Consider the following 110,194-nt stretch of genomic DNA (forward strand, 5'->3'; position numbering starts at 1 on the left):
TCTGGGGTAAGGGGGGCCTGGAGAATTCAGTCATGCCACTCCAAGGGAAGAATTCCTCTAGGGAGTGAGGGTGGAGAAGAATGCAAGTCACTGTAGGGAGTCTGCAAGCAGCTTCATTTAAAAAAAATAAAAAGCCCTGAGCATCAGCAGCAGCCAGCTCTCTACTGGTCGCTCCTGTGATAGGCCAGGAGAGCTCCCCAGCCCCCTACTCAGCAGCCTCAGAAGCAGTTGCTAAGCTTACATCCAGGAGCATCTGGGTTTGGTGTTCCCTGGAGACTGAAAAGCTATAAATATAGCAGAGGGGGAATCCCCCTCCCCTTCACCTTCCCTTTTTCTAGTCAGTGCTGTGCTTTTGATAGAAGTGGTAGAATTTCTTGCATACATATCTGTAACTGACCCTTTTCCCTCTTTCTCTGCCAGGTTTGAATGGGGATGTGAATGTTAATGGCTTATCTACTGTATCTCACACTACTACTTCAGGGATTTTGAACTCTGCTCCCCACTCCTCCAGCACCTCACACCTCCATCACCCCAGCGTGGCCTACGACTGTCTCTGGAACTACTCACAGTACCCATCTGCCAATCCTGGCAGCAACCTCAAGGACCCACCCCTTCTCTCCCAGTTCTCGGGGGGACAATACCCACTCAACGGCATCCTTGGGGGCAGCCGGCAACCTTCATCCCCAAGTCACAACACTAACCTTCGGGCTGGGAGCCAAGAGTTCTGGGCCAACGGTACCCAGAGTCCCATGGGGCTTAACTTTGACTCACAGGAACTGTATGATTCCTTTCCTGACCAGAATTTTGAGGTGATGCCCAATGGACCCCCTAGTTTTTTCACCTCCCCACAGACTTCTCCTATGTTGGGATCCAGCATCCAGACCTTTGCACCCTCCCAGGAAGTAGGCAGTGGTATCCATCCTGATGAGGCGGCAGAAAAGGAGCTGACATCAGTTGTGGCAGAGAATGGCACTGGCTTGGTAGGCAGCCTGGAGCTGGAAGAAGAGCAGCCAGGTATAACTCTGGGTCTGTGAGCTGGGCTGGGAGAGGAAAAATGGGGCTATGGGGGGCAGTGGCTTTTTGAGGTGAGGAAAACTTGTCTTTCCAGCTCTCTGCAGTGGAGGCTGATTTGCATGTTGGTGATTAGCAGAGCCAAGTGGCTGGTGTTTTTGTGGCAGCAGCACCAGCTCGTGCGAGTGGGAGTGCAAATTATTTCAAGCTCATGCAGAGCTGCTGGCCTGGAGAGGGCAGGTGGGCGAGCCCAAAACAGCCCCAACAGACACCCTGCATCGAGAAGGGCTTCTTCCAAAATATAGGAAGGGGTTGGGGCATTAGCAGAGGGCATTGAAGCCAATTTGACTTGACTATGGCAAGGCCAGACTGGGCTGCTAAAGTGGGCTGAGCCCTAGTAGTGATTGGCACCTGAAGGAGGGAAGGAAGCAGGCATAGCATAACATTGCTTGTCTACTCAGTTTCCTGTTGTTGTTGTTGTTGTTGTTAGCATTGGTACATATGACAGTCCCTCTCCTCTTTTTCCTCAAAATTTATAAATGCTTATTTTGGCATTGATTCCAAATATAAGGGCGACCACCCTATAAAATCACAGGATATTTTCTCTGTTTACCACCTGTTCCCACTGGATGGGGAACATAGCTGAGAACATGATGGGGTTCTTGTCTCAGACCCTGCTCTCCTTTCCCCTCTCTTTACCTGCTATAGGGTTTTATTAGCATTGCTCACTAGAGTATCTTGGTATGATTGGAACCCAACATAGGACTGATACTTAGGATTACTGAAGAATGAACATCCCACTAGCAAAGACTGCCTGCCTACTACAGCTGAATGAGCCAGTTGAAGGCACTGATTTTGACTTTTGCTCTTTTCTGGGATTTCCTAGAACTGAAGATGTGTGGCTACAATGGCTCTGTCCCTTCTGTGGAATCATTACACCAGGAGGTCTCAGTCTTGGTCCCTGACCCCACAGTGAGCTGCTTAGATGATCCTTCACATCTTCCTGATCAACTGGAAGACACTCCAATCCTCAGTGAAGTCTCTCTGGAGCCCTTCAACCCTCTGGCACCGGGTAGGCTTAGAGGCTGGCTCCCTTCAATTTGTCCATGCAAAAGGTAGCCAGCTTCTATCACCTAGAAGAGATAGTAAACCAGGGAAAGTATTGAGGAATTTGGAGCATTGGGGCCCAAATCCAAATAATCCTGTGGCCGACCACAGTTTCATCCCACTGGCTGACTAGGCCAACTGCACTCTGAGCTGAATTGGTTCATTTCCCAGGTTCTCTCCCAGTGTTCCTTTTGGCAAGGAGCCCTGGGCTGTAATAAATCACTGGATAAGGACTTATTACCACACAGTTGGGCTGTTTGGGTCTAACTATCTCTAATAGAGATTTCTCTAATAGAAAACTGTTGCCAGTGAACAATTACCTTTTGTCCCACTGAAATATAAGAAAGGCCGATTTTAAGATGGATGCTAGAATTTTGTGTTGATCTTTGGGTTGATATTGAGCCAGTGCTTTGCCCTTCATTTCTACTTCAAGCCTTTACAATCCCTATAGCCTGGTGACTTTACTGTTTCAGGGAGAGAGTTGTAAAATTTCCTTAATTTAATATTAGAAAGAACCTTAACATGATGTGAACTAACTAGAATTGGGATATAGTGAGACCAGTATTTCTTAAATCTTGTTTTCTGATTTTTCCACCTCCTGAAGAGCCAGTGAGTGGAGGACTCTATGGTATAGATGACACGGAGCTGATGGGTGCAGAGGACAAGCTGCCTCTTGAGGACAGCCCTGTGATTTCTGCCCTTGATTGCCCTTCCCTCAATAACGCCACTGCCTTCAGTCTCCTGGCAGATGACAGTCAAACTTCAGCCTCTATCTTTGCCAGCCCCACCTCTCCACCTGTCCTTGGGGAGTCTGTCCTGCAAGGTAAGTGAAGAGAGGTAGGACAAAGAGTCTTCGGCCTGAGAACAGGTGAGATAACCAGTTCCATAGTTAGGGTCTTAGGGGTGGGTGCCTTACTGGGAGGAGAGGGGGCTATCGTGGGACTAAAAAAAGGCACAGGCTGCTCACTCTGACTTCTGTCTGCCCTGTGCCCAGAACCTGTAGGACTTGGAGTTTGCAGTAAAAAGGCGGCCAAAGGCCTTACTTATTGGCTCCAGGTAAAAGGTACTTCACACAGTGAATACAGCAGCTTTTACCCTTTAACCTTCATGAATGGCTGGGGAGGACAGCCAGAGGCTACTTCATGTTTTCCAACCCTAGGGAAAAGTCCTCTTAAGTAACTCTGTTTAGCTTAGTCCAGGTTTGACTGAGTAGATTCTCTTGTTTTGTAGGACACCATTTTTCCTTACCCATTTTGTCCCTTTGCATTCTAGATAACAGCTTTGACCTGAATAATGGTAGTGATGCAGAACAGGAAGAAATGGAGACTCAGGCTTCAGACTTCCCACCACCTCTGACCCAGCCAGCCTCTGACCAGTCATCCACTATTCAGCTCCATCCAGCAACTTCACCAGCAGTCCCGCCAACAGCCTCCCCGGCAATCTCCCTGGCAGTTTCGCCAGCAGCCTCCCTGGAAATCTCTCCAGAAGTCTCCCCAGCGGTTTCGCCAGCAGTCTCCCCGGAAATTTCCCCAGTCATCTCCCCAGCAGCCTTTCCAGCTGTCTCTCCAACTTCCTCAGCAGCCCTCCCACCAGTCTCCTCAGAAGTCTCCTTGACAGGCTCCCCAGTGACCTCCCCAAAAGTGTCCCCTGCAGCTTCCCCAGTAGCTGTCCTCCCAACAGCCTCCCCAGCAGATAAGGATGTCAACACCTTCCCTGAAACCACCACTGACCTGGAAGAGATCACTGGAGAAGGAGTCACTACTTCTGGTAGTGGTGAGTGTCCAGATTCTGTTCCATTCCTAGCCAGTTTAAAGAAAAGTTTTTGTCCTGTGTGGCATTTAGCCCTTCCCTGCTGGCCAGTTTCACTGTTTTGCTTGAATTCTTAAGTTGGGTATCCCCTATCTTCCTCTCAAGGTGATGTCCTGAGGAGACGTATTGCTACCCCAGAGGAAGTTCGTCTTCCCCTCCAACATGGGTAAATGCTCTAGTTTGCTACATACATTGACCTTGACAAATTTAATGAATGACTTTAGGAAGAAGGGAAGAGAGGTCATCTCATTTGAGATGGAGAGGAATGGGCTAGGCAAGAATGGATTAAAGGACAGTTATCTGCAATGATAATGCCTGAGATTCTTAGGCTTTCCTCCTTCTCCCAAGATCTGCCTCCCCTCACCTATTCTTTCCTCACCTTGTGGCCATTCGGATTTTTGCTCCAGGGGCTGCAGCTGTTATCTTTTCCAAACCCAGCTGGTGACCCTAGAGCTCAGATACTCAAATTAGCTGACGTGTTTTATATGCTTAGAGAAGGGATAGCAGTGAGTGGGGAGTGGCTAAGACTTGATGAATTGGGATTTTTTTTTTTTTAAATGCTCTTTGGCAAGGTAAGGACAGGAACAGTATGTGACCAGAATGAGCAAGCCAATTGACACCAAAGGCCTCATAAGAATGACTGCCTTCCTGATTGTCCCCACCCCCACCCCTCTAGGCAACTTGTGGTCACCAAGTCTGAGTTCTGCTTAAAGTTTTGAGAGAAAGATAAGGCTTAGTCTTAGAATAATCTGTTTCTCAGAACACAGAGTTCCTTACTAAACCTTGGCCTACAGAGTCATTTTATGGAGTCAGCAGCAAGTTTATCCTTCTGCTTGCCCCCCCCCCGCCCCGTCTTTTCTGCCTTTATTCCAAGTCTTCATCCTCTTCATCGGAAACCCAGCAATTGCCTTGAATGGCATTGGGGGGGGATTCCTGGCTGCTCATCACACTGACCTTGTAAAGGCAGGGTGGAGGTCTTCCTGGACCTGTGCATTTGGTGTATTGCTACCCCCACCCCCCAGGCCCTGAGAGATTTGTAGAGCTCAGGCCTGCCTGCCTGCCAAGCTTGTGTCTTCCGCTGTGTTTGCATCTACCTGCAGTTCTAGTAAGATAGATGCTGGGAGGGTCATCTCTGGGCTTGGCTCCTGGGATGGCTTGGCTGTGGGTAGGGGTGTGACCTGGCAGCAGGGCACGTGTGCTTCTCTGGCAGGTGGCGGAGAGAGGTGCGCATCAAGAAGGGTAGCCACCGATGGCAAGGGGAGACATGGTATTATGGCCCCTGTGGGAAGAGGATGAAACAGTTTCCAGAAGTGATCAAGGTAATGTAGCTTTCATGGGCATTTTTTTTTCTTTGTAATGTATGACAAAGTCTTTACTTTCAAATGATTATCAGTACACCAAGTAGGAACATGTATACAAGTTTTTGAATTCTATCATCTAATTAAATTTTGATTAAGAGAAAGTAAAAGCAGCCCGAACAATATATACTAGTATTCGCTATTCTACCCTTAGCCAGAAAGGATGATTTAAGGCCGGCTACGGCTTCACACGTTACAGGAACTATTTACTACTTTTTCATAGAGAAAGCCCCTGACCTTCAAGAAAGCTTTAGGGAAAAAAAAAAAAAATTAATCCCTTTCTGTCTTTAAACAGAATTTTTTTTTTTTTTACTACATCTAAGAAAGAAAAAGTACTGATATATATGTTGCTTGAGCTAAAAGTCATAGGAAAACAGACAACATATACACATTAAATTTCTAAGAAATATGAGGTAAAGGGAGAAAATCTTTGGATAAGCTCTTCGTTTGTACAAAGCAGCTAGATTTGCTATTCTCTAAGAAGTGAGGGGACCTACTACATAATATACAGAAATAATTTAATGCCTTTTCACAAGGATGTAACTACTCAAGCTTTGCTGAAGCTTCGTATTCCATTTCATGGGCATTTTAATGGAAGCACAGACTCCTTTCTTGGGCCCAGGGGCAACAGGCTAGCATTTTCTGCTCTTTGGCCTGTTCTGTTTGTGCTATTGCTGGACAAAGGCATGATAGGGCTGTGACTTCATTAATGCCACTTTGCCTCCTCCTTTTAGTACCTGAGCCGCAACGTGGTACACAATGTACGCCGTGAGCACTTCAGTTTCAGTCCCCGTATGCCTGTTGGAGATTTCTTTGAAGAGAGAGACACGCCAGAGGTGCACACCCCAGGGTTAAATATGCTTTTGTCTCTGAGAAAGAGTCGGTGGAGAAGCTGTAGCTTCTTGTGGGGTTTGGAGGGTCTGGGGCATTTAATGATTCAGAGGATATGGTGGCTTGCACCCTCACGTTGTAATAGTCTTCTTCATTACCTTAGGGCTTGCAGTGGGTACAGCTCTCAGCAGAGGAGATCCCATCCAGGATTCAGGCAATTACTGGGAAACGGGGCCGACCTCGAAACACTGAGAAGGCCAAGACTAAGGAAGTCCCCAAGGTGAAACGGGGACGAGGTCGGCCACCCAAGGTCAAAATCACTGAGCTGCTGAATAAGACAGATAACCGCCTCCTAAAGAAACTGGAGGCCCAAGGTACAGTGGTGTCTCTTATGTTAGGATTCTGCTTGCTCTGTGAAGTATTGGAAATGCGTTTTTTTGTTTGTTTTTTTATTTTAAGATTTTTACTTATTTATTAGAGTGAGAGAGAGAGCACGAGCAGAGGGAGAGGGGGAGGGAGAAGCAGACTCCACTGAGCAGGGAGCCCAATGCGGGGCTCGATCCCAGGACTCTGGGATCATGACCTGAGCTGAAGGCAGGTGCTTAACCGACTGAGCCACCCAGTGCCCCTGAAGTTTTGGAAATGTTGAGGAATTACTAATGCCTGGGTTTCCCAGGAGCATGACTGACATTAATTATCTGGAAAGAATGAATCTGAATCACCTTCCCCTCCCTAGAAAGCAGCACCAAGTTCCCAGCACTTTTGTGGTACTTCAGCAACCTGTTTCTTCTTGAATTGCTTATACTAGTGGAGCTTTGGGTGGTCGGTCCCCAGACGTTGATAGGGGAAAAGAGGGCTTCCATGTCCTTTCTTGCCATTTTTCAGCTCCTTGGCTTATTGGTTTGGGTTGTGCACTTTACCCTTACTCATTGCTACCATCACAGAGGTTCAGAATTCACATCTGAATCCAAAGATAATTGGCACTGTTTTAATGGATAGACAGGTAGGAAATGTGTAATTTTTCAGCAGATATTGCATTTACCCTGATACAGTATGAAGAGTTTGAAAAAAATTGGAGTCTTCTCACTCCTATTCAGAGTTGCAGCTCTGCCACATTCTGACCATATGACCTGGAGCAAGACACTTACATTGTACTAGAAGCCTATACTGGGTTATCTGTAGGTAGTATCTGTCTAACTTAGGGCGTTGCTGTATGGACGTGGTGGTGTGTCCATGCCAGAATAGAATAGGTACTATCCTATCAAAAACATCAATTCTAACACACACTGTTGTTTTCAGCATTCCACTTCAATATTCAGTCTTCCAAAAGCAGAGAAATTTATATTTTTTTGGTAGAGCAGGGCATAAGAACTGAGCATAAGCAATAGCTATGTCAGTGTTGATCCGATTCTACTGAGGTATCCGTTATTTGAGCCCTTTCTTTCTGGCACATTCTTTTTAATTGGTGCTTCCAACTTTGGAGACCACCCTTTTTCCCTGGCAGTTTGGTTTTGTTTTCTTTCTCTGCTCTGAAATCAGTCTGTGGGTTGCTGCCCCTGCCAGGTAGCCTGGGAAGGAGACAGGTTACAAGGCTATTCTGTCATTGCGGCCTCTTAAGACCCCTTCTAAAGTAGTCTAATCTGTTCCAGGGGCTGGGACTTCTGGGCAGGAGAGTTTTGAGTTCTTTGTGCTACCCCACAGCAGGTGTCTCTTCAACATTTTTCTCCCCAACATGTTATTATGTATACCAAAAAACAAAACTAGATTCTCCAGGGAGCTGCTTAGGAAGTCAGCTTTGTGACAGGAATGTGCTGCTCTGGATGCTGGAGATCAATCTGCCTGCCTCACTCTTCATTTCTCTTTCTGCCCTCACAGAAGCACTGAATGAGGAGGATAAAGCAAAGATGAATAAAATCAAGAAGAAGATGAAGCAGAAGGTACAACGAGGAGAGTGTCAGCCTACTATCCAAGGGCAGGTGAGGGACATCAGAGAGATTACACACTGGGTTAACTTTTCCTACAGTCCGCTTCATCATCTCTTCTTCCTTCTCCTACATTTGCCACCTCCCCATCTCCCCACCTCCCCTCATGTAGCAGCATACCTTCGTACCTGGAATTTGCGGCGGGGGCGGCGGGGGGGCTTGATTTAGAGAATTGGGCTTGTTCAAGAATCATGTGGGCATCTCCAGGGTGAGAGAATTGATCCATTGCCAACCCCTCATCCCATCTCTCACCTCTCCTCCCCAGCACCCTTGTCTGTTTTTGAATCCTAGCCCAAGCAGAGATGCTTTCAGAGTTTGAGGAGAAATGACTTCCCTTATGGTTTACAGGCCAGAAACAAGCGGAAACAAGAGACCAAGAGCTTAAAGCAGAAGGAAGCTAAGAAGAAATCCAAGGTAGGTGCATGTACACACAAGTACAACTTTGAAGTCACCAAACTGATTCTGCAAGACATATATGAGTTGGTCTTGTTTTATAGCCACGCTTGTGGGCTCCTGAAGGGTGGGGGGGCGTGGGGACCAGGGAAGGGTGGTGACTGGAATCTTTATGGAACTCTTGGTCCCTCTCTCCTTTGGGTGAGTAGGCTGAGAAGGAGAAGGTAAAGACAAAGCAGGAAAAACTGAAGGAAAAAGTGAAGAGGGAGAAGAAGGAGAAGGTAAAAATGAAGGAAAAGGAGGAAGTGGCCAAAGGCAAATCAGGCTGTAAAGCCGAAAAAACGCTGGCCATGCAGAGGCGCTTGGAGGAGCGGCAGAGGCAACAGATGATCTTGGAAGAGATGAAGAAGCCCACAGAGGATATGTGTCTGACTGATCACCAGGTAGTGAGGGGAGAGTAACAGGTCCTGGGTCCCTGGGTCCTGGAGGGGCCAGTTATGAAGACATTTCCACTAAAAGAAGAACCTCCTAGATATCCAGACTGTTGCCTTCAGGTATGTTTGAAAACCGTACCACTTTTATCCTTACAGCCCCTACCTGACTTCTCACGCATCCCTGGTCTGATCCTGCCCAGTGGGGCCTTCTCAGATTGCTTGACCATCGTGGAATTCCTGCACAGCTTCGGCAAGGTGCTGGGCTTTGACCCCGCCAAAGATGTACCCAGCCTGGGGGTCCTGCAGGAGGGACTCCTGTGTCAAGGCGACAGCCTGGGTGAGGTGCAAGATCTGCTGGTGCGGCTCCTGAAGGCTGCGCTCTATGACCCTGGCCTGCCCTCCTACTGTCAGGTGAGGGCCTTCCCCAGGCAGGTTGGGAGGGCCTGGGATCCAGGGCTGTGTCTCAGTTTTTCTTTGTCTTTAAGTTAAACACACAAAAGTCCCTCCCTGAAGTGATCAGGACAAGTGAAAGGAGATCTGGTTTCTTCCTGTTTATGTTTTCCTTATATTTTTCCCTTCTGTTTTTCTTCCTGACTTCCCTCTGCTTATTTTGTTCATTTTCCTTTATTTTACTCCTTTTCTTTTGTACCTTTCCTTTGTCTTCTCTCGTCATGCGTTAGCACTTTGATTCTTATGTCTTCACCCCATAGTTCTCTTCTAGTGTATTTTCTTGTTCCAGATTCACCCAACCTGTGTTATTTCGCTTTTTATCTTAACTCCCGTTCTGCTCTCCTCCAAACAGTCCTTAAAGATCTTGGGGGAGAAGGTGTCGGAGATCCCACTGACAAGAGACAATGTATCTGAGATCCTGCGCTGCTTCCTCATGGCATATGGAGTGGAGCCAGCCCTCTGTGACAGCCTGCGCACCCAGCCTTTTCAGGCCCAGCCCCCCCCAACAGAAAGCTGCTGTCTTGGCCTTCCTTGTGCATGAGCTCAATGGCTCCACCCTCATCATCAAGTGAGGGTCTGGGGTGGGGATGGTTACTGTATGCTTTGGTCAGAATGGGAAGGGGAAGGGTTTAGCCTTCCATAAATCCTGGGGTAATGTGTCCACTGCCATGCTCTGGAGATGCTAGAGCGACCTGGGGACTGGATCTTAGTACCTTTCCAGGGAGAATCTAAGCCTTCCTCTGCCATTTATCCAGTCGAGGCCCTAGGATGAAACTCCTGTTCAGCTGCAGCCCCTTTACCCTTGAGCCTCCCTTCTTTTCTGTTTGTGCTACCACTTCTACCTCAAAATCTCATTCCCTGTTCCTCTACAGTGAGATCGACAAGACTCTGGAGAGTATGTCCAGCTACAGGAAAAACAAGTGGATTGTTGAAGGCCGGCTCCGGAGGTAGGGGTGGGCAGAGGGTGGGGCCTAGAGAGGAGAGAAGGCGCAAAAGAGTAAAGTGTAGCCAGAACTTGCCCCTGGAACCGATGCCTGTAGCCTCTCCCCTGGGGTTGGGACCTGACCCCAGGGCTCAGGATGGCTTAGATTGCAGGTGTTCCGGGGCGCCTGGGTGGCTCAGTCGTTACGCGTCTGCCTTCGGCTCAGGTCATGATCCCAGGGTCCTGGGATCGAGCCCCGCATCGGGCTCCCTGCTCCGCGGAAAGCCTGCTTCTCCCTCTCCCACTCCCCCTGCTTGTGTTCCCTCTTTCGCTGTGTCTCTCTCTGTCAAATAAATAAAATCTTTAAAAAAAAAACTTAAAAAAAAAAAAAGATTGCAGGTGTTCCTTTTGTGGCAGTCTCCCGTTCCCCACCGCAGTTTTTCCCTTACTCTGTTTTAAGACTGAAAACTGCTCTGGCCAAACGAACTGGGCGGCCTGAGGTGGAGATGCAAGGGCCAGAGGAGGGCCTGGGGCGGAGGCGCAGTTCTCGCATCATGGAGGAGACCAGTGGCATGGAAGAAGAGGAAGAGGAAGAGACTGTAGCGACTGTCCATGGCCGTAGGGGGCGAAGAGATGGAGAGGTACTAGCCCCACACTGAGGACAGTGGGAGTTGGAAATAGATTATTTGTCTTTCTTGAATCTAATAATTCCCTTTCATTGTCCATTTGCTTCTTCTACAGGTTGATGCCACAGCATCAAGCATCCCAGAGCTAGAGCGCCAGATAGAAAAACTAAGCAAGGTACTGTGCTTCTAACCTCCCAGGATCTGGGGATGTGGGCTGGGAGAGAATTTATCACCTTGTGAGTTGGGCCCCAGATGGGATCAATTTTCTAGGGAAGCTGAGAGCCATTGCGCAGCTCCCGTGTATTGGACAGAGTCACTCTTTGGAAATGTGTTTTTTATACCTCTTTCTTTCCCTTGCCTACCCAGCGTCAGCTCTTCTTTCGAAAAAAGCTGCTTCACTCATCCCAGATGCTTCGGGCCGTCTCCTTGGGTCAGGACCGCTATAGACGCCGCTACTGGGTGTTGCCCTATTTGGCTGGTATCTTTGTGGAAGGAACAGAGGAGAGCTTACGTAGGTGTTTCATGGGAGCCTGAATTGAGTCCTATCTAACAGAGTTAACCAGTTCCTTTTTCTCTGTCAAGTCTTTTTGAGTTTCTTTCATTTTATGAGAATCAGTGTAGCATAGTGGTTAAGAGCACAGGCTGTGGGGTGAGACTTCCCACCTACCTGCTGTGTGCTTCAGTCTCTTCATTTATAAAGTGGGGATGATAATAGGTATACCTCATAGGGCTGTTGAGAGGATTAGGATGAGTTAATACTCTTAGGATAGTGTTTAACATCTATCTGGTTCTTAATAAATGTTAGCTTATGATTATGCTGCTGCTTCTTGATTACTTGGGAGAATAGTGTTTCTTTCCCGGACACTTGGTTCATTGGCATCTAAGTTGTTCCCAATTGAATCTCAAAGGGGCGGATTAAGTCCAAGAGAAAAAGAAAATGTCTATCCTGTATTTATATACCCTCTTTCCTTCCCCTTATGTATTAGTGATGCTTTAAACTCTTCACTTCTCTTTACAGTTCCTGAGGATGTGATAAAGCAGGAAACTGACTCCTTAAAAGTGGCAGCCCATCCAGCTCCCAGCCCAGCCCCCTTCTCCCTGAAGAAGGAGTTAACTGGCTCCAGCACCTCTGCCAGTACTCCTGCCCGGGCCCGAGGCCGACCTCGGAAAACTAAGCCTGGGTCTCTGCAACCTAGGCACCTGAAATCCCCTGGCCGGGGTCAGGGTTCAGAACAGCCCGATGCCCAGCTTCAGCCCGAGATTCAGCCCCATCCTCAGCTTCAGGCTCAGCCCCAGCTCCAGCCCCAACCCCAGCTTCAGCTCCATCCTCAGCCCCAAAATGGGTTCCTGGAGCCAGAAGGCTCCCCCTTGTCCTTGGGTCAGAGCCAGCATGACCTCAGCCAGTCAGCTTTCCTGTCTTGGCTGAGCCAGACTCAGAGCCACGGCTCCCTGCTGAGCAGCTCAGTCCTCACACCTGACAGCAGCCCTGGAAAACTGGACCCAACCCCATCACAACCCTTGGAGGAGCCAGAGCCTGATGAGGCAGAGTCCATCCCTGATTCTCAAGCTCCCTGGTTTAACTTCTCAGCCCAGATGCCTTGCAATGCTGCCCCTACACCACCCCCAGCAGTTTCTGAGGACCAGCCTACTCTCTCCCCTCAGCAGCCTGCCTCCTCCAAGCCAGTAAGTAGCCAGAATTAGTGGTAGGCAATTGACTTCATCTTGCCACAGGCTGTAGTGCCTGGGTGCGGGCTTGTGCTGAAGCTGGGGGAAGGGATAGGGCCGTTAGGGTCCTATAAATGTGAAAATGCCCTCATCTTGTGTTTCATCTCACAGATGAATAGACCCAGTGCGGCCAACCCCTGTTCTCCAGTACAGCTCTCTTCTACCCCCTTACCTGGGATGGCCTCTAAGAGACGAACAGGAGACCCTGGGGGCACATCACAGATTCTCACAGGGCTAGGACAGCCAAAACGGAGAGGGAGACCCCCCAGTAAGTTCTTCAAACAGATGGAACAGCGTTATCTAACCCAGCTGACAGCCCAGCCTGTCCCCCCTGGTGAGTGCCCTTGAGGTGGCATGGGTGAGAGTATAGGTAGGAGTGGCATCAGACATGGGCCATAGGATTCATAGCTGGTGTCCGCCCCCCCCCCCCCCCCCCCCCCCCCCATATGTGAACTCTTCACAGAGATGTGCTCTGGCTGGTGGTGCATCCAAGATCCTGAGACACTGGATGCTACGCTCAAGGCCCTGCACCCCCGAGGCATCCGAGAAAAGGCACTTCACAAACACCTCAACAAGCACAGGGACTTCTTACAGGAAGTCTGCCTGCGGCCCTCTACAGGTAAGATAAATACTTTGACCCAGCCTGAGCTAAAGAGCCCAGGGATAAATGTTGAGCTGCTGTTGCGGACAGTGGCCTCATTGATGGGCCTTTCCCTCTGCCTTCTGTGTTGTCAGACCCCATCTTTGAGCCTAGTCAGCTACCTGCCTTTCAAGAAGGGATTATGAGCTGGTCCCCCAAAGAGAAGACCTATGAGACAGACCTGGCTGTGCTTCAGTGGGTAGAGGAGCTGGAACAACGGGTTATCCTGTCTGATCTGCAGATTCGGGTACACTAGGGCTGGTACTGGGGAGGAAGTTGTTGAGGGGGAGGCGGTCATCTCTTGTACTCTGTTAGGAAAAACCCTGGGTCCTCACTTCACAAGTGATCTCTTATGACACTAGATTTTTTCTACACTTAATTTTCTTCCTTTACAATGAGTTTTATTCCTGTCTCCCACCTGCAGGGCTGGACATGTCCCAACCCAGACTCTACTCGGGAAGACTTGGCCTACTGTGAGCATCTGCCTGACTCCCAGGAGGATATCACCTGGAGAGGCCGAGGTAGGGAAGGACTGGCACCCCAGCGTAAAACCACCAACCCGCTGGACCTGGCTGTGATGCGCCTCGCTGCCCTTGAGCAGAATGTGGAGCGGCGGTATCTACGGGAGCCCCTCTGGCCAGCTCATGAGGTTGTACTGGAGAAAGCCTTGCTCAGCACGCCCAGTGGTGCCCCCCAGTGCACCACAACAGAGATGTGAGTGCCCCAACCCCCATTCTTGGTCTTGGGGAGAAGGGATACGTTTAATGGATCCTGCTCCTCATCCAAAGATCACCACTTTCTCTCCCCCCCCCCCCCCAGATCCTACGAGATCACCCCTCGCATTCGGGCCTGGCGCCAGACACTTGAGCGGTGCCGGAGTGCAGCCCAGGTGTGCTTGTGCCTGGGCCAGCTGGAGAGGTCCATTGCCTGGGAGAAGTCCGTCAACAAAGTGGTAAGAGGCTGGGAGAGCCTGGGAAGGCTGAGGGGGCAGCCAGCTCATGGGGGGAGTGGGGTCACCGGCAGGCAGAGGCTTGAGGGCTCACCTTGCCTCCTCATACCCTTGGTCTAGACCTGTCTCGTCTGCCGGAAGGGTGACAACGATGAGTTTCTTCTGCTTTGTGATGGATGTGATCGTGGCTGCCACATTTACTGCCATCGGCCCAAGATGGAGGCTGTCCCAGAAGGAGATTGGTTCTGTGCTGTATGTTTGGCCCAGGTAAGGCTTCTGCTTTCTCATTCCCACTCCCAAGCAGAAGTCAGAGGTGTTCTTTCTCATCCCATTTGTCACCAATCCTGCAGATAGCAGCACTTCCTACCATGCCTCAGTGTCCCCTTGGAAAGAGCTCCAGGTTAGGTGCTGGGAGACCTGGATTCTGGTCCCTCTTGGAACAAGTCACTTAAATTCTGTAGCCTCGCTTGCTTGCTTCTGTACAGGGGGAATGATTGTATTTTCCCTTTTACCTACCTTATTGGACTATGTGAGTAGATGCACATGCTGGCTGATGCGTGGAAGTGTTTTGAAGCCTCAGTCACACTTAGACAAATAGGGATGGTAACGAACTGGAAGGCAAGCAGAGTACATCTCCAGCTGTTACTGATCTCACCCTTTTCCCATCCTCAGCAGGTAGAGGGAGGATTCACTCAGAAGCCTGGTTTCCCGAAACGAGGTCAGAAGCGGAAAAGCAGTTACGAGCTGAACTTCGCGGAGGGTGATGGCCGCCGACGCCGGGTACTGTCCAGGGGCCGAGAGAGCCCAGCAGTGCCTCGGTACTCAGAAGAAGGGCTGTCCCCCGCCAAGCGGCGGCGCTTCTCCATGCGGAACCACCACAGTGATCTCACATTTTGCGAGTGAGTCGAATGAATTCTGGGCACAACTGGCTCCACCTTTGCCATAGTAAGGACTAGGAGGGGTCAGTGGATTTGCTTCCCGAGATGCAGCCATCCCTGTCCCTCTAATGACAGGATTATCTTGATGGAGATGGAGTCCCATGACGCAGCTTGGCCATTCCTGGAGCCCGTGAACCCACGTTTGGTGAGCGGGTACCGGCGCATCATCAAAAACCCTATGGATTTTTCCACCATGCGGGAGCGGCTGCTCCGGGGAGGGTAGGTGGACATCAGCATGTCTCCTGGCTATTGTGTTACTCCCGTGACGACTCCTGGCTCACAGCTCTGCCTCCCCCTCTGCCCAGGTATACCAGCTCAGAGGAGTTTGCAGCGGATGCGCTCCTGGTCTTTGACAACTGCCAGACCTTCAATGAGGATGACTCTGAAGTGGGCAAGGCTGGGCACATCATGCGCCGCTTCTTCGAGAGCCGCTGGGAGGAGTTTTATCAGGGAAAACAGGCCAATCTGTGAGGCAAGGGAGGTGGGGAGTCACCTCGTGGCATCTCCCCCTGCCCTCCAAACAAAAACCCTGCCATTCTCACCTGCTGATGCTGCCCTGGGTCCAGACTCAAGTCAGAGATCTCAGCCTGATTTTTGACCTTACCCTTGGCAGCACCCTACATCCTCTTACCCCTACCTACACCCCTTTTTCCCTTTCCTCTTCTTGCTCCTCAAATAAGAGGGGCAGAGATGAGGTCCTTCTGGACTGAAAGCCAAAAAAAGAAAGAAAGAAAGAATTTTTCCTTTCTGTTTTATTTCCTAATTTAAAATGAGGAGGAGGAAAGAAGTCCCTGCTTCCTCCTCCCACCTTCTTCTCCTTCCCTGTACGTGCCCCAGCATTCTGGGGCTATTTAACAATAGCAATAGTTCTAGTGAATGTGTGAAACCGAAAAACACTCTGTACTGTGTGTGGACCCGCAGTGACGGCCAGTAAAGTGGACTTAACTCCCAAGTGTGTCGAGCCGGACACCGGGCCCTGAACATGCTGCTTCCATGTTCAGTCCCTTCCCTGCTTCCCACTTTCTCAATTTTTCCTTTTCCCTCCTCTCCCTACTTTTAAGATTTTCTCTCATCCAATAATGTAAAGCTATCGTGTACGGGTTCCTCTACCCTTTTCCCTCCCCCCAAATCTTTTTTCCCCTCAAAGGAAATAGAAGTTCAGAGGTCCCTGTCTTTCTCTCTGTCCTCATCATCCTGCCAATAGCTACCCCCTCTGTAATGTTGGATACTCCTCACATGCTGAGTTTCTAGCCTTTTTTTGAAACTCAGTAGCTGGGGAGAGGGCAGGGAGGCACCCTGGACCCTGGGCCTTCCAGCCTCCTTCCCCACCTCTTACCCAAACCTCCCTCTTGGGAACTCCTCAGGGACAACTACTGCTGAGTTTGGGCGCACTCCCAAGATGGAGGCCAGGTAGCAATCAGCTGGCCTCAGAGAGAGGTGTGTGTGCGTGTGTGTGTCTATGTGTGTGTGTGTGTGTCTGGGGGGGGGGGGGGGAGGGAGGATGCTGTGATTGTGCCCCTGTGCTGTTTGATGGCATCCAGTTTCCCCAAGTGTCTTTTTGTTCCCACCTTCCCTAGTGTTTCAAACCATCACATTTTTGTCCTTGGGAAACCACAGGAGCAGTTTTTCTGGGTACAAGGCTCTGTCTCCTCTCTCCCAGGCATTTCTGTTCCAGCCTCTTCAAACTGTGCAATCTTTCAGCAGGAACTCCCTCTCCTTTCAATAGCTTTGAGTCTTAAGCTTTTGTAGGGAGAGGGGTAGAACTGGATCTTTCCCTAATCCCATGAGCTTCTGTGGGTTTAGTTGTGCTTTTCTTTCCTTATCTACTTCATACCCGGGACCCCTTCCCCAGCAGCAGCAGAGACCCCAGAGCACAAGAGAGTAGGGAAGAGGGGTTCTGGGTCCACCACTGCCCTACATGTGACTATGCCCAAGTTAAGCCCCAGCATGTGAGAGGAAAGCTGCTAACTTCCCAGCTACAGCCATGGGCCCCTGCCCCCCTGCTTTCCTGCTCAGCAGCGCCCCTCCCATCAGAGATTACGGGTACTTGCACTGGGGAGGTGGCTGTTGGCCGGCCCAAGCAGAGAGCTGAGGCGTCCAAGAAATGTTCCATTGGTGGGGGAGGGGGCGCCAGGCGAGGTGGAGCATTCCTTGTACTTCTGGCAGCACTGGTTAGCCACTGAAGGGGGTGGGGGCGGTGTGGGGAGGTCCTGGGGCAGCCCCTCTCTTACTCCTTTATGCCCCCCTTCTCCCCCATGGCCTATTTCTAAAGTCGCCTTTTCTGTCAGATAAACCTCAAAACTTTTAATTTTATTTGAGATTTTTTTTTTTTTTTGCTTTTAAGAGGTGGATTGAAGAATATTTGAATTGACTTTATATGATGCATAAATATTTATATTTTATCTAAATAACTGCGCTGTAACAAAGTTTGTGTCAGTCAAACGTTTGGAACTGTTATAGTTGGGGGCTCTTCTTTTTTCCCCATGGCAGTTTTCCCCGGTATAAAATGTACTAGATTAATTTTATTGTTGGAGGCGAGGTGGACGGGGGAGTGAAATCTCCATGTTCCTTCTTTGTGTTCCTCTCCCAGCGCCATCTCTTTTCCCTAGGGACCAGGCACTCTTAAGATGGGGTGGAGTCCTAGCCTCAGTTTGAAGAAGTTGGGGCTGAAAGGGGGGGGGGGGGTAGGGCATGATCAAAGGGGCCATTTCTCATGTTCTTTCCTCATCTTCACCGCCCCTCGAGCTAGGTGGATTTTCTCTTCTTGACAAATAAGAGTATTTGGTAGGGAAGGCAGGTTAAAAAATAATAAAACCCACCCCCTGCCCCTTTGTTTTCCCTCCCCTCTATCAGTCTGGTAACAGGAAGAAACCACACCAACAACACCAACAAGTTTCCATGTTCCTTTTACAACAAAAGGGACTTGACTTTTTATATAACCAAATGTGGTGTTTTAGTGACTTTTTGATAATGTACAGTTTTTTGTGAATTTAAATTTATTTCTTTCTATATTTTTAGGACCAATCTCATTTTTAATAAGGTTTAAAAAAGAAAAAAAAAAGGTCTAGAGAAAAAACCTCCTGTTTTTGCCATGTGATGTTCCACAAGTGCAGCTGTAGAAAAGTGCTTGTCAGTTGAAATAAAAACCACATTTGATAGAGATTCAAAAGACTCTTGTGTATTTATCTTCCCTTCAACATAGGTTCTCACACTTGCTTAAGGGGAAGACTGGGTATTAGGGCGAGGATGACTCGTCTGGTGTAGGAGATAGATGGCAGGGGAGCAACCTGCTCCTAACCTTCCAGGGTTTGTCCCTAAACCTCCAAGCTTGGCCCTTGCCGTACAAGAGGTATCCACGGCAGAGTTCCTGCTTATGTGGAGGGAACGGGTTCTTAGTGCTCCTGGCGCCTGAGCAAAGTGCCATTCCGGGTGCCTCCCCCTTGCCTTGTGAGACGCCACCTTGGCTTCCTAAGCTGCAACTTGTGTTCCCAGAGTAGCAGATACGGGCCCATCACCAACCTCCCAACTTCTGCCCATGGATAAAACACCAGGGGGTAGACTTACGTGTTTTATTTCAAGACAAAAGTTGAAATGAGACAAAACGGAGCTATAGCAAGTTGTAGGGAAGGAACATGAAAATACCAAGGGTCAAAAAGGGAGAAAAACTAGAAGGGTAGATAGCACTGACATAGACATGAAAAGAGTATAAAACTAGAAGCTTCCGGATAAAAAATGTACAAAATGCGTGCGTTTAAATATTTCCTGTTCAAGATGACAAGTGCGTGCAAGAAAGCACTCACCACCCAAGAAATGTGTTGGGACAGGGACACCAATAGTGGCGTGAGGACTTTCTTTACTCAGGCTGCGAAATCTCACCACCCTCCAGGTTGCAAGTTTTGTTTCGGTGAACCCTCAGACGACACCAGGTGCAGGGACACCAGCTTCCCTCTTTGGTACTTGCTTACCTCGCAGCTACACGGCGGCCACTGGCCAACTCTCTTAAGCCTCAAGTTCTGAGATGGGCGCCCATGGTGGTGGTCCTAGGGGTGGCTCCCAAGCATTAGTTAAGATCCTAGGCGATCATTCATGGCCCCCCCCCCCCCCCCACGCCCCGGCCCCCGGCCTCCCACAGTGAGACCGAACTGAAGAGGTCACACTACTCTAGGGGGCGTAATGAGCAAAAAGTCCCAAAGACGACAGTCCAGAAATAGAAATTACCAAAAGTTAAGTGCATTTGATCATGAACCCCTCCTAGCCCCCAGCTCATGACGGGAAGGAAGGAGGTAAACCAGGTGCCCGTGCCCTCGCTGAACGTGAAATTGTGAGGTAGATGTGTCACGAGGACAAAAGTTCTGGGATGTGGTTGCAGTAGCTACGGCAGGGAGAAGCAGCAACGGTGATGGGCAGGAGGGCGCCTCGCTTTGTCACGAGCACGGTCGTGCATGCTGTTACTGCTACTGAGGTCAGCAGAGATCAGAAGGGTGACAGCGCCCAGGCCGGCCTTGGAGGCTGAAGGAAGACCCTCCCTTAAAAAGAAAGTGGGAAATGAAAGGTGAGGAAATACGAGGGCTCTGCTCATGCTCGGAAGGACCTAAAATGCAGGTACACAGAAATCGAGTAGTTGGTTTAAGGAGGACTGAGTGCGAGCAGGCACAAGTTGAACGCGTAGCCCTGACACCTAGGCTTGCGTCACCTCCACCCTCTTCTCTGCGGCCGAGTTGAGACCTGATCACGGCCCTAAGTTCATTGCCACTGGTTAAGAAGGTCAAGTAGCCCTCCCAGGTGCAGTGCCGCTGCTCCCCCAGAAGGTGGAGCCTGTGCACAACGGAGCAGCAATGGTCCCGCCCCCAAAGACTAAACTGCCAGATCCCTGCAACATCCCGTGCCAGCTCGGCCTGTCAAGGGCCTTTCGGTGCAAAGCGACAGGCCGTACTTAGGTGGGCACCGAAGGAGCAGGGAGTGAGCGCCGCAGGCACCACCGGGGTGAACGAGCTCACTGACCAGAGAGTGCGGGAAGGAAGAGGACTGGAGCTGGGCTGAGGTGGCCCAACCCAGGACGAGCGGGTAGAGCAGCGAGTCCAGTCTTCACCCTCAGCGAGTGTAATGTCCTCCTACCGCCCCTACCTACGTGATCCTGCCAAGGGCCGTTGCCTCTTCAGAGCCACCGGGCTTCCGAGTCTTGGCAGCTCTTCAAATTCTTTGGTTAACCACAGTCTTAAAAAATAACATCTCTCCTTATCACCATTCCCACATCTTCCTTACCCTCTACCCACACCCTCCTCCAAAGGTCTACTCAGCTTAGGGTTTGAACATCAGCTCAGAGAGTGAAGGGAACAGTAAGAACACTGACCTGAGATGGGACAGGCAGGCTCTGAGCCTCCATCTGAGGAAGGGACTCGGACATACTCTACTTGCACGGAAACAGAACACAAAGTATCTTAAGGATGTTACAAGCGTCTGTTAATGGGTGGGGGTGGGGGTGGGGGTGGGGGTGTGAGAGGTGACGCGGCTCCATGAAGACAACTGAGAAGACGCTAAGCACAGCGTTTAGAGAGCCCGGCCCCAGGCCCCCTACACGGCCCCTGGCACTACCGCCAACAGGCTATTTCGTGAGAGAAAAACATCCCTCATTCCGGTCTCCCCTTTCCCCACTCCCTCACCTTAGCAACTAACTGTTAGACGTGAACTAACAACTAGGGGAAAAACAGGAGCGTAACCCCAAAACCAAAAAATTCTACAGCGCCATTAACTACTACAAAAGTAACTCAAGGCTCCCCATCCCTTCCCGTGCCCAAACCTGTCCAAACCAGAAACACTCGACAGAACCCTTAGGGAGAGTCACATGAGAAGAACACACAAAAGGTAACTCCATTATTTAAAACAAAGCAAAATCCTGGCCATTTAAACATTAAAAAAAAAAAAAAAAAGCAAAAACAGACAATGGAATCAAGAGTTCTGGGGGAAAAAAATAAAGTTAAAAAAAAAAGTTCTGGGAGGCAAAGGAGAGGCAAGCGCCACATGAACAAGTCTCCATACCCGAAAGGCCCCCATTCCACTGGGCTGTCAGTGGCCTGCCCAGCAAGCCTCCTCCAAACTAGCAATCGGAGGAACAGGATTCTGGATTTGTTTTTTCTTCTTCTTCAAGGCCACTGACAAGAAATCTATGGTATACTTTCCTCGACTCAGGGCTGGAGACTCAGAAACAAGAGCTACTTGCCCAGCCATGCCCTTCTAGAACGCGACCGGATGGGGGGCTGCTCTACAAGAGAGAAGCCCTTCCGGAGGTGGGAAGTGGCCATGAGGAAACGAAGAGTGGGAATTCCGTCCTCCACACCTGACACCCTACCCATAGCCACCTCCCCTGCCTCCAGGACCGCATAAAAGGGCAGCCTAGGGGCAGGGAGCGCGGGACTCTCACTTCGGGGAGGGAAAGCTGGCTGCGAGCTCTCTGTCGGAGCACTGCTACCTCAGCTGCTTTTCCCTCCGTGTCCTCTCCTTCCTCTCCGACAGCTGCCCTAGCAGACACCGGGTTCTCCATCGTCTCTCTTTGGCTTTCTGCCCGCCGGGTGAAAAGCACCTGACCTTGCCGTGCAGGGGAGCAGGACTGCCGGTGCGGGAGCGAGGGACCGGAGCGGACAGCCGCGGGACCTCACTTCCCGGACAGGGGCAAAGGCTTCCTCCTGTCCCCACGGGCACGGCGCCAGGGCGGATGGGGCCTTCCAGAGGGAAATACAGGCTTTTAAGGATGGCTGACCTTGTAAATAATGGGATGGGGTTTATTGCCCTTTTCCGTCCCAGCTCCCTGTCATCCTTCCACAAGAAGGAACATTATTTTTAACGTCCTGGGTCCCTGGAAAAGGGATCCAAACAAATCAGGGCAGAGCAGGTTGCCCTGGACAGTTACAGAGAGCTCTGTCCCTTCCCACCCCTGCACGGCGCACAACCCCCAACAATCCGCACACCTTGACCCTGCTGAACGCGCGCGCGCGCACGCGCACGCGCACATAGCATGGACACAACAGCACAAGCCTTTCTAGGATGGCTCGCGCGGTATGCAGGTATCCAAGGTCAAAGCCTGGGGAAAATTCAAGGACCCCAGTTCTGTCCCTCTCAACCAGTTACACTGAGTATCAAAAGGCCCTGCACGTCCAGGGTTGGGGTGGGAATTTACCAGGTCCTCTGGCACCGGAGGCAGTAACAACACTGTCTACGTCAAGGTTTCGCAACCTTGGCACCACCGACATTTGGAGCCAAATAATTCTTCGGGGGGCGGGGAGTTGGGGCTGTTCTGTGCACCTGCAGGATGTGTAACAGCGTCCCTGCAGCTCCAGCCACTAGACGCCGGTAGCACACAGCCCTCAGCCCCAAGCAAGGCCATCAAAAATGTCTCTAGAGATTTCCAAGTGGCCTCTAGGGGACAAAACCACCTTCCTGAGAACCACTGGCCCAGAGGAAGCAGCTGATCTCCCACAGCACAGTCATAACTGCAAAGGCTGCTCTGAGCACCGCGACGTGGGCAGGGAAGACAGGGGCCCTGGGACCCAGGGCCGAAAAGGAGACCCTCCAGGAAACAGGGGAGCAGGGACTCCTGAAAAGCTGTCGCTGGAGAAGACACTTCCCCTCAGACGGTGCTAGCCTCAGTGGTGAGAAGAATTAGTCAGAAGTCAAAAGCCCACCCTTCTGGAACTTGCCAGGGAAGACCTACTCTTCATCTAAATTTGACTCAAGGATGGCTTCCAAAGACTGTGGGAGTGTCTCTTAATGAGCCTACGTCACATCTCTGCTTCCTGAAGGCAAAGTCTGGTCTTTTCTCCCAGGATGTGGCAAGGCAGAGGGAGGAAAAGCCACTTCCATTGCCTGCTTAGTGTTCTACCTGCTCCTTGCCCAGCCCCCAAAAAAGTCCCTAGAAAATTTCATTCAAAAAAGAAATTCACAAAATTAAAAACTGTAAAAAAGGCAAAGTCGGCAGGCTCTGCTGTATAAAAAAGAGAAAAAGAACAGTCTGGATGAGAGAAAGAAGGAATAAAATGTGTGAAGAAGAGATGGGATGTGTGAGCTAAGAGCTTTATAAAACAAAATTTGTAAAGTCTGTATATTCTCCTACACACACACACACCCACACACCAAAATAAGCCCATAACTAAACTCCACATAAGGGCCCACCATAGGACTCCTTCATCAGTGTTCTCTCACTGCACTTTTTTTAAAATAACAAAAATTTTTTAAAGCCTCCTCAGATAAGTCCAACACATCAAAAACTGTTTTTCATAAAGATGAGAAGAAGCTCAAGGCACTATGTCTCTTTGGGATATGGAAAGAGTATATTGCAGTTAAAAACAAAATATAAAACTTTCTTTGCAAAAGAAAGAAAAAAAGTTCTTTTGATCTCCTTGAATGCAGCACACACAAAAAGTGACGGTTCCCCCAGGCCTCCCCAGGAATGGAGGAAGAAGCAGAGGGCAGGAGTGCAGAGATTTCTTTTCTCCAGGCGCAGGCCTGTGAAAAGCGCTGCCCAAGTGTTAGTCCTTAGCAGGGCCCTCGGCGGGTCTGTATCCCGTCAGCCCTCTGGAGTTCGGGAGCATCAGCCTCTCCGATGATTCAGGCGTCCAGGCGCACCTCAGACAGGATGCGGGTTCGCTTCCAGACCACTGCAAGAAAGCAAATACCACAACAGAGCAAGTCAGATTAAATTTCTGGTTTCCGGGCGCCTGGGTGGCTCAGTTGGTTAAGCGACTGCCTTCGGCTCAGGTCATGATCCTGGAGTCCCGGGATTGAGTCCCGCATCGGGCTCCCTGCTCGGCAGGGAGCCTGCTTCTGCCTCTGACCCTCCCCCCTCTCATGTGCTCTCTCTCTCTCATTCTCTCTGTCTCAAATAAATAAATAAAATCTTTAAAAAAAAAAAAAAATTTCTGGTTTCCCAGTGCATATAAAAAGTATGTTTACACTACACTGTAGCCTACTAGGTGTGCAATAGCAGGTCTCAAAAAATAATAGGCAGACCTTAATTCAAAAATACTTTATTGTTAAAACTGTTAACTATCACCTGAGCTTTCAGCAAGTCACAGTCACTGATCACAGATTACCATAAAAATGCAATAAAAAACCTGACATATATTTTTTAAGATTGTATTTATTTATTTGAGAAAGAGAGAGAACACAAGCAGGGGGAGTGGGAGAGGGAGAAGCAGGCTCTCCGCCGAGCAGGGAGCCCGATGCGGGGCTCGATCCCAGGATCCTGGGACCATGACCTGAGCCGAAGGCAGACACTTAACGACTGAGCCACCCAGGTGCCCCCAAATTTGACCTATTTTGAGAATTACCCAAATGTGACACAGACACAAAGTGAGCAAATGCCAGTGGCACTGACAGCCTTGCTTAAAGCAGGGAAAGCAGGGTAGCCACAAACCTGCAATTTGCACCAAAAAAAAAAAAAGGCAATATTTGCAAAGCTCAGTAAAGCACGAGAAAAAGAGGGATGACTGTCGCCCGCAAGAGGGGGAGGGGAACCCTAGAGGAGGCGTAAAGCGGGGGGCGGGGGGGGCGCGCTTACCGCTGCTACTTGTTGAACTGGAAGGAGTAGAGCCCGTGGTCTGAGGGCGCCTCCACCGGCACCTGAGTATGCTGGCCGCCGCTCTCCTGCACCGCAGCCGAGGCCGGAGAGTCAAGCTCGGCGCGCCTGTGGCCCCCCTCCCCCAGAGTGGGGTGTCCCGCCCCACCTTCCCCTCCCACGCGCACACAGCAGCACCTCCCCGACACACAGCGCACCCTAGCCTCTTGGCGAGACGCGGCTCAGTACGCGCCGGCCTCAACGAGCGCCTCGTTCAAGGACACGGATGGACGAGGTCCTTCCTTCCTACGCTCACTCACACGCCCAGCAGCTGACCGCGCGCGCGGAATCAGCAACACTGTTAGAAGGAGATCTTTTTTTTTTTCCTAAAATGTTGAGAGAGCACAAGCAAGGGGAGCTGCAGGCAGAGGCAGAGGGAGAAGCAGGCCTCTCGCCCGAGCAGGGAGCCCGATGCGGGCTCGACCCCAGGACGCCGGGGTCACGACCCGAGCTGAAGGCAGTCACCTAACCAACTGAGCCACCCAGGCGCCCTGCTAGGGGAAGATCTTGATCGGGGGCAAACCTCCCTCTGTGCGTTTTCCTACGCGCGATTCCGCGAGACCAGAAAGCTCTTACCTCGGCTGCAACACTGGCGGAAGGCACGGGGGTGTACGGGGCGATGTAAGCTCCTGGCAGCGGGGCGGCTGCCGGCACGTACTAGAATGAAAACCATCCACAGGCTCAGAGCAGGGAGGGGACTCCTGGCGACATTTAAAGCACCCGGGGAGCTCTAAAAACGACTGATGCCTAGGTTTCATCCCCAGAGAGTGGCATTTAATTGTCCCTTCTCCGGAGCGCTCCAGGGGCTGCTAAGTACACAGGCTTAGAGAGACGTGAGCCCCCGGGGCTTCCCTTCCTCCTCCAGCCTGTGCACCACAGTGCAGCGGACCCGCAAGAAACCTGCTGAGCTTCACCCGTTCTTCTGGTCACCATGTTGGGAAGGATTTCTAGGAAATGTGTGTGAGCTCCTGGGTAAACTGCGGCGTAGACAGAAGCACTATTTAGTTTCGTGAGTAGGAATCGGTTAAAAGGGGAGCGGCATGGCGATATTCTGTTTATCTCCTAGTCGGGGTCTGAGCCGTGCCTTCAGTGACACTGAAGTGACTGACACCCTCATTCACACGCATTTTCGCTGGAGCTCTGCATAGGTACCCCCTGTTCAGTCGGAGTCTGAAATCAGAAACAGCCCGCTTGGCTTTACCGTGCCCGTGCTGCTGAGCGAGAGGTGCCCCAGTTGCTGGGTAAGAGGTCCCATCATGGAGGCAGGCTGCAGAGAAATGGGGTGATCCATCCCCGGCGGCAGAACGGAACCCTGGAGGCGGCAACAAAGGACAGGGTTAGCTGGCAGCATCCAACTAAGCCGCAGTGATTCACGCCTACCAGGACCGCTGAGGACAGACATTTAAAAGTCCTGGGAAATGATAGGTGAGTAGCGACCCAGCTGCCCAAGAGCAACAGGTGCTCTGCCCGTCAGTGTGGAGGGGTCCTCCTCTTAAGAATAACAAACTGACGGAATTTCAGGTCACACAGCTGCGTTGCACAAGGGACTGAGCCAGAACTCACACCCACATCGTCTATCATCAGATCGCATTGTTTTTCTTTACAGCAAACTCTTTGGCTTTTGCCCACTCCTGAACACTCACTGAAGGCTGCATGAGGTATGACTGGTGATGCATCCACGACGGGTTAGGTGCTTGTAGAGGAGATGTCTGAGTTACTCTCTAAGGCAAACCAAAGAAATAGACAAAAACATTAATTGCCTAGAAACTACTGTTTCTCCCAGTGATCTGATAGTGTTCAGCAAAACCCCCAAAAAGTTGGAGTGCCCCCTCACAAAATAGAAACATTAAGAATAAACTCTTCAAAAACTATTAAAAACTCGCACACGTCAACAAATAACCCGATTCAAAAATGGGCAAAAGATAGGAATAGATACTTCTCTAAGAAGATATACAAATGGCCAATAAGCACACGAGGGAGGCTTAACATCATTAGTCACCAGGGAAATGCAAATCAAAACCGTGATGAGATGCCGCTTCACACCCACCAGGATGGCTGTAATTAAAAGGAGAGAGTAGGGGCGCCTGGGTGGCTCAGTAGGTTAAGTGTCTGACTCTTGATTTTGGCTCAGGTCATGCAGGGTCCTGGGATCCAGCCCTGCATCAGGCTCCTTGCTCAGCAGGGTGTCCGCTGGAGATTCTCTCCCTCTGCCTCCCCCTCCCCCCCCCAACTCTCTCCTTCTCTCATAAATACATCTTAAAAAGAGGGGAGGGGGGCGCCTGGGAGGCTCAGTCGGTTAAGCATCTGCTTTCAGCTCAGATCATGATCCCAGGATCCTGGGATCAAGTCCCGCATTGGGCTCCTTGCTCAGTGGGGAGCCTGCTTCTCCCTCTGTCTGCCATTCCCCCTGCTTGTGCTCGCTCTCCCTCTGACAAATAAATAAAATCTTAAAAAAAAAAAAAAAAGAATAACAAGTGTCATACACTGTGGGCGGGAATGTAAAATGGTGCAGCAGCTCTGGAAAACAGTTTGGCATTTCCTCAGAAAGTTAAACATATTGTTCCTACGTAACCCAGCAAGTCCACGGGGGGTGTATACCCAAGAGAAATTAAAACATGTTGACACAAAAATTGTACACAAATATTCAAAGCAGCATTATTCTAATAGCCAAAAGGTAGAAACAACCCGAAAGGCCATCAACTACTAAGTAGAGAACAAACGGGTATAGTCATACAATGGCAGGGGACTGAATCAGTCATAAAGAAGAGTGAAGTACTGCTTACGTGCTATGACATGGATAGACCTCGGAAGCATGCTGAGTGGAAGAAGCCTGGTCCCAAAGACATACACTGCATGCTTCCATTTATACAAAGTATCCAGAGGAGGCAAATCTACAGCCATTGAAAGTATCTCAGTGGTTGCCAGGGGGTATGGGTGAGGGAGAATGGGCAATGACCGCTAACCGGGACAGAGCTTCTTTCTGGGGTAATAAGAATGTTCTGGAATTAGATAATGCTGATAGATGCATAACTTTGCAAAATATACTTGAAACTACTGACTTGTATACTTTAAGTAGGTGAATTTTATGGTATGTGACTTATCTCAATTTTATGTATCTATTTATTTTAGATTTTATTTATTTATTCGACAGAGAGCGAGAGTACAAGCAGGGGGCGCAGCAGAGGGAGAGGGTAAGAGAGAAGCAGACTGCTGAGCAGGGAGCCCGATGCGGGGCTTAATCCCAGGACCTCAGGATCCTGACCTGAGCCAAAGATCATGAGGCTTAACCAACTGAGCCACCCAGGCACCCCTGAATTATCTCAATTTTGAAATGAAAAAAAAAGAAAAAGAAAAAGAACAATGAGAAGCTAGAAATGTATCACAATAAACAAGTAGGTTTATTTCATAAATGTAAAGATTGTTCAAGATCAGAAACTCTATAAACATAAGTCAAAATCAAAGGAAAAAGCCAGAGTGTAATATAAGATGACAAAAAGACATTTGATAAAATCCAGCAGCAATTTATTAAAAAAAACCCAAAAAACAGTAAAATAAGAGTCTAGAAAAAAACTACTTATATATTAAAGGCTAGTACCAAAACCTAGCTGTTAACATTAACCTAAACAAAGAAATACTAAAACCACTGCATTTATAATAATTATAATATCTTACAGTAGGGTCAAACAAATACAATTAGATAAGAACACAACTGGCATAAAATTGGAAAGGAAGAGAAAACTATGATTTTTGCACTGATGATACAACTATATACCTAGAACATTTAAGAGACTCAGTAAAAAAAAAAATGCTAGTAGTAATAAGGATTTGGTACATTAGCTGCACACAAGATACATGAACATAAACCAACAGTCTTTCTTCAGTGTATCTATAGCATCTAGAAATGCTTATAAAATTATGGAACACTTACAAATATATTCAACAGGAAAAGCATAAGATCTATATAAACAACACTAACATCTTATTGAAGGGCATAAAAAAAGATTTAAAAACATGAAAAGAAATACTACATCTTGGGTGAAAAGAATACTTTTTTGAGAGAGAGAGAGATTAAGAGAAAGCATGAGCAGGGGGAGGGGCAGAAGGAGAAGTAGGTTCCCTGCTCGATGTGGGGCTTGATGTGGGGCTTGAAACCAGGACCCTGGGATCATGACCTGAGCAGAAGGCAGATGCTTAACCGATTGAGCCACCCACAGACCCCGAAAAGAATAGTTCTTAAAAAGTCAATTCCCAGGGCACCTGGGTGGCTCAGTCAATTGAACATCCGACTCTTGGTTTCAGCTCAGGTCATGATCTCAGGGTCGTGGGGTTACCACACTTAGCGTGGAGTCTGCTTGAGATTCTATTTCTCTCTCTCCCTCTGCACCCCCCAACTAAAAGAAATAAATCTCTAAAAAAAAGGTCAATTCTCAAAAAAAGGTCAGTTCTCTTAAACTAATACATAAATTTAATGAAATTCCAATTAAAATTGTCAGATTTCCAAAAATTAGATATCATAAACTTTATACAGAAGAGTAAATGCCGGGGCGCCTGGGTGGCTCAGTTGGTTAAGCAACTGCCTTGGCTCAGGTCATGATCTCAGGATCCTGGGATCGAGCCCCGCATCGGGCTCCCTGCTTGGCAGGAAGCCTGCTTCTCCCTCTCCCACTCCCCCTGCTTGTGTTCCCTCTCTCACTGTGTCTCTCTCTGTGAAATAAGTAAATAAAATCTTTAAAAAAAAAAAAAAAGAAGAAGATCGCACTGCATGGTATCTGCCCTCAGCAGCTCATTCCTGCTGGGTGTTCAAGAGACAGTGCAATAGAAACTCAGTATCTGGCATCGTTGGTTTTCTTGGCTTTGTGCATGTTAAACCTGGTATTTTTATTTCTGCATGGAGCACTGGGTGTTATGCACAAACAATGAATCATGGAACACTACATCTAAAACTAATGATGTAATGTATGGGGATTAACATAAGAATAAAAAAAATTAAAAAAAAAAAGAAGAAGAAGAAGAGTAAATGCCAAAAAACAGCATAAAGTCTGAAAGAGTGGGGAAAAGGTTTTGTCTTTTATAATATTAGAAGATATTCTGGGGCTCCTGGGTGGCTCAGTTGGTTGGGCAATTGCCTTTGGCTCAGGTCATGATCCTGGAGTGCTGGGATCGAGTCCCGCATTGGGCTCCCTGCTCAGCAGGGAGTCTGCTTCTCCCTCTGACCCTCTCCCCTCTCGTGCTCTCTCTCTCTCAGTCTCTCTCAAAAAAATAAATAAAATATTTAAAAAATATATTAGAAGACATTCTGAAAGCCACTGCGATCAAGTCAATGTATCACCAGAGTAAGGACAGACACAGTGAGCCCTGGAAGAGGATCAAGGACACAGAAACAAACCCCAGTATTTATTATAGGTGGCATTTTAACTCACCACTGTTTAATTTTTAATTAATTCACCATATTAATAATCCATTAATTCAAATATGATTTAATAATTTGGTGCTAGGACAACTGGTTAAAACATTCTGAAAGAATGAAATAAAATGCTTATCTGGTGCCCCATACAAAAATAAATTCCTGATGATTACATATTTAAATTTTACTGTAAAACAATAAAATAAATCTTGGAGACCATATGTATAATATAGGGACTGGGAAGACCTTTTTAATTAAGAAATTCAAAAGCTTTAGTGGAAACGCAGACATATTTAACTGTACACAAATTTTAAACGTTTGCAGTTTTTTGTGGTGCAAATGAGTGATTCCCAAAGTATGGTCCCTGGACAGGCAGCAGGGGCAGCAGCAGCATCTGGAAACAGAAATGCAAATTCCTGCCTCCTAGCCTAGTCTTACTGAATCAGAAATTCTCTGTGTGGTGCCCAGTAATTTGGGTTTGATAAGCTTTCCAAGTGATTCTGATAGACAGCTCAAGCTTGAGGACCACAACACAAAGTCAATGGACAAAAATTAAATCTGGAAAAAAATATTTGTAAGAAAGATAACATTCAGAGGATTGATATTTTAATAATATGCAAATGTGGTGGCGCCTGGGTGGCTCAGTTGGTTAGGTGTCTGCCTTCGGCTCAGGTCATGATCCCAGGGTCCTGGGATCGAGCCCCGCATTGGGCTCCCTGCTCAGCAGGAAGCCTGCTTCTCCCTCTCCCACTCCCCCTGCTTGTGTTCCCTCTCTCGTTGTGTCTCTCTCTTTCAAATAAATAAACAAAATCTTAAAAATAAATAAATAAATAATATGCAAATGCTTTTTGTAAGTTGATGGGAAACGAATAACCAAACCGAAAAATGGGCCAAGTGTATCAAGAACAATCAGAGAAGAGCAAATCAAAATATGATAAACAGGGGCGCCTGGGTGGCTCAGTAGTTAAAAGTCTGCCTTCGGCTCAGGTCATGATCTCAGGGTCCTGGGATCGAGCCCTGCATCAGGCTCCCTGCTCAGCGTGAAGCCTGCTTCTCCCTCTACCCTTCCCCCCTGCTTGTGTTCCCTCTCTCGCTGTGTCTCTCTGTCAAATAAATAAAATCTTTAAAAAAATAAAAATAAATAAATATGACAAACATAAAAAGACACGCTTAAACTTGACTGTAGTCAGGGAAATGCAAATTAAAGTAACAATGCACTTTACACCTATCGAGATAGGAAAAACTGAAAAAGACCAATGTCACTTATGGCTGGAGGGAAATGGCCACTCAGACATTGCTAGTGGAAATGTGAACTGACACAGCCTTTGTGGGAAGCAATCTGGCAACATCTGTAAAACTAAACGTCCATATATTATCCAACCTAGCAAGCCCACTCCTTGGACTCTAGCCCCCAGAAAGAACAGTACTCAGATTTGAGAATGTAGGCATAAGGATCTTTACATACGTTTGTTTCTGGGGATTAGAGTCCAAGGAATGGGACTGCTAGATTGAATAATATATGGATGGAAGTATTATTTGTACCAGAAAACCCCTGAAATCCAATTGAATACCCTTCACGGAGGTAGGGTTGAAGAATTCTGGTCTCTGCAGCATGAAATATCATGCAACTGTTTAAAAAATAAATAATTAGAACAAAAAGTCTCAACATTAGCTACATCAGAATCACCTCGAGGGCTTGTTAAAAAACTCAGCTGGTGGGGGCAGGGACACGGGACAGTGGAAACAGGAGCGGATTAAGAGGTACAGAGTAGGGCGCCTGGGTGGCTCAGTTGGTTAAGCGACTGCCTTCGGCTCAGGTCATGATCCTGGAGTCCCGGGATCGAGTCCCATATCGGGCTCCTTGCTCGGTAGCGGGTCTGCTTCTCCCTCTGACCCTCCCCCCTCTCATGTGCTCTCTCTCTCTCATTCTCTCTCTCAAATAAATAAATAAAATCTTTAAAAAAAAAAAGAGGTACAGAGTAGCAGGTAGAAGATATGTGAGTCACAGGGATGAAAAGCACAGCATAGGGAATACAGTCAATAATACTAGAATAACTTTGTATGGTGACAGATGGTGAACAAAAAAAACAGATTGCTGGGACCCATCCCCAGAGTTCCCACTTCAGCAGATCTGGGGTGGAATCCAAGAATTTATGTTTTTTGAAATTCCCAGGTGATACTGCTCATCCAGGCACCAAACTTTGAGACTCACTGGTTTAAGATACTGTTAAGTGAGAAGAGTGAAGTGTAAAAAATATATTTAATCTGGCCAGATTTTTGTAAAATAAACAATGACTTCCAAAACTGTATACATATGCATATATGCACATGAAGAAAAATCTGGAATTTTCTGAAATATATGGAATAATAGGAAATTAAAAATATAGTAATATAGGCTTACTTGTGGACACAGAGTAAGAGGATGCTACCACAACAGTCTGTATATATGTCATGGGATCACACGTTATGCTTTCATGTAAATTTATCTGTGAGCAGTATGTATAAAGGAAAAACTAAAAAATACGGAGTTTCCAGCCTTATGCTCCTTTACCTAAAGCACAGTGACAGGGAAAACCACCACACCCACCACTTTTTTCGGGCATGAACGTACCTGATAGGAAGACACAGGAGATGGAAGGTACGGGGAGAGTGCAGACTGAGCAAGCATCCTGTTGGGGGTGATGTTATAAGGAGCCGGGTAAAACCTGGAGGAAGGAACCTCATCAGTAAGGAGCCACAGGAAACCACAAGGCTAGGGCCCCACTGACAGACACAGCCACTTCCCACTAGCTGCTGTTTAAAAATCAAGATGAAACATCCCAGTGCCTGGACAGGCCGTTGTCATTTTCGGGTAGCCCAATTCTATAAAACACCCTTACCCATTCTGAAGAGCTGTGGTGGGGTCATAGGTCAAGGCCATACCACCCTATAAAGGAAGAACACAGTGTTCATAATGCGAGCCCTTGGGGGAGAACAGGAGGAAGCCCAGAGTGCCAAGACTGGGACATATTTGATTCAACAGATTAAAGTCAAGTCTGGACAGGTCCTACTACAGCCATTCCAGAGTTTTCCTGGTTGTGCAAGCTGCAAAATCCCACTAAAGACCCACACTGAAGATCATGTTAAGCAGCCAGCCATCTCTCAGTTACTGTTAACTCTCAAACTTGCCGCTTAAACTCACAGGAATCGGGCCCTGGTAAATTCCATTCCACGTTAATGTCCTTAGTACTCCTGTCTCCTCAGAGGTCCTCTTACCATATCTCCATTCCTTGGCCAGGCCCGTCCATTTTGCATGTATTTCCCTTGGTTCTGTCGTTTCTTTGGACCACCATCAGCAAATTTGCAAAGCAAGGGATCAGATGGGGCTGCCAAGAAAGAAAGACACAGCTGAGTCTCACCCTCGGAGTCCACTCACACTCATGCAAAATGCCTCCAGAATCTTCACTGGAAGTAACAATCTGTGGCTCTCTCAGCCTGATTCCCAGATGCCTCACCTGGGACTCCAGCAGGTGTCTTAATATATTTTCCATTAAAGTGGGTGATGATGGCTTCACACTTCTCTGTGGACTCCATCCTAAGGAGCACAAGAGGGGTTAGGCTCTAGCTTCTCCAGGATCTGCACTCCCCCTACATTCAAAGAGAAAGCTCTAAGTTCCCAGCCCACAAATACTCCAAAAGTTGTGACTATAGAAACAAAGTTTCCTCCACACAAATTCAAGGTATCTTGAAGAGGCAACCCTAGCTTCTAATGAACGTTCCCTCAACTGGCTCCTGTAGGGCTCCTGAAAAGAAAAGTGAAGCTATGAATATTCCAAAGACACTGATGGATGGGCCTACTATTAGGTCTGGTTCTTAAACAAGAAACAAGAATACAGGGGCGCCTGGGTGGCTCAGTCATTAAGCATCTGCCTTCGGCTCAGGTCATGATCCCAGAGTCCTGGGATCGAGCCCCGCGTCGGGCTCCCTGCTCAGCGGGAGGCCTGCTTCTCCCTCTCCCACTCCCCCTGCTTGTGTTCCCTCTCTCACTGTGTCTCTGTCAAATAAATAAATAAAATCTTAAAAAAAAAAAAAAACAAGAATACAATAAACAGTGGCTATCATCATCATTTTTTTTTTTTTAAGTAAGCTCTACACCCAATGTAGGGCTTGAACTCATGACCCTGAGATCAAGAATCATATGCTCTACCCACTGAGCCAGCCAGGTGCCCCATGTCACCATTATTTTTTATTACAAAATTCCTCATGGAAATTGTTCCCTCACTCCAATAAAACTGCACAAGCTAAGAACTTGCCAATGTTTATTTTTTGCTTCTGGTTATGATTATCAAGGTCTAATTAGCTACTAGTAATATTAAGATTTCTTGAAACTAGAGGAGGAAAGAATAATAAGAGTTCATGGTCTACGGTGATAGAAACAACAATGTTGGGAACTGCGGAGTTAAAGTATCTTGTTGGGGAAAGACAACTGAGTAAGGAATCAGAAAATCTAGATTCTTGCACCAGGTCACCCAAAATTCTGTGAGTTAGGACCTGCACAAAACCCCATCAGATCCATTCCTCATTTCTGCATTAGATATAACATCCACCTACCCTATTACAGATCAAATGAGATAATGTATTTACATGTGTTCTAAAAATTATAAGGGTCTATATGATGCAAGGTACAGTATCTTCCCCCCCTTCTTTCCTTATTTATTTATTTTAAAGATTTTATTTATTTACTTGAGAGAAAAGAGTGCATGAGTGAGCACAAGCTGGGGGGAGAGGGGGAGGGAGAGAGAGAAGCAGGCTCTCTGCTAAGCAGGACCGGGATCATGACCTGAGCCGAAGGCAGATGTTTAGCAGACACTTAACCAACTGTGTCACCCAGGCGCCCCTCCCTCCTTCCACATTTAAATTAAGTCTCATTATATTTTCTATGCCAATAACCACTAAAAATATGAACCGATCCCATGAAGGTGGTCACTAAAAAGAGGCCTCACATGGAACCTTTTAGGGAAAACCCATGAGCTAGGTATCCCAGAGCAGCAGTCTTTAGCTGGGTTATTTCTACTCCTTAATCTTCCAAGAGTGTGAGCAGGCCTGAGGAGTTTTAAGAGAATTGCTCGCAGAACCTCCACTTCCTCATAAGCTCTTTCCTAAAACTGGCCTACCTGAGGACAGCTCGTGCTCACTGATGGTCCAGGGCCCTCTCACAGCCCCTGCTCTGCCCTTCCTTTGCACGTCTCCCCAAACTCAACATGAGGCAATGATGCCTGACTTTTTTTTTTTTTTTAAGATTTTATTTATTTATTTGACAGAGACAGAGATAGCGAGAGCAGGAACACAAGCAGCGGGAGTGGGAGAGGGAGAAGCAGGCTTCCCCCCGAGGAGGGAGCCCGATGTGGGACTCGATCCCAGGACCCTGGGATCATTACCTGAGTCGAAGGCAGACGCTCAACGACTGAGCCACCCAGGCGCCCGATGCCTGACTTTTTAAGTCTTTTTCTAAGTCAGATGTTTCTAATTCTTTCAGCAAGCTGGATGACTCAACAGGTTGCTAACCGATGCATAAAAAAATCAGTTTTGACAGATCGATCACCTTGGTTCTTGGCTTATAACTGAGAAGAAATTCAAAGAATTCCTATTTTAACAAAACTCTTCCTATTCCCATTTACTTATGTGAACAAGGTTCTCAGCATGAAAATAAAAAACAGGAACAGAATTGATATTATAGCAATAAACAATAGTTATTGTTGACTACATGACCTAATTAGAAAAACCTAAACAAAATAAAACTTATCCATGTCATAGGAGTAAGCTTTTCCAATAAAATTTACTTTATGTGGGGTGCCTGGGTGGCTCAGTTGGTAAGCGTCTGCCTTCGGCTCAGGTCACGATCTCAGGGTCCTGGGATCAAGCCCCGCATCGGGCTCCCTGCTCAGCGGGAAGCCTGCTTCTCCCTCTTCCTCTGCCCCTGCTTGTGTTCCCTTTCGCGCTATGTTTCTCTGTCAAATAAATGGATAAAATCTTTAAAAAAAAAATTTTTACTTTATGTGTACAGTCTCGTAACCACAGGAAAAGTTCTCATTTATTGTATATACGTATTTTTGTTGCAGAGAAGTAGGACAGAATGATCCATAAAAAAACTTTCAATTATAAAAATATTCTATACTTGAATACAATTCTGTAAGGAAATAGAATGGAAATACAAGATCAAGAACAAAAAAGGAACACTATAATAAAAATTATATGAATTATGACTATTAAAAAAAATGTCCTAAGTATTTTTTTTTAAGTAGGCTCCACCCCCAGCCTGGAGCCCTACACAGGGCTTGAACTCACTACCCTGAGATCAACAGTCAGATGCTTACCTTCCTGAGACACCCAGACACCCCGCCCTAGGTATTTTTATTTTTATTTATTTAAATATTTTATTTATTTATTTGTCAGAGAGAGAGTACAAGCGGAGGGTGCAGCAGGCAGAGGGAGAAGCAGGCTCCCCGCTGAGCAGGGAGCCTGATGCGGGACAATCCCAGGACCCTGGGATCCCGAACCCAGCCGAAGGCAGATGCTTAACCAACTGAGCCACTTATGGCGTCCCTAGTCCTAAGTATTTTTAAATGGATAATGTTGTGTATCAAACTGCTATGACATTTAGATCTATTTGGATATATTTACAAATAACATGACAGTTTGGTTTTTTTTTTAAGATTTTATTTATTTATTTGACAGAGAGAGAGACACAGTGAGAGACAGAACACAAGCAGGGGGAGTGGGAGAGGGAGAACCAGGCTTCCCGCCGAGCAGGGAGCCCGATGTGGGGCTGATCCCAGGATGCTGGGACCATGACCTGAGCCGAAGGCAGACGCTTAATGACTGAGCCACCCAGGCGTCCCAACTTGACAGTTTTTGTTTATTTGTTTGTTTGTTTTCAAGATTTTATTTATTTATTTGGGGAGAGAGAGCGACCACAAGCAGGGCGAGCAGCAGGCAGAGGGAGAAACAGGCTTCCCGCGGAGCAGGGAGCCCGATGCGGGACCCGATCCCAGAACCCTGGGATCACGACCCCAGCCGAAGGCAGATACCCAACCCACTGAGCCACCCAGGCGTCCCGACAGTTTTATTTAAAATGTCGGTATTTGTAATTTGCTGGAAATTAGATTTCCCAAGATCTAAATGTATGAAGAAAATATATAGGTAGTAGCATAGGAACATGCAAGAGATTTCACCGGTTTTCAACTCTTCAAAACCAGTTTCCAAACTGGGCTCCAAGGCACCCCGTGCCACTGTGGTGAGCTCACAGAGGCACAGGCAGGGGATTTTTTTAACTTTCTGAAGAAAATACAGCAACATCTATTGGATACTGTGTGGACTACTAACTCTAAAAGGTCACCATTTCAACACTGGATCACGCTACGATCCTTTTAATAATGTATTTTTGCAAAGCTGTTTTTTCCACGGTTGCTACGACAAGAGCAAATACCATAAGAAAACCAATGTGTGACAGGAAATGAGGGTGTAAGTGTCCAATCTGATTCCAAGGTTTGAGAAGCTGTGAAGTGTTCAACAGGTACACATTCCATTAGTAAGTATAGAAAATATAGTTATTTAAGAATGGAATAAAAATATTTTTCCTCTTTTTTTTTAAGATTTTATTCATTTATTTACTTAGAGCTTGATCGAGCAAGTGAGCAAGTGGGGGGAGGAGCAGAGGGAGAGGGACAAGCAGACTCTACACTGAACGCAGAGCCTCACACAGGGATTGATCTCATGACCCTGAGATCATGACCTGAGCCAAAACCAAGAGTTGGATGCTTCACCAACTGAGCCACCCAAGCGCCCCTCTTTTTTTTTTTAAGTAAACTCAACCCCCAATGTGGGATTCAAACTCACAACCCCAGGATCAAAAATCACATGCTCTACCAACTGAGTCAGCCAGGTGCCCCTTAAGTATTTCTTTTGGTCTAGAGCAAAAAAAAAATTATTGACACAACTTAAGGTGCCATGAACTGAAAAGGGTTGAGAATCTCTGCTTTAAAAGAGTGCGGGAGGTGGGGCGCCTGGGTGGCTCAGTCGTTAAGCATCTGCCTTCGGCTCAGGTCATGATCCCAGGGTCCTGGGATCGAGCCCCACATCGGGCTCCTGGCTCAGCAGGGAGTCTGCTTCTCCCTCTGCCTGCCACTTCTCCCTGCTTGCACGCTCTCTCTCTGTCAAATAAATAAAATCTTAAAAAAAAAAAAAGTGTGGGAGCCAAACAGTGATCTGAAGGGGCACCTGCACCCCAATGTTTATGGCAGCAATGTCCACAATAGCCAAAATGTGGAAAGAGCCCAGATGTCCATCAACAGACGAATGGATAAAGAAAATGTGGTAAATATATACAATGGAATATTACTCAGCCATAAAAAAAAAAATGAAATCTTACCATTTGCAACAATGTGGCTGGAACTAGAAGGTATTATGCTAAGCTAAATAAGCCAATCAGAGAAAGACAATTATATGATTTCACACATATGTGAAATTTAAGAAACAAAACAGAGGATCATAGGGGAAGGGAGGGAACAATAAAACAAGACGAAATCAGAGAGGGAGGCAAACCATAAGAGACTCTTAACAATAGGAAACAAACAGGGTTACTGGAGGGGAGGTGGGAGGGGATGGGGTAACTGGGTGATGGGGGAGGGCACATGATGTAATGAGCACTAGGTTTTATATGCAACTGATCAATCACTAAACTCTACCCCTGGAACTAATAATATTATATATGTTAATTAATTGAATTTAAATTTTAAAAAAAGTGGGAGCAAAAACAGTTTGATGACCACAAGCCTAAGAACTCTCTTTTAGTTATACTTGGGATTGCCAGCAGGTGGTGCTACCAAGATTGAGTTGGCTACGGAAGAGGCCCTATTCCTTGTTCCCAAGATCCGGAGAAACACTCCAGAGTAAGAGAGTGTTCCTGGACCAGACAAGGTATTATAAAACAAAATGGGATCTTCAGATCATGTATTCCAATAGTTTGCAAACTTTCAGAAAAAGCAACAGTCTCCTTTCAAACAAAATCTTTTTTTTTTTAAGATTTTATTTATTTATTTGGCAGAGAGAGAGACAGCAAGAGAGGGAACACAAGCAGGGGGAGTGGGAGAGGGAGAAGCAGGCTTCCGCTGAGCAGGGAGCCCGATGCGGGGCTCGATCCCAGGAGCCTGGGATCATGACCTGAGCCGAAAGGCAGACGCCCAACAACTGAGCCACCCAGGAGCCCCTCAAACAAAATCTTAAAATAAAAGCAGAACCATTTCTTCAGTGGGCTGGAAGAGGCCGAAGCTCTACAATGACACCTAGGCTCAGAAGAGGGCACCCTGGAGAACTCCACAGCTCCAGGGAACACCTGAAGAAAATCACTCATCTAAATCACTCTCCACTTCACAGAGTAAACCAAGGCTCAGAAAGGTCTGATATCACAGGGGCAGTTAGTGGCAGGGTTGGTTCCAGAATCTAAGTCTCTCAACAGAACTGAAAAGGAAGAACACATCTTCTACTTCATCCCACTGATCTTGAAGCCAGAAGGATTAGGGTACTGTTCTACCACCCACTGCTGGGGGACCCTGGGCAAATCACTTCACAGTGGAGACTCCGGTTTCATTACCTATATAAAAGGATACAGAATTATTTTATTCTGCTTGGGTCTGGATCAAAGGAACAAATGCTAGAGTAGCAAGAAATAGTGGGGAAAGGATAAAGATTTTGAGGGCAAATGGGTATTTAAGTACTGTGACCTATAGTTTAAATGAACTTCTTTTTTTTTTTTAAAGATTTTATTTATTTATTTGAGAGAGAGAGAATGAGAGACAGAGAGCAGGAGAGGGAAGAGGGCAGAGGGAGAAGCAGACCCCCTGCTGAGCAGGGAGCCCGATGTGGGACTCGATCCCAGGACTCCAGGATCATGACCTGAGCCGAAGGCAGTCGCTTAACCAACTGAGCCACCCAAGCGCCCTTAAATGAACTTCTGATTCACTGTCAAGTACGTTAGGCCAAGAGTCTGGTCCCTTGAGGGAGGGGGCACAGACTTTTTTGGTGACCTTCTAAGGGACATTCTTCATTAACCTCATCATTTCCCATTCTGGCATCCCTCACCTTGCAAAGCCAACCCCTCTGCTGGTCCCACTGGTGTCTCGGAGGATTCGAGTGGAGATAACCTGGCCAAAAGGCTTCAGCATCCCCTCTAGTTCTTGCTCATCCATGGAGAGTGGAAGGTTTGATATGTATAAATTTGTGGGGTCCTGTTCCTGTTGCTGTGGGAAAAAAGGGAGGAAATGAAGCTCACAACTCTTATCCCTCCCCCACCCTCAGCCCTCATCACAGAATGACATCTCAGAAAAGACATAGTAGGAAGGGGCCCACATAAACAAAGGAAATCTTAACTATTTATAACACCTAGTCCCACTACCATGGATTGTACGTTGAGTCCAGCCAAAAAAAGCAGACTTACTACTTCTAGTACTTTACAAGCCCACTGATGACGTTTTAGCTGTCTCTTTAAGAACGAGGCAGAGCAGCGCTCCTCCCTCGCAGCCAACAGCCTATTGCCGGGCTGGATTCTCTAGGACGAGCTCCCCTGCCGGCTGTTTTAAGTAAGCCCCCTCCCTCCTCTTCCGGCCACAGCAGAACCCTCGGAGTAGGAATGCCTGTTGACTCCCCAGTGGAGAGAGAGCAGGAAGGGGGAGAAGGGGAAAGGGAAGGCGATGTGCTGGGGGCTGCGCTAGGGGCCTGATGGAGAGTCACTGGGTCACCAGGCGGCCCGGAGAGCTCTAGTCTCATAGGAACTCTGAAAGCTCCTAAACTCCGTTGTCAGAGGGTTCTTCTCCGGCAAGAAGAGGTGGAAGAGCCCCTCCAGGGGGCAGAAGGTGCAAAATGGCAGTAACTTCCCAGATCTGTATTTTTAAGAATTGAAGCAGTCACTGCCCTAGACACTGGGTCACCAGCAACTTCAACCCCTTAGGGCTTTGTCTCTCTTCCACCAGACAGTGCAGGGGGACCGGCAGCCTGCCTCATCAGCTCTACAAGGACTTCAAGAAGGCAAGGGGGCAATCCCACCACAAAAAAGGGATAGAAAAGCCTCGAGTTTTCTAGTAAGTTGGATTAAAATAAAAGCTCCAGGGAGATGTGACAAGGAGGGACAGTTTCCTTCCTTGCTGTGGCTTCCCTCTCCCCCACCCCTAGCAACTCTCCTACCCTACCTCCCCTATCCCCCAAACACGCACCAAGGGAGAACAGCATGGGGAGGTGGAGAGCAAGGCTCTGAACTTCTGAGCTGCACAACTCGCTGCTTCCGAGGATGTTGCAAAACTACCACAAGCTGCTTGGTAGGGAAGTGGGGCCAGGGTGGAAATGGGGAAAGAGAAAGAGAAAGGGAAGCGTCTTGGCCCTCTCACCTGATTACATTATAATACTTGATGAGAGCAACAGAGTCTCCAGAGCTACCTGCCACAGGTTTTGAAGACCACCTTCCTCTAGCAGCCAAGGGGTACTCCATGGGACCCAGCCTGTCTTTGGCCAGATAGTCAAAAAGTGCTGCAGATAGCCCTTGCCCATCAGGTTCATGGCCTTAAACCCTCTGGAAGGAAGCCTTAGACCGGGCCCTGTGGTGCTAACCACCAGCCCTCTGGGGAACAGACACGGGGCAGAAGACTTACCTTTGCCATCTGAGCCTGCACACCACTGGCTTTCAGTGCCGTGACAGCTTTCTGTGCGGCTGAAGGACTGTCGAAGTCCACAAAGCCATAGCCTGGAACAGGGAAACAGCATCACTGGGAGGTGGGGGTGTAAGGGAGGTAGGAGGCCAGGCTTTTCAGGAGACAGAGGAAGAGTTATGATCCATGGAACAAAGTGGTAGGGAGAGAAAGAAATTAAGAGGTTTCAGGTGGTTATCCGTGTGCTCTTCAAACCCCATGAGATTTGGTCTATTTTACAGCTAAGAATGCCAAGTGCAGCGAAGTCTTTGTGGTGTTCTTGCCTTTTTCTGTCCCCACTAAGAAATCGGAGGTTTCAGAAACTAGGCTCTTTTAACAATCCGCAGCCCCCACCCCTAACAGAACTCTTTTCTGTTTTCTAGCCACATCCCAGGAACGCTAGGCATGTTCGAATAGGGCCTCTCCACTGCAGATAGCCAGCCGCCTTCGAGAAGCCCCACCCCACCCCAACATACGGTCCTTTCCCTCCTTCCACTCTTCATCCCCACCTACAGCTGCTCGAAATCTCAACAAAGCTATTCATCCTTACAAAGGAACACCCACCAGGTCACCCCACCACTGTCACCACCACAAGCTTTTACAAGGCTTTACTAAGTAGAAATAAGCTTACCTACCCATACCCACCCTCCAATCCGGGGAATCTTCACGGAAACATGAAGTACAAAGTAAGCTCAAGAGACTCACAGGCACTCTGCAGGCTTCTAGCCTTGGGTCCCCAAAATAGCATTTTCAGCTCTAGCTCTCTGGTCACCAAACAATCTAAATATCTACTAGTCTTTTAAGCCTGAAAGCCTTAGAGACTCCTCCCCTCACTGGGTCCTAGGAGCGCAGCGCAGTGAAGTGCAGAGGCAAGGGGAGGCCTCACTCAGAGTCGCTCTCCATCACCAAAGACAGCTGTTCTCTCACCTTTGCATTTGTTTGTGCTCTTGTCCAGGATGGCCTTAGTGGAGACAATCTTGCCATATCTGAGGGAAAAGAAAATGCAAAGTGAGGGGCGCCTGGGTGGCTCAGTCATTAAGCGTCTGCCTTCGGCTCAGGTCATGATCTCAGGGTCCTGGGATCGAGCCCGGCATCATCGGGCTCCCTGCTCAGCGGGAAGCCTGCTTCTCCCTTTCCCACTCCCCCTGCTTGTGTTTTCTCTCTCTCTCGTTGTCTCTCTCTGTCAAATAAATAAATAAAATCTTAAAAAACAAAACAATAGCATTAAAAAAAAAAGAAAGAAAGAAAATGCAAAGTGATGATGTGGGGGCAGGAATTTGGAACAGGACAAAGACTGAGACATCTGGATGAATCCATGCCCTTTCTTCACAACTGTTCCCACTCAAACCTTAATAAAAAAAAGAAGAAATGAATTTAAAATGTCACGCTTATCATACAAACCCATTCTCCAAAGGTGCCTACAAGAAATAAGGTAACTGTAGTCCTTACAATATCAACACATTTCTCTCTTCTTCCCCACCTAAGGCTCAGATATGAGTTGGAAAGAGACTATTGTCTTCTGGGAAAGCAGCTTGGTGATGTCCACATAGCAGAGTGTGTACGCACAGAGCTCTGGCTAGATTCCTTGCAGACTAACTATAATCCTTAATAATTACTTACCTTCTTTTGGAGAAACACCATTCCTCCTAGGAAAAACCTATAGACACTTCTCTTCTCTGACACCCTGTTCCCCACCCCGGGCGAAGGTTAACCTGAGCCAAACTGCGTTTGTTCAAACCCTGGTTCTGCCACTTTGTAGCTATCTGCCATCTTGGACAAGTCATTTAACCTTCCGGGGCCTCAGTCTCATCATCAATGGAGACCGGATTGTTGGGAATATGAAATGAATTCATGAATATAAAGCACTAATGTCTACCACATGGTAAACACTTGGAAGTTCTTAACTGCTATTATTATTGTTTTATATTCAAGGAACCTCAACCTTAATGCAAGCCGTTCTCTCTCCTGCTTTGCTTTATTCTAAGGTTTCTATTTCTCACTGTCAAGACCCAAGCATGTTAGGGAGATGAATGGGTATAAGACCAGGTGCAACAACAGTGTTAGTAAAATTACCCAAAACATGACAATAAGACAAAATGAAGACTGCATATCCTTTCAGTGTCGTTCTGGAACACTGTCTAAAAGGCCCATTTGAAATATATTTCATTATCTAGGGGGATGTTTCTTTGACTTACTATTTACTACTGATTAGAGTCCAGACCTTGCAAAGATACGTATTAGCTTGTAGATTTTGTCCAGTAGAAATGCAAATTTCTTTTTTTTTTTAGTTTTTAAAAAGATTTCTTTATTTGGGGGGGGGGCAGAGGGAGAGGGGACAAGCAGACTCCGTGGTGAGCACAGAGCCCAATGTGGGGCTTGATCCCATGACCCCAAGACCATGACCTGAGCCAAAATCAAGAGTCAGATGATCAACCGACTGAGCCACCCAGTGCCCCAATGCCAATAATTTCTGTCCAGTAGAAAAGAGAATCCCAAAGGATACTGTTTTATAATGTCCCATAGGATATGAACCAGTTTTGTTTATAACCTAGCAATCTTATTCCAACACTCTTTCTTCAGTACCTACACTTAGTCCCTCAAACGCTCTTTGAACCCATTTAGCATCCTGTTGGTTCCCTTATTCATGAATGAAATAAACCTTGAGTATGTGTTTACCTATCTTTGTAGGAGTCATGTTTTTCAACTTTTTGAAAATTATACTTTGGCAGCAGAGGCATGTGGAGTTCCCCGAACTTGAGCAGTGCAGTACCACAGGGCAGGACTATACTAGAAGTGTTCCACCAGAAAGAAGTCTCTACATTCCACTCTAGGAAGGTGAAAATATTAAAGATACAGGAGGACAGAAATCACTAACAGAATCAGAAGTACAGGATTTAACTGAAAACAGTTGGCAGGGACTGAATACGAGGCCAATACCCCAAACAAGTATTGTGGGGGTTCCCCCCATCCCTAAAGAACATTATGATGATTGATATATTTGTTTTGCTCCTTGGCAGCCTCTCACTGACTTTTTTGGTGGGGCTTCTGTCACCCAATGGATTAGACAGAATAAGCCAAGCAGTGGTCTGGAGGTTGGGAAAAGAACACATTAAAATGGCGGTGGGGATGAATGTGGTGCTCCTAGCCCTTCAGGGCCACCTATTTGGATTCTTTCCCAGATGTAGGCAAGGGAAGGGATGCATGAGACCGGTGGGAGGACATATATGCTGCCATCTTTAGCAAGGCCCCAGGGTCTGAGTGGACTGAGACTTAGAGCCCAGAGCTTCCACTGCAGCTGACAACAGCTGCCTGCTGCTGCTTCCTCCTAGAGGAAGGAGCCCCTCCAGACAGTCAGGGGTTCCAGTCTCAGACTCCAGGGCTCTACTGCCTGCCCAGCAGGGGTTAGCATCCAGCAACATTCACGTCCCCTACAACCAGAGCCACAACTGGGACAAAAACAGGAAGTCCCTCTAGGCATGGTAAACACCCTTCCTAGAAAGTTAACTCCCAGCTCACAGCATCCATAAGGGTTCCAGCCATCTGCTCTTCTCAGGCTCCTTTTTTGTCATAATTCATCTAGCACCTAGTCTTTCCCTGCCTCATTTCTACTCCTCCATAGTCCCCTATCGGGCTCCTTGGTTCTAGCCCATATCATGACCCTGAGTACTCTCATCCCTTCAGACACTAAGGTAAGGCAACTGTTGGGAAAAGCAAAATGAAAGTCTAAAAGTATAGTGAAGTTGGGGCGCCTGGGTGGCTCAGTCGTTAAGCGTCTGCCTTCGGCTCAGGTCATGATCCCGGGGTCCTGGGATCGAGTCCCACATCGGGCTCCCCGCTCGGCGGGAAGCCTGCTTCTCCTTCTCCCTCTCCCACTCCCCCTGCTTGTGTTCCTTCTCTCGCTGTGTCTCTGTCAAATAAATAAATAAAATCTTAATAAATAAATAAATAAATAAAAGTATAGTGAAGTAGAACTGAGTTTTTGTCTGTCTTGTGGAGTGAGAGGATTTTTGTAGCACATTATATTTAGGACAAGAAACACAGGGTACAGAAATCAAAGAACTAGCCTGATATGATAGTCTTTTCCCTCATAAATCAACATTTCTGCCAATTCCCATTCCCCTCAAAAATTACTAGTCCTAGACTAAGTCCCCTCACTTCCATTTAAATACTTTTCTAGCAAGGTGAGTTTTACACGTAAGCCTAGCCTTTAGAAACTGAGTTTATGCAGCCCAGTGCTAGCAAAAATGTACCAAACCTCAGAAGAATAAGGGACTTACAAAATATCTCTGATGACTTCTACAACTACATTTTGGGGGGCAGAATGTTCTGCTTTTCCAGGATTTGGGACAGCTGGAATTTACATATACTGTTGTGGGAGTTTGGATTAGTTTAACCACTTCAGAAAATCACTTAGTAGTATCTACAAAAGCTGAACATATGTACATCCCGTGACTCCGCAATTTTACTCCTAGGTATATACCCAACATAAATGTGTACACATATGCACCAGAAGCCATGAACAAGTTCATGGCAGCACTATTCATATTCATAATAGTCACAAACTGGAAACAATTCAAATGTCCAGCAACAGTAGAATGGGTAAATAAACTATGGTATATTCCTATGAAGGAATTCTATAAAGCAGTAAGAATAAACAAAGTTTTGCTACATGCAACAATATAGAGGAATCTTACAAATAACAAACAAAGAAAAAAAAAGAGCAAAAGAAGCCAGACATAGAAGGGCATGTATGCTCTAGCATTGTCTTTACATGAAGTTCAAACAAACCACACCAACCATTTAGAATCCAAACGGTAGATTGGTTGGGGGCAGGAGGGATAGAAATAGAGAGGTGGGCTTCAGAAGAGCTGGTAATGTTCTATTTCTTGACCTGGTCACATGGGACTGTTACGCGGCTATGTTCACTTTGTGAAGTCACTGCTGTGTATATATTTACGATTTGTGTGCTTTTCTATATGTTTGTTATATATCAATAAAAAGTTTTAAAAGATGGTAATTACACAGTCTAAGGTTCCTATTTCTATTTCTTTCTACCATTCACTTACCCAAACAATTTTCCCCCTCCCCACCCCCAGACTTCTTCCTTTAACCATTCCCCCAAATATATCATTTGAAGCCCATATTTTTCTGCCAAACAGAACTGAGCTGGCATCTTTGGACTCTTGCAATTTTTCCAGCATTCCCAAAGGGGCTAATTCCATGGTAGTTATGTCAACCTCATGACTCAAATCTACTGTGAAGAACCCCGAAAGGTCTGTAGGGGGTAGATGCAGAGTGACAGCCTCTTTCTCCACCTTCGCCTTCATCCACTAATTTGAGAGCTCCTCCGGGTCACTGGGATTATCTGTATCAGCAAAAACTCTCCTCAGTGTACAATTCGATTAGCTAGTTCCACTTTCTTCTATCCCTACTGCCGGCTCTCACTGCCTTCTAATCAGTATCCTTAGGGACATTGAGCATTTCTTTCTTTTTTTTTAGATTTTATTTATTTATTTGTCAGAGAGAGAGAGAGCACAAGCAAGGGGAACGGCAGGCAGAGGGAGGAGCAGGCTCCCCACTGAGCAGGGAGCCCGATGCAGGGCTCGATCCCAGGACCCTGGGGTCATGACCTGAGCTGAAGGCAGATGCTCAAGTGACTAAGCCACTCAAGCGTCCCAGGGCATTGAGCACTGCTGTTTGAGGTGTAAGGACAGGAGTCTTTCCACAAAGACCGTAAGTTCTGGGAGCACACTGGAAACAGTCACATATTAGGCTTCAAAGGCCAGCCCCATCCTGACTTTCCTCAGAGAAACATATAAAGGTTTTATATATTAGCAGCAGGTAGAATTTCTTTAAGAGGGGCTGCTAGGAAATCTTGTGACAAACAGGACTGCATTTCAGGACACGAGTATCTGGCAAGAAGCCAGTATCACCAAATCCGTACTGGCCCTCAAAGCCTACCCACATGTTCCCCAACTTACGACTGGCACAATTTGACAAGGTCCTGGTCAGTAGTGCCTGGTTGCAATCCCCGGATATAGAGGTTGGTTTTGCTCAACTGGTCATTTCCATTGCTCCCACTGTTGCTGTTCGGGGTACTGTTGCTTGGACTAGGTGGTGCCATCTGCTGAGACAATGACACATAGGGCTGCAGAGAGACAGGAAGAATAGAAGGTCAGAAGATTATACATTTAGATACCGGAAAGTGAGGAAGATTCTAGCTCCTTGGAAAGAATGAGTCCAAACTTTAACAGCAATTAACTCAATAGAGAGTAAAAACAAAACTAACTAAAGGAATTCCTCTCTGCCATAGAATAAGAACATATACAACTGTTTTTACCTATCTTTCATGAATAATGAGAGGCCAAAATAAGCTTGTTAAAGGTTTTAAAAAAAGGTACTTTGTTATAGTAGAATGTTTTTATCATACTGCTACTGGAGAACAGAGTGTATGCCTCTTAAATAACCTATGTAATGAGACAGGGCTAATAAAATCTAAGTTCTATTTAAAAATGAAGACAAAATAATAAAACTTTATCAAATCATGAAAGTATAAATAAGTTTAACATAGATGATTCAAAACACTGTAGAGGGGCGCCTGGGTGGCTCAGTTGGTTAAGCGACTGCCTTCGGCTCAGGTCATGATCCTGGAGTCCCGGGATCGAGTCCCGCATCGGGCTCCCTGCTCGGCAGGGTGTCTGCTTCTCCCTCTGACCCTCCTCCCTCTCACTCTCTCTGTCTCAAATAAATAAATAAAATCTTTAAAAAAAAAAAAACACTGTAGAATATGAGAACTGCAAAATCCCTGTAGGAGCTTGAACATTACTGTAAACTTAGACAAATAAAATGAAATACTAATGACCATGTAAAAATACTAATTACCAGTAAAAACTGAAATTTGTTACCATACTAATAGGGACTTTAGTCCTAAGTTGCTTACAAATTTTTAAAAAGTTTAAGTGAATGAACAATAGATACATTATGGTCAAGGAAACCCAAGATTTGGAACAAGTATCCCTTATCTTTTACTACTGATAGCAGGACAGGCAAGCAGACTCTGCTACATTTTTAAGGTACTTCTGTTAGAGGCAAATACCAAGTTGGCTGGAACATGGATCCATTCCTCATGGATATTTTAAATCCTTATGTTCGGGCACCTGGGTGGCTCAGTCGTTAAGCGACTGCCTTCGGCTCAGGTCATGGTCCCGGGGTCCTGGGATCGAGCCCCACATCGGGCTCCCTGCTCAGTGGGAAGTCTGCTTCTCCCTCTCCCACTCCCCCTGCTTGTGTTCCCTCTCTCTCTATGTCTCTGTCAAATAAATAAATAAAATCTTAAAAAAAAAAATAAAAAAAATAAATAAATCCTTATGTTCTTTTTTTTTTTTTTTTTTAAGATTTTACCTATTTATTTGACAGTGAGAGAGGGAACACAAGCAGGCGGAGTGGGAGAGGGAGAAGCAGGCTTCCCACTGAGCAGGGAGCCTGATGTGGGGCTCGATCCCAGGACCCTGAGATCATGACCTGAGCCAAAGGCAGACGTTTAACCGACTGAGCCACCCAGGGGCCCCTAAATCCTTATGTTCTAATCAGGCTTTTCGTGTTTACATTTATATCAGGTTCATAATACCCTAAATTTGCATAGTTACCTATAATATACCATACTCATATTCCAGTTCTCCCTAGGCTCAAAGCACTTTATAATATTAATCTATTTGGAATTGCTTCCCTCTCAAATGCTTTTTGGTGGTGGTGTGGAGGGCAAGCAGTACTAACAGAAGAAAAAGAGAAACATGAATATCAAAGAGAGGAAATCTTCCCCCCACAAAGAATCTTAATTAATGTGAAATGTGCTTCTTCTATTTTAAGGCCCTGACCTTGAGCAAACTTTAAAATAAAATCTTTGCTTGGGCTAAAATATGTTGAAGCAGGAATTTTCCTAACTTTATCACTACACACAATAAAAATGTGCACCCACATGCACAAACACAGTTTATCCCTTGGCTCTATACTGCAGCAAAGAAGAGACCCAAGATCACATTCTGAGAGGGCCCAAAGACTCATGACCTACTACAGCTCTCACACACCCGTTATAGTTCCCAACGCTGTCCCCATTCTCTTTGCCAGCACTTATACTAGGATTTCCCATATAGAACAATCCATGTGATGGTAGTGATAACAATCAGCCATGTGATGATGGTGACAGTCACGTGATATAGTCAATAAGGGCAGGATGGTGCGGGGGGCATGTGTGTATTTTTAAGCAACTTTCAGAGAAGACAAAAATAAGGCAAATAAGCTGAAAAGTCATACATTCAGCTCTAGAAATGGCAGTACTCATTTTTTTTTTTTTTTTTGGCAGTACTCATTTTAAGAATGACATTGAAGGGGCGCCTGGGTGGCTCAGTCTGTTAAGTGTCTGCCTTTGGCTTGGGTCATGATCTCAGGGTCCTAGGATGGAGCAACCCCCCACCCACCCCAGGCTCAGCGGGAGTCTGCTTCTCCCTCAGCCTCTGCTCTTCCCCACCACTCATGCTCGCTCTCTTTCTTTCTCTGTCTCAAATAATCTTTCTTTTCTTTTTTTTAAGATTTTACTTATTTTTTTGACAGAGAGACAGAGCCAGAGAGGGAACACAAGCAGGGGGAGTGGGAGAGGGAGAAGCAGGCTTCCCATGGAGCAGGGAGTCCAATGCGGGGCTCGATCCCAGGACCCTGGGAACATGACCCCAGCTGAAGGCAGACGCTTAATGACTGAGCCACCCAGGCGCCCCTATAAATAAATAAATAATCTTAAAAAAAAAATGACATTGAAATCTCCATTGGATTACTAGATTTGCAATAATAATCAAATACTGGGGCACCTGGGTGGCTTAGTCGTTAAGTGTCTGCCTTCGGCTCAGGTCATGATCCCAGAGTCCTGGGATCGAGCCCCGCATCGGGCTCCCTGCTCAGCGGGAAGCCTGCTTTTCCCTCTCCTTCTACTGCTCCCCCTGCTTGTGCTCTCTCGCTCTGTCAAATAAATAAATAAAATCTTTAATAATAATAATAGTAATAATCAAATACTAGTGGGTCAAATACTACCCCCTCCATTATCATTACTATCATAATTGCACCACCTGATTTAAAGTACATTCAAGACTGTGACCTATATTCTAATCATGATTGCTCCCAAGGTCAGAATAAGATTACTGCTAAAGATCATTCGGTAATATATGTCTTTCCTTGTCTCCAAGGAATTACTACTATTTACCCTCTGGCTGAGAAAGCCAAACTTTTTTTCCTTAGTAGGAGATTCTAGGCCTGGGGTGATGATGATGATAATGACGACGTCAACAACAAGGACAGAAAAAGCATCTCCAGTAGCATGAGACCATTTGCCTGAGTTTATCTATCCCCTTTCCCAACGTGAGAGAACATCTCTAAGAGAAAGTATCAAAGATGCCAGGACTGTCCAAACAAGAACACAAGGGTTATTACTGAAGAAAGAGATAAACTGAAAAGACGTTACTGGTTTGCTACATAGCTATAACCTTGGTTTTAATACTAAGGTCTTAGCTCTTAACTTAAAAATATGACTTAGTTGATAATGAACTGGTTGCAAGGCCAGAAAAATTCCTAGGAAAAAAAAAGATATGGTTGAAAAAAACCCCACAAACTTTTATCTCTTGATATTCCTACGCAGCTTCTGAAATTGCCACATAGGTTTGCCTCCAAAAAGAAATGGTAAAAATGAATGAATGAATGAATGAATAAATAAATAAATAAATAAATAAAACAAACTTGAGAAAGCCCCTAAGTAAAGCCTATCTGGCTTCACAAAAGAAACTATTTGGACAGACACAATAACTAATGTAAACTAAAAATCTATGTTTAGGGGCCCCTGGGTGGCTCAGTCGTTAAGCGTCTGCCTTTGGCTCAGGTCATGATCCCGGGGTCCTGGGATCGAGCCCCGCATCCGGCTCCCTGCTCAGCGGGGAGCCTGCTTCTCTCTCTCCCACTCCCCCTGCTTGTGTTCCCTCTCTCACTGTGTCTCTGTCAATAAATAAATAAATAGTCTTTAAAAAAAATTTATGTTTACCTATTATATAAGAGAGAAAAGGAGAATATGTACAACGGTACAGAGAACTGAGATATTCTTATGGGGGGAGAGAAGGATATGGCAGGATTGTCTCTCTTGACTCCTACTGAAATGGTTCTCTGGAGGTCACTGGTCCTCTGTCAGGGCCTAGGCTAGAAACTGAAAAGCAAGATATTTCCTTAATCCTCCTGTACTATGGTAGATTTCATAAACCAAAGCAGACTCTAAATCTTAAAGCTAATTTGCTTTTTATCACTTTGTCCTAAAAAATGTCATTTTCGTGTGAGCATCAAATCCAGGGTTATTAGAAGTTGAAATACGAGGTTCTTTTTAGGCAGGGATAGAAATCTATTACAGCAGAACGCCTGGGTGGCTCTGTCGGTTAAGCCTCTGCCTTCAGCTCAGGTCACGATCTCAGGGTCCTGGGATCGAGTCCCACATCGGGCTCCCCGCTCAGCGGGGAGGCTGCTTCTCCCTCTGCCTGCCACTCCTCCTGCTTGTGCTCTCTCTCGACAAACAAACAAATAAATAAAATCTTTTGGGTGCCTGGGTGGCTCAGTTGGTTAAGCGACTGCCTTCAGCTCAGGTCATGATCCTGGAGTCCCAGGATCGAGTCCCACATCGGGCTCCCTGCTCAGCAGGGGGTCTGCTTCTCCCTCTGACCCTCTTCCCTCTCTTGCTATCTGTCTCTCATTCTCTCTCTCTCAAATAAATACATAAAATCTTAAAAAAAATAAAAAAATAAATAAATAAATAAAATCTTAAAAAAAAAAATCGGTTTAAAAGAAAAAAGAAATCTATTATAGCATCTATCAGCTAACTACATCCCTTTGAATGACATGTAGTTTTGTTTTGCTCCTAGAAGAAAAAGAAAAACTGGCAGGTTTTTACTTATAACCTTGGTTCATATTCATGTAGGCAGAACTCCTCAAGTCAGCTGGATCAGTGGCCATTGAGAACAGGACTTGGAGGGGCACCTGGGTGGCTCAGTCGGTTAAGCATCTGCCTTCAGCTCGGGTCATGATCTCTGGGTCCTGGGATCTAGGCCCGTGTTGGGCCCCCTGCTCAGTGTGGAGTCGTCTTCTCCCTCTCTCTTTGCCCCTTCCCTTGCTCATGTGCACACACATGCACTCTCTCTCCTTCTCAAATAAATAAAATCTTAAAAAAAAAAAAAAAGAACAGGACTTGGAACTGTACTATGCCCTATAATTCCAAGATGTGAACTCTTTAAACAAGGGCCCTTACATTCGGCCTAGAATCTTAGATGCCTGAGATTATTAAATTTGCCTTCAGAAATGAAGGATGGTAGTATATTATGTATCAAAGGAATATGTAAAGTTATCCAGTAGAAGAGTACTGGTATCGGTGTTCTTATGAAGGAGATTTAATTCTGGAAGTGAATGGGAAACATTAATGGGTTTATAAACAGAGAAATGATATCACATATCTCAGCCGCATTATCAAAGCTGGTTCAGAGAGGTGGGAGACCAGAGGTGGTGAGACTAGTTAGGAGGTATTAGACATGTAGGGAGGTAAGGAAAAAGCCTAAAGATTGGTGGGGCAGTGTTTAAAGGATGTGCAGAGAATACACTTTGATATATCCCATGAGAATATCTGGGGATAAATACCAGGGGAAGGGCTGGTAGGATGGGGGTACAGAAATGTATAACTCCTTCATCTTCATCCAGAAAAAAAAAATCAAACTCCCTTCTTGCTGTAGCAGGAATTTTATGTTTCCTGTCTTGCTGAGTTATAAGAAACTGGGAGAGACGACAGCGTTCTTCCTTTTGTTCTCTTTCAAAAGATCATAATGGTAGAGATGATATAATGCCGACTTTCCAATCACTAAGTTTTCATCAGATCTTTAAAAGAATGACCCAGTCAGATAAGCTATTTGTTAATCAAACTATAATGTAATAAAACATTGTCTTTATTCTGAAAATTAGGTTCTGATCAGGTGTTCATTTTGCATGGTTTAATAAAATTCAAAAATCCTGTATCCATTCATTTGCCATCAAAGTCATCCCCATCCTGGGCCCTTAACTTTATTACCATCAGAGCAGGAGAAAACCCCATTCCCATGTCTAGTGCCGAGCTAGCTAAGTTCCTGGCATATAGTATGCAGGAATGGATATTTGCTAAAAGGAGTAAAACAAACTCAGGGTATTTGCTATCATGTATCATTTTAATAAACCCCTAAAAAAATCTCACAGATATTCAATCCAGTGGCCTGACATCAAAATTCCTATTGCAACTTGGATATGGATGATCTATAAGACATGTTCCTGGAGCTGGTGGTCTCTAGGACATACAACATACCTGAACTTTAAAAAAAAAATTCTTTTTTAAGTAAACTCTACTCCACACATAGGGCTCGGACTCATGACTCCAAGATCGAGAGCCGCATGCTCTCCCATGCTCTCCAGACTGAGCCAGCCAGGTGTCCCAATACCTGAACATTTTTGTCTAAAATACATTATTCCCCTGGTTTCATCATAATATCTCTAAGAGAAAGTCCACTTTCCCTGAGAAAGAGACCCTTTGCACTATTTGAGTCATTCAGTAAATATCTGAATACCAACTATGTGCAAGCCTCACAAATGCCTAAGAGTATGAGTGAAATATTTCATAATAAATTTAAACACACCCCCACAAGGAGCCATTAAGGAATTCACAAACCAGAGCTTACAATCTAGATAACTAGCAGAATGAAATATGTGTGCTAATGGGGATCCAAGCAAAGCTGTATGAGTATGAAAGAAAAGACAGTTAATTCCTGAGGGAAAAGTTTCTCAAAAAAGACGGTGGTATCTTGAAGGATGTGTAGGATATTAAACTTTTCATGGGGAGCCATAGGAAATGCAAATCACAGTAATAATGGGATACCACTTCATATCCACTAGAATGGCTATAATAAAAAGATTACAGTTTTAATAAAAAATAACTTTGATGCTATAATCAACAAGTGTTGGCGAGAATATGAAGAATCTGGAACTCTTCTACACTGCTGGTGGGCACGTAAAATGACACAGCTGCTTTGAAAAAGTTTGACAGTTCCTAAAATGGTTAGACATAGAGTTATCACATGACCCAGCAATTCCACTCCTAAGTATGTACCCAGGAGAACTGAAAACATATGCCCACACAAAACCTGTACACAAATTTCACAGCAGCATTATTTATAATAGCCAAAAGTGGAAACAACACAAATGTCTATCAACTGATGAATGGATAAAGTGTAGTATATCCATACAGGAAACTACTATTCAGCTATAAGAAGGAATGAAGTACAGATACATGCTATAACATCAATGAACCTTCAAAACATGCAAAGTGAAAGAAGTCAGCCACAAAGGAGCACATATTATACGATTCTATTCACATGAAATATCTAGAACAGGCAAGTCTATAGAGACAGAAATTAGATTAGTGTGGGCACCTGGGTGGCTCAGTTGGTTAAGCATCTGCCTTCGGCTCAGGTCATGATCCCAGGGTCCTGGGATCGAGCCCCGAATTAGGCTCCCTGCTCAGCAGGAGTCTGCTTCTCCCTCTCCCTCTGCCCCTCCACCCCACTCATGTTCTCACTGGCTCTGCTCTCTCTCTCTAATAAATAAATAAATAATCTTTAAAAAAAATGTGATGGGGATGGGTGCAGAGAAGAGGGCATTCCAACCACTAAAAACATCTTAAGATACTAGACAGCCACAGGCTAGCATGAACTAGAACAGAATTCAGCTTAGGTTGGCATCAGTCTACTTCATTTCCAGATAGAAAAGTCCTAAGATTAATATATTTTCTTAAAATTCAAGTGGAAATATAGATCAACCATTAAATCATATCAGAGCAAGAAAGGGATATTTCCAGGGCGCCTGGCTGGCTCAGTCAGAAGACCGTGTGACTTTTGATTTCAGGGTTGTGAGTTCGAACCCCATGTTGGGTGTAGAGAATACTAAAAAAAAATAAATAAGCTTGAAAAAAAAAGAAATGGATATTTCCTACATTCCTCCTCTCCTTAAAAAAACAAACATTAACAATATTAACAGCAAAACAAAACAAAAAGGCATCTCTGGAAAATGCAGAGCCTGAACCAGAGAACACATACCATGTGTCCACCATACCTGGTTTTAAAAGCTGAGTCATCACTTTCTACTCTTTCCTTTTAACTCAAGTAAACTTGACATCACCTCCAGCTCATCTCCTCCTCCTCCTCTTTCATGGCTCTTACCACTATAATAGCAATCTGTTTCCCGAATCCCTTGACTACCAAGATGGTAACAGTAAGGTGCACCAACCATATGGCCTCCAGGGAGTTATTTATGTTTATACCAAGTGGTGTTCAGACTGGGTCTCAAGTACACGACTGATATTTAAAAACCCTCAGCCACAATAACTACAGAATCCTCAGTTAAGCATATAGCCACAGCATACTGCCCCGGAATCCATTTGCCCTTCCAGATCCACTCACCAGTCTTGCCCACCTTGCTTTGTGTACCTGGCAGCTGACCATATAGAGTGCATGCACAGGCTCCCTTGCCCTCTGGCTTCCAGCTGGATTTGCTAACCAGATGTACACCAGTAGGAGATCAAAGGGTAGGAGGAGAATGAGATCAGAGTATTTATTTCCCTAGCTCTTGCCAAAGCACCATGATTTGGCTGCATACTACTGAAGCCCACAGTTCTTTCCATACAGCTACTCTCAGATTCTGAGGTAATCTCTCTCACTACTTTGCTTTATTAGATCTAGAGGTAATGAGGTAATGTAGGCTCTGTAATTGCTGGCCATAGGGTACTCTGCTCTCTTTCACTGATTTTCTTAAACCCCTCTGTAAATAGTCTCTTTATTAAATCTTTCTCAAATTACTCAATTTGGATATGCCATCTGTTTCCTTTTGGGACCCGGAATGATGAACCAACCATTCTACCTTGAAGACTCAGGTGGAAGATTTATGTCAGAAGCTCTTGAGAAACTCTGCTTTCTTCAAAACTGAATAAAAAACCTTCTCACTGTGCAAAAACCTCAAGGCACAATTTTTTTTTAAAAGATTTTATTTATTTATTCGACAGAGAGAGACACAGCAAGAGAGGGAACACAAGCAGGGGGAGTGGGAGAGGGAGAAGCAGGCTCCCCACAGAGCAGGGAGCCCGATGCGGGACTCGATCCCAGGACCCTGGGATCATGACCTGAGCTGAAGGCAGTCGCTTAACCAACTGAGCCACCCAGGCGCCCAGCTCAAGGCACAATTTAACACAGAATTCTGTTCTCTGTCGATTTGTCTAAACTTTAACAGTGTCTTAAATCCTTTCACATTTATGATTTCACTTGATCTTCCTGACAACTCTGTGAGGTCGGAACAGGGGATATGTTACTCTCTTTTGAAACTTAGAAACTGAGGCCCAGTATTATTTCAGCATTCCCTCTGTTATATCGCTTTGCTTTTTGTGAAGCAGAACCAAGGTACAGAAAACCCAAATACTGAAAGTACCCAAACCAGGGCAAACAGCTGAGTAAACACATAAAGCAGCCTTTTACATGACCCTATATCCTTTGTTTTTCTCCCTTCTGGAAAGAGAAGAGTTCTAAGTTCCCAGGCAATAGGTAATGTCTAGTGAGGGTAGAACATTTAAGGAACACAGGTATTTGAACTATGACTCAAATACGCTAAAGGAAATCTCTTATATAGACTGGTGCTTACAGAAACCAACTACAGCAAGAGCCCTCCCCTGAAGTATATGGGCAATTCTACGGTGGGCAGAGCCCTTTTGGACATAGTGGTTTTAGGGAGCACAGCCCATGTCTGCAACCCAAGTAATAACCAACCATGTCACCAGTTTGTGGGTACATGTCAGTGTGGTAATACCTCGTATGTACCAGGAAACGTACAGCAGAGAGTTTAATAACTTCTCAGGACAACAGAAGAATCTCTAAGGGTTAAGCAGCTGAAGTCAGAACGTGACAGCCAACTGCTTGGGAAGAATAGGTGTGGAACACAACTGAGCCCCCACTGAGTGTTATTCTGCATTACCAAATGACTCCACTATTCAGCTTGGCTGGTGGATCATCTGTGTCCAGGAGAATATATGGCCTGGGAAGGAACTGTAAAGTGAACAAGAATAAGCAGCATCATTAGAGCTCCATGGCTCAAAAAGAGAAGTGTATCTGCCTCTTCCACAATACAGCTCTTTCAGATAGAGAAAAGATAGGAAAAGAGAACGCCTGCCTATAGTCTGTTTTACCCTACCTCATCATTTACCATATTTTCATCATTTGACACAATTTCATTTTAGCCAGAAATAGATCATAAACCCACAGGAAGTTAGGAAACACCAGCACTCCTCTTTTCCACCCTCACACTACCTGTTCAAAGAATACCGAGATTGGCAGATTGGGGATCTGGTCTTATTAAGACTCAAAGTCATGAAAAGATTCTGCTCCTCTGGTCATTATAGAATTTTTTTTTCATTATAGAAATACTTTTGATTCACCAAACAATAAATACTGGCAATACTACACACCTGAAGGAACTGGCCTAACCCAATGATATGAAAGGTACGTGTGCCTACTCTATTTCCAGATCAAAATAAAATGTATATATGCAACCGGCCAGTAATACATCAGGTGTATCAAGTCCTTATCCTTGTTCTAGCCTGCCTTTTACAAGTCACAAAGACCTCACAAATTCTAATATAATATGCATACAAGTATCTCTAAAAAGATACAAGAGAAACAGCTGATAATTACGGCTACTAGAAAGGAATTAGGTATATGGAGGATGGGGTGAAAACAGACTTTTTCTATATTTCATTAATACCCATTTGAACCTTTTGGGTTTTGGGGGGGGTTTTTGGTTGTTGTTTTTTGGGGGGGTTCTTTTTTTTAAAGTTAAATTCAATTAATTAACATATAGTGTATTATTAGTTTCAGAGGTAGAGTTCAGTGACTCATCAATCTTATATAATACCCAGTGCTCAGGGGCACCTGGGTGGCTCAGTTGGTTAAACAGCTGCCTTCGGCTCAGGTCATGACCCCAGGGTCCTGAGATCAAGCCCCGCATCGGGCTCCCTGCTCAATGGGGAGCCTGCTTCTCTCTCTCCCTCTGCCTGCTGCTCCCCCATGCTTGTGCTCTCTCTCTCGCTATCTGTCAAATAAATAAATAAAATCTTAAAAAAAATACCCAGTGCTCATTCTATCCAGTGCCCTCCTTAATGCCCATAACCCAGTTACCCCATCCCCTCACCCCTTCCCGTCCAGCAAACCCTCAGTTTGTTTCCTATGATTAAAGTCTCTTATAGTTTGTCTCCCTCTCTGATTTTGTCTTGTTTTATTTTTCTCAGGTTTGTTTCTTTTACCAGCCAGAATCATGCTGTATGTATTGTTTTTTGATGTGTTTGTTGGAGATGTTCTCAGCCTAGCACACTCCTTTTATCCATTATATATTCCACAAAATTAGTGTCACTATTTGGGTTGCTTCATCCTGCTGTTATAATTATTTTTTTTAAGATTTTATTTATTTATTTGACAGAGAGAGAGACAGCAAGAGAGGGAACACAAGCAGGGCGAGTAGGAGAGGGAGAAGCAGGCAGGCTTCCCACTGAGCAGAGAGCCCAATGTGGGACTCGATCCCAGGACCCTGGGATCATGACCTGAGTCGAGGGCAGACACTTAATGACTGAGCCACCCAGGCGCCCCTGCTATTATAATTATGTCCACTTTTGTGCACAAACATGAGCACAGGGGCTGGAATTTGAAGGAAAGAGTGTCAGTTTGAGTCCTTGTCAATCTGAGGTGAAGGCGTGTTGACTTGGCATTGAGCAGGTGGCAGGCCATGCATACTGACTCGGGCAGGAGGGTGGCTGGACTGTGAATTTGGGACCCACAGGCCAATGACATCATGTGTGATGGGGACGTGGCTGGCTTTGCTCCTGGTCATGAATTCCTTTAACTTTTGTCTGGGAAACTCTATCTCACCTTCTATACTGAATGAAAGCCTTGCTGAATAAAGTATTCTTGGCTGTAGATTTTTTCCTTTTAGCACTTTGAATATATCATGCCACTCCCTTCTGGCCTGAAAAAGTTTCTCCTGAAAAACCCACTGATAGCTTTATGGGGTTTCCCTTGTATGTAACTGCTTTCCTTTCTCTTGCTGCTTTTAAAATTCTCTTTATCACTACTTTTGGCCACCTTATTTACTTTGTGTCTTGTGCAGAACTCTTTGGATTGGTTTTGTTGGGGGCTATCTGTGCCTCCTGGATCTGGATTTCTCTTTCCTTCCCCAGATTCAGGAAATTTTCAGCTATTATTTCTTCAGATAAATCTGCCCCGTTTTCTCTCTTCTCCTTCTGGGATCCCTATCATGCAACTGTTATGCTTGACAGTGTCGCTGAGTTCCTTGGGCCTATTCTTTTTTTTAAGATTTTATTCACTTATTTGTCAGAGAGAAAGAGACACAGCACAACCAAGGGGAGTGGCAAGCAGAGGGAGAAGCAGGCTCATCACTGAGCCAGGAGCCTAATGCGGTACCCAATCCCAGGACCCCGGGACCATGACCCAAGCCAAAGGCAGACACTCAAGCGACTGAGCCACCCAGGCGTCCCCCCAGGCCTATTCTCATTTTGCATATTTTTTCCCCTCTCATCTGCTCAACTTGATTACTTTCCATTACTCTGTCCTCCAGGCTGCTGATTTGTTCTTCTACTTCCTCTTGTTTGCCATTTATTCCAGGTGGTCTATTTTTATTTTCATTTAGTGAGTTCATTATCTCTAATTGGTTCTTTTTTAGGTCTCCTGTCTCTTGGTGGAGGGTCTCGTGGAGGTCCTGCACTCCTTTCTCAATTCTAGAGAGTATCTTTATAAGCATTACTTTAAATTCACTATCAGACATATTACTTATCTCCATTCTGTTTAACTCTCTTGCTATGATTTTGTTCCACTTTTTCAGTTGGGACATATACCTCTGTCTCCTCATTTTGTCTATTGCTGCATCTGTTTCCACATGTTAGGAAAGTCAGTTATGCCTCCCACACTTGAAAGTAGTGGCTTTATGAAGAAGAGGTCTTGGAGTGCCCCGCAGTACAATGTCTCCTTTTCACCAGAAAATAGTGCTTCAGGGTGTCTCCTTGTGTGTTGCGTGCACCCTCCTGTTGTGGCTGGGATGTGTTTGCCTTCAGTCCAGGCTGCAATGGCTCTCTTTGCCCTGTTGCAGGCAGAGTCTGGTGCCTGTGGTGTTAGTGGGCTGGTCCGGGGTCGCCTTGGGCTTGAGTTGAGTCAGACCGGGTGTTTGCCAGAGATGAAGTAGCACCAAACTGCAGGGCACTTTCCCTGTGTTGTTCCCTGAGAAGCTTTTATTGGTGGGGTGTGGGGGGCCTACAGTCAGACCAACTGCCTGCCCCCCAGCCCACTGCTGGGGTCACAGTCAGACTGGTGTGTGGTTATCTTCTCCTTCCCCTGGAGCATGACTCACTTTGGAGTGCTGCTGACCCTTGTCTGGGCTGCTTGCACACTGCCAGGCCTGTGGCACTGCTTTGATGGGATCTTGCCAAGAACGTATCGGAGCAGGTGGATCTGCTTTGCTGTGGCCTCTTGTCTGTGCCGGGCTGCAGAGAGTCTGTTCTGCCAGTCTTCGGGTCACTTTCTGAGTTATTTATGCCAATGTGGGTGTTCTCTAGGTTGCCAAGTGGCAAGAGGTGAGCCCAGGGTCCTCCTACTCCATCATCTTCCCAGCAGCCTCTGCCTGAACCTTTTGTTTTACACCAAGTCCATACATCTATTATCTATTTAAAAACAAATAAAAGTTGGGGCAGCTGACAGGCTCAGTCAGTAGAGCATCCAACTCTTTTTCTTTTTTTAAGATTTTATTTATTCATTTGAGAGAGAGAGAGTGAGAGAACAAGCAGAGGGGTAAAGGGAGAGGGAGAAGCAGGCTCCCTGCCAAGCAGGGAGCCTGACGCAGGACTCGATCCAGGGACGCGGATTTCATGACCCGAGCCAAAGGCAGACGCTCAACTGACTGAGCCACCCAGGTGCCCCAAGCATCCAACTCTTGATCTCAGGTCTTGAGTTTGGGCCCTACATTGGGTGTAGAGATTTTTTCTTAAGTTTATTTTTTTAGTACTCTCTACGCCCAATGTGGGGCTTGAACCCAAGACCTCGAGATCAAGAGTCAGATGCTCTTCTGACTGAGCCAGCCAGGTGCCCCATGATCACTTTAAAATAAATAAATAAAAGTCTCTTGGGCGCCTGGGTGGCTCAGTTGGTTGGGCAACTGCCTTCGGCTCAGGTCATGATCCTGGAGTCCTGGGATCGAGTCCCGCATCGGGCTCCCTGCTCGGCGGGGAGTCTGCTTCTCCCTCTGGTCCTCCTCCTCTCATGCTCTCTGTCTCTCATTCCCTCTCTCTCTCAAATAAATAAATAAAATCTTTAAAATAAAATAAAATAAAATAAAAGTCTCTTAAAATTTTGACTGGAGCGCCTGGGAGGCTCAGTTGGTTGGGTGTCTGCCTTCGGCTCAGGTTATAATCCCAGGGTTCTGGGATCAAGCCTGGTGTCAGGTTTCCTGCTGGGTGGGAAGTCTGCTTCTCCCTCCCCCTCTGCACTCCCCCTGCTTGTCCACGCTCTCTCCCTCCCTCTCTCTCAAATAAAATCTTAAAAAAAAAAAAACCTGACATACTATTTTTTTTTAAATAGGATAGAATATTGGGGCACCTGGGTAGCTCAGTCAGTTAAGCATCTGCCTTCCACTCAGCTCATGATCCCAGGGTCCTGGGATTCAGCCCCGTGTCAGGCACCTGGCTCAGTGGGGAGTCTGCCCCTCTCCCCAACCCCTGCTTGTGCTCACTCTCTCTCTCTCTCAAGTGAATAAATCTTAAAAAAAAAAAGTAGGATAGAACATTAAAACACTTGAGTCTATATAGCCTAAGTCCTGGATCCATGATCTTCTAATTCCTAAAATACCTTAAATCTCAAAAAGACAGTGATCTGAACAAAACTAGTCCTTAGCAAAGTGTTAACCTACTTTATCAAACTCAAGACCTAAACTACAATTGGAATGGGGCAGAGGTTGGAGGTAAGGTGTGGAGGTGAGGACTTGTTGCTAAACAGCACTGAATGTCAAAAACCAATTACAGTATATCCTTAAACAACACAGGTTTGAACTGTGCAGGTCCACTTATATGCAGATTTTTTTCGATACAGTACAGTACTGTAAATGTCTTTTTTCTTCCTTATGACATTCTTAATAACATTTTCTTTTCTCTAGCTTACTTTAATGGTGAGAATACAGCATATAATACATATCACATACAAAGTATGTATTAATCAACCATTTATGTTATTGGTAAGACTTCTGGTCAACAGTAGGCTATTAGTAGTTAAGTTTTGGGAGAGTCAAAAGCTATACCCGGATTTTCGACTGCACAGGGGTTCACTGCCCCTAATCCTGGCATTATTCAAGACAAAGGGATAAGTTCCCCAAAAAAGGAGGAGAAAATTTTTTTTAATTCTTTATTTAAATTCAATTTAGTTAACATACTGAATTATTAGTTTCAGGGGTAGAATTTAGTGATCATCAGTAGCATATAACACCCAGTGCTCATCAAGTGCCCTCTGTAATGCCCACCACCCAGTTACCCCATAACCCCATCCACCTCCTTTCCAGCAACCCTGTTTGTTTCCTAGAGTTAAGAGTCTTTTGGGGCACCTGGTGGCTCAGTCAGTTAAGCATCTGCCTTTAGCTCAGGTCATGATCCCAGAGTCCTGGGATCGAGCCCCACATTGGGCTACTTGCTCAGGGTAGGGGGGGTGGGGGTGGGGAGGAGCCCGCTTCTCCCTCTCCCTGCCACTCCCCCTGCTCCTGTTCTCTCTCTCTGTCAAATAAATAAAATATACATATTTTTTAAAAGTCTCTTATGGTTTGCCTCCCTCTCTGTTTTTATCTTATTTTCTTTTTCCTTCCCTTCCCCTACGTTCATCTGTTTTGTTTCTTAAATTCCATATATGAGTGAAATCATACGGTATTTGTCTTTCTCTGAAGGAGAAAATTCTCTCCAGTTCCTGGATAGCAATGTGTAAGATTATGTAAGAATTTCTGCAAGGTCTAGTATCCACAGTCACATAAATATATACTATGTATGTAACAGCTATAATATAGTAGCATCTCTAAAGAATATAGAAAAAGGGAAAATCCTTACTCTCAAGTTGATATATTAAAAGAGCTACTTTTCTTTTTCCTTATTACAAAATAATTTTGACAGAACTTACAGCACAGAATCTCAGGCTCCTACTTAGCTACTAAAGGAATCGTGTGGAGGCGAAATTAGAAAAATTAGAAAAAAAATTTAGAAAGGGAATAAGGGACTTATACTTTAAGATAACCTTCTACTGTCCCTGACATCTTTCCTTTTCTCTAGTCTCCCTCTTCTCTCCTACTCCCTTCCTTTCTTCCTCCACTTTTCCCCCTTCTTTTCTATCTTTGCTTAGGCTTACTCCTGACAGTTTTGTTCAGTGATATCCTTAAGTAATAACTAGTCTGGTTGTGGTAAAGTTGCTCACATCCTACCTGTTAAAAAAAAAAAGAAGAAGAAGATGACACTTCTGGCAGAGGATAGGAAGCAAAGTTTAATAACAAGAACTTTGGGGTGCCTGGGTGGCTCAGTAATTAAGCGTCTGCCTTCGGCTCAGGTCATGATCCCGGGGTCCTGGGTCCAGCCCTGCATCGAGCCCCGCATAGGGCTCCCTGCTCGGCAGGAAGCCTGCTTCTCCCTCTCCCACTCCCCCTGCTTGTGTTCGCTCTCTCGCTGTGTCTCTCTCTGTCAAGTAAATAAATAAAAATCTTAAAAAAAAAAAAATAACAAGAACTTTTTTAAATTTTATAATGGAAAACATACAAAAATAAACAAAAGAGTATAATGAATCCTTACATACTTACCACTTAGCTTCAGCAATTATTCATGGACAAACTGCTTCATCTGTAGCTCTACCTATTTCCCCACCTCCCATAGGATTTCAAAGCAAATACTAAATATATCATGTCATTCTAAAATATTTCAGCATGTAACCCGGAAAAAAATATTTTTTTCAAGTTTATTTACTTACTTAAGCAATCTTTTTTTTTTTTTTAAAGATTTTATTTATTTGACAGAGACACAGCGAGAGAGGGAACACAAGCAGGGGGAGTGGGATAGGGAGAAGCAGGCTTCCCGCCGAGCAGGGAGCCCTATGCGGGGCTCAATGCGGGGCTTGATCCCAGGACCCTGGGCTCAATGCGGGGCTTGATCCCAGGACCCTGGGATCATGACCTGAGCCGAAGGCAGACGCTTAACGACTGAGCCACCCAGGCGCCCCTACTTAAGCAATCTTTACACCCAATGTGGGGCTCAAACTCACAAAGCTGAGACCAAGAGTTGCACACTCTTCAAACTGAGCCAGCCAGGGGGCACCTGGGTGGCTCAGTTGGTTAAGCGACTGCGTTCGACTCAGGTCATGATCCTGGAGTCCCAGGATCGAGTCCCACATCAGGCTTCCTGCTTAGCAGGGAGTCTGCTTCTCTCTCCGACCCTCCCCCCTCTTGTGCTCTCTCTCTTTCATTCTCTCTCTCTCAAATAAATAAAATCTTTAATAAAAAAAAAAAAAACTGAGCCAGCCAGGTGGCCCTGAAAAAAAAAATCTCTTTTATAAAACAAAGCACAATATCATTATATCACCTAAAAAATTAATAATTCCCGGGGTGTCTGGCTGGCACAGGTGGTAGAGCATATTACTCTTGACCTTGGGGTTTTAGGTTTGAACCCACATTGGGCGTAGAGCTTACTTAAAAAAAAACAAAAAAAGAAAAACTTCCATTGTCTCACAGATGTCAAAATTTTGTTTTGTCTCATCTTGAAGTTTATTTGTTTGAAAATAGGATCCAGGAGTGCCTGGGTGGCTCAGTCGTTAAGCGTCTGCCTTTGGCTCAGTTCATGATCCCAGGGTCCTGGGATGGAGCCCCACATTGGGCTCCCTGCTTCTCCCTCTCCCACTCCCCCTGCTTGTGTTCCCTCTCTCGCTGTCTCTCTCTCTCTCAAATAAATAAATAAAATCTTAAAAAAAAAAAGAAAATAGGATCCAAAGGATCCAAATAAGGTCCACATATTGTGACTGGTTGCTATGTCTGACATATCTTAAATCAATAGGTTCCCGGGGCGCCTGGGTGGCTCAGTCGTTAGGCGTCTGCCTTCGGCTCGGGTCATGATCCCAGGGTCCTGGGATCGAGCCCCGCATCGGGCTCCCTGCTCGGCGGGAAGCCTGCTTCTCCCTCTCCCACTCCCCCTGCTTGTGTTCCCTCTCTCGCTGTGTCTCTGTCAAATAAATAAATAAAATCTTTAAAAAAAAAAAATCAATAGGTTCCCTATTCATTCCTTTTTTTTTTTCCAATTTATTTGTTAAGGAAATTGTGTTGATTGATACATAGTAGTATAAATATTAAATCATTCAAAAAACATTTATTAAGTGCCTACTATTTGGAGAATAAAAACAAGAAGCTATAACTGAACAATTGGGGTGCCTGGGTGGCTCCGTCAGCTAAGTGTCCAACTCTTGATTTCAACTCAGGTCATGATCTCAGGGTTGTGAGCCCTCCATCAGGCTCTGTGCTGGGCATGGAGCCTACTTAAAATTCTCTCCCTCGACCCCTCCCCTCTCTCTAAAAAAATAATAAATATATATAACTGAACAATTATTGTTGTATTTTATGTAATGTAACATGTGGAGATGCTATGAAGAAATGCAAAATAAGAAAAGACTGGCCTTCAATGGGCATAAAATGTAATGCAAAAACAGAATAATGACAAAAAAAAAATCAAAACAAAAAATAGTGACAATGTAAAAGTGCCCCGGCCTAGGCTCTCAAAAGTGACTACTGAAGTTAATCTACAAACAAAACAAAATAAAACACACAAAAAAAACTGGAAAAGCAAATACAAGAAAACTGCAACTGACCTATTATTTTATTATCTTTTTATCAGGCAAAGAGAAGGCAAAATAACATTTGCTGGCTATTTACTATGTTCCAAGCCCTAGAGGATTTTGTTATCTAATATAATCTTTACAAAGAAGATAATAAGACAAGTACCATTTACATTTTGGTTTTTATTGATTTGGAAACTGAGATTCAGAGGAGTTTGTTACTTTCCCAAGTTCACATAATTGATCAATAGTAGAATCTTATTCTTAATGCAGGATCATCTGGCTCACACACCCATAGCCTTTCCATTGCTATTTCTTTGAAAAAGCAATGGCTTTCACAAACTATAAGCAAGGTCAATAATTAACCCCAATTATTAAAAAAAGAAAAATCAATTTCTAAAACGTCTTTAAGGGATGACCTGGGTGGCTCAGTCGGTTAAGTGTCTGCCTTTGGCTCAGGTCATGATCTCGGGGTCCTGGGATCGAGTCCCACATGGGGCTCCACTCCCACATCAGGCTCCCTGCTCAGCAGGAAGCCTGCTTCTGCTTCTCCCTCGGCCTGCTGCTCCCCCTGCTTGTGCTTGCTCTCTCTCTCTCTCTCTGACAAATAAATAAATAAAATCTTTAAAAAAAATACCCCATTCCCCTAACCCCCTCCCCTTTGTTGTCATTTTTTGACTCTTCATTTAAAGAAGTTTTATATATTTATTTGAAAGCCTAAGGAGAGGGAGAGAGATGGGGGAAGAGCCAACGAAGCAATCAGATCACACACAATATTTATCAATTAAGTTCACCACCTTATATGGGTTCATGGCACCCCAAAACAATTAAAATAGTAACATCAAAGATCACTGATCACAGATTACCATAAACAATAACAATTTTAAAAATTTGAAATATTGCAAAGATTACCAGAATGACACGAAGTGAGCAAATGCTATTGGAAAAATGGTGCCAAGTTGCTTAACACAGGGCTGCCACAAATCTTCAATTTGTAAAAAACACAATACCTGCACAGAACAATAAAGTGAAGCACAATAGGATGAGGTATGCCTATACACATTCAGCTTTGCTACTCCACAATGGTTTTTTGTTTGTTTAGAGAGAGAGAGCATGAGTGGGGAGAGGGGCAAAGGGAGAGGGAGAGAGAGAGAATCCCAAGCAGGTTCCATGCTCACGGAGCAGCCCAACATGGGGCTTGATCTCAAGACCCTGAGATCATGACCTGAGCCGAAGGCAGATGCCCAACAAATGAGCCACCCAGGCGCCCCAAACCCCAACATTCTTTAAGGGCAAGGCAAGTATTATTTTTGGTAGTTGAAATGGGGGGGGAGGGGTAAACTGTTAGCATGCCTGGCTCTCCCAGTTTGCAAATCCTATAATTATGAAATAATGATTTAATAATAATTCAACTTGGGTTAACAACAACAAAAAAAATCATTTTCTTTCCTTTATTTTACAAATGAGGAAAAATCAGATTCAGTTTTTATATAGGCACTCAATTATTCACTATTCATTTAGGAATTAAGCAGGCAATGAATCAATGTTTACTAAACGTTTTTTCCTTGATTATAGATCCCTTTAACTAGCAGAAAGTGGTTACGTGTGCTCAAAAATATAAAAAAATTAACACAGGCTACAAAGACTTAGGCTTGATTCTAGTGTGGCCATGTACTAGCTGTGTGACTCTCGATTAGTTGCCTAACCTTACTGGTAACATGGGGACAGTAACAGTACCTATGCAATAGAATTGTTATGGAGATGAAAATAAATACATGTAAGGCTCTTATAATAGCGCCTGAGATATAAAAAGAGTTCACATCTATTTATTTAACAAATACTGAATGCCTTCTTTAGAGTACCTGGCAAGGACAGGTACCAAGGACAAAATGCTGAGCTATACCAGAGATAGTCTTGGTCCTAATGACATTTAGCATTTAGCGGAGATAAAGACATTAATCAAATAATCATAAAGTAATTGCATAATTACCCACCGTGATAAATGGGCTAGAAAGAAAAAGAACAGAAAGCTGTGACCTACTTTAGTTAGTCTGGTCAAAAAGGTGATATTTAAGTGCAACTTCAAGGATGAGAAGAAACTAGCCATTCAGAGAATGAAAGAGAAGATCATTTCAGAAAGAGGGAATGTGGGCAAAAGATATAAGGTGGGGCTTTTTTTTTTTTTAATATTTTATTTATTTATTTGACAGAGAGAGAGAGAGAGAGAACACAAGCAGGGGGAGCAGCAGGCAGAGGGAGCGGCAAAAGCAGGCTCCCTGCTGAGCAGAGAGCCCGATGCGGGGCTTGATCCCAGGACCCCGGGATCATGACCTGAGCCGAAGGCAGACACACTTAACCAACTGAGCCACCCAGGCACCCCATAAGGTGGGACTTTCAAATGAACCTAAAAGGAACAGAAGGCCAGTGAAGCTAGAGTGTAATGAAGGAGGGAGAGGGACACAGAGCCTTCCAGCCTGTGTTGAAGTACTTGGTTTTCATTCTGAACACATTAGACTGTTGGTGAATAATTTTATGCAAGAAAGAAGTTATAAGATCTGATCAATGTTTTGAAAATATTACTGTGGCTACTATGGGAAGAACAAATTAGAGTGAGGCAGGAGTTGAAATGGGAAGATCAATTAGGCAGTCACTATAGTACCCAAACAAGAAACAATGCAGTCTATAACTGGAGAGATGGCAGTAAAGATTTAAAAAAAAAAAAAAGGTGGAAAGATTTGAGATTTAGTTTATAGGTAGAATCAACAGGACTAGTTTATAGACTGGATGTAGGCAAGGACAGCTGGAGTAACTGGATGGATGGCAGTATCATTTATAACACTGTAGAGATTAGGGGAGGGCAATTTGAGGACTACAAAGTTAGCATTACAGTTTGAATATGTTAAATTTGAGGGGCACCTGGCTGGCTCAGTCGGTAAAACATTTGACTCTTGATCTCAGAGTCATGGGTTCAAGCCCCACATTGGGCCTAGAGCTTACTTAAAAAAAAAACAAAACAGGGCGCCTGGGTGGCTCAGTTGGTTAAGTGACTGCCTTCGGCTCAGGTCATGATCCTGGAGTCCCGGGATCGAGTCCCGCATCGGGCTCCCTGCTCGGCAGGGAGTCTGCTTCTCCCTCTGACCCTCCCCCCTCTCCTGCTCTCTCTCTCATATAAATAAATAAAATCTTTAAAAAAAAAAACAAACAACCAAACAAAAAGAAAAACTTGAATCATCTGTGAGATTTCCAGAAAAAATATCAATTAGGCAGTTGGATACACAGAGGAGAGGTCTGGCCTAGCAATCATAATCTGTAAATCCGTTAGCATAGTAATAACTAAAATCTAGGAAGAAAGTGTATTTAGAGAGAAGGTAAGGTAAGAAGGTCTAAAGAACCTAAAGAACTCTAAATAATCAGAAATTGAATAAAGTAACTGACAAAGAGACCAAAAGAGAAGGGCCAAAAGGGCGAGACCCAAAGTGGTTGTATAACCGGAGGCAAGGAAAGAGAGTGCTTCAAGAAATGGAGAATAGTCAAACAAACAAAACCAAAAACAAAACAAAAACAAACCTAGTTGGATTTGGCAACTTGGAAGTACTTTATTGACTAGATCAAACAAAAGAATCAGTGAGCCTGAAGAGTGATCATTTGAAATTGCCTAGTCAGGGGCACCTGGGTGGCTCAGTAGTTAAGCGTCTGCCTTCGGCTCAGGTCATGATCCCAGGATTCTGGGATCATGACCCTAGCGGAAAGCAGACGCCCAACTGAGCTACCCAGACCCCCTTAAATAAATAAAATTTTAAAATTAATTAATTAATTTTAAAAATCAACAAGAAAAAAAAATCTCTCATACAAGAAAACCTCCATAAGGCTATTAGTGGATGTTTTAGCAGAAACCTTGCCCACCAGGAGACAATGGGATCTTATATTCAAAATGATGAAAGAAAGAAGAAAAATGCCAACCAAGAATAATTTACCCAGAAATGAAGGTGAGAAACACTTTCCCTAACGAAGAAAAACCAGGAAAATTCATCACCACTCAGCCTAACTTGTAAGAAATGCTAAAAGGAATTCACTGAGCTAAAATGAAAGGATGCTAACTGGCAATATGAAAACACATGGGGGCGCCTGGGTGGCTCAGTCGTTAAACGTCTGCCTTCGGCTCAGGTCATGATCCCAGGGTCCTGGGATCGAGCACCGCATTGGGCTCCCTGCTCAGCAGGAAGCCTGCTTCGCCCTCTCCCACTCCCCCTTCTTGTGTTCCCTCTCTCGCTGTGTCTCTCTCTGTCAAATAAATAAATAAAATCTTTAAAAAAAAAAAAAGAAAACATATGAAAATGCACAACACAGTGGTAAAGCTAAACATATAATCAGATTCAGAACATTCTAATAGTGTAGTATAGTGGTGTTTATCACTTAACTCTAGCATAAAGGTTAAAGAACAAAAGTACTGGGGCACCTGGCTGGTTCAGTTGATAGAGCATGGTGACTCTTGATCTCAGGGTCCTGAGTTCAAGCCCCACATAGGGTGTGGAGCCTACTAAAAAAAAAAAAAAGTACTAAAAATAGCTATCGTTACAATAATTTGTCAATGGATACACAACATAAAAAGATGTAAACTGTGATATAAAAACATAAAATGTCGGGGGGAGGGTAAAAGGGTAGGTTTTGTATGCAATCAAAGTCAAGTGTTATCAGCTTAAAAAAGACTCTTACCTCTAAGATGTTTAAAATCTGAAGGTAACCACAAAACAAAAACTTATAGTAAATACACATAAGATAAAGAGAAGGGAATTGAAGTATACCACTACAGAAAATCATTAATTCACAAAAAAAGACAAGAAAGGAAGGAAGAAAAGCACTATAAGACAGCCAGAAATAGGGACACCTGGCTGGCTCCATTGGTAGAGCATGCGAATCTTGATTCTGAGGTTGTGAGTTCCAGCCCCACATTGGCAGGTAGAGTTACTTAAGGGAAAAAAAAAAAAAAAAAAAAGACAGCCAGAAACAATTAACAAGATGCCAATAATAAGTCCTTACCTAGCAATAATTACTTTAAATGTAAAGGATCCAATTTTCCAATCAAAATGCACAGAGTGGCTGAATGGATAAAAAACAAGACCCAACTTATATGTTGCCTACAAAAGACTCATAAGAAGAAAGTGAAGGGTTGGAAAAAGATATTCCATGCAAATGGAAACCAAAAGAGAGCAAGATAACTACACTTACATCAGAAAAGATAGACTTTAAGTAAAAAACTATAACAAGAGACAAAGATCATTATATAATGATAAAGCAGTCAATTCATCCAGAGGATATAAAAATTGTAAATATATATGTACCCAACATCAAAGCACCTAAGTACATTAAGCAAATACTAACAGATCAAAGGAAAAAATAGACAACAGTACAATAATAATAGGGGACTTCAATACCCCACTTTCAACAATGAATATCACCCAGCAGAAAATCAATACAGAAATGCAGGACTCGGGTGCCTTAGGCGGCTCAGTCGTTAAGCGTCTGCCTTCGGCTCAGGTCATGATCCCAGGGTACTGGGATTCAAGCCCCACATCGGGCTCCCTGCTCCGCGGAAAGCCTGCTTCTCCCTCTCCCACTCCTCCTGCTTGTGTTCCCTCTCTCGCTGTGTCTCTCTCTGTCAAATAAATAAAATCTTAAAAAAAAAAAAATGCAGGACTCAAACTATACTTTAGACCAAATGGCCCTAACAGACACATATAGGACATTCCATTCAAGAGTAGAACACACACTCTTTTCAAGTACACATGGAACATTCTCTAGCATAGAGCATGTATTAAATCACAAAACAAGTCTTGACGAATTCAAAAATACTGAAATCATATACCAAGTATCTTTTCTGGCCAAAATGGTATGAAACTAGAAATCAGTAACAGGAAGAAAATTAGAAAATTAACAAATATGTGGAAATTAAACAATATACTCCTGAACAACCTAATGAGTCAAAGATGAAATTTGTAAAGTCTAAACAAAAATGGTAATGCAACATACCAAAATTCATGATATGCAGCAAAAATAATGCAAAGAGGGAAGTTTATAGCAATAAATGCCTACATTAAGAAAAAAAATCTCGAAAAACCTCAAGGAGTTAGAGAAAGAATATGTTAAGCCCAAAGTTAACAGAAAAAATGAGAGAACAAAGATCAGAACAGAAATAAATAAAATAGAGAATAGATAAACAACAGAAAAGCTCAATGAAACTAAGTCCTGGTTTTTTGAAAAGATAAACAAAATTGACAACACGTTAGCTAGACTTACCAAGAAAAAGAGAACTCAAAATTATACATAAGAGACATTACAACTGATACCACAGAAATACAAAGGATCATTAAGAGATTGCCATGAACAATTATATACCACCAAATTCGATAACCTAGAATAGATAAATTCCTAGGAACATATAACCTACCAAGTCTTAATCATCAAAACAGACAAGCAAACAAAATACACAGAGAATCTGAACAGACCAGTAACAACCGAGGAGATTGAATTAGTAATCAAACACCTCCCAACAAAGAAAAGCCCAGGACCACAGCTTCATGGGAGAATTCTACTAAACATTTAAAGAAGAATTAACACCAGTTCTTCTCAACTCTTCCAAAAATTGAAGAGGAGGAAACATTCCTAAACTCATTTTGTAATACAAGGCCAGCATTATACTGATATCAAAGTTGGATGAGGACACTATAAGAAAACAACAGACCAAAATCTCTGATGAATAAAGATACAAAAATTCTCAACAAAATACTAGCAAAATAAATTCAACAACACATTAAAAAGACCATATCCCATGATCAAGTCAGATAGACTCTTGGGATGCAAGGACGTTTCAACATACAGAAATCAATAAATGTGATATACCACATTAATAGAATGAAAGACAAAAATCATATGATCATCTTGATACAGAAAAAGCAACTGACAAGATTCAACATCCTTTCATGATAAATATGCTCAATAAATTGGATATAGAAGGAACATAACTCAACATAATAAAGGCCATCTGTGAAAAGTCCACAGCTAATATACTCAACAGTGAAAGGCTGAAAGCTTTTCCTCAAAAATCAGGAACAAGACAAGGGTGCCCATTCTGACCACTTCTATTCAACATAGTATTAGAAGTCCTAGCCATGGCAAGTAGGCTAGAAAAGGAAAGGTATCCAGGGTGGCAGCAAGCGTGCCCTTGACATGCAGAACGATGCCAGCAAATTCATGGACCTGTTCATGCTGCAAAAGTACTCCTCCAGCAACCACATCATCAGTGCCAAAGACCACGCGTCCATCCAGAAGAACAGGGCCAAGGCTGACAAGGTGACAGGGGGGTTCAACGGCCAGTTTAAAACCTACACTATCTGTGGGGTCATTCGCAGGATGGGTGAGTCAGATGACTTCATCCTCTGACTGGCCAAGGCCAAGAGCATGGTTTCAAAGAACTTCTGACTGGGGCACCTGGCTGGCTCAGTCAGAGGAGCACATGACTCTTGATCTCAGGGTCTTGAGTTTCAGCCTCATGTGGGATGTAGAGATTACTTACATAAATAAAACTTAAAAAAAAAAAAAGAAAAGAACTTCTGACTGGAGAGGATCATGAATGTGGAATATTTGTCATAAATAAACAGCAATCCCCCCACCAAAAAAAGGAAATACAGGCATCCAAATCAGAAAAGAGGGCATATAACTGTTTGCTGATGATATATCTTGCATATAAAAATCATAAATCTCCACCAAGAAAGTGAGACCTAATAAGTGAATTGAGTAGTTTCAGGATACAAAACCAACATTAATAAATCAGTTGCATTTCTATATACTATCTAAAAAAAGAAAGAAAGAAAACAATTCCATGTTTTTGTTAAAACATCAGAAACAATAAAATACGTAAAAGTCAGCTAAAGAAGAAGGTGAAAGATCTGTACATTGAAAACTACATTGTTGAAAGAAACTGAAGGAGACACAAATGGAAAGATATCCCTGTTCATGAATCAGAAGAATTAAGATTGTTGAGATCTATCTCGAAAGCCATCTATAGATGCAATGCAATCCTTATGAAAATTCCAATGGCACTTTTCATAGAAACAGAAAAAACAATTCTAAAATTCATATGGAACCACAAAAGATCCCAAAGAGCCACAACAATCTTGAGAAAGAACAAAGCTAAAGGCCCCATTGCACCTCCTGATGTCAAACTATTTAAAAAGCTGTAGTCATCATAAATACATACACACATACATACATACATACCTATAGTAATCAAAACAGTTTGGTACCAGCACAAAATAGACACACAGATCAATGGAAAAGAAAAAAGAGCCCAGAAATAAACCCACGCTTATATGGTCAATTAATCTATGACAAAAAAGGCAAGAATATAGAACAGGGGAAAGACAGTCTCTTCAATAACTGGTGCTGGGAAAACTGAACAGCTACATGCAAAAAAATGAAACTGGACCACTTTCTTAGACCCATACACAAAAATAAATTCAAGGGATGCCTGGGTGGCTCAGTTGGTTAAGCGTCTGCCTTCGGCTCAAGTCATGATCCCAGAGTCCTGGGACTGAGTCCTGCATCAGGCTCCCTGCTTCTCCCTCTGCCTGCTTCTCCCTCTGCCTGTTGCTCCCCCTGCTTGTGCTCTCTCTCTCTCTCTCTGACAAATAAATAAAATCTTTTAAAAAATAAAAATTTTAAAAAAAAAGGAAGAAAATTAAAAATAGAAATCCATGGGGCATGGGGTACCCGGATGGCTCAGTCCACTGAGCGTCTGACTCCTGGTTTCAGTTCAGTTCATGAACTCAGGGTTGTGAGATCAAGGCCCCCATCAGGCTCCACGCTCAGTGCAGAGTCCGCTTGAGATTCTTTCCCTCTCCTTCTCCCTCTGCCCCTCCCCCACTCACATATGAGCATGCTCCCTCTCTCTCAAAAAATTAATAAAATCCTAAAAAAAGAAAAAGAAATCCATTAGATCCAGCAATCCCACTTCTGGGTATATATCCAAAGGAGATAAAATCACTTTCTCAAAGAGATATCTGGAGTCCCATGTTCACTGAAACAGTATTCACAATATCCAACACATGGAACCAATCTAAGCATCCACTGAAGGATAAAGAAAGAAAATGTTGTATATATACACAAAGGAATATTATTCAGCCATAAAAAGGTAATTCTGCTATTTGTGACAACATGGACGGACTTGTACGGCATTATGCTAAGTGAAATAAGTCAGGCAGAGAAAGACAAATACTGTATAACCTCGTTATATGTGGAATCTAAAAAACATCAAACTCATAGGAGTAGAGAGGAGAATGGTGGTTGCCAAGGGTTGAGAGGTGGGGCAAATAGGGAGATACTGGTCAAAGGGTACAAACTTCCAGTTATGAGATGAGTAAGTTCCAGGGACCTAATGTACAGCATGGTGATTATAGTTTAACACTACTGTATTGTATACTTCAAAGCTGCTAGGACAGCAGTGCTTTCATGAGCTCACAGTAATAATAACAAAAAGGTAATTATGTGAGGTGAAGGATATATTAACTAACCTTAGTGTGGCAAACCTTTTGCAATATAGATGTGTATCAAATCATCACATTTTATATATTAAACTTACAGAATGTTATATGTCAATTATATCTCAATAAAACTGTGGGGGGGGGGATAGTACCTGATGACTATGATGACCTATTTTAGTAGGACAATAGGGGCAAAAGCTAGACTGGAGGGGATGAAACATGAATAGGAGATTCTGAATTGAATACATGTAATTATCTCCATAGGCTCCCAAATCCCACTAAATTATTATAAGGATTTAAAAAAAGGGGGCGCCTGGGTGGCTCAGTCGTTAGGCATCTGCCTTTGGCTCAGGTCATGATCCCAGCATCCTGGGATCGAGCCCCACAACGGGCTCCCTGCTCCATGGGAAGCCTGCTTCTCCCTTTCCCACTCCCCCTGCTTGTGTTCCCTCTCTCACTATGTCTCTGTCAAATAAATAAATAAAATCTTTAAATAAATAAATAAATAAATAAAGATTTAAAAAAGACACAGGGGTGTCTGGCTGTCAGAAGAGCATGTGACTCAACCTCAGAGTCCTAAGTTCAAGGCCCACATTAGGTGTAGAGATTACTAAAAAAAATTAAAACTTTAATTTAAATAAATAAATAAATAAATTTTAAAAGACAAATTTCAGAGGACATAGAAAACAGATAATAGATCCCAAATTTTACAACCTGGACACCAGATAGATGATATATAACTTAGAGGAGCAAAGAAAGCTAAAACCTAATAGGAAGCAAACTAAGAGAAAGGTAATTCCGTAAAATTCCAGAAACACTCAAAAATTAGAGGCACCAAGTACCTAAAAAGACAGAGGCATTAGCCACACATCAAGCTACCACTATCCCACTTCTACCTCCCCTCCGGAAGAAAGCCAGTTTATTCTTTGGGGAGGTTGGAACTCTGGTTTCATAGCCACCAAGCAGAGTTGAGTGAATAAATACTAAAGTGAAAACATGAGGATTAAGCAATATTCTCAGCTATTTCTCCAACCCCACCCCTCTTAGGAGATTGGAGTATTTCTCTCTGGGGAAACTGACCACCACAACAGAAAAGCTCTATAAATGCTGATATCAGGCCCCTCCCTATGCAACAGCTTTTATCACCTATAGTGAAGTCCACAATTTGGTAAGGTTTTCCCATGCCAACAGCATTTACATCTGGTCTTTTAATGCCTTTCACTTAAACAACCAAAAATCCTAAGACATTTAAAGAAACCTCTGGGGCGCCTGGGTGGCTCAGTTGGTTAAAGAAAGCCTCTGAAGTCAAAGGGGACTAAAACAAAAAAGAAACTCAAAAGAAAAAGAGACAAAAGAAGAAAACTTAATGAACAGTCTCAAGAGATTTAAACAAAAATATTTTATCTATGAACCAAAAACAAAATTCAACAAAAAAGGGAACATACAGAGACAAAAAAAGTTCTTAGAAATTAATAATATGATAGCAGATATCAAAAAAATCCATAGAAGGGCTAGAAGATAAACAGAAGATAGAGGAAATATCCCAAAAAATAAAACTAAAAAAAAAAAAGGAAAATATTAAAGAAAAATACTGATGTGGGAAGTCCTATACAAAAACAGGACTTCAGGGGCACCTGGCTGGCTCAGTTGGTGGAGCATGGGACTCTTGATCTTGGGGTCGTGAGTGCAAGCCCCATGTTATATGTTGAGATTACTTAAAAAAAATTTTTTTTAATGTCATTCCTTATAAAAACAAAAAACAAAAACAGGACTTCAAAAAGAACACACAGAGAAAAATGAAGGGAATAAAGTACAACAAAAACCCTACAACCAAAGGATATGCATTTTCAGGTTGAAATTAGTATACAACTCTAAATAAATAAGACCCACACAAGGTTCATCATTGTGAAATTTTTTAACACTGGGATAAAGATCCTAAAACCCTTGCAAGGGAGAAGAAAAGGCAGGTTTCTAACAAAAAAATAAAAATAAAAAAGCAAATCCTTATCTTCTACAGCAGAAAGGCAATATACATCTAAAACTGAAAAACTAAGGGACGCCTGGGCGGCTCGGTCAGTTAAGCGTCTGCCTTTGGCTCAAGTCATGATCCCGGGGTCCTGGGATCAAGTCCCACATCAGGCTCCTTGCTCAGCAGGGAGCCTGCTTCTCCCTCTGCAACTCCCCCGCTTGTGAGTTCTCTCTCTGACAAATAAATAAAAGAGGGAGGGAGGGAGGGAGGGAGGGAGGGAGGGAGGGAGGAAGGAAGGAAGGAAGGAAGGAAACCCTTGAATATATGGTCAAATGATTTCAACAAGGGTGCCAAGACCATTCAATGAGGAATGGACAGTCTTTTCAATAAATGACACCGGGAAAATTGAATACCCACCTGCAAAAGAATGAAGGTGGACCATTACTTAATACTATATATAAAGTTAACTCAAAATAGATCAAACACCTAAACATAAGAGTTAAAATTCTAAAACTCTTAGAAGAAAACATAGGAGGGGCATCTGGATGGCTCAGCTGGTTAAGCATCTGCCGCCTTCGGCTCAGGTCATGATCTCAGGGTCCTGGGATCCAGACCCCGGTCGGGCTCCCTGCTCAGTGGGGATTCTGCTTCTCCCTCTGTCCCTCCGCCTGCTCATGCTCTCTCTCTCTCTCTCAAATAAAGAAATAAAATCTTAAAAAAAAAAAAAGAAGAAGAAAACAAGGAGAAAAGCTTTATGAGATTGGATTTGGCAATTTCTTGCCAAAGACACAAAAAAACAAACAGAAGTAAAAAAAAAAAATAGATTAGTTGGGCGATATCAAAATTAAAAACTTCTGTGTTCAAAGGACACAAGAGAGTCAAAAGGCAGCCTACAGAATAAGAGAAAATATTTGCAAATCATATATCTAATAAGGAGTTAATATCCAAACTACAACTCATCAACAAAAAAATAAACAATCCCATTTAAAAAATGGGCAAAAGACTCAGGCATTTCTTCAAAGAAGATATACAAACAACCAAGAAGCACATGACAAGATGTTCAATACCACTTATCATTAAAGGAATGCAAATCAAAACCAAAAGAGGCACCTGGTTGGCTTAGTCAGTACAGCATGCGACCCTTGATATCCAGGCTCTTGATACCCAGGTCGTGAGTTCAAGTACCACAATGGGCATAGGGCTCACAAAACAACAACAACAACAACACAATGAGATACCATCTTACACCCATTAGGATAGCTACTATCAAAAAAACAGAAAGTAAGTGTTAGCAAAGACGTAGAGAAATCAGAACCCTTGTGTACTGCCGGTGGGAATGTACAACGGTACAACTGCTATGGAAAACAACATGGTGATTCCTCACAAAATTAAAAATAGAATTACCATATAATCCAGCAATTCCATTTCTGGTAATATACCCAAAAAATTGAAAGCAGAGTCTTTTTTCTTTTTTTTTTTAAGATTTTATTTATTTATTTGACAGAGAGAGACACAGCGAGAGAGGGAACACAAGCAGGGAGAGTGGGAGAGGGAGAAGCAGGCTTCCCGCCGAGCAGGGAGCCCGATGCGGGGCTCGATTCCAGGACCCTGGGATCATGACCTGAGCCGAAGGCAGACGCTTAACGACTGAGCCACCCAGGCGCCCCAGAAAGCAAAATCTTGAAGAGATCTTTGTACACCCATGTTCATGAACATTATCTGTAATAGCCAAAAGATGGAAGCAACCCAAGTGTCTCTCACTTGGGTTGAATGGATAAATGGATGAACCACAACATGTGGTATATATATGATGTAATATTATTTACCCTTAAAAAGCAAGGAAATTCTAACATATGTTTCAACATGGATGAATCTTGAAGACATTATGCTAAGTGAAATAAGCAATCACAAAAAGATAAATACTGTGTGATTCCGCTTATATGAAATACTTAGAGAATTCATAGAGACACAAAGTAGAACAGTGGTTGCCAGGGACTGGAAGGAGGAGAAATTGGGAAATTGTTTAATAGGTATAGACTTTCAGTTCTGCAAGATGAAAAGAATTCTAAAGACTGGTTGCACAAAAACGTAATAAATTACTATTACATACTGTACACTTAAAAAATAGATAGGATGAAGGGGCGCCTGGGTGGCTCAGTCGGTTAAGCGTTTGCCCAGGCTCCTGGGATCCTGCCTGCATCTGGCTCCCTGCTGAGCCTGCTTCTCCCTCTCCCTCTGCCTGCCGCTGCCCCTGCGTTTGTGTGCTTGCTCTCTCTGTCAAATACATAATGAAAATAAATAAATAAAAATAATGCAAGCAAATAAATGAGAGCAAGTATATACAATTCATGAATAAACAACTCTTTCAAGATATTTTACTGTAAAGGGAAGAAAAGAGAGGCGACAGCAGCTGGAGGAAGAAGTGGCATCAAGAAAAAAGGCTTTTGGGGGGCACCTGGGTGGATTAGTCGGTTAAGCCTCTGCCTTCGGCTCGGGTCATGATCCCGGGGTCCTGGGATCCAGTACGTGTTGGGCTCCCTGCTCAGCAGGGAGCCTGCTTCTCCCTCTGCCCCCTACTCTGCTTGTGTTCTCTTTCCCTCCCTCTCTCTCTCAAATAAATATAATCTTAAAAGAAAAAAGGCTTTTTTTGATAAAAGAAATAACAGTCAAGATGTCTGGCTGGCTGGCTCAAGTCAGTAGAACATGCAACTCTTAATCTTGGGGTCATGAGTTCAAGCCCCATGTTAGGATAGAGCTTACTTTTTTTTTTTTTAAAAGATTTTATTTATGGGGCACCTGGGTGGCTCAGTCGTTAAGCGTCTGCCTTCGGCTCAGGTCATGATCTCAGGGGCCTGGGATCGAGCCCCGCATCGGGCTCCCTGCTCGGCGGGAAGCCTGCTTCTCCCTCTCCCGCTCCCCCTGCTGGTGTTCTAAAATCTTAAGATTTTATTTATTTATTTGACAGAGAGAGACAGCGAGAGAGGGAACACATTTATTTGACAGAGAGAGACAGCGAGAGAGGGAACACAAGCAAGGGGAGCGGGAGAGGGAGAAGCAGGCTTCCCGCGGAGCAGGGAGCCCGACGCAGGGCTCGATCCCAGGACGCTGGGATCATGACCTGAGCGGAAGGCAGACACAACAACTGAGCCACCCAGGTGCCCCTAGAGCTTACTTTAAAAAAAAGAGAAGAAAAGAAATAATAAGTCCATTTACACATGCTAGTAAGTCCATTTACACATGCTGATGCATGATTATAATGTTATCAAATATTACCAATTCTCAAAATAACCAATAAAGTATATCTGTATTTTAAGATGAAGAACTCAAGGTCAGAGAGCCTAAGAAACTTGCAACTAGCCACACAGCTAATAATTCACAAAAGCCACAATTAAATTCAGATCTAACTCCATATTTCATGATTTGTATAGAATATAAGATGCTGCCTTCTTTCCTTTAACCTTAATTTAATGCCTAACATTAGCTTAATTACATTTATTAGAATACATATCTTTCAGTATCTACTAGGTAGGCTTAAGAAGCTGTTATCAAGGGACGCCTGGGTGGCTCAGTCGGTTAAGCGGTTGCCTTCGGCCCAGGTCATGATCCCGGGATCCTGGGATCGAGTCCTGTAGAGGAGCCTGCTTCTCCCTCTGTCTGCCGCTCCCCCTGCTTGTGCTCTCTCTCTGACAAATAAATAAAATCTTTAAAAAAAAAAAAAAGCAGCAGCTGTTATCAGGTGTTTTGGAGAACAAACTGAATGCCACTGTCTCTACCTTTACAGAGTTTATATTCCAATGAAGCCAAGACAGTCACCTGATTCCAAAACAATGCAAAATTATATAAATAACCATATATGAAATACAAAATATTATAGAGGCTTAGAAAAAAAAGTCTTCTTGAGGGCTGGGAGGTAGAGGAATTAGGAGAAGCTTTATAGAAGAGGTAACACTTCAGCTGAACTTGAGGGATAGATAGGGTTTTGGAAGATGGTTTTAAAGGTGAGCTATTGTGGGCACCTGGGTGGCTCAGATGGTTAAGCGTATGCCTTCGGCTCAGGTCATGATCCCAGGGTCCTGGGATCGAGTCCCACATCGGGCTCCCGGCTCAGCGGGGAGCCTGCTTCTCCCTCTGACCCTCTCCCCTCTCATGCTGTTTCTCTCTCGCTCGCTCTCTAAAAAATAAATAAAATCTTAAAAAAAAAAAAAAAAAAAGGTGAGCTATTGAACAGCCACAATCATGCCTTAGCCCCAGGGCCCAGCTCACTGGAGCTGTTTAATGAATGTGGGTGGAGGGAACAAACAGAAAGGCCATTCCAAAAGGAAGGGACAGCAACAACAACAAACGAGCAGAGAGGCTGAATACTTGAGGCACAGCAAAAACAAAAGGATCAGAGAGAAGGAACAAGAACAGGAACATAAATATTTGGAAAATAAGTATCAAGTAACTCACCATGATTCTTTTTACATTTTGGCTCCCATGTCTCCCATCTTTAAAGAAAATTCTCACTATCACCCCCATCCTCTTTCTGCCTTTATCTCACTTCTTTGTTCCCCATCTTTTTAAAATAACAACTTTATTGATTCATAATTTACATACCATGTAATTAACCCACTTAAAGTATAAATTCAGTGGCATTTAGATCAGTTTCACAGCCATTACCACTATTAATTTTAGAACATTTTCATTACCCCCCAAAAGAAACCCAATACCCATTTCCAGATACTCCCCATTTTCCCCCAACCATCCCTTTCTCCCCCAGACCTAGGGAACCACTAATCTGCTATCTCCATAGATTTGCCTATTCTGGACATTTCATACCATTTTGTAGAATGTACCAGCATTCTATTCCTTCTTATTGGTGAATAAAATTCCAAAACTTCCATTGTATGGGTACATACAATATTTTATTTATCCATTCATCAGTTGGTGGCTATCTGGGTTGCTTCCACTTTTTGGCTATTATGAATAATGTTGCTATTAACACTGGTGCACAGGTTTTTGTGTGGACATGTTTTAATTCTTCTTGGGTATATACCTAGGACTGTGTTTAAATGTTTTTTTTTTAATTTTAATTTTTTTATGTATTTGAGAGAGAGGAGGGGGAGGAGCAGAGGGACAAGAAGACTCCCCACTGAGCCAGGAGCCCCAGGTAAGGGTGGATCCCAGGACCCCGAGACCATGACCTGAGCCGAAGTCAGAAGCCTAACCGACTGAGCCACCCAGGCACCCTGACTGGTTTAACCTTTCAAAGAACTGCCAAACTGTTTTCCAAAGCAGTTGCACCATTTTACATTCCCACAAACAGTGTATGAAGAGGCCAATTACTCCATGTTATTATCTTTTTTTTTTTAAAGATTTTATTTATTTATTAACAGAGAGAGAGAGACAGAGAGAGAGGGAACGCAAGCAGGGGGAGTGGGGAAGGGAGAAGCAGGCTTCCCACTGAGCAGGGACCCTGATGCGGGACCCGATCCCAGGACCCTGGGATCATGACCTGAGCCGAAGGCAGACGCTCAATGACTGAGCCACCCACGCGCCCCGCATGTTACTACCTTTTTGATTACAGGCATCCTAGTGGGTGTGAAGTGGTATCTCATTGTGGTTTTGATTTCCATTTCCTTGATGGCTAATGATGCTGAGCACCTTTTTCATAGCTATTTGTGGATCTTCTTTGAAGAAATACTTATTCATATCTTTTGCCCATTTTTTAATTGGGTTCTGCTCTCCATCTTAAAGTTCTTAAAAGATTAGTCTATATATACCACCTATACTTCATTACCTTCTTATAATCATCAACCCACTACAACCTCACTTCTGCTCCCAACTCTGAAACTGCTTGTCAAAATTGCCAACCACCTCTTCAGTGACAAAAATCAATGGGTATTGGGGCGCTTGGGTGGCTCAGTTGGTTGAGTATCTGACTCTTGATTTTGGCTCAGGTCATGATCCCAGGGTCATGGGATTGAGCCCCACATCGGGCCTCGCATTCAGCAGGGAGTCTGTTTGAGATTCTCTCTCTCTCTTCTCCCTCTGCCCCTTTCCCCACACTCTCTTTCACAAATAAATCTTAAAAAAAATAAAATAAATTAAAAAAAATCAATGGGTACTCTTCAGTCCTCATCTTCCAGGATAGAACTCTATGGTTTGCACATCTGTATTATAATTCCATCTGACCTCTTAATCTATATTTTATGTCATTCTCTTTCTTGTCTGTATTTTTCTGTCTTACAGCATATTTTCTTATGGAATTAGAAATGTAGACCAGTAATCCAAGGGTATACCCAGAGAATTGCAGGTAAGACAACTGGGTAAAGCAGAGTGTAGGTAATGGAATCAAGGAGGGGTAGGTGGGGAAGATAAGCAGAGGCCGGATAGGGGCACCTGGGTGGCTCAGTTAAGTCCGACTCTCAATCTAAGCTTAGGTCTTGATCTCAGGGTTGTGAGTTCAAGCCCCGCAATGGGCTCCAGACATGGAGCCCACTTAAAAAAAATTAAAAATAAAAATTAAGGGGCACCTGTGTGGCTCAGTCGGTTAAGCATCTATCTACCTTTGGCTCAGGTCAGGATCCCAGGGTCCTGGGATCAAGCCCCGCATCACATCCTTCTCCTGGCTCAGTGGGGAGCCTGCTTCTCCCTCTCCCTCTGCCTGCTGCTCACCCTGCTTGTGCTCTCTCTCGCTATCTCTCTGTCAAATAAATAAATCTTTTAAAAAATAAAAATAATTTTTTTTAAATAAAAAAAAGGAAAGGCTGGATAAATAGTGGGTACTGGGCTAGGGTTTGGGCTTTGTTTAGCAGGTAATATATAGCCATTAAATGTTTTTATACAAGAAATGCTCAGCACTAGACTAACTGCTGGGTTGTTGGAAGACTGTCATGGTAGCAAATATAAAGTTATTGGGGGGTGGCGGCGCCTGGGTGGCTCAGTCAGTTAAGCGACAGACTCTTCTTTTTGGCTCAGGCCATGATCTCATGGTACTGAGATCAAGCCCCAGGGCAGCCACCATGCTAAGCACAGAGTCAGCTTGTCCTTCTCCCTCTGCTCCTTCCCCTGCTCTCATGTTTGCTCTCACTTTTTCTCTATCATAAACAAACAAAAAATCTTCTTAAAAAGTCCTTTGAAGTTATTTGGGGCAAGGCAGGGAGAACTAGGAGGCAAGGAGATCATGTGGGATACCTATTATAGTTGTAAAGATAATCAGTAATGAGTGCATAAATTGGTGTAGTAGGGCTCAAAAGGTAAAGGAGGGATCAAAGGAAAGACATTACCACTAAACTTTAATGAACTGAGTCACCTTTATTACAGACAACAGAATAGCTGCCCCACCTTTATTACAGACAACAGAATAGTCAAGAGATGTTAGACCTAAAAGTTCTTAGTCCTCCGTTTTAGTAAGTTTGATTTGATGGAAACTAGCTGAAAATGTTGTAAACACACAAAAATCATCCTTCCCTGTTAAAAGTATAAACGATTATAGCACTGCTTCCCACTTTTTCTCTCCTGAGGAAGTACTTAAAACTTTCACGTAACTCCTGCTTCTCAAAGAGTGAAGATCTGACAATGCCCACCAGTCAGTTCTACTCCCGACATTGCTTCCAACTCCCTCCCCCACTGGTCTTCAATATGTTAAGATCAAGAGGAAAAAGAAATTTATGCAAAATAGGTTAGGCAAGGCAAATTATCCCAAGTTAACACAATCTCTTTTTTTTTTTTCCACAGGAAATAGTTGTTGATGCTCTGAGGAGTTAAATTATAATAACACATGCCAGGAAGATGATGTCAGGGAAGGCGTGGTTAGGCCCTTTACAAGTCTGAGATTCCTTTAGTTCCAAACATTTCCTCTTTCAGTCTCACCTATACTCAAATCTCTCTACCGAGGCAACTCTTTGAAACACTGAAAGTGTTGAGACCCTAGAACTCTGATCTTTTTAATTTTTTTAAATGAGCCAAAGAGTAATTGAAGGCCATTAAAACAGATGTTTTTAAAACAAGCACTACATTATGTTGCAGAAATCAGTCTTTGAAATCCACATTCCCCCTTTCTGTGACTATTTAACTGCCAAGAAAAGAATGGATATTCAACACTACATCTTGAGAAAGAATCTGCCTTTATTAGGAATTACACATTCGTTGGTTGCATTCCTATATTTACCACAGTCTAAAACAGTAAGAAAACTATGCCGTGGACTCCTCAGGTAACAACTTCCCTGACAAGTGAAGTATACAAATATGCTTCAAAATAAAACAATCCTACTTTTTAAAGTCAAGTAAATAAAATTAATACACTTTCAAAAACGTCACAACACTGGTGTATAAATAGCTTTTGTGAGCTCACTGGTAATGACTTCTCCACAAACTAGAAGTGATGACTACAGTAAATTATGATGTAAAAATTCTCCTGCGGGGCACCTGGGTGGCTCAGTCGTTAAGCGTCTGCCTTCGACTCAGGTCATGATCCCAGGGTCCTAGGATTGAACCCTGCATCGGGCTCCCTGCTCAGCGGGAAGCCTGCTTCTCCCTCTCCCACTCCCTCTACTTGTGTTCCCTCTCTCACTGTGTCTCTTTCTGTCAAATAAATAAAATCTTAAAAAATAAATTAAAAAATAAAAATTCTCCTTCAAGAAAGCAGATCTCTACAAATCTATTATACCTAGATTTTTGGATTACATAATGACAGACAATAAAAGCAGGTATTTAGAATTTGTATTTTTCAAAAGTTTAAATTCTTTCTTTCAGTTTTTTAAACATTGTGGACAGGTCCAAGAACTTTATCACATAGACTTGATCTACTAGAGAAACTGAGTTCTTAATAGAAATGGCAAATAAGCCAATGTCAAAATTAAAACTTAAGCTTGTCATAGAAAAGTCTAGTGGGATATATACACCAAATTGCTACCAGTTATTCTCCTTGAGGGGTAGGATTTGGGTAAGGAACTTTAGGACAGGAAAGGAAGACTTAACTTTTTATTTTATATACCCCCTTATGCTTACTTTTTTTATGGGCATGTCTTAAATTTATTACTAAAAACAAAAGTTATTTTAAAAATGTAACTTTGGGGGCGCCTGGGTGGCACAGTTGGTTAAGCGGCTGACTCTTGGTTTGGGCTCAGATCTTGATCTCAGGGTGCTGGGATCAAGCCCTGCAATGGGCTCCACGCACGGCGCAATTTGCTTGAGACTCTTTCTCCTTCTTGCTCTGCCCCTCCCCTCTGTGTGCACGCTCTCTCTCTCTCAAATAAATACAATCTTTTTAAAAAGTGTGAAATACGTAAACTTGAGTGTAAAAATTTACAAATTACATGAACAAATCCATCTAAACACTCTTCCTAAAAGAGAAACAAACACATTAAGCACTACATGTCAACACAAAGACAAAGAGCAACATAGTAATGCTTTAAGTATACCCAATATTCCCCAACCTATATATACACACAAGGAGTCATATATACAGCCACAAAGTGATGTCATCATAACACTGACCTGTAAGAACCCACACAATTCTTGCTTGCTTCCCAAACCTTACAAGTTATCAGAAGAGATAATGAGATTTGAATCCTAGTCCACAATTATACTTCTTTGTCCCCTATGGTACCCTAGATTTAGAAGCTGGTTAAATGTTTCCTACACTACAAGATAGGAAGGGAGTGAAGACAGCTAAGAGAAGATTTTAGATAGCACTGAATACATGAAACCCCTAAGAGGAAAAAAACTAACTTCTGGAATTCTTTTTACTTTATTTTAATGGGTCTAGGTAACCTGAGAGACTTGGAGAAAAAAAAAATTAAGTTTCATATAGTACAATATAAATTTTGAAAGGAATAAAAATAGATGAAATATCTTTCTGGGGGTGACCGGGTGGCTCAGTTGGTTAAGCGTCTGCCTTCGGCTTGGGTCATGATCTCAGCATCCTGTGATCAAGCCCCCAGCACCACGTTGGGCTCCCTGCAGATCAGGGATCCTGCTTCTCCCGTTCCCTCTGCCCCTCCCCACCACTCATGCACTCTCTAAAATAAATGAATAATGGGCGCCTGGGTGGCTCAGTCGTTAAGCATCTGCCTTCGGCTCAGGTCATGATCCCAGGGTCCTGGGATTGAGTCCCACATCGGGCTCCCTCCTCGAGGGGAAGCCTGCTTCTCCCTCTCTCACTCCCCCTGCTTGTGTTCCTGCTCTCACTATCTCTGTCTCTGTCAAATAAATAAATAAAATCTTTAAAAAAATAAAATAAAATAAAATAAATGAATAAAATCTTTTTAAAAATTCTATCAAAATTATATATTCATATGTATATGTGTATAACCAACAAACATATATGGACCCATATTTCTTAAAGATATAAACAGAATGAATACCATTATAAACCCACACTAAGTGTTTTGGGTCTAAACATTTACCCACTGCCTTGATCACATACTTTGTTTAAATTACCTATAATAGTATCTTTAGATATATGAGAAAGCAGCAGCAGGAATCCTTCCCAAACCCTCCAATACTCCATCAGATGGGCAAAAGATCCCTACACATCCATGGCATCTTTTTTCTTCAAACAGCTATATGCCAAGAGAGAGGGTAAAGGGTCTTTCTCCTACAGTATGAAGTTCCTCCTAATCAGCATTGCGAGCCCTGAAATGCCAAGAAACTGTCAAGGATATTCTCTGGTGAATGTGGGCATGACTATCCACCTCTCATTTGACTGCCCATGCTCCCAAGCATACCACAATTCTCTGGCAACTGTGGGTTAATCACAAAGACTAAGGATCCCTGCTGAGCCTGGCTTATCAGCAGAGGTCTAAGCACCAGCTCAGCAGCAGAACCCAAAGAATCACAGAGCTTTCTCCTTAATTCCAAGGTATGTTCTCTCTTAGGACTCCTTCCCTACCGGCTGGGTGAGGTAGGGTCTCTACCTAGTCTAGAAGAGTATACCCAGTTCTTGATGAAGCTGTTGTGATTTCACAGACTATGTATTTCAGCTACCTGATAATGCTGGTGGAGTGGGCAGAAAGGAAGGGCGGGGGGGGGGGGCGAGAGTAGAAACAGTTCATCAAAAAGATAAAAATAACCTTGGAGGGAGTGGGCAAGGGACTAGGGTTTGAGATGACATATTATCCCAGTGGAGACTGGGTATATCACCAGGAAGTCAAACTAACTTCATTTCACAAAGATACAAACTTACAAGCTTGATTTGTTTTTAATTCCCCTGCCTTCTCAGGCCTCACACACAGGGACTGTAAACTGCTGGAACTTCAAAACCAGGTGAGAAAAAGATGCCGAAAGAAGTGGTGGAAAAGGGAGAGGCGCTGAGTGTAGACAGGAATTCCGATCCCCTCTCACGAAGAATGTTAAAGCCAAGGGCACTCCCGGATCCCCAGGAAAGGAAGTCGCTGGATTCCAAAAAAGCACTTTTCCCTACCTTCTTGTTGTTCTTGTTATAGCCAAAAGTCGAAATCCCAGGCCTGGAAGTCACTGATAGCAGCATTTTCTCTTTAATGTAAGGGAGCTGAGAGAGAGAAGAGGGAGAGGGAAAGGGAGGGGGAAGAGAGGGGGAAAGAGAAAATGAGAGGGAAAAGGGAGGGGGAGGAGAAAGGGGGAGAAAAGGAGCAAGGGGGAGAGGAATGGGGGGGCGGGTAGAGAATGAGCTAGGGCTGCTTGTTTACGTCACTGAGAGAAGTTAACCAAGAGTCTGAATGAGGCACTTCCACTGGGTCCTAATGCCCCAGATGTTATTTTATTTTTCACAGTCTTGGTAGTTAAAGCAGAAAGAAAAGTTCTTAGGTCTACCCCTTTCAACTCCACCCCTTTTCCAATAAGAACAAGTTCTGATTCCTCTGAAAAGACACTGAGGATTTTTTTTTTTGCCTTAGAGCTATAAGATTTAGAAACAGCTTTCAAGCTTGATTTTAAAGGGGCCACTGGGACACACTGCCTCAGAGAACACGTGAGGTCAACTATACTGAAAACGAATATGTGAGATGAGCTCAGGACTTTTCCCACACTTTATACTTACAGTGATCTTCATGCACAAAGAAAGAACAAACAGAAGAGCTTGCCATAGAGCTGAGACAGAGTATGGGAAGTAACTAGTTTCCGATCCTCCGATAGTTCTATTCGTCTTCGGTCACGCCGATGGGCTAATGTCTCTCACTCCTTTCCAGACTCCCTCAGGCACGATTTCATACTTAAGAAGGAATTATCAAACTGGACTATGTCATAAATTTGGGGTCTAATAGTTTCCTTTCTCTCCTCCCAGCTTTACTGAGGTAAAACTGCCTACCTAGCAGTTTCTTCAACAACTGTAAACTATCTTGTTTGACTCTTTACCCCACGATTTTCTAGTCTTCAAGGTCCACGAAGCTGAAACAATTAAGAGTTACTCACCAAACCTGGAATTTATGCCCAAACTGAAGTTCACAGAGTTGGAATATTTGCTTCAAGTTGTCTCTGAGCTGTAGGAAAAAATTACTTTTAAAAAGCATATGCTTCACAGAGAAGAAAACACAAAGTCCTTAGGCAAGAAGAACCTAACACAGTTGAGACAACACTCACCTCAAACAGTTTCAAAGTAATGACCTGTGGAAGTAGCCTTAATAAGAAACTTGTAGAAAACCAAAAATTCAAGAATGATACCCAGTAATTCCTACCAATCCAAATGAAACAGGGATGTAAAATCAAAGCCTTCAAATCCCTTCTTCAGGTCACCTTCTGCCATCACAGATATTCTCTCAAAACACAAATTAACCCTGTCTGCTCTGCCACAACAAACCTTAAGCCCAAATCCTCCCTTAAATGAAGCCCCAGTCTCTCTTCTAGTTTTCTGGTCACCTTTTTGCTCTGATAATGGGACAGACAGGACTAACAATCTGCAGAGTAAATACACACATACCACACACCACCCCCAACCTCTAACTTTCATTTCCAACAGGACAGGAAGTGCCTGCTCAGCTCAAGGGACACAGGAAGGGTGGGAACAGCCTCAATGTGGGAGCCGCAAGGGAGACTGGAAGAACAGCAGCCAAATGTAATACATAAATTACTAAAGGCATCGCTCAGTGCTACCATATTTTTTTAAAGTCTCTTTTCTGCCCTCAGAGATTCTCATTCATTATAAGCCAAGTCATCCTTGCCTTTTAGGCCCTTCATTGATTTCTTCTCCCTTAGTCTAACAATGTGGTACAAAAACCTTAATCTCTAAGACCTGATTTCTAATGGGATTTATAAAGCCAGTCAACCTATTTTAATTTTTTTTTTTTAAGATTTTATTTATTTATTTGAGAGAGAGAGAATGAGAGACAGAGAGCACGAGAGGGAAGAGGGCAGAGGGAGAAGCAGACCCCCTGCTGAGCAGGGAGCCCGATGTGGGACTCGATCCCGGGACTCCAGGATCATGACCTGAGCCGAAGGCAGTCGCCTAAACAACTGAGCCACCCAGGCGCCCAACCTATTTTAATTTTTTTAAAAACTCTAACATTCTCCGGGTGTTTTGTTCTCCTACTTTATTTCTTGATGCTCAATATTTTAGAATTTAAAATAGAGGCGCCTAGGTGGCGCAGTCGGTTAAGTGCCCGACTCTTGGTCTTGGCTCAGGGCATCATCTCAGGGTCGTGCCCCGCCCCCCTTGGGCTCCAAGCTCAGTGTGGAGTCTGCTTGAGATTCTCTCTCCCTCTGCCCCTGCCACTGATGCTCTCTATCTCTCAAATAAAATAAATAAATCTTTTAAAAAAAGTAAAATAGTTAAAACCATGAGTTTTAGAGAGAGACAGACCATGAGTTCAAATGCTGACACCATCGTTATAACTTATGTGACTTTATGTCAAGGTACTTAACATCTCTAAATCACTCATTTGCAAAATGGAGATAAAACCTACTCCATTAGCCTTTGGAATCAAATCTAAGTTCTAGTTCAGTTGTCACAAACTGAGGGACACAGAAAATTACCTCACATGTCTGTATCTTTTCTCACCTGTAAAACAGGATAAATAAAGAGTATCTATTTCCTAGAATGGCAGTGAAATAAGACAATACATATAAAGCCCTTAGGAAAGTCTTTGGCACTTGGTAAACACTCAATAGGTATTAGCTCCATTAGTATTAATTACTCTACTATCTCCCAGTGTGTATACCCTGTGGGTATTATATAATCCAGATTGGATGATGTGAAGTGAATATTTCCAAAAACTATTATCTTAGTTACATTCAAAAGATGATACTAGGACTAGGCAGGCTAAACTTTATAACTGGAAATACTGGATAAGAAGTTTCAGGAATCATCCATCCAATTTCTTTTCCTTCTCTCCATTCTATAAGCAAACAATCTGATCATTCAGAAATTCTTTTTTTTTTTTTTTAAGATTTTTATTTATTCATTTAACAGAGAGAGAGAGAGAGCACAAAAAGGCAGAGTGGCAGACAGGGAGAGGGAGAAGCAGGCTCTCCGCCGAGCAAGGAGCCCGACGTGGGGCTCGATCCCAGGATCCCGAGATCATGACCTGAGCCGAAGGCAGCCGCCCAACCGACTGAGCCACCCAGACAGAGAGAGACACAGTGAGAACAGGAACACAAGCAGGGGGAATGGGAGAGAGAGAAGCAGGCTTCCCACTGAGCAGTGAGCCCGATGCGGGGCTTGATCCCAGGACCCCGGGATCATGACCCGAACCAAAGGCAGACACTTAACGAATGAGCCACCCACGTGCCCCTCAAACCAGCTCTTTATCTCAAGTAGCAGTGAACAATATTTTGGCCTATTATTAAATTGCATAATGGACAATATTTTTAGGAGTAAACTTATAATGGAAACAAGATTTGTAGAAAACTACACTGATGGACAGACACGTGAAAAGATGCTCAATATCACTCATCATTAGGGAAATGCAAATCAAAATCACAATGAGATATCACCTTACACCTGTCAGAATGGCTAAAATAAAAAACTCAAGAAATAAGTGTTTATGAGGATGTGCAGAATTGGGACCCTCATGCACTGTTGGTGGGAATGCAAACTGGTACAGCCACTGTAGAAAAGAGTATGGATGTTACTCAAAAAGTTAAAAATAGAACTACCCGACAATCCATTAATCACACTACTGGGTATTTACCCAAAAAATACAAAAACACTAATTCAAAGGGATGCATGTACCCCTATGTTTAAAGCAGCATTATTCACAAGGGCCAAATTATGGAAGCAGCTCCAAGTGTCCATAGATTGATGAATGAATAAAAAGAAGATGTGGTATATGTATATACAATGGAATATTACTTGGCCATAAAAAGAATGAAATTTTGCCATCTGCAATGACATGGATAGAGCTAGGGAATATAATGTTAAGTGAAATAAATCAGTCAGAGAAAGACAAATACCATATGATTTCATTCATATGTGGAATTTAAGAAACAAAGGAGCAAAGTAAAAAAAAAAAAGAGAGAGAGAGAGAGAGAAAGCAAAATCAGACTCCTAACTATAGAGAACAAACTGATGGCTACCAGAGGGGAGGTGGAGGGAGGGTAGGAGAGAAACAGGTGATGTGGATTAAAGAATATACTTATCACAATGAGTGCTGAGTAATGTATAAGAATTGTAGAATTACTATATTGTACACCTGAAACTAACAGAACACTATTTTTTTTATAACACTATGTTAACTACACTGGAATTAAAACACAAAGCTTAATAATTAAAAAAAACCTACAGTTGTTGGGAAGTACTGCTAATTAAGTGTTTGAGATTCTACCTAAGGTCTGATTTACCATATATTTAGAAGGTAATTTGCTTGAATTCTGCTTTCCTTCTGGGGATAACTTGTACCATATCTTGAAACGCAGATGAAACATAAGATTTGAATATAAAAAATAGTTCCTAAAATATCAATCTACATTATTTATAAGGCCACTAGTCACTTGGAGGCTTTACCAGAAGCATAAGATGGATGAGGACAGGGACTGGGACTATTTTGTGTACACTACTATATCCCTAGCATTTAACAATATCTGGCTAATTTATTTTATTTAAGACTTTATCTATTTGAGAAAGAGAGAGAAAGCAGGAGAGGGGCAGAGGAAGAGAGAGAAGCAGACTCCCCACTGAGCAGGGAAGCCCAACATTGTAGGGCTCAGTCTCAGGACCCCGAGATCATGACCTCAGCGGAAGTCGGGCGCTTAACCAACTGAGCCACCCAAGCACCCCTATCTGGCTAATTTAAAATTAAAACATATTTGTTCCAAGAATGAATGCGAGTATCTTGAACATTAAATTTACATGTGAAAAGATAGTACTCATTAAAAATGCTGAAAATAGTGTTGACAGTGATGGAATAGCAAGTTAGGATATCCAGGAGCTTTTTACTTTGTATTTACAACATACATTATTTTCCTTTTATTGTTCATTTTGTGTCATTATGCAGTCAGTAAGCTTGAATTTACTTACGTCTCTCATCTGTGTGCTAGATGAAACTATAACCCCATTATTGCATTAAAAAGACAACTCGGGCGCCTGGGTGGCTCAGTTGGTTAAGCAACTGCCTTCGGCTCAGGTCATGATCCTGGAGTCCCTGGATCAAGTCCCGCATCGGGCTCCCTGCTCGACAGGGAGTCTGCTTCTCCTTCTGACCCTCCTGACCCTCCCCGCTCTCGTGCTCTCTCTCTCTCAGTCTCTCTCTCAAATAAATAAATAAAATCTTTAAAAAAAAAAAAAAAGACAACTCAAGGGGCACCTGGGTGGTTCAGTCTTTAAGCGTCTTCCTTCGGCTCAGGTCATGATCCCAGGGTCCTGGGATTGAGTCTGGCATTGGGCTCCCTGCTCAGTGGGAGGCCTGCTTCTCCCTCTCCCACTCCCCCTGCTTGGGTTCCCTCTCTTGCTGTGTCTCTCTCTGTCAAATAAATAAATAAAATCTTTAAAGAAAAAAAAAAAAGGGCCTACTCAAGGGGCGCCTGGAGGGCTCAGTCGGTTAAGCGTCTGCCTTCTGCTGGGGTTGGGATCCCAGGGTCCTTAGAGCAAGCCTCGCATCAGGATCCCTGCTCAGCAGGGGAGCCTGCTTCTCCCTCTCCCCCTGCTTATGTGCTCTTTCTCACTCACTCACTCTGTCTCTCAAATAAATAAAATCTAATTTTTTAAAAATAAAATTTAAAAAAAATTAAAAGACACTCTAAAGGTCTATCATAAATTTGTATTCCTGGGGTGCCTGGGTGGCTCAGTTGGTTAAGGTCAGCCTTCGGCTCAGGTCATGATCCCAGGGTCCTGGGATCAAGTCCCACGTCGGGCTCCCTGCTCTGCAGGGAGCCTGCTTCTCCCTCTGCCTCTGCCTGCCACTCCCCCTGCTTGTGCTCTCTCCCTCTCTCTCTCTCTGTCAAATAAATAAATAAATAAAATCTTAAAAAGAAAATTTTGTATTCCTATGGCATTTTGTACAAAATTTCAGTAGGCTTTTAATTCTGCTTGACTGTCCCATTTCTTGCCCCCAGATTGTGAGCTCCTAGGAAGCAGCCACCAACTTTACTAACTTTTTTATCTTTAACACCCAAACATAATTTATGATCAAGAATTAGCTGAAAGAATACAATTTTCACTTCCATTTAAGTATGTCCAGTGGGAAAGTGAATTTCCAATGAATATTAAGAAAACACTGCCGCCTCATGGATAATATAGGTCATGCAACCTTTAGCAAATACAGGGAAAACAAAGCGTAGAATTTGTCCATAGGTATAGGTAGATCAGAAGTTTGAAATTTAAACCCAGCTCTACCATTTTCTGTGTTAAACTGGAAGACACCAATTTTTTTTTAAGATTTTATTTTTAAGTAATCTCTACACCCAACGCGGGGCTCAAATTTACAACCCTGAGACAAAAGTCACATGTCCTGACTGAGCCAGGCACCCTAAAATCTCAATCTTTTAAAACATCAGTTTCGGGCGCCTGGGTGGCTCAGTTGGTAAGCGACTGCCTTCGGCTCAGGTCATGATCCTGGAGTCCCAGGATCGAGTTCTGTATCGGGCTCCCTGCTCAGCAGGGAGTCTGCTTCTCCCTCTGACCCTCCCCCCTCTCATGTACTCTCTCTCTCTCATTCTCTCTCAAATAAATAAATAAAATCTTAAAAAAAAAAATAAAACATCAGTTTCGGGGCACCTGGGTGGCTCAGTCGTTGAGCGTCTGCCTTCGGCTCAGGTCATGATCCCAGGGTCCTGGGATGGAGCCCCACGTCAGGCTCCCTGCTCAGCAGGAAGCCTGTTTCTCCTTCTCCCACTCCCCCTGCTTGTGTTCCCTCTCTCGATGTGTCTCTCTCTGTCAAATAAATAAAATCTTTAAAAAATAAAAAACAAAACAAAACAAAACAAAAACATCAGTTTCCCCTTCTACAAAACGGGCATAGTATCTCTCAGGAGTTACTATGACAGTCAAACTGGATAATGATTGTAAAAGTACTTTTGTTGATTATAAAGCATTTTACAAGTACAAGATGTATTTTTTTTAAAAAGATTTTATTTATTGGGATGCCTGGATGGCTCAGTTGGTTAAGTGACTGCCTTCGGCTCAGGTCATGATCCTGGAGTCCCTGAATTGAGTCCTGCATCGGGCTCCCTGCTTCTCCCTCTGACCCTCCCTCTTCTCATGCTCTATCTCATTCTCCCTCTCAAATAAATAAATAAAATCTTTAAAAAAAAAAGATTTTATTTATTTGACAGAGAGAGACACAGCGAGAGAGGGAACACAAGCAGGGGGAGTGGGAGAGGGAGAAGAAAGCTTCCCGCCAAGCAGGGAGCCCGATGCGGGGCTCGATCCCAGGAACCTGGGACCATGACCTGAGCCGAAGGCAGTCGCTTAACGACTGAGCCATCCAGGCGCCCCAAGATATATTTTTTTATCCATATCTGATACTTACACTACACTACACTGAGTATCACAAATTCATCTTTTTATCTACAAATTGCATATTTTTTACAATGGTAGTTGTCTTTTTTTAAGATTTTATTTATTTGTCAGAGAGAGAGTACAAGTAGGGAGGAGGATCAAAGGCAGAGGGAGAAGCAGGCTCTCTGCTGAGCAGGGAGCCCAACACAGGGCTCGATCCCAGGACCACAGGATCACAACCCCAGCCCAAGGCAGACACTCAACCGACTAACCCACCCAGGCGCCCCGATAGTTGTCTTAAAAAACCCATCTTATTGCTTACTACAAATCTAATAACCTGCAGCTTGAAAATCTGAGCCAACTCACTAAAGTTTAGATGGCTAATGCCAAATTTCTTTCTTTATACACTAATGTAGACTCATATATCAACTTATTAAAATACATTGAACATATAAATATGCTAAAATTAGGGGCACCTGGCTGGCTCAGTTGGTAGGGTATGCCACTCTTGATTTCAGGGTCATGAATTGGAGCCCCACATTGAGCATGAAGATTACCTAAAAAAATGTTTGCGGGCACCAGGGTGGCTCAGTTGGTTGAGCGTCTGACTCTTGATTTCAGCTCAGGTCATGATCTTGGGGTTGGAAGATTGAGCCCCACATCAGGCTCCCCACTTAGCAGGGAATCTGCCTGAGATTCTTTCCCTCTGCCCCCCTCCCCACCCCTTGTGCATATGCTCTTGCTCTAAAAATAAATCTTGAACAAAAAAAAGTTTGGGGTGCCTTGCCTGGCTGGCTCAGTTAAGAGCATGCAACTCTTGATCTCAGGGTGCGTTCCAGCCCCACATCTGGTATAGAAATTACTTAAAGGGGCGCCTGGGTGGCTCAGTCGTTAAGCGTCTGCCTTCGGCTCAGGTCATGGTCCAAGGGTCCTGGGATCGAGCCCCGCATCGGGCTCCCTGCTCAGCAGGGGGCCTGCTTCTCCCTCTCCCGCTCCCCCTGCTTGTGTTCCCTCTCTCGCTGTGTCTCTCTCTGGCAAATAAATAAATAAAATTTAAAAAAAAGAAAAAAAAGAAATACTTTTAAAAAAATTAGATTGTGGGGCACCTGGGTGGCTCAGTCGTTAAGCGTCTGCCTTCGGCTCGGGTCATGATCCCAGGGTCCTGGGACTGAGCCCCACATCGGGCTCCCTGCTTGGCGGGAAGCTTGCTTCTCCCTCTCCCACTCCCCCTGCTTGTGTTCCTGTTCTCGCTGTGTCTCTGTCAAATAAATAAAATCTTAAAAAAAAAAAAAAAGGCATCCAGATTGGAAAGAAAGAAGTAAAACTGTCTTGGGGCGCCTGGGTAGCTCAGTTGGTTGAGCATCCAACTCTTTTTTTTTTTTTTTTTTTAAGATTTTACTTATTCATCTGAGAGCAAGAGAGACAGCATGAGCAGGGGAGAGAGGCAGAGGGAGAAGCAGACTCCCTGCTGAGCTGAGAGCCTGATGTCGGGCTCCATCCCAAGACCTTGGGATCACGACCTGAGCTGAAGGCAGACACTTAACCATCTGAACCACCAAAGCGCCCCTGAGAATCCAACTCTTGATTTCGGCTCAGGTCATATCTCAGGGTGGTGGGATCCAGCCCCAGGAGGGCCTCTGCACTCAGCATTCAGTGGGGAGGCTGCCTAAGATTCTATCTCCCTCTGTAGCCCTCCCCCCCGCCCCCGCACACACACCCAGCCCCCTGTGCATGCGCACACTCTCTCTCAATCTTTTTTTAAAGATTTTATTTATTTATTTATTTATTTATTTATTTATTTATTTATTTTTAGGTTTCTTACACATTCTTTGCAAAACTGTTGAGATTTTGACTGGAATTGTGTTAAATTTATCAATTACTCTGGAGACAGTTTCCACTTTTTTTTTTTTTTAAGATTTTATTTATTTATTTGACGGAAACAGCGGGAGAGGGAACACAAGCGGGGGGGTGGTGGGAGAGGGAGAAGCAGGCCTCCCACTGAGCAAGAGCCCAATGTGGGGCTCCATCCCAGTGGGATCATGACCCGAGCCAAAGGCAGACGCTTAACAACTGAGCCACCCAGGCGCCCCAGTCTCCACCTTTTTGATACTGAATGTTTTCCTCCACTGAAAGCAGTGTATCAGTTATCTATTGCTATATAACAATGTTACTGCAAACTTAGGGGTGCAAAACAACACATTTTTATTATCTCACAGTTTCTGTGGGTCTGAGCATGGCTTAGCTGGGCTGCAATCAAAGTGCTGTCCAAGGTTCATCTCTCACATGAGGCACAAGTTGGGAAGAATCCACTTCTGTGACTTGATTTTTGGCAGCATTCAGTTCCTTGTAGGCTGTTGGTCTGAGGGTCTTCGTTTCTTACTGAATGTTGGCTGGGAGCTGCCTTCAGTTCCTTGCCATGTGACCCTCTCCTGAGGGCAGCTCACAACATGGTTGCTTGCTTCTTTATAGCCAACAAGACACAGTCACCTCTGCCATGTTCTATTTGTGAGGAGGAAATCGCAGGCCCCATTTATACTCAAGAGGAGGGGCTTACACAAAGGCATGAATATCAGGAGTCAGGGATCATGATAGCCAGACTAGAGTTTGCAATATATGGTATACCTTTCCATTTAATAATCTCTCTATAAAATTCTTATACACCCTATATTAGGTTTATTCATATGCACTTTTCAATTTGTAAATGCTATCATAAATGTAGTTTTTAAAAAATAGGCATAATTATTCAGCATAGGAACACTACTAAATTTTGGATACTGATCTTTTACCTAGCAATCTTGTTGAAGTCTCTCTCTCTCTTTTTTTTTTTTTAAGATTTTATTTTTCAGGGGTGCCTGAGTGGCTCAGTCGTTAAGCGTGTGCCTTCGGCTCAGGTCGTGATCCCAGGGTCCTGGGATCGAGCCCCGCATCAGGCTCCCTGCTCAGCGGGAGGCCTGCTTCTCCCTCTCCCACTCCCCCTGCTTGTGTTCCCTCTCTCGCTGTGTCTCTCGCTGTCAAATAAATAAAAATCTTAAACAAAAATAAAAATAAATTAAAAATAAATAAAGATTTTATTTTTCGGGTGCCTGGGTTTAGTTGGTTAAGTGTCTGCCTTTGGCTCAGGTCATGATCCTGGAGTTCCAGGATTGAGCCCCATGTTGGGTTCCCTGCTCAGTGGGGAGTCTGCCTCTCCATCTCCCTCTGCCCCTACCCCTGCTCCTTCTCACTCTCTCGCTCACTTTCTCTCTCAAATAAATAAAATCTTAAAAAAAAAAAAAGATTTTATTTTTAAGTAATCTCTACACCCAGTGTGGGGCTCAAACTCACAACCCTGAGATCGAGTTACATGCTCCACAGATTGAGCCAGCCAGGTGCCCCTGAATTCCCTTTTTAGCCCCAACAATTTACCCGTAGATTCACTTGGATTTTCCTAATAAATACCATTTGTGAATGACAATTTTGTTTCTTATAATCCTTATACCATTTCTTTTTCTTATTGGACAATAAGACATCTAATAAAATAGTTAACAGACATTGTGATATTGGCCCTGTTCCCTGATAAACTTTTCTTTTTTTTTTTAGAGTAAGCTCTACACCCAAGATGTGGCTTGAACTCACCAATGCAGTATCAAGAGTCCCATGCTGTACAGACTGAGTCAGCCAGGAACCTCCCTGATAAACTCTTTATCAGGTTTATGATGATGTTCCTTTTCTTGTCTAGTTTGCTGAGAGCTTTGGAGATGAACAGGCATTTAATTTTATTAGATACTTTTTCTGCAATGACCAGGAGGATCAAATAAGTTCTCTCAATCTGTTGATGTTGTTAATTATGCATATTTTCCAATGTTAAACCATTCTAGCATCCTTTGGATATATTCTACTTGGTCATAAATATATGTTTTATGACTTTCACATGTATATCTTTGTTTTTTTTTCCTCATATTGTCATGTGATTTTGGTTTTAAAGTGATACTAATTTAAGGGTACCTCTGGCTGGCTCACTCAGTAGAACATGCCACTCTTGATCTTGGGGTCATAAATTCTAACCCCATATTGGGGGTAGAGATAACAACAACAAAAAAGTTATGCTAATTTAACAAAACAAGTTGTGAAATTTCCCTTTTTTCTAATTTCTTGGAACAAAGTGCATAAAATTGGGATTATTTGTTCTTTGAATGTTTCATAGCACTCCCACATAAAACTATTTGTATTTATTTTCTGTATAAATGTTTAAACTACAAAACCTCTAATCTCGGCAGGCTCTTAGTATTTTCCAACACTCCTACAAGACTCTAGTTAGAGTTTTCTCTTAGTCTCCACAGTAGTTATTCTAAATATTTACCATTCTCAAGTTTTCTACTTCTTTCTCCCTATATTCTTAGCATGTAGTATTCATCTATCTTCAACCTTTTTATCGTACTGGCTATCTTCCCCAGCTTCTTGGTAATTTTTTTTTTAAAGATAAAAGCACACATACAAGTAAAATAAACAAAAGCCCCCTCCCTGAAATCTAGGTTCTCCTCTAGCTATTTTTTAAGATTTTATTTGTTTATTTGAGAGAAAGCAAGAGAGAGTATGAGCGTGGGGAGGGGCAAAGGGAGAGGGAGAGGGACAAGCAGACTCCCCTCCAAGGGAGGAGCCCAACTCGGGGTTCAATCCCAGGACCCTGAGATCATTACCTGAGCCAAAGTCAGAAGCTTAACTGACTGAGCCACCCAGGCGCCCCAAGCTATTCTTGTTCTTTTCATTTTCCTCACAGTTTACGGCAACTGGCTGGCTCAGTTGGGAGAGCATGCAACTTTTTTTTTTTAACAGGCAACTCTTGATCTTGGGGTTGTGAGTTCGAGCCCCACGTTTGTAGAGATTAAATAAATAAAATAAAAATAATAATTGTCCCATAGTTAGAGCAATCTACATTTACTAAGTATCCTCATCTCTCATTTGTTTTTTCCCCATACATTTTTTTTTTACTGTATTTTATGTTATTTTAGAGTTGGGAAATCATTAGTGGGTTATATAAAAATACAACATATGGGGCATCTGGCTCGCTCAGTCGGAATAGCGTGTGACTTTTGATCTTGGGGTCGTGAGTTAAAGCCCCACAGTGGGTGTAGAGATTACTTTTTTTTTTTTTTTTTTTAAAGATTTTTTTATTTATTCATTTGAGACAGAGAGAATGAGAGACAGAGAGCATGAGAGGGAGGAGGGTCAGAGGGAGAAGCAGACTCCCTGCCGAGCAGGGAGCCTGCTTCTCCCTCTCCCACTCCCCCTGCTTGTGTTCCCTCTCTCGCTGCCTCTCTCTCTCTGTCAAATAAATAAATCTTAAAAAAAAAAAAAGATAAAAAATTCCTACATGGCAAAACCACAAAAGGAAAACCAAAAGTCAAATGATAAACCAGGATGAGGAGAGGAAATGTATGCAACTCATCTTATACAAGGCTAATTTCCAAAATATGTTAAGAGTTCCTATAAATCAATATCAAAATTCTAATACCCAACAGAAAATGGGAAATTTTATTAATAATTCATTAAAAAAACAATTCTTAAACTTACAAAAAGATGTTCAACCTCATAATTATAAAAAGTTAAGATAAAAACAAACACTTAGAAATGACTTTATACCTACTGGAATGGGAAACATTACAAAAAAAAGTGATAATCTCCTGCAATGAGGGCAGAAAAACAAGCACTCTTCTACACTGCCAGTGAGACTATAAAATGGTATGACCGATATGGAAGCAATTTGGTAACATCAAAATTACAAATGTATATACCTTTTGACTCAGCAATTCTAATTCTAGGAATTTATCCTACAGTTCTATTTGCAAACTTGCAAAATGACAAGATATTTAGTATTAATCACTGCAATACTGTAATACGTAGAGTAACCATAAAACATATTGTCCAAATTGGGACACATTTTTTTTTTTAAGAGTTTATTTATTTATTTGACAGAGAGAGAGATCACAAGTAGGCAGACAGGCAGGCAGAGGAAGAGGGAGACTCATGACCTGAGCTGAAGGTAGATGCCTAACCAACTGAGCCACGCAGGCACCCCGAAATTGGGACACTTTTATAAGAGAAAGAGGGTACTATTAATATTTAAGCTATGGCAACTGGCATAGCTGAGACTGTCCCAAGTAAACCAGGAAATATGGTCACTCATAATAACAAAAGATGGAAAATGACACAAATATTCACCAATAGGGGACTTTTAAAATAATAATTATACACCCAGATAATCGAATACCACATAGCCATAAAAGGAAGAACGTTATATAGTGATTTGGAAGGTTCTCCAAGATGTATAACAAAAAAATTTTAAAGGAAAAATACAAAACAGTGTTTATAGGATGCTACCATTTTTGTAAAAGAGGAAAAAATATAATTACTTAGATATGGATAAAACATATAGAGGAAAGATACACAGACAACTGATAACAATGTTTGCTTCTGGGTAAAGCAGGTAGTTAGGAACAGACAGGAGGATAACTTCACTATATGCCCTTTTGTACCTTCTAAATTTTGAACCAAAATTCAGATGAGTAAATAAAATTGTAAAATAGTCCCAGCAACGAATTTTAATTGATAAGTTTTACAACCTATATTTTCCCCCTGCTTGAGCTGCTATGCTCAATAATAAAAATTCTGTTAAACACTGTGATCCTATAGAGTTTCCTAGGGGTTTTTTTTGTAGTTTCCTAGTTTTTAAATCATTTTAATTCTGCTATAAATACATGAGAATTGTGCAAAACAAAACTAATACTTAAGAACAATTTTAAATCAACTACCACTATTGTCAGTAACTATGACAGAAAAATGTATATGTATTATTTTTTTCCAATTTCTGTGTTTAATAATTCTTACAAAACAGCAATTATGTTAATAATCATTTTCATAATGATAAATTTCATGATAAATTTATTTGGCACCTTCTGTACTTCTGTGACTTTTCATCCAAATTAAATTGAACTAAACTGAAATAATAAATGCAAATAAGCGAGTAAATATACTTACCCTTGAAGATCTCTTACCTAAGTAGTAGTTACTATACATATTACCTGATAATCTAAAATTGTTTTATCTAGGGGAGGTAGAAGGGGGATGGGTTAAATAGGTGATGGAAAATGAGGAGGGCATTTGTTGAGATGAGCACGGGATGTTGTAAGTGATAAGTCATTAAATTCTACACCTGAAACTAATATCACACTGTATGTTAACTAACTGGAATTTAAATAAAAACTTGAAAAAGAGTAAAGTAAATAAAATTGTTTTCTCTAAAAATTTCCCCAAATAAGAGAGTTATAACAGGGGCGCCTGACTGGCTCAGTTGGTTAAGCATCTGCCTTCGGCTCAGGTCATGATCTCAGGGTCCTGGGATCGAGCCCCATGTCGGGCTCCCTGCTCAGCTCAGCGGGGAGTCTGCTTCTCCCTCTCTCTCTGCCTGCATCTCCCCCTGCTTGTGTTCTCTCTCTCTCTCACTCTGTGTCAAATATATAAATAAAACCTTTAAAAAAAAAAAAAAAAGAGAGTTATAACAGCGGCTTTAGCAAACTGACAGGCAAAAGTGGATGGTGTAAAATTTTTCAAATTACATAAAATCTTGAGAAATTATGGTTTATGGAGTGTTAAGTAGATGAATGTGGTTAAAATAATTTTACTTGAGTTTTTTAGAAAATGGTTTTGTTTACTGTATGGTAACACAAGATTCTGAAAACATCTTTCATGTTCTTTAGGTTAAAAAAAAAAAAAAGTATTAAAATGTTACCAACCGGGGCGCCTGGGTGGCTCAGTTGGTTAAGCGACTGCCTTCGGCTCAAGTCATGATCCTGGAGTCCCTGGATCGAGTCCCGCATCGGGCTCCCTGCTCGGCAGGGAGTCTGCTTCTCCCTCTGACCCTCCCCCCTCTCATGTGCTCTCTCTCATTCTCTCTCTCTCAAATAAATAAATAAAATCTTAAAAAAAAAAAAAGTTACCAACCACAACCACCCACAAAAGGTTTTTTCTTTTTGCTGTTTCAAATTCTTTCAAATTAGCATTAGTGTAGTAAGAGTTTTTTTAAATCTTTTTTAGGGACCCTGGCAAAATCTACATTCTCTTAACATAATGATTCAGACTTGCTATAGTCTATTCTTATGGCCATCAAAGAAACCAGTTTTCTACAATTTTTCTCCTGTAACAGGAGAGATTATTTGGCAAAACAGAGAAAATGTGTATCAGGCATTGTAAATTTGACCAGTGTGGTGATATATTGTGATTTTTTTTTATATGCTCATGTGTATATTTTTTAAGTCCTATAAAATTTAGTTTTTTAACTATTAAACTAAATGGGAATTAGGAACATACACTGGGATAGATCATAGATACAACTGAACTTATATGAAATTTCATTTACTCCATGAAGGTCTAATATCAAGTTAAAACATGTGCACCAGGCACCAGAGTGCTAGTCTAGCCAGAACTTAAATCCTATTCAAATACATATGCTTACTGGGGCGCCTGGGTGGCTCAGTTGGTTAAGCGACTGCCTTCGGCTCAGGTCATGATCCTGGAGTCCCGGGATCGAGCCCCGCATCGGGCTCCCTGCTCAGCAGGGAGTCTGCTTCTCCTTCTGACCCTCCCCCCTCTCATGCTCTCTCTCTCTATCTCATTCTCTCTCTCAAATAAATAAATAAAATCTTCAAATACATATGCTTACTAATGATGACTTAGCAACTGTTAAATGTATTAACATATTTAGTGGCCTTGATTAGTATTATTTAAACTTTCAACTCCAGTGAATCCCTTACAGCCCACGAACCCAAAGCAACACACAGCAGCAACAGCAGCTTAGTTTCACCACTATCAGGGACAGAATGAGAAAAGAAGTGGTAAATGTAATGACTTTTTCAAAAACCTTGGGGAAGGAATACAGATAAGAGACAAAATATATCAATTTATCTCAATTTTTTAAAAAAAGCAATACTGATGGAAAATCTGAATTGCATAAAGCTGCTTAACTGAAATAGATTTTAATTAAACACAAAAAGAGTCAAATATATTTAGTGATTGTTTCTTAAGATGGCAAAGACTCGAACATTTAAGTGGTGAAAGATGGATTTGTTACAGTGAAAGAAGCTGAAAAATACAGCAAACCTAAGCGGAGAGATTAACCTGAGAGTGGTGGAAGGATTCCTCTTAATAGTATCTGGAGGAATAGATATGGGGTATGAGTGTAATGGCAGGAAACTGAGGGCTTCTTTGTGAAGCAATGAGGTGGTGAGCTCAAGTGAAGTAGAGAATCTTAAGATTGACTAGGAGTTGCCTTTAGGATGTAAATAATTTTATCATAGTGTTCAAAACTCTTTGTAATGCAGGGGTCCTGGCTGGCTCAGTTGGTAGAGCACGAGACCCTTCAAGTCCCATGTTGGGCATGGAACTTACTCAAAAAAATAAAATACTCTTTATAATGAGGCCCCCACCTATATGCTGTGCTTCACTGATCCGCACATTCTCACACCTAACTAAACTTCCACTCCGACCAACTGATCTAGGGTCCCTCAAATGTTCCTCTCATACTATGTTCGTTACTGCAGAGCTCTGTCTGGAACACCTTTCTCCTCATCTCCATGCAAACACTTCTCATCCTTTAAGAGTTGGCTCCCATCACCCGACATTTCTTAAGGTCCCTTTCTCTTTATCTCAGCTACCCTTTACCCTGACCCTGGATGGTGCCCCTTCTTTATACTTCCTTCTGCATCTCTTCATCTCAGCATTTTTCACTGGGAATTTTAAACACTGTTTTCTTTTTTTTAAGATTTTATTTATTTATTTATTTAGTCGAGAGCGAGCAAGCATGTGATGGGCGGGGGGGGGAAGACCAGAGGGAGAGGGACAAGCAGATTCCACCCTAAGCCGGAGCCCAACCCAGAGTTTGATCCCACCACACTGAGATCATGACCGGGGCCGAAATCATGAGTCAGACCCCCAACTGACTGAGCCACCCAGGTGCCCCAAACACTGCTTTCTCATTTCTTCCAGTAGCCAGAAACTGGTTTTGTTTGTTTTTGCTTAATTTCTGGATTCCCTAGCTCTAGGCCTGGCACACGATAGGTGAATGAATGGAAGACGACTATATCAGAGCCCCCAGGAGTTATATTTTAACCAGTAAAATACAAGATTATCTTTTGCAAATGGAAAAACTAAAGCAAAAAGGCATGTGCACCAATAATAACATTAGCAGAACAAAGATTTATGGGAAAAAAAAAACTGGGGTGCCTGGGTGGCTCAGTCGTTGAGCATCTGCCTTAGGCTCAGGTCATGATCTCAGGGTCCTGGGATAGAGCCCTGCGTCGGGCTCCCTGCTCAGCAGAGAGCCTGCTTCTCCCTCTCCCTGCTGCTCCCCCTAATTGTGCTTTCTCTCTCTCTGTCAAATAAATAAATAAAATCTTAAAAAAAAAAACAAAAAACTTATGTGAAGTTTTCTAAACACTTTCACTTGCACTAATTAACATCCTAGCTACAATCAAAAGAATAGAACAAATGAGAATCTCTAAATCATAACAAACAAACATTCCCCAAACACAAACATCAAGTTTCCAATTTTGTACCACGGAGGATTTAGCTTTTCTGATTAAGGTTCAAAATCATTAAGACCCGGCGCCTGGGTGGCTCAGTTGGTTAAGCGACTGCCTTCGGCTCAGGTCATGATCCTGGAGTCCCAGGATCGAGTCCCGCATCGGGCTCCCTGCTCGGCAGGGAGTCTGCTTCTCCCTCTGACCCTCCTCCCTATCATGCTCTCTGTCTCTCATTCTCTCTCTCGCAAATAAATAAATAAAATCTTAAAAAAAAAAAATCATTAAGACCAATCCTCCCCCCATACACCACAAAACTCTGGCACAACCAGGGACTGACCTAAAAACCTACTATTAGACATGACAGAGGATTTCTTCCACATTATGAAAAGCCTCATTTCTAGCTGGCCATGTCACAGTTGGCTAATACTTTTGCACTTTTACTAGATGGGTCTTTTTCAAATCAGAAACAAAAAAAGGATCTGACACTGCCAAGCTTTAACCACCTGGGATGACAAACTTGTTTTTCTTGAATATCTTATAGTTTACACTGTTCTGTGGGCCTCCCAAGTCACTGGTTCATGCTCCATCCTCATGCAAATTTAGCAATATTATAGTGGAAGATGAATCACTCCAAAGATCAAAGGGCAGCTAGAAGCTAGTTCTCTATGCAAAGAACCTCCCCTTCTACAGGGAGATTTTCTTCACTGCTCAGCCAGTTCCTCTAATCAGATGGAACTGGGAAGAAGACTGAGGACCTCATTACTGATTATAATTAAGGCTAATTCATAAAAGCAGGGGTAGAAAATAAAAGGAAGAAAATGACTTCTAGGCAATGTTTAGAAATCCCTAACATATGGTATCTCTCTCGACAGCTTAAAAAGCTTCAGAGAAATTACATTCCTGTGAAAAAAGGATAAGATTAGCTTTATTATATTTGGAAAAACTAATGCTGGCTTGAGTTTATACTACCAGAACTCTTTTTAAAAAAAAGATTTTATTTATTTATTGGCAGGGGGAGGGCACAAGCAAGGGGAGGGGCAAAGGGAGAGGGAGAAGCACACACCCTGCTGAGCAAGAAGCCCACGCTGGGCTCCACTCCAGGACCCTGGGATCATGACCTGAGCTGAAGGCAGCCACTTAACCGACTGAGCCACCCAGGCATGCCTGCCAGAACTTTCTTTTTTTCTTAAAGTCCTGGGCAAAGCCATACAGGAGGCAGGCGAGGGCAAGCTAGAGTTCCTGAATTAGAGAGAGTCCCAATAGAAGAGATAGGGCAGATAGGGAATGACTGCTGGAGGGAAAAACAAACAAAAATAAAAGGAAGGTCACTCTACCTGGTTTAAACCAAATAAACCCTCTAACCCTAACCAAGGCAAAGGAGAACTGCCTTGCTACGAAACACACCGGAGTATGGTTTTGATATTTATTCTCCCACAGGTACCCTTGATGCTCATTTTAATCACCAAATGAAAAGTGATGGTAGAGTGTGCAAATCGATCTCAGGGTCGTAAGTTCGAGCCCCATGTTGGGTGTAGAGATTACTTAAAATTAAAAAAGAAAAGAGATAGTTTTGATACAGCCAGCCTCTAGACAAGTCCCAGTACTGTACCATAATGCTTCCACATAAAATGCTTCCTTTAGGGATGGGGTCATTTCCTGGGATAATTCAATTCAACGGTTAATTTTGGGAAGAGCTTCATGATGGAGAAAGACTTGTAGTCAGAGACTTACTTGAGTCTGATTCCTGGCTCTGGTATTAAATTACAACTGGGTTACCTTATTCAAATAAGTCCTATTTCTGAGTCTTAGTTTCCTCATCTGCCAAATGGGACTAATAATAACTACTTTGAAGTCTCTGGTAAGTGGGAGCGATAAACTATATAAAATCCACCATAAGCCTAGGATGATAGCTAATAGTTACATAGTTTCTATTAAAGATGCTGTGTTAGGCACTGCGAAGATACAGATAAATGTTTTCCTAGTTGCAAATGATAAAATTACCGAATGTGCTTAGTTTTCAAAACTCTTTTCCGTGAGGAATACAGGGGCAAGCAATTAAAATAAAATTTTGGGAGCACTTAAAGGTATATAAAATGGGGGCACCTGGGTTGCTCAGTCGTTAAGCGTCTGCCTTCGGCTCAGGTCATGATCCCGGGGTCCTGGGGATCGGGCTCCCTGCCCCGCGGGAAGCCTGCTTCTCCCTCTCCCACTCCCCCTGCGTGTGTTCCCTCTCTCGCTGTCTCTCTCTCTGTCAAATAAATAAATAAAATCTTTAAAAAAAAAAAGGTATATAAAATGTGTAAGGGCCCACTCAAGAACACCAAGTCCTAAACAGCCACCAAATAACTGGTAGAGATAAAACGAGAACCCAGGCAACCTAGTAACCACCAGGGTGACCTT

The 110,194-nt window shown here is 43.7% G+C and overlaps 3 protein-coding genes and 1 non-coding gene across 5 annotated transcripts in view; 3 read left to right on the forward strand and 1 right to left on the reverse strand.

Annotated features, from left to right (window-relative positions):
- The window catches only part of BAZ2A (bromodomain adjacent to zinc finger domain 2A), a 29,422-nt gene extending 11,085 nt beyond the window's left edge, over positions 1–18,337 (forward strand). Inside the window, 28 exon segments of the mRNA XM_044915383.1 lie at positions 421–1,014; positions 1,898–2,083; positions 2,723–2,941; positions 3,391–3,891; positions 4,033–4,093; positions 5,138–5,246; positions 6,020–6,121; positions 6,280–6,490; positions 7,992–8,092; positions 8,447–8,512; positions 8,701–8,934; positions 9,082–9,336; positions 9,728–9,871; positions 9,873–9,943; positions 10,248–10,322; positions 10,758–10,938; positions 11,039–11,098; positions 11,290–11,434; positions 11,942–12,606; positions 12,760–12,982; positions 13,112–13,267; positions 13,384–13,535; positions 13,713–14,002; positions 14,108–14,240; positions 14,358–14,504; positions 14,910–15,136; positions 15,251–15,394; positions 15,481–18,337. Coding sequence (XP_044771318.1) covers positions 421–1,014; positions 1,898–2,083; positions 2,723–2,941; positions 3,391–3,891; positions 4,033–4,093; positions 5,138–5,246; positions 6,020–6,121; positions 6,280–6,490; positions 7,992–8,092; positions 8,447–8,512; positions 8,701–8,934; positions 9,082–9,336; positions 9,728–9,871; positions 9,873–9,943; positions 10,248–10,322; positions 10,758–10,938; positions 11,039–11,098; positions 11,290–11,434; positions 11,942–12,606; positions 12,760–12,982; positions 13,112–13,267; positions 13,384–13,535; positions 13,713–14,002; positions 14,108–14,240; positions 14,358–14,504; positions 14,910–15,136; positions 15,251–15,394; positions 15,481–15,646 — 5,618 coding nt within the window. The 3' untranslated portion in view covers positions 15,647–18,337.
- Positions 18,338–23,488: 5,151 nt separating this feature from the next.
- RBMS2 (RNA binding motif single stranded interacting protein 2) lies at positions 23,489–90,023 on the reverse strand. Of its 2 annotated transcripts, XM_021687263.2 has the most exons (14): positions 89,820–90,023; positions 47,879–48,045; positions 42,825–42,883; positions 41,862–41,953; positions 40,303–40,460; positions 33,681–33,760; positions 33,442–33,551; positions 33,066–33,112; positions 32,798–32,891; positions 26,426–26,503; positions 25,984–26,094; positions 25,359–25,439; positions 24,726–24,811; positions 23,741–23,823 (listed from the first exon to the last, which is right to left on the reverse strand). In XM_021687263.2, the coding sequence occupies exons 1-13, from the start codon at positions 89,883–89,885 to the stop codon at positions 24,731–24,733; spliced, it is 1,224 nt and encodes a 407-aa protein (XP_021542938.1). In that variant the 5' UTR covers positions 89,886–90,023; the 3' UTR covers positions 23,741–23,823; positions 24,726–24,730. The 2 variants fall into 2 exon arrangements, with proteins under 2 accessions (XP_021542937.1, XP_021542938.1); XM_021687262.2 differs by lacking the exon at positions 24,726–24,811 and having other exon boundaries at positions 23,489–23,823.
- Positions 29,537–29,674, forward strand: LOC123325014. Its single transcript, XR_006540182.1, has one exon. It is a non-coding gene; the product is annotated as a small nucleolar RNA SNORA8 (small nucleolar RNA).
- LOC110577826 (40S ribosomal protein S21-like) lies at positions 74,132–74,344 on the forward strand. The gene has a single exon (XM_044914794.1). The coding sequence runs from the start codon at positions 74,132–74,134 to the stop codon at positions 74,342–74,344; it is 213 nt and encodes a 70-aa protein (XP_044770729.1).
- Positions 90,024–110,194: the final 20,171 nt, after the last annotated feature.

This window comes from Neomonachus schauinslandi, chromosome 5, assembly GCF_002201575.2.
Source record: "Neomonachus schauinslandi chromosome 5, ASM220157v2, whole genome shotgun sequence".
Lineage (NCBI taxonomy): Eukaryota > Metazoa > Chordata > Mammalia > Carnivora > Phocidae > Neomonachus > Neomonachus schauinslandi.

Excerpts from the sequence above, each read along its gene's own strand:
- LOC110577826 (XM_044914794.1), top strand. The coding sequence starts at position 74,132 with ATGCAGAACGATGCCAGCAAATTCATGGACCTGTTCATGCTGCAAAAG.
- RBMS2 (XM_021687262.2), bottom strand. The coding sequence starts at position 89,885 with ATGCTGCTATCAGTGACTTCCAGGCCTGGGATTTCGACTTTTGGCTAT. Across the intron at positions 40,461-41,861 it reads TGCAGGCTCAGATGGCAAAG|CAACAGGAACAGGACCCCAC; the intron begins GTAAGTCTTCTG and ends TTTTTCCCACAG. Across the intron at positions 33,552-33,680 it reads GACACCTGCTGGAGTCCCAG|CCCCATCTGATCCCTTGCTT; the intron begins GTGAGGCATCTG and ends CTTTCTTGGCAG.